Source organism: Struthio camelus, chromosome 3, assembly GCF_040807025.1.
Source record: "Struthio camelus isolate bStrCam1 chromosome 3, bStrCam1.hap1, whole genome shotgun sequence".
NCBI lineage: Eukaryota > Metazoa > Chordata > Aves > Struthioniformes > Struthionidae > Struthio > Struthio camelus.
The window spans coordinates 20,039,016-20,183,194 of NC_090944.1; the positions used below are offsets into that span (position 1 = coordinate 20,039,016).

Below are 144,179 nucleotides of genomic sequence, written 5' to 3' on the forward strand. Positions count from 1 at the left end.
TTCTGCAGTCTGTGTTTTGCAGCTCTCAGTGTTTTTCCAAGCCTATGCAAAGCTTGTAGTTGCCACAGTATAGAGCAGAACTTGATGGATGTGCTGCATAGAGTTGAGGAGGAGGAATATGGTTCTCTTGACTCTACCGTCTCAATAATCATACTTTATGTTATCAATAATGTCGTATGGTGAGAGGAAAGACTCTCACTTAAGGAGGGAAAAACATTAAAAGACCAGGCTTAGGCCAAGCAAATAAATTGTATTTGACTTACAGCTAGCTTAAAAAGTTATGTAAACACAGGTGTAGTAGGTATACTGTTAAACCTTAGCATCAACATCTTAGAGGATAAACAGCTGCTCTCTTGGCAAATACAAGAACTACAACTTTTGTTTTTGTATAATACGACTCTTCCAATGAGCGAGTGCAAAGAAATTTCTTCATGCTTTCGTAATAAAATACATATTTCCCAGGAGTACAACGACAGATAACTGCAAGAGCTTGGAATCTTTTTTTTTTTTCTTTTTTTTTCCCTCTATTACCATGCTGAAGATATGAAATAAGAATTAGGGGAAAAGGTCAAATATTATAAATTTATTTTGGGACATATATATTGCAACCTCTGTGGAAGCTTTTGAAAATTCAGGCAAAGATCAATACACTTTCAATAAAACCTTTAAACTTCCAATAAAACAATATTTTGAACATTATATATATATATATTTATATATACTTTTAATTAAAGGGAGCATTTTAGCAGGATTTGCTTGTTTATACTGCATTCCTCTGACATAGCTCTTTCCAGATTGAAGGGATGCAAATGAGGTAAGAATTAAGGCAAACCTAAAAGGCATGCAAATGAAGTACATTTATATCCACTGACAATACAAGCACATGTGTGGATCAGACTTAAGAACTGAGGACATCTTCCCCTCTGTCTGTCCAGTACTACTTTACAGCAGAATGGTGACATGATTTATAATAAACAGTTAACATTACCTTGGGAATTCAGTGTCACTAACATTACTCAGTCTAGGAGACACAGAGCTAGCATCAGTAAAACATGAACAATAAATAATATAATTCACTGCAGCACAGGACTGCTGCACAGGCTTCAGAGGAATGGGGTTGTTATGAAATGACATTGCACACGTCACGTTGTGGCAGTTTATTTTTATAATATATACTTTTAAAATTCTTTAGCAAATGACATTCTCATGCACACAAGTGTTTCAAACACAAGAAGCAAGTCCATTTATAGGTAGTCCAAGCAAATTTTTGTGTGTGTGTGTGTGGAAATAGCTGCAAACTGAATGGAACATTTAAACTTCTGTGCAGTCTGTGATGCATTGCACACAAGCTCATTTTTGAATGTCACACTGCAGGAGTAATACAATGGAAGGATCGCTCTTTGCAGCTTCTTTGAATTCGTCCAGTGTGATCTGGTCGTCTTTGTTCTTATCCATCTTGCTGAAAATCTTGTCTACCCGTTGCTCAGGCGTCAGACCATCCTCGTTCATCTTCATCATTATCACAGTGCCCACCATTTTGTAGATGGCCTTTGGAAAGAAATCAAATAGAAAATTCAAAAAATTAAGTCTTAGATGTAATAAATGTGTTGATGTGATCAAATTCTGGGATTAAATTTGAACAATAAATTGATTGTCAGTTCCCCTATGGATTTGTTTTCCTTTGAATCTGATACCCGTTGACTTAAAACAAGGAAGAATAAGTGTTTCACTTTTTTTTTTTTTCAAATAGATTTTTTTTTTTTACTGGTGGTTGCACTTTGCAGACTGGAATGAATTTCTTTGTTCCTGTGTTTCATAGTACAAAACTGTTGTAACTTGTTCTCTGGATCAACTGTTTATTTGGTTTTTAGTCACCTTATTGAACTATTTTACATAAATTCTGAATAATCAGTTTTAAAAAGTGTCTCCTTTCAGCAGCGTTCTGTGTGCACATGTGAGCAAAATTTGCCACTAACCACTGTGGCTAGTATCCAACAGATGACAAAGGAGGTAAACTTTACGCTGTCAGTTATATAGTATGGCTCTCTTAAATCTTGGCGCCCAATCTGCAAGAGCTCACTCAAACTGCAGCGGGTTGTTTGTCCTTGTAAGTTTCTGCAGTCATTTGAAGGTAATCTCCAAAAAGGCTGAGCTACAAAACAATAATTTCATGGGTGTCAAGTGATTTTCAGATGGACTTTGTAAATCCTTTGCTGTACTGTTCTTACAGTTAATCTGTTCCTCGGAAAACAAGTTTACCTCTGGATATGTAAAGGCTTATATGCACACGTGATCTCTGTGATTCTCAGATTACATATCTATTAAAATGTTAGTTCGTGTGTATCGCTTAGACATGAGTTACTGAGATGACGCTATGTGTCATACCTTTATAGTGATACAATGCACACAGCTTCTTGTGTGTTTCAAGTCTTTACGTGAACAAGTGATCAATTTTTTTCTAATGAACGACAATGTTAATGCATGTTGGTTGAGTGTCATGGTGACCTCACCTCTATAATTTCCAGCATTTCCACTCTCGTAATTTTACCATCACCATCCAAGTCGTACATGTTGAAGGCCCAGTTTAGTTTTTGCTCAAAACTGCCTCTTGAGGTGATGGACAGTGCACAAATGAACTCTCTGAAGTCGATGGTGCCATCTCCGTTCTTGTCGAAGGTTCGGAAGGCGTGCTGGGCAAACTTTGAAGCATCTCCGTATGGAAAGAACTGTAAAACAAAACAATAAATGGAACCGTGGGCAGTGCAAGGAAGCAAGCTGTGTATCTGCCCTCAAAAATACTGAAGTGAGGCATTTATGAAGAGCTGCTGGTAGTCTTTGTGTAAACTGAAAATAAGCAATTTGATCTTTAGCAACAAAGTGCAGTAACTGTATTAAACATATTATTGCTATAGAAAACTCTCAGTTTACAGCAAGCGATATTACGGATATATTTCATGCTAAAAGTACGTTCTCTCCAAAATTAATTGAACTAGATGAACCTTAAAATGAAGGTGGGTACAAATGAGAGATTGTACCTAATAACTGTGGTATGTAACAACAATGGTATAAAACACAGGGGTTGAATTTCATATTTTCACAGCAACTTTCAGGGGGAAGTTGTGTTTTTTGAGAAAGTTTCTATGTTTCAGTGTTGAAAATTCAATTCGGTGATATAAATTCAACCCTTTCATTAGATTACGACATCTTTAAAGAGGAGCAAAGTTCCCCCCCACCGCCCCAGCTCAAGCATCATCTTTGGCATTCTTTTGCAGTCCGTTTCGTGGACTAAAATCCTTGAAAGAAGCAATTCCTGACACATAACAAACAGGGCTGACTGAATTCTGCTCAGTGCTATAGACAGTGCTCAAAATGCTGCTTGGGACAGTGCAGTGTTAGGGATATAGTGCTCTGGGAGCCAGAGCCAAACTTAGGATCATTTTTGTCTGTTCTACCCTGCGTTTCGAACCACTTCGAAGTAGGTGCCTGACATGAGAAACTCATTTTGAGGAGCAGTTAAATTTCTAACTACTTTTATGTATTGCCTTCTATCCTCTGACTATGAAACACAGCAACCAAGGTAAATTTTAACGGCATTTTTTCTGCCTGGGACTAACCAGCCCTTGGCTTGCTGCAGCCAAGTGGATGTGTGGGCTTTGTGTTATATAACTATTAAAAAAAAAATCCACGCATACCATGAAAAATCAGGAACATATGTTCTCTCCTGCCAATGTACATAACACAAGTATATAAGATGAAAACTGAGATTCAGCTAAACACTACAGGGCTGTTCTTGTTTAATATTCATTATCAGAGAACACCACAATTGATTGTAGCATAATAAAATGTTTTAAAGGACGATAACAAGTAGGTCTTCTTTTTTTTTTTCCTCTCTCCTCCAGAAATTTATGATTTAAGGCATCTTTGAGATAGGAGTGGCTTTTCTGTGACCTAGATTCAAGAAAACATACCTCTTAAAAACGGGAGTTTTAAGTTAATGCTGAAGTTCCATTACAGTCAAAGACATTTAAATGCAATTCATAATTACATTTCTATATTTCCAGCACAATTTAACGGAGATTTTGATGCTCTCAAAATATAAATGTGCATTACTGCCAATCTGAGAGACATGTCTCTTTTTTTTCCTCCCTAAATGGTGTTAAGTATTGCATTTAATAACCTAAGTTTGAAGCAAAGATTTAAGTAGCAGCCTAAGAAGTGGGTCTACGTTTTACAGTTTCCCGTTTCCCAGTCCAGAGGTTTAACTACAAGCCCTTTCTTGCTGTGGTCAGCTATGAAAGCAGCTGAACAACATACTGAAAGATTTCATAAAGGATATGACAGCACATACAGAAATGGGCTGTGCTAATAGTCTGATTAAGTACAGATGTAAAACATGGCGAGCCAGGGAGGGCATTGAGATCTGCCTTCTCTGCTTTTCCTTTGAGGAGGCTAAATGACCACTTGGATACTGTGCTGCCTAAAAAAGCGCACAGTAACTTGCAACAAACTCATGGCCAATAAAGTCATTGCCACAAAGGTCACGTCAGGAGCCACTGTTGCACTGACATAGGGTTCCCAATCTGACAGTTTCCTCTAAACTTTTGCCTTGCTCTAATAGTGACTTTTCAGACACAATTCCGGGTAACCTTTACGTTGCCGTACAGGTATAACTGCTATATCATATTTTCCCTGGCTCAGTGGTATTACAGTTGCTACAAAATCCTCCTCTTCTCCCTCAAAGGAGAGCGACCAAGATAAAATTTTGTCTACCTCCATCAATTCAGAGTAGTGCCTGGTGTGTACTAACCCCCTAGAGGAGTACAAATCCCTGTATTACCACAGGCCTGTAGAATCTAAAACCAGAAGGGGATCAGATAAGCTGCTCTCACTTGCCAAGTATCTTTTCAGGAAGAGATGGATCATGATCGAGAGAGAGAGAGATATACCCCTTTCAGGGGTATTCTGTTCAGGTTAATACCTCTGTTAAAGTTGCTATTTGCCTTCTCATTTGACTTTTTATGGGTGAGCACCCAGCATCTAGTTCTATGCTCTTTCTGCAATAGCTGAAGAGTCCTTTAGTATTGCCTCCTTCAGAAATTGTATTTTATGTGACTGTACTCAAGCCAACTTACATTTCTTTTTTGATAATCTGAACTGATGGAGCTGTAAGTACCTCCAGATATTGATGTGGCTCTTATCTGCACTTTCTACTTTTTGACCTTTTAAAATTTTTAGACTCTGGAACAGTAAGTATGATTGGGCTCCCTGACACATGCAAAGATACATGGATTCTCTGATACATTTCACAACTGAATAAACTGCAGCTACCAGATCTCGCTGAGTTGCTTTTCTAGTGAAAATCTTAAATCTTTTGTAAAACCAAACTGTCCCATAGAAAGAAAGGCTCTTTGGTCTTAGAATTCTACCTTTGGCTGTATTAGAACAAAGGTATTTGAACGTTATCCAAAATTTAAAAGTTATTTGAAGGTTATCAAAAATCCTGCTCACTGCTTTCTCTTATCATTTACCTTACCCCTCCAACTTTTGCATCAACTACAGATGTTAGCACAGATGCTATTTAATTTTGTGTGTGTGCACGCGTGTGTGTGTGTGTGTGTGTGTGTGCGAGCGCGTGCATGTAGATACATACACACTTCTCCAGATCACTAATGGAAAGTTAAGAAGCATCTCTTGTACTTTGTAACTCTTCAGGGATTCTACTAGCTCCCCCCCCTTTTTTTTTCCTCCAGAAGTTAATGATGATTCAAAGCCAAAAAGACAATTAGGATAGTCATTTGCATTTTAAATCTGAACTGATGACTGACCTGTGGTGTATAGGTTATGAAACAACATATTTCAGAATTGCATGGTCTTCCAAATTGGTCAAAATGGTCTTCCAAATGGTTTGGTTAAGAGCCCTCAGTACTGCTGAGGATGCTGCCCGATGTTGCAGATCACTGTCACTTGGCAGCCTCTACCACAGAAAGGCAAGCAGCTAGAGGGAAATGGGATCTTCCTTTTTGCTGTTCAGAGAACCAAAAGTCACTCAGATGTTATTCTCCTGTGGTCCAGACTGTGAAGTGGTATAAACGTAGTAGAGGAACCAAAGAACGAAAATGCAAGGAAGACGCTCACCTACAAAAAATAGCAGGGAAGTGGCAGCCATTCAGAAGTACTCAAGAGCCCAAGAATCAGGAGAGGGTGTAGGAGGGGTCAGAGTCTGGAGGTAGCAAAGACCATTTCCAAATTATTCTTGGGTAAGCATGAATATATAATTACTTCTCTCATAACAAGCTGTCTCTCTGTCCTGTACCAATCTTACAGCATTTACCTCGTATAATAGGGGGAAAAAAAGCATTCCCCTAATTTTTTTTTAAGACAGACAAGCCAATGAGATTTCGCCCTTTTGAGCTGAGAAAGGCAGTATTATAGTTCAGAGCCGAGCCTTGGCACTAGCAGCCTCATTAGGTGAATGCATAGAACTGATGTCTTTTTTACTTTTTCCACTTGCCTCTAGGGAGCAAATACACTAAAAGGTCCTTCAGGAATTGAAGGTGCTCTTCTCTAGATGAGATTCTTCTCTGCTTTGTGCCTCCTGATTCCTATTATTTTTATCTCAGAACAACTAAAAAAAACATTGTCAAAACTTGTTTAAAAATCTACTTGAAGGCTTCCATTGTCTGGTTTTGAAATGATTCATAAATAAGAAATGGAGTAAAAATAAAACCAATTACAGAACAGAACAGTCCAGCTCTGGTAAAACATTATTTTACCATTAAAATATAGCGAAGCCTTAGGAATGCATACAGGCCTGTTTTCCATAAAGGCACAGACTTTTTCCTGCTTCAAAACTAATCTGAGCCAAGTGAAAATGGAAGACAGTGATCACTGGAAGACAAACACCCATTTTCGGCAGATGGAATTTGAGGGTGGTTTAGGCCACCTCATCTGGCACGCTGGCATGGGCTGAGTGAGTGATTCAAAAACAACCAGAGAAATGACTACTGGGATTTTAATAGGCCTGTTGAAGCTGGACAACTCAGCGTGTTCTTCAGCCCCCTCTGGAAACCCCAACACAGGTGATCAGCTTATATATTAAAGCAACCAATTCCCTTCTGCTGCCATGGTACTACTGAAAAACGCACACGTGCTGTGCGTATTAGCACTGCATCCTACCTTTCCCTTTTTGTCAAAACAAACAAGGCAAACTATACCCATCTGGGCTTTTTTATAAAAACCAATTCCATGGGTGACCAAATACTGGTCATTTCTTTAATTCTGCCTGTCTATTCTAATCTCTTTCCTAAGCTGTGCTTTTCCTGACTGGTTAGATTAAAAAGTCACTTATCAGCCAAATTACTGGTGTAGGAAGATGGTGTTATGTCTACAAGTAATTGGCAACTAGGGAAGGAAAAAGGAGGGGGAAAAACCAAAAAAAAAAAAAAAAAAGGCTTCCTTATTTTGTTACCGAATTCTGGAAACAAAAATGGCTTGAAGGTTCTCAGCCCCCAGAATGTGTCTTGCACATCTTTCTGATTATCTTGGGCTTTTTCAAAAGGTAATGGAATAAGAAGATTTAGTGAATAGCTTTAACAAGCTGTACCTAACTTAAGTCTTAGGGAAACTGATCAAACATCTGGGGCACTTGGCTGAAAAGCTGTGAGGCCTCTTTTACCTTTGAAGAGATGCTGGTCACAGACAACTTCGTATTACTATGCAGATCACCTTTGGGAGGGTTTTGTTAAAAAGTCCACATAAACCTGATGACTAAAGCATTAATATAAAGCAATATCAAAAGTAACACTTCCCCAAATTCCCCAGGAACAGCAGTCCAAAAAAGAAAGGGCTCTCCTTTACACTTGGTGGAGTGGAGTGGAGAGCCCCTACGGACAGGCCTGAAAGATGTTTGGTTTTTCAGGTATTGTTTCATCATGTCTGAGATGCATTTTTATTAAAAGAGAACCTCTGTGATCAAATACACAAAATTGCAATTACAATAGTGTACAGAAATCTGAACCCGCTGCCTAAATACCCAGGTGGCCCTTTGGTTACACTGATCTGAGGGAGCAGCTTCCAGCATGCGGGTGCAGAGTTGCAGCATAGACAGGGAAAAGGCAGAACTGGAGGTTAAATATGGGATATTGTCCCAGGCTTGGAGAAGACAGAGGAGGCAGCTTCAGATTTCCCCACAAACTGAAACAACCGTTTAGTTCTCAGCACTGCACACACTCTTCCAAGGGCTGAAATCCCTTAGTATTTGGACAGCAGTGCAAGGTGAGTGCAAACGCTAGTGAGAGCAGGCAGCAGCGTGAGGAGCAGCACCACGCTTGGTGGAGTCAGGACTGGACCCAGGAACTGCTGTCTGAGCGGCACGAGCAAGGAGTGCTCTGAAGTGTGGGGCCAGTGAGCAGAAACAATTCCTGCCATCAGGGGAGATGAGCTTAAATAGGACCTTGCTACCTGTTAAGACTTGAACACCTCAAGCAGCGAGCAAAAGATTAGTGCGAGGGATAGCAACTGAGAACAATCTTACACAGTTACGCTTCAGGAAGTACTCATCTCCTTTATAAGGGTTTTATTTTCTGCCTTTAATAAGGGAGCCATTCACTTGATTGATAGCCACTCAGTTCACCTTTGTGAGCAGAGAAAATTACCACTCTAAGAATCAGACAGTTTGGCTCCTGGCAGAAGCTCAGGCCAAGATTTTTTTGTAACCACTGTCTTAAATTTGAACCCAGCCATTGTAGCGCTGGTCAAGCCCCATCTTACAGATCACCAGAAACGAGAAGCCCTTTCAAGGGTAACTGGGCAACAGCTACAACAGCTGCTATCTGCAACCTCTTTGTAGAGGGACAGAATTTCAGAGTTTACGTTTTATCACTAGCTGTGTATGTCAATGTTACCATTTAAAGCCCAATCAGATAAAACAGTCACCTGTTCTGCAGAGCCACAGCTTTAAATCTGTTTGACACTACAGTACATAAATGCTAGGGATATTTCCATCACGAGATAAAGCTGTGGCGGTATTTTGGCCCCTGATAGGGAAGCTTGTAATGATTCTGGAGCTTGTTGCTGCACTTCAAGAGGACAAAGCTCCAGGTTCCTGACAGCCCTTTCAGGTGCAAACGCAGAGTCCATGAAACAAGAAGAAAGATCACTTTCTAACTCCCTCCTCTGGAGAAAATAATTGCAACAATAGATCTGTACTCCTCTACTTCACGCATTAAGGGAGGACACCTGGAAGAGATTTACAAGATCAAATTGTTCAGATCCTTCGGGAAGGTCATGCCTGCTGTGAGCCCCGGGGTGAACTAGGGTGTTGTAGCCTCTGACTGCCAGCACCTTTTTGTGCAAAACTGAAAACTAATGTAACAAGAGCATAACCAGAGCAGCACAAGAAGATGTGACAGAACAAGGAGTGTTCCCTTTTGTAAACTGTACGGTCCAGTACCTTTGTCTTTCTTTTGGAAGAGCTTTAACTACCTTGAGAATACACAGTTCAAGAGCAGGCATCAGGACAGATACACCTTTAAAACAGATGAAAACTCATTTTAAAGACTTCCAGAGAATGCATGAGTCAAGAACTGATAAGGTATAATGCATCGTTCTTATTCATCTTGAGTCTCACCTTATTCTCCAGAGTAACGTAAGTGAAAGGAATGGTTCTGACCTCCTCTAGGCCCACGGCCGGAGCAGAGGGGCCTGGCAGAGAGCATCCCTCAAAGGACGAGAAGGACGACGAGGGAGAGACCAGCTGGACTGGGCTGTGCAGCAGGAATGAGTGTGGGGTGTGAGAACCACAACATTGCCATGGTATCGGCACTGAGCATCACCTGTCAGTCCATGGAGAGAGATCCTCCAAAGAGCAACCTGAACCAGTCACATAAGGTTTCTGCTCTGAATCACGTTTCAAAGAAACTTCTCCCTTGACTGAGTGTAGGGGTAGCAGAGGGATCATTAAGCTTAAATTATTTTCATTGAAAAAGTCTTTCCAGTCCTTCCAGTAGGAAGGTTTCTAGGCCTTACTGTAATTCTCAAACTAGGCCTTTTCCTAGCTATCTTCCCTAAATATTTGGTTGAACAAGCATTCGCAGTGCCTGCCTACAAAACAGTTTTTCCAAAATGACAGCAGAGGTATGATATTAAATACCTCCCTTGCTTAAAGGTCTCAGTTTGGATGTGGAAATCCTGGACTCATCTCCCTCCGCTGTCTCAGATGAACTGAACTGGCAGCTCAGGAGAATGCTCTGGCTATGCCACATTACGGATCAGGGAATCAAGAGTTTCTAGATGGGGAATAGCTTGCATGAACTAATATTACAGGGATCAGAAAGAAAGCAAACTTTTTTTTTTTTTTAAACAAATTAGTGGTTGAAAAAGTCATTGAAGAGATAGATTTGGATTTTAGCCTTTCTCCCAGTAAATATATTTTAAAATTTGCTTTAAATCAGGTAGTTTTCACAATTCCCCTTTCCTCTCATCTAGCTCTTAAATGCTATGATACTAAGCACAATACATATTATTAACAAGGTGGGCAAATGCAAATACTCTCATTACTTCAGTTGGCATTAAACTGGACCTATGGTTGCGCTAGATTTGAAAATATTTCTTTACTATTTTTTTTAGTTCTGCCAAAGATTTTCCTCACTTATTATTCATTGGATAAGATCTTTAATGAACTGGAATATATCCAAACATTGTTTCTCAACTGCAGCCTCTCAAAGGCATTTAGAAAATCAAGGCAAAATCCACAAAGGGACACGGGTGATGACGGGTACTGAGCAATCTCCTATGTAGCCAAATGCTGTGGTCTTCCAGCACCCTAAGGCACCTACATGTTTGCTAAGGATTTCCAAGGGCTTTCCTCACACAACTCTGCTGTCTAGACTTTGGGGTCCTGTCCCCAGAGGCAATTGCCCAAAACTTACTACGCCTAAGTCCTTCTGTGGATGCTATCGCTAACTGCCTTTTAAATGAAAGGCATTTAGATGCCTAACAACCACTGATGATTCCAGTCTCAGCGCTTTCTGAGGCAGAACTTGATTGCAAAGACTGAACAGACGTTGAACGAGCACTCAGGAATTTGGCTCCTGGAAGTCGAAGTAATCCCAGAAGCTATACAGGCTTCCATTAACATTTTAATCAAATGTTAAGCAGTTTTGATCCCAGAGATGTAGACGTGCCTGCCTCTGCTCTCAGGCACAGAGTAGCACAGCAGCACGCACACGCACACACACATTTGGAGCTCATGCTTTTAATAGGGCTGGGCTGTTTTGTTCATATGCATGGAAAAACAAGCGAGGGTTACACTGATTTAACTTCATTAGTGAAACTCCAAGAGGTGGAATTGGAACACGTCTCCAAACCGTGCTAGGGGATGGGGGTCGCGCTCCCACGTGACCGACAGCACCAGGGACAGATCCAAGTATGAGGTTCAGATCTGTGGTCCAGATGCGACCCCTTTCTTCACCTTCCTCCCAGCCTCAGGCCCTCCCCACCTTGCAGCATCATTGTTTGGCAGAGAAATCCTAGTGAGAGGTCTAGGAGCTCTCGCAGTAACCATCCCGTTATGGCTCTGATCTTAATGAGGGGAAGCTACGCAGCTCCCCCTTCACATGAGCTGAGGCAAGTCCTGCACCTGACGGGGCCGATGGGGGATCTGGGTCCCTGCCATGCTGCCAGGTGAAGACAGAAGAAAATGTGCAGGTTGTGTTGGTTCTGTGAGTTAATGATGCTTGTAAAAAATGCACAGAACAGCAGCAGGGTTTTGTGGAAAACGTTTCAAATCAGAGAGTCCTGCCCACATAAAAGAGTTACATTTCCTTGGGTGTATTAACAAGACAGCTTAAAATTTTCTTTTGCTAAGCTATGGCTACTCTGCAAACAAAGCTGAAAGGAGCAACCATAGCCCTCTAGAAAACTGTCTTAATGATTAGTGAATTGCATTCCTTCTGCCTTCCCAAATACAAAGAAATGGATAAAAATGGGGCTACTATGTTTGTACCTTTTGAAATCTCAGATCAATGTATTACTTTTAGGTGCTAATGTAACCCAAGAAACAGGGAGATTATCAAAGCAGCTGGATGATATTTATTCTGGTTCATAGGCAAGGCTGCAGCTTCTGTAGATGGAATACTCAACAAGGCAATTGCACTTCTGAAGATGCATTTTTTTCTTGTATGTTAACATTAGCTCCACTGCCAGACAACGCTAGTTCAGAAGTCCGATTCATTTTTGGGTTCCTCTTATTTCTGCCTTTACTGGGGGCAAAACAGAGTCTGATTTCCTCTCCCTAGTCTCCTGTTCAACCTCTGAATGGTTATTAACTTCTCCAGCTTATTGTATATGTATCAGAGTATCTCACACTCGAAAGAAGGCCATTTTCTGGCTTGATTCTACCCTTTTTATAGTACTTCACATACACAAAATGTCCAGTGCTGAACCAGCAGATAACTGCAGGGTCTGAGCATGCAATACTATATAGGTCTGCATGGGTGTTACTGGCCAGCTTCCTTCCGAGGCTTACAATCATGTTCTTCTAGGGAGTCAGCCAAAAATAAGAGTCTGATTATATTTTGCTGAGTATCATGGAAGAGATTACCCCACAGGATTACAAGGGATCAGTACGCATGAATCTGGGTTTCAGACTGACAGGATATGGACCTGAACCTTTCAACACTGACACAATCCGTTGCTATTGCTGCACAGCAGAAAGCAGCAAGGTATTTTCTGCAGCAAAGTAAATAAAAAGAGGCATCAGGGATAAAATACTGGTTCCAGTGCAGGAAAGATTTAAAAAATGATAAATGGGCCTCAGAAAAGGACATGAGGAGAACAAAACACTGTTAAAATACTCTTTTTGAGATGAGAATTTAGGAAAGGCTGAAAAAAAAAATTCCTTGTTTCTTGTGGCTGACCTCAGAGGTGTCCTTGTACACAAATGTAACTTTTCCTAACCCAGGGCTAACCCTCAGGGTATAAGCCCACAGGCCTTTCGCCCCAGTGGATGCTCAGTCTAGTACAGCTGTTTTCTAAGCACACCTGCAGTATACAATCTTGTTACTAGAAATGTCCAGGCTAGAAACCTGCCTCCAGGCCTCAGCTGGACGGACGGTCTCCAGGCAGCATCCACTGCTGTGGGTCTCCGAAGCCTATAGGTTTCAGCAGCAGCTGAGGGCTGGGACTGAGCAAGTCACTGAGCCTCCGTAAAGTATGATCCCAAGTACCACCGAAGACCAGAGTCTAAATGACTTCTCAGATTCAGGCCCCAGTTCTCCTTGTGTAAATTGGTGATACAACCCCACCTGAGAGACATACTGTGAGGGTAAACACAATACAAGATTGCCACTGTTTCAGATACTGTAGCAGTGGGAGTCATATAACTAGCAAGAACCAGTGAGAATTGCCAAATCTCATGGATGTTTACTGCTTATGTCTCTACTCAGTAGCTTTAATGTCGTGAACGTGTAGGTATGCATAGACACATGGGGAGGCTTATGAAGTCCTTCACAGAGAGAAGAAATACTTAGAAGAGCCAGGAAATCTAATTTCTCCTCTTCAGTGGGAAAATTCACAACTTCTATAGGCGGAAGCAATATCAGAGATGTGTCTGTGTCTTTCCCAGACCTCCAAAGACAGTGACTAGCTCTTACATTATTACTGCAATTGGCTTAAGTCACCTGGTTTTGAAGACGTTTTGAGCCACTGCAGAAATATTTGGTTGAAGCATGTGCAGAAGACATAGATAAGAATTCAGGACCCGACCTTGAATCATCAATACCAGTTCCTTGCAATGTGTGAGATGAGGTTAGGCTAAGAGATCAGAGAACAGGCACATGCCCTCCTGCACCAAAGGACTTGACAAAGCAAGGCCCACAGTAAAAAAACACAAGCTATAGCCAGCATACGCTAAGGGGTTAGAGGAAGAGGGGTAAGAAAAGACAAACCACGCTTCCTCTTCTCAAACATCCATCCAGCAGGGTCTACCTCTAAAAAGAAACTTTCAGCCTGAAGAGTTAATCTCTATATTCACATTTGTGGAGAATTAGTCATTAACTAGCAGGAAATGAATCGATTTTCAATCTCAGCTTTTCTCTGATTAGATTTGGACAATGAGAAACTTAATTGAGCTGCGGTAGTACTACAGGTCAATACACTAGCAGATCAGTTATTACCCTGTGATAACAAAAAATCTTCAGAGAGAATCGCTGTCAAAACAATTAGCATTACTAGTGCATTACACCAGGACTAGGGCTGATCAAATGTTATTTCTCTTTGATCTTCCCTAAGCCAGCAACAGCACTGGAACACTTTATTTATTTTAAGTTTGGCACAGTCTTCCTCTACCCCAAGGTCAGTGATAGCGCAGGGCTATAACAATGTCAGGATCTTGCTGTGCTGTAACTATGCCCCACTCTAATTACAACGTCCTTTTTCGTGACACCATGTTATCTCTTTAGGAATCTGGGAACATACCAGATGGAAGATACACTGATCTGGGACAGTTCTTTTTTTTTTTTTTTTTTTTTTTTCCTTTAAAGATCATCTGACCCCTTTTTACTTCTGAAAAAGGCTTTATTTTCCCAGGGAGTTTTGGCTCTGAAGGTTCAGAGTGTTAACTTGAATAGGGAGCCTACTGTGTTGTCGGAGTCCTTAGTGCAAATTTTCCAAAGAAACAGGACTATAGAAGCATCAGTAAACGTTATTTCCAGCCAAAAGGGGTTATGAAACACAAGTCACTGAAGTCTGAGATGACCGTATTATGAATATATAGCAGAAACTGCCAAAGATTCTTGTGTCTAAAATATCTGACTGCCTCAAGAACTTTAACTTATATAGCCTCCTAAAATTCTTACACAGGATGGAGTCATTATAGCTCACTACTGCAGAAGGGGAACTGTAATAAAAAAGGAAAATAGCTGGGAAGCTGGTAGCTGAGAGGATCAGAGAGCTGAGCATCGGAACCTCGAGATCCCAAGGCTTGAACAATGCTCACACAGTAAGACTGTTTCCAAGTGTCACTCAGCGAGCGCTAAACTTCAGAATCAGTGACTGATGTCCTTTGCTCGATACTGAATGCAAAACCTGTGAGTTCAGGAGTTACCAACAAATAGCCTTAGCTTCTGGGGAGAACCATCAATTCTCTTATAAGCACAGCTTGCTACAGTGAATTAGGAATTGGTGGACTCAAATATCTTCTCCAGCAAATATCTTCTCCTTTGGTAGGAGAGCAGTCCATAAACCTTTCAATCCAGGGAAGGAAAATGCAACCTGAAGTCAGGAAAGACCTAAGGAGCGGGGAAAGATCAAAGTAGTATGAAAGTGCCAGGCAGGAACCTGGCATCAGGCAGTCAAAGAGAGAAAACGGAAAGAACTGACTGCCCAGCAAACCAGTGCACCCTGCTGCTAGGTGCCGTCACAGGCTACAAAAAGGAAACCCCTGCCTGGACCTCCAGACACACACACCTAGCACAGGTGCCGACACAGACAGGTCCCAAAAGGACCGGAGGCTAAATAGCTGGACTACAGCCACAGTTCCTAGATCAGTTAGTATGCAGCTGTTATGTGCGCACATAACCCCCATCTTTGTCCCCTTGTACTCAACCAGTCCTAGGGGATGGACTGACAACACTTCTTTCTTGCTCGGTACCCCAAACCTTTAACAATGCCTAAGGGCTACTTAGAGTTAACTACACAGAGTCCTTGGGAACCCACATGGGTGAAGTATAATAGATAAGGGGCTGATGTGCAATGACTTGGCAACATCCTTTTTTCCTCCACTATCCCTTAGCCTGAGGTGCATCCTATTGACTTTTACTTTCAGTACTGAGTTTGAAAGCAATCCAACAACCCACAGAGGGACTGTCCTAAAATGAAGTTTCCAATCACTTCAAATTGGAAACAGGCCCACACTTCTAACTACCGCAAGATCTATCCCAAAGCCTTTCTTTTGCAATGACGCTGCAGGCAGCTGTGTTTTCAGGTTTGTTCTGAACACTTTGTACAGCCCTACTTAGGAGATTCATCCATCTGTAACCCTTCCAGTTCTGTTCTTACGAGGACCAGTAACAAAAAAGAAGGACTTTTGAAAACAGTTTCAAAATTCCCACTTTTCAAGATAATGCCGTTTCTTCCACATCTAGGCCATCTCTTAACAAATAAACCTTTTAAAAGGGCATTGTCAAGACTTACAAGCCCAATTTTATACAAAATCTTTGAAATACCAGCATTCTCATGCAAAAGATCATCTATGTCTTGTGAAGGAAAGCATCAACGGAGTGAACTAAATAAGTTCTTACTTAGGAAAAGTATCTTGGAAGACATCAGCATTAAGCTCATTGAGGTTAACCAAAAAAAAAAAAAAAAGGTTTTATTTGTTGTGTGAAGTATTGCGCACCCTTGCAGCTCCATGTGAATACTACTACTATTACTGTTGTTATTTGTAGTCATGATATCTAGGAATTTTGCCTGAGTAGCATTTGGATAATAACTAGGGCATGACAGAGGGAAAAGTCAGTGAAAGGAGCCTGGAAGACTTCCTTTTTCCAGCCTGAATCCAGTGGATTTTCCTAAGGACGGAAAAGGAGAAGGGAATGGCACAGTCCATTGTGTCAGCCTTTGGAACTAAGCAGACATACCGGCAGGTCTACAATGAACAACAGGTCTCCAAAGAGTGACAGCTCTTGGGTACGCTGCTCCCTGGTTTATTAGCTCTATAGATCAACGTTTCTAAGGGCAAAGGACCTTGAACAAAGGCTTTCAAAAGGATGAATGGAAGGTTATAAAGGAACATTCTTCCCTGTTTTAAAGGTGCAAGAAAAGGAAAATTCTCACTGTACACATTTTTTTTAGTCTATTATGTAGTTTGACACCTATAGAAACAAAGAAGAAAGAAAACTCCCTGTGGGCCATACAGATCTCTGCTTTCATACAGAGATGCCATCCCCCTGGGTATGTTGTTGCTGTACTAGCACTGACCATACTCATCAGTGCAGGCAAACTGTGGATATTGATACTTGCGATTCTCAGTATTAGACATTTCCAAAAGGCTTCTGCTTTTTAGGCAACTGGCCAGCTAAAGAAGATAATTTCATCCTGCAAAGTACAGTTTCTCCACAGTTTCATCCCTCTGAGTCCAGTAATTTCTTGGGGAGTGCAGACTTCTGCAAGATTAGCTTAAATGAACCAGATGTATAGCAGGGGAAAACTACCCCACAGATTCTGCCTCCTCAGTACCATAACTTTGTATTATCACATTCCACAGGCTTTCTATGGTTTTATCCACTCTTCCAGGTATCACACAGGACCACAAGGGCCCACTTTAGAGAAATCTGTAAATGTATTAGTACAAACTGGAGCATACTGTTTGTTGATTAAAAGCACTGGAAGCGAAGGCAGGGTTGCCCTTCTCTCCTGCATCTGCCTGCTGGATGCCAGCGTAATGAAGTGATCTTCAGTAACTCAAATCATTCAGCACATGGTACCTTTGAATTTCAGCTCCTTTTTGCCATCAGAAAACGACCATCACACACATTGCACCGAGGCAGAAAGGCGTCATGAATAGCCTCTTCTGTTAAATTAGCCAGCTGAGTTTACTGCCTGCTTGGTCCCTTTAAGATCTTATAATTATTCATATACTCAGTCTACAACTGACTTAACTCTAGAATGCAATAAGACCTGCCATATAAAAGGATAGTGTAAAACAAATTCTAAAAACTGCAGAGAATAAATGAACTTTAAGTAAAAATGATTTTTAAAAAGGTAAACCAAATATACCAATAAAATACATCAATATGAACCCTTTAAAAAGTTCCTATCCATGCCTGTTCTTTAGCCTCCAGGATATATCACTGCATTCACTATCTGACACCACTGTAACGACTAAAGTTTCAATAACATAATTTAGGATTCAGCTGAAAAGGAGACAAAATAAAAGACACTTAAACAACACACTTTTCTAGTGTTGATTCCTTGCTGCTTTATTTATCACACAGACTTAGCATAGCTGCATGTTCTCCTTCTGGTTAAATTACCCTCTGCGCACCAGGACAGCTGAAGACATCCATGACACTTTAGCTGCACATAAAATTCTGAGAACGATAAATGTAAAATTAATGTCTTCAGTGTAGCGGTGAATACAATTTTGTTTCAAAATCAGATCCCTATGAATTTTTCCCCTCAGCTACAAAAATTCTGTAAGAACTGTAAACCCCAACCAAATCCACTTGCAAGGAGCAAAATACAAGACAATTTACAGACAAGGCAAAGCGTATCTGGAAGGATGCATCAAAATCAAAGTTTCTCATTAATAAACATTACTGCCAAAATATGCTCAGAAACATAGACTGATGCAATTTGAACTGCCCAGCAGTATAATTATGGTAACTAGCTCACACTGGGGAAAAACTGTTGCTTTTCCCCACTAAGTAATGGATATGAGTAATATATTTGACTTTTCCCCCCAAGTATTCTGGTAATCATGTTAAAAAAAAATCAGGTTGTAGGCTTTCTTGAATAAGTAACAACAACTGCTCCATCTTTAGCAAACATACAGTAATAGGAGAACAATAACAATAGTAAAAAAGAGTTCAGTATTGGGGTGGGAACTGGAAGGAGGATATGTGGCTTTGGATAAGCTAGCTCTTTTATCTAATGGGAGCAGCAGATCCCGTAGTCAACAGGGATGAATAAAAAAACCTATAGGCATTTATAGTAGAATAATAAAATGACTAAACTGCTATGCAGCCAACTGCTTGCCAGAGGATGCTGGTTTGTGCTTTCCAAGAGGGATCCTCCCAGGATCATTGTTCTTGGTGATGTCACTTCCCCGAACACCCTTTTATAGGTTATAGCTGGAAGATATGGCCCAATTCCTGACATCCTCAAGTCCCTCCAAGTCTCCTCTATGAGTTGACTGCATATAATGCTCTGCAGGGATTAGTTACTTCTGGGGGAACAGTAATGCCATTTATTTCACACATATTTGATAGACTTACATTTCATACCAGATATAATTAGGGATGAAAAATAATGAGCTAATTCTATTAAAGTGTTAAATTATCAAATAAAAATTCAAAATCAAGAAGATGAGAGTAACACAACAAAGCTGCATCTTGATCGGCTACCACTAATACAGAAGTAACAAGTAGACATCCTCTCTAGCATGTGGGCTTTTCTGAATTTGTCCTCCTATTGTGTTCCTTCTTCCACACACTCCTGGCTTAGAGAGTATTCGTGATGGTCAAAGGTTTGTCAAACCTCTAAAGACTTTAGAAACAATCTATCAATCATCAGAGGCATTCAATGAACAACCACTGCGTTAAGCAACCTGTCTCTAGAATGCAATTGGCTTTCACAAGACTACACGTGACATCTTATTTAACACATGTGACAGAGCTGGCATTTTGTCAGTTTTAGAGTTCATGCTCTCGTAAAAATAGGACAAAAAAGGTCCTTCTCATAGCTTGAGATTTTTATGGCAGGGAGGCAGCATCTTTCTAAGCAAGGTTGCAACAGGCTTTCTTGTAAAGGTGTCTCAAATTTCCTTGCAGATTTCCTCAGTCACAGCCAAATACCTAACAGTGATAGTACTATCCAGCAAACCAGTCAGGGAATTCAGTCTCTGAGGATGTTAATAAGTGCATACTGATGAAGAAACACAAGAAAATTGTTTGCAGTCTCAGGAGAGAGGAAATTTGAAATATGTCTGAGATAAGATGTACCTAAAGGAAAAAAATATATATATATAGTCTGCCAGGCTAGTGGACTCCAGTGCTTTTTACTGCTGTCAAAACACGGAGCAGCTGTGAGTCCTAGGCCGGGATCTAGGGGCAGCTAGCAAATACAAGCCTAGCATTTCAACCTGTACCTGGGATGGAGCCCACAGGATCCCGAGTCCACCTGCCAGGACAGATTTGGCAGCATCGTCTGACATGACCCAGGGCAGAGGCCAGCACCATGACACAACTCATGAGAGAGAAGGTAAGCGCGCACCAGCAGCAGCAGCAGTAGTAGTATTTTTGCTTGTCTGCATAGCATGGGGAGAGACTTCTGAAAGCATAAAAACCTGTAAAGGTCAATCAGAAACTGCTTTCTGAGCTAGCTCTGCTCTTCCTTTCTGCATCAGAAAGTCTGTCTGTCTGAAACAGCTCAGCCTGTTTTGCTACGGTTTAAGCAGACCACCAACTCTGAGGAAGCTACCAGAGCTCAGGGGTGTTTTCATAGAAGTCTGCCACTTGAAGACTCCCTATGTCAGGGTTTTGGCTTTTTTTATTTGGGGAATGGTGAGAGTATACTCAAAGTAAGTACAGAAGAAGGTAGATTTTCTGAGCTGTCCAGGTTACGGATGAAGAAAACCGCCAAATTCAGTTCAGCTAAAGCCCTGCTGTTAGAAAAAGCAGATCTGGAACTTAATCATTTCTACCTGCTGTTTAGGGAACTCAATACTTCTTCCTCTACTCCTACCCTCCTCACCCCCCCAAAATGTGTATGTATGTCTTGTTTCTCTTATTCACTATACTTACGACTCCACTCAGCTGTGGACAGTCCTGATATCTAAACTGAACAAAGGTACCAATGTTTGTCATCTGTGAATATATGAACTCTAAGCTCTGATAGCACTGTTTGCTGGGAAAAAAAAATGTTTAAAAACATAGTTTTGTAACGCAATGCATTTAAATGGCTTGTCACATTTTGTTTAACAGTCAGCTTGACAAACACCAAGTCAGAATTCACTATTTCCCTCTCCTTTATCAATGGAAAGAGATGCTGCATTTTGATGGGATGATATACCCCAAGATAGGTACATAATAGCAAGGCAGAGGTGCCTGGCTCTCTCCAGTGAGTATAGGGAAAGCCTTGATGATCAGCTGAACCTAGACAGCCACCTCTCAATTCAGTGGCTCATTCTGGGTGAGCGCTTCATTATTTCTTTGGTTGTGAAGGACTGCATGACTATATACTGAATACATGAATAGCTCAGATGATTTTAATTCTCATGTGAAATATGAAGCGTTATTTCCTCATGGTCACTGTAACTGATGACATACCTATAACCTTTTGATATTTACTAAGGAACTGGACAACCCCATTGAATTTCCAGTAAAATTCATAACTATCTGCAATATACAACACGGTGTTCTAACCACTGGTATAAAATGACAGTGAGAGAAAGTGATGGCGTTGCACTGAAAGCTGGAACGTGGTGCGAGTCTGAGGTCACGATATCATGGATTTGAGATACAGCCATACTGTGACACTACAGTTTAGCATGGCGATGAAATCCAGAACGACTGCAGAGCCAAGGGAAAGAAGCTGCGTTTTTTTTCCTATCCTGACTACACAACTAGGACAAGATTTGATGCTGTTGTCCTATGAGCACACTTTCTCTGAGATGTCAGTCGTAAGCAACAACTGACCTATGTTATATTTATACAGAGTGGCAGAATATGTGCACTTGTGAACTGAGCTGTACCCTTGGATATTTCTATTGCTGCACCGGAGCTGACTGTTTTCACAAGAGGGCAATGTACATTTTCTAGTCGCAGCAAACTACTTTGTGCTTTTCCCTTCACAGATATCAAAGCGTCTATTGCCTCAGGAGAGGCAATAATCTGTAGGTTTAGCTAGCTACAACATTTCATAAACTGTGTGGTTAACAACAGGTTTTCAATTTTAATAAGAGCTGCTTTCACATCTGCAGGGGTCTGAGTGATCCCAAAATGCTTTGATCCCATCAGTCTAATCCCACAACCTGCCCATATTGGTGGACACTACAGCACCAGTAAAGCAAGGCAATAAAACAAATGAACTTGAATGTTCATACATAAATAACCCACATACAACTCTACCAATCTTTTACCTCACCTACCACCTTATTACTTTTGGGGCCTATTTTTTGGGTGGAAGGCAGGCTAGAGTAATTGCTGTAAGCAGCCTTCTGGAAAACTTGAATTCCCAGAAAAAAAGGCTACTGCACAAGTACAACATGCCCAGTGTGGACACCAAAAGGTGCAAAGCTCATTGCTCCAGCGTAAATCAATTATACAGCACGTAGGCAGTAAGAGGTGGCAACCTAACTGTGCGTGAACTGTGAAGTGTGTGCGCACGTAACTCTCCCCCAGAAATCCAGACACAACTGTGAGAACCAGCAGTTTTTGAACTTCAGATACTGGCAAGAGTTAGCTTGGCTGAACTCATCTACAGCCATGGAGCCACGACAGCAATCGGTGCGCTCCTGTGGGAGGGCAGGACAATTTCTGGCTGCTCTGAAAAGCCCAGGAATTACAGTTTCCATGTAAAGCAGGTGCGATCTTGGTTTCAAAATTCTTTGGATCATGAATCAAATCTTCTTCCAAATTCTCCATGGAAAGGTTGGTTTTTGGTTTTAAGTACTAGGAACAAATGCCAAGGCCAACCAATGAGCTAAGTTGAGGCTATTATGTCTGTGTTATGTTTCCAAACAAGTCCCAACCATTTCCTTAAAGTTAGTCATTCACATTTTAATACTGCATCATTCATTGCCTTCCATTGTACTTTTAAAGCCAGGTTTTCAGCTTTATTTAAAACAGATTGTCCAGAGGTGAGGGAGAATATGAAGCATGAAGCACCTATTTAGCAGCGTCCACACTTTGGTGCTGGTTTCACATCTGCCCCTGTGTCTAACTTAGTCTAATGTTTCTGGGCTGCTAAAAGCTAGGCAGGATCCAAGTGAGCTCCAGCAAATTGGCAGAGCTCAGTAGCACTGAATATAGTGACCATTTTCATGGAGATGGATACTGGAAACATTGATGACATCGGAAGGAAGATTCCCCCGCATTTCTCAGCTTGTACAAAGATGCTGTAGGCCTGTGGTCCCCTTGCCTGCGGAGCACATACAGAGAGGTTATGGCACAGACCTTTTTACCTGCAGAATACCCCTTTCACCAATGTCTCTTTTCAGTTTAACTTGAAAAGACAAAAGCAGTTTAATCTTTCCTGCCTTCTAGTTGAAGGTTTTGTTCCAAATGTGTTTTGACAGCAGAAATAAAGACAAAGTTTTAATAGAACTAAGTGAACCACAAAGCGAGTTATGTATTTCCATTTCAGGAGAGAATCTCACTGCTAATAACATCTCTCTCCTTCCCAAAGCACACATGACAGAATTCAAAGCATTTCTCTGTCCCTTCATGGCATTTTATAACTGGCGTACCTACGCAGCAACCAGAGCCCAGGAATTTCTCTTTCTCACAAGAGTGTGTGTCATGTGTCTCGCTTTCTTTGTCCAGGAGTTGGGGTGGGACCATGTGAATTGTTGAACCAGTCTGTCTGGAAAATTTGTATGCTAGCAGATTAAAATGCAGACTGAACTCTGGCAATGTCCCTGCTTTGGATCTTTGCCTAGAACCTTTATTTCTTCATATTCAGCTTTCTCTGAAAACATACAGCAGCTGCAGGCTTTCTGCAGGACCCCCACATCAACAGTCTTCAAAACGGAAGCACATGGCAATGCGGGGTCTAAACTGTATTGACAGCCTGGAACATCTTTATTTTCCAACACCTGGTCTTTATTTGGTTCCCATCTCACAGAAAGGGCTGCAGTCACCAAGCAGTTTACTAAACTGGGGTATCCTGAATAGAAGCCTTGCTCATAGAAGCTTTGTTCTTAATCAGACAAACACTCATTGAAGGCAACGAAAGCGTCAAAAAAGTGTAGGTAAATTTTATTTTGTGACCACAAGGAATGGGACTGAAGAATTTACATCAGCTGCTAAATATATGCTCTAACGACCACCACTAGATTATTAGTTAGTGACCTAGATGTAAAAGGCTTTGAGCTTCTTACTCCTGCATTATTATCCAGTTTCTAGATCTCCTAAGGTTAACTGGAGTGAAAAATAAAGTGGAGATGGGTAAAAACTGTGCAGTGCAAGAGAGGACCATAGAATATTGACCCTCAGACACTTCACTGAATATTTAGAAGCAGGCAGACATCAGCAAACATCATTAATAAGTGCAAGACAGAAAACATTGTTACATTGCAAAGAAATCTAAGGGTGACTAGCTGAAGATAATGAGATACAAAGTCTTTCACATGTAGGTCACCAATTTTAATCCAGCTCTGGTCATAGCAAATTCTGGTCATTAATATCTGACAGCTGTCTGGCAGCATGACAGAGAATGAGATGGCGGTCCTAGTCTTGGTCTAATTGCTAGTGGTATCTGCAAAATAAAACATATTAACAGAACTGGTAATGCTGTCAAAAAGTCTAAGCAGGAAGGTCAAAGACTGATTGGGCACGGAGCAAGGACCTCCACCCCCTTACAGAAAAGCTTCATTTTCTACCAGTGTCAACGTGAGATATCTCTAGGGTAATAAATCTTTGTGAGGGAACAGAGGATAAAAAATAGAAAAAAAAAAAAGCAGTTCAAAGAGAGCTGTGGAAATCCTGCTGCCTTGAACGATGGGCCAGATCCCCAGCTGATGCTTCCACTAAAGCACTAGAGCAACACCAGTTTACATTGGCCCAGGGTTTCTCTCTGATATTTTCAACAAGAGCAGTAAAGCAGCCAGGGCCAGTAGATGAGGAGATATGAAGCCACGCAGCGGCGTAACGGAGGCAGAGTGCGGATCAAAACAGTGAAAAAGAGACTGAGGGGGAGCACTGTACTCTGAATAGTCTTATGCGAGACAGCAGGAAAACAGCACAGGAGAATACCTTAGCAGGGGGCTTTCCCCACATGGAGCGCCCTGGTTTTCACACCTTGGTCCACAGAAGAATCTATTACATACAATAAGAGGCCAACTACAGCCCGGGCGTGGGTCGCAGCAGACCTCATGAACAGGAGGAAGAGCCAGCCTGGCCATGTCTCCCTAACACACGTGCACACCATGCACCTCGGAGCTGAACCGCTCCCAGGAGCACCCTAGTACCCCACCGAGAGGCAAGGTGCAGGGAGAGAAAAGGTGACAATGAAGTTCTAATTCACACAATCTGAATAAACAGTCTACCCAGACACAATGAAGAAGAAACAGAATTCCTTACTGCTCCCTTTTCAGAACTTTTATTTTGAATAAGAGAAAGGCATGAATTTTTGAAGCCCATGTAAAGCATCCAACATCAGGAAGTAGGAGAAAGCATTATCATACAACCTGGAAGACAGATCATCCCAGTTGCAGGTCAGACTGGAGAGCTACTGGCTCTGATGCTTAAAGAAATAACTGTTAATTTAAAAAAAAAAAAGTTCTTAGTAAAGGCTTACTTTACTAAATTCAACTTGGACTCTGAAGAGCAAACAGCGATATTTGTTCTCTGATCGCTGTGCCTTTATTTTGGATAAGACTCATTTCACTTATCTGTCCCCAAACCAGGTATCTCACCTAAGCTACTTATCAAAGTTCCCTGGACAGTGACTGGAGAGAGAAAGTGATCTCCAACAGGAGACTCATCTATCTTAACACAGGATGCTCAGAAGAGGTAGGATGAATTGTTCTTTCAGTCGGTTGTTGTGGTAGGTGCCCACTATATAATTCACATAGTCTCCAACATGGTAAAAGTTCAGTGAGTTGAATCCTGTCTTTTGTAACCAGGGTGACCTCACAGACATTCTGCATGGATTTGTTGTATTAAGCTTTGAACAATGCACTCCTGATACTATTATATAAAGCACAGGATTTTTCGACGCAACAGGTACTTTTTTTGAAGACATTTGTTTGCAAAAACGGCAAACCAAGTATGTACCTGAACAGGATATCTTAAAGATGATGACTTTAAGTCTTTCTTCCTCAAATCTACCGGCAGCAGTGTTATTTTATCTGCTCAGTAACCCTAAAATGAAAAGCACAAGAAACATGCCAAAAAAGAGACATGCTTTTTTGTTTGCTTGTTTGATTTCTAATGTTCTCCTTTTAAAACTTCTTCACTTGCTTTTGGAACTGTGTAAGTGACACAGAAGCGGCTTATTTCTAAGTATTTTGCATTCAGCAGCTTCTATAAAGTTGTGCTCTTTCATAATGCACTTTAGAATTGTACAAGTTCTGTACTGATCACTCAAATTGCCACCCCAGCTAGTAAACAGGGATAGACTTATCAATAGAATCAGACATTCTTTTCTTGGAATACTTTCCCTAAATAAAGAACAACCTTAGATTAGAGTTTTCCCAACTTCCAGGCTAATTCTGCTTAATAGTAGAATAGTAGCTATTCATCAAGCTAAAACGTAACCACTAGATGGTAGTGGTGTATACCACACAGGGCACCTGGCACATTTTGCTTGTCTCTCTCAGGAACAGTGAGACAGGAGGAACGTTTTGGCCCACTGTACAGACCTCCACTGTGGTGCAAGTCAAACCATATTCTTGATTTTTCCCAGCAAGAAACAGCCAAAGGCTTTAACTTGCTACAGACTGTTGTGTCACAGAAGTTACACACCAGAAAGACTTAATACTTTGAAAAAACGGCATGCCCAGTGTGATATAACTCAGCTCTGCAGGACATTTACAAAAACAAAGAGGAGGACTTTGGGGGTTCCTCTTGACTTCATTTAAAACTGTCACATTCTGCTGCACTACACTGCGTTACAGCTGCCTTTGCTGTATTTAGCTCCATAACTGGTGGTGGAAATCTTTGCTTTATCTCTCACGGAGTTTGTATGTTCTGCTGCTTTTCCTTCAAGTAATGTAATTAAAAGAACCTGCTTAGTATAATTAATTTGCAAACAGGTTGGATGAAATGGGATTGTATCCCAAAGGCTTTTTCAGAATTAAGTGAAACTCCTTCTTCAACCATACTGTAATCTAAAGTCTCTGGTATTTTGATCTCTTGAATTTCACATTTTAAAAGCCCATCATTCTGAAGGATGGTACCACCGGTAGTTCAGTTCTGAGCTGTGATGCTGATGCAGACTGAGATTACACAGCTCATCCTGCAAACCACACAGTACACTCCTGCTCAGTGTAATAAAGGTCTGGTCAGGACCTAGGGAGGAAGGAACACGTTCCCACTGGAAGCAGCTGGATCTCCGCTCTTGCATGACCACAGTGGGCCGGCTGAGGTAGTCTCCCAGCAAGAGCAGCTCTCCTGCACTAAACCAAGCAAGACTTCCCATTCCTCCTCCTCAGTGTTTACGTTGTCCGTAAGAACAAAGCACACACAGAGCGGTCCCTCAGCGCATCATTCTCAACGGCAGCACAGAGCACACCCACAGCTACGTCCTGCTCCCATTGCTGTCCCCGGGGCGGCTGGGCTGGAAGGGCATGGGGAGAGCCCCGGCCCTTCTCAGTGCTCCCTACAGTTAACAAATGAACAAGTCTACTAACTGTGACATCCACATGCAGATTCTTTTTCTCGTTGTTTATTTTTTAACTGAGAATCTGTCCCCTCAGGTCTGTAATGAAGAGATTTCTAGAGCTCCCTTCCATGACCAACTCATCTCCATAGAGTGGTAATAAATCATTCATTTACGGCATTAACAGCTTAGTTCTAGAGACTTTTACTTTCAATACAATCATCACTAGCTGACAACAGCAGGCAAACAGAAAGCCCTACCCCCAAACCTCATTTAAAGCTGATCATCCCAGATTAGAAAGAAAAGAAGATTATTTTAATGAACTAACCTGAGAAAAGATCATTTTGGCAGTTTTACAAAGAACGAAGTACATTTAAGACATAACAGTGATGGACAAGCGATGAACAAAACATAGACCAGTCTCCTTCGGTGAATCTTTCAACATCTTGAATTTATGCTAGGACTAACAGACTTGATGTTTGACAGTTAAATTCGGCCATAACGCAAACAGAAGTCATTCAGTAATGCCATGGTTTCTAATGACTGTAAGATATTGCCTGCCAATATTATTTCTAGTTATGTTCTCGCTATATTGCTTTCATAAGCAATTATTTTCTAATACAAGCCATGCAGTTTATGAGTGATGCTGCTCAAGACAACAACAATGGGGATTACTTGGGAGTGAGGTCACTAGATTTCATCTGCTGATTTATGATTGGATGAAATGAACTTATTGTATGATGCTGTTTGAGGCACTGACTTTTCATTCTCCCAAAATAACATGTGAACCACCGATAAAAGTGCATCTAAAAATGCTTCTAAAATGAGGGGACATTTCAGTAAACTTACCAATTAAAAAGAGGTATTACTTTTATTGACGCAGTTTTCTTCACACAATCCCTCTATCACTAGAGTGCTGAAGGACATACATCACAAGAAAAAAGGCGTGGAAGTAGTCTGCAGGGCCTACCTGAAGCCTTGGCTTACAAACTGAGAATAGGCAGAGAGGGTTTATCAGGGTTTGTATGCAAAAATACTAACTACAATCTACTAGATATTAAGCAGTGAATTTAAAATCAGAATAGTATGACAAGAATTAATCTAATGCATTTTTATTCAATTAATTTTAAATTATTTTGAATAGAATGGGAGAGAAATAAGTCAGAAAAACAGATGCAAACATGCAGCTCAATCACATGATCTTTATTTCCTTAAGGAAAGAGACAGCAAAAATATTGTCCAGATAGATATAAAATGATGGACTAACTCTAGGACCAAGCAGTGACTTCAGCCAGAAGCTCTGACATGGAACAGACAAGCATTACTCCTTTCATTCAACATAACGTGGAAGAGCTTGAGGGAGACTCAGGAAGACCTGTTAATACCAAGCGTCAAGGCACCCTAGTAGGAGTTAGGAAAACCAAGTGTAAATCCCCTGAAATCGGAGTAAGATTATAAGCAAGCTCCACGTATGGCACTACACTGAGGACTATAAAGGAGGCAGGAACATTACTTTTGCGGAAAAGCTTGAATTTGCTTTGATGCCTAGCTCCAGGAAGGGCTCTCAGTTCTGTGAAGCAAGAACGGAGAGATACAACTGACTTCAGCCCAGAAGAGGGCACTTAAGGTTTTCCAAGAGGCAGGGCTTAACCTCTCCTCGTCCCCATCAGAGAAGCAGTTCTCCCCCCTACAATACCGACTTGCTCCATCCCTTGACCAGGCACACAACCTGCAGCCATGGTTTCCACCAGGTAGCAGAAATCCTGAGAAAGGTTTTGCTTAAATCCTCATTTTTATATTTACATACATCATTTACACAGATATTTATATAAAAATAATGCTTCAATGCTAAGAGCTTAAGTTGCTCTCGAAAGATGAGCTGTACACAAGCTTCCCTTTGCAGGCACTGAAATCCACAGTGAAGACATCTAGGTAAAAAAGGTTTTCTCTTCAAGATTCACAAATAACAGTTCCTAGAAGAGGTCAGCCCCCTAAATATGATCTTAAAAAAGAAAGAAAAGAAAAAAATATTTCCTTTTGACTCTATCTGGATAAGCCAATTATACATGTTTTTTTCTTTAACATGTATACTGTACTGGTACACCCAGGTCCTAGAAGGGCTTGTGCCAGTCATTTGCACAAACTCTCTCCAAAAGTACTTTCCTTCCCTGCAGTCTGTTCGTGCTACGCTTTCCAAATCAGTCCACTTGCAACCAATTGGCAACCCCTGCTTGGGAAGTGCTTAATGTACTTAATACAAATCATTAGCACCTGGGTTTCACTTGTGACACCAGAGAATAACACAGGGATGTTTAAGACACTGATCTTAGTGTTGAATCATCCATCCTAGGTCCTTCTTTCTGCCAAGAAAAATAAAATACGATTTTCTCACAGTTAACTTTCAAGTTGGCACAGAGAAAGAGAGATCAAAACCAAGCAAATGCACTATAATAAATTGTGCCCTGACTTGTAAAAATTGTGGCTTGCAATGCAGAACAGCCACGCTCACACATAATTTATTGATTACTCACATCACATGTTGAGCCCGCAACTAGTAACAGAAGACAAAATAATAACCACATGTTCTTGGTTGTGCAACAGTGCAGAGGGATAGCTCACTGATATCAGTAAGCTTTCTTACTGGAAAAGTGCTTCTATATACAAAAGGAAGATTTCTTTAGATTAAAGCAAGCCAGTGAGAGAAAGATACGTCCTTAGTGAGTTAAAATACTGCCCCAAAAGGCCAATGATTTATTTCTTCTTAATGTAGTGATGGATGTCTCTCCAGAAAAATTAAAGCCTGTTTTGACAGCTGAGAAACTACCATAGCTTTTGGACCTTGTGACTTTTTCTCTTTCCATCTGTCCATTACCAGAACAGTCCACGTGACTATGTTTCTCTTTCACCCATCAGTGAAAGGGAACAACACTGCCAATTTATCCGTGTTGTTTTTTACTTTTTCAACATTAAATAGAGGTTTTCACAGGTACTTCAGGGATATGGTTTGAAGAGAGTACGAATAAGAACTACCTGCTTTTTTCTGAATTTGCTCTATTTCCCACTAAACTCCACAGGAAAATCTGTCCTGCCCTCACAAGGTGTTGGTCGAGGAAGGATAACACAGCAGCTGTGCCACAGGGAGTCCCCAGCTCGGGTCACCGTAAGCACAGCTACCAGCACAACCACCGCAGAAGGGAAAGGCAACACACAGCAGCTCTGCTCTCATCCAAAATCAGTAAAACTAAGGGACCGCTCTCTTAGTAAGGTAACCTGGCAAAAGGGACACTATTCCTCCATACACCTCTTTAACAGGGCTACTGAAAAGAATGAATACACGATTGCCTTGACAGCTGTGATCCATGTGTGGGTTTTCTTGGCCATTTTGCTTTTGTTTTCCTTCAGAGCCTTTTATTTGTGACCGACAATGTTATTCAGTCTTAATCTTATCTTGCATTTCAAGTTCTCCCCGGAGACATTAGCCCCAATTGTCTCAGTTAAGTCAAAACACGTGAGAGCCCAGGTGAGAGCTTTAATGGAAGTACTAGCGTGAGAGGTAATCAAATTCTTTGGAGATTTATTTTTCTTCCCATGGCTTTTCTCCACTGGTGCCAATGACAGAAGCTCTTTAATCCAAACACTTCAGGTTGGTGCCCTGAGGCATTACTATTCCAGAAGTAGTAAGACTCCTCCGTCATGAACCATAATGCATAGGAGAAAGGAAAAAAGTAGCTAATCTCCTTGAGATATCAATTACTTTTCAGTGAGCAGCACTGAGATTTTTAAATGAGATAACCATTGCTTCTCATTACAGCTTTAAATATATTCTCAGAAGAAAAGACAGTTAAGGCTGAGAATACATTGTCCTTTAAAAAAGGATTAACATATTATATTCAACAAAATAATAAAACACCACGAGACACAGGAATCCAGAAAATTCACAATAAAAGGCCCAGCATCGACATTAAAGGGAGCAGTTACAAAGGGTGATGTCATCCAAGGGAGACTTGCTTCCCTAACGTCCTTTGTAGTAAATAGAGAGTGACAGGCTTCACAAGGGGTCAAATTAGGGAAGTTAAATGAGATCCTTGTTCTAAGCTACTCTGTGGAGAAGCTCAGCTCTTTTCTGCAACTATAAAGAAATCTAGGAGACACTCCTTCCTCCAGGCTGAAGTTAAAAGAGGCTTACATTTAAACCTATGCTTTAGCACTACCTGAATCTTGTCCTTTTTATTAAGTATATTAAACTCAAGCAGTGTAATTTTTAGTTATATAAAGAAATGGGACATGTATGACATACTTTCCAGATGCAGGGATACTTACAGAGGAGAAAGCATTCCTTGCACACACGTATGCATGTGTGTGCGTGTCTACATGACCAGCTGATCCTCAGCAGGACCTGTCCCCCTGTGGACCTTCCTCAGTTCTGAGAGATCCTTTTTGGGATGAGGTTACCAAGCTGCATACAGCACTCACCACTTTTAGCTGAGTGATCCGCTCAGAATAGCTCAGAAACATTTTATATGCTAAGATTGTTTTTCTCCATGTGCATCACTTAATATTTATCTATGTTGAGTTTCATCTCCCATTTTACTGCCCACTCCTTCAGTTTCATAACTGAACTTTCAGCCATTCTTCGTAGTCTGTCCTCATTCTTACTGCTCTGAATAACTTCATATCATTAGCAAACTCTCTTAGCGCCTTGCTTGCTCCTTTTGCCATTTATTGGTATGTTGAACAGGACACATGAACTCCAATAATATTCACTCACCACTTGAAGAACTGACCACCTACTGCTATCTGGTGTTTCCTGTTTCTTTAATCAATTCTTTATCCATTCAAGGATTTTCTCTGTTACTCCACAACTGTTAACGCTGTCTTAAAAAGCCATGGTGAGGGACTTTGTAAAAGCCTTAGGAAAGTCAGGTATCAATCAGATTATCTTTATACACACGCCTGCCTACCCCTTGAAAGAACTCCAAGCGCATGTAAGGAATACACAATGGTGACTCTTCCCAAGCAGACTGCAAATACCCCAATCTCAACAGAAGAATTATGGACTTTACAAGGGAAATACACCTAAACTGGACGTAGCTACTTGGCTGCTGAAGAAAAAATCTGAGTTCAGTTAAACTGAATCACAGAATCACAGAATGGATTAGGTTGGAAGGGACCTCTGGAGATCATCTAGTCCAACCTCCTTGCTCAAGCAGCGTCCTCTAGAGCACTTTGCCCAGCATCACATCCAGACGGGTTTTGAATATCTCCAGCGAAGGAGACTCCACTACCTCTCTGGGCAACCTGTGCCAGTGCTCTGTCACCCTCACAGTCAAGAAGTTTTTCCTCAGGTTCAGGTGGAGCTTCCTGTGTTTCAGTTTCTGCCCATTGCCTCTTGTCCTGTCACTGGGCACCACGGAGAAGAGACTGGCCTCATCCTCAGATACTTGTACACATTGATCAGATCACCTCTCAGTCTTCTCTTCTCCAGGCTCAACAGGCCCAGCTCTCACAGCCTTTCTGCAGAGGAGAGATGCTCCCGTCCCCTCTTCATCTTTGGAGCCCTCCACTAGACTCTCTCCAGGAGTGCCATGTCTCTCTTGTAGTGGGGAGCCCAGCACGCTGGACACAGTACTCCAGGTGAGGCCTCCCCAGGGCTGAGGAGAGGGGCAGGATCACCTCCCTCGACCTGCTGGCAACACTCTGCCTAATGCACCCCAGGATCCCACTGGCCTTCTTGGCCACAAGGGCACACTGCTGCCTCGTGCTTAACTTGTTGTCCACCAGCACTCCCAGGGCCTTCTCGGCAGAGCTACTTTCCAACAAGTCAGCCCCCAACCTGTACTGGTGCATGGGATTATTCCTTCCCCAGGTGCAGGACCTTGCACTTGCCTTGGTTGAACTTCACGAGGTTCCTCTCCGCCCACCTCTCCAGCCTGTCCACGTCCCTCGGAATGGCAGCACAGCCTTCTGGTGTGTCAGCCACTCCTCCCAGTTTAGCATCATCAGCAAACTTGCTGAGGGTGCACTCTGTCCCTTCCTCCAGGTCAGTGATGAATACGTTGAACAAGACTGGACCCAGCACTGACCCCCTGGGAGTGGACACCACTAGCCACAGGCCTCCAACTTGACTGCGCCATTCACCACAACCCTCTGAGCTCGGCCATCCAGCCAGTTCTCAAGACACCTCACCGTCCACTCATCCAACCCACACTTCCTGAGTTTACCTAGGAGGATGTGATGGGAGACAGTGTCCAAAGCCTTGCTCAAGTCCAGGGAGACAACATCCACTGCTCTGCCCTCATCTACCCAGCCACTCACTCCATCAGAGAAGGCTATCAGATTGGCCAAGCATGATTTCCCTCTGGTGAATCCATGCTGACTATTCCTGATCACCTTCTTGTCCTCCACGTGCTTAGTGATGACCTTCAGGAGGAGCTGTTCCATCACCTTTCCGGGGATGGAGGGGAGGCTGACAGGCCTGTAGTTTCCTGGCTCCTCCTTCTTGCCCTTTTGGAAATGACTGATCACTTTTGAATCACTGATTTAATCTGATTTCTTGTATGTCACTTTTTCCGTATCAGTTGTCAAATTTCTTTCTAAGAAATATATTGCAAAAGATTTATTACTGAAAGACCAACTAGTCCTAAATCTTCTAAATTTTATTGTAAATTCATTTGTTCTGTTCTTGTTTCACATAGTCATAAATACGTTTAGTACCAGTGTTTTTCTGCGGTCATAGTATTTTGTTTCAGTGAAAGCTCTGAGAGTAAAGTCATGTGCATATAACTGGAGTATTTTATTATATGAAGTTTTTTGCAACTTAAATGTTTTGCTCCAAATGTCACAATCATCATATCGACAATTGTTAGTAAATCAATGTGTACCTAAGTACAGGCAATATGTATGAATCTGTTTTGTTTCTTGTAACTCCAGTATTAAGGGATTACATGCATTCACATCATTACCAAGCAAACCAATGAAACTAAAGACAGTACTAGGAATTCATTACATAAACTGCCTGTCTCGAATGACCTTTTAGGATGTTCTATTCTCATGGTTCTGTGTCTTGAAGTGTAGGAAATAGTAGCCATTTCCTAGGAAGTTTCTCTTAAAAGCTCTAACAGAGATATGAATTTCTTACTTGGCTTTCAGCCATTTACTAAAGGAGGGAACACCTTAAGGAATTGCAAAATACCTTCAAAAGCAGAGAGAAATATGAGCATATTCCAGAGGAGAAAAAAGAACTGCTGCTTTTCTTGTACAGGACTAAAATCTGACCTTTTCTCTGTCCAAATAGTTTGAACTTGTTCCTTGATGAAGTTCTCTGTCCTACAAAACTTTTCTCTTCCCTCCATTAACACAATGCCAGCACTGCAGCAAAACTCATCTACCTGTTCTGTCACTTCAGCTGGCAGCCTTCCTGCATCCTCCTCCTAGTATCTCTTCACGGTACCAAACAGAAATTAATTCTCTCTCAAATCATTCCATCCTGCCTTGCCCTCCGTTTCTTGTCAGAGACGCAAACATAGACCAGAACTTCTCTTCAGGCCACTGCTTGAATATGCTGCTCTTAACTATCTAGTTTTGGAGCAAGCGGCTATTTATTTCCAGCACACATCCACAGCAGGGTATCTACTCTACCTCAAAATGTCTTAAAATCTGTCTGTGGCTACAAAAGGCTTGACAAAGGTCAGCCAGTTTTTGGGTTGTAACTGCTGGGGCTATTGGTGTTGTCTCACTATTCGATTTTTTTCTGGGGTCCATTTGCCCACAGCCAACAGTCTCTCTTTAAATGCAGACTATTAAGATCTGCTGGGCATAGAAAACATATTTATGCCATGTGTTTGTACAATACCTCACATAATGCACCCTTACCCTGTAAATGTTAATGCTAATAATGGCAACAGCATTTCTAATGCTGAAACCATTTCTTAGAAGCTGTCCCAACCATCTAAACTGTGTTATGAGATATGAGACCAAAAAAAAAAACACTCATGGAAAAGGAAGTCAACCAAGTCCTTGAATAGCAGCTGGTGACTGACTCATTTCTCATTCAGATATAAACACATCTGGCTCTAAAAAAAGAAACAAAAAACACTATACAAAATCCTAGGAATCCTTTGGTCTGTTTATGAATATTGTATGCATTTAATTAATTCTTCTGGATGTTCTCCCCGCTCCTTGTTCCTTTTTATCTAACAATGCATGTAGACCTAACACTTTGTGGTAAGATTTGGCAAAATAAAAACAATTCAACAACAGTTTATTTTCCAGAGCAAATAACCTCAGTATACACTCTTAATTCTCTCTAATATTTTATATTAACTTTAATTACATATTTCTGGATCAGAACTGTATTGTTCTCTTATACTTTCACAATCCTACATAGTTTCAAAAATACATTCTTCATTCATTATTTTAAGTACATTACACATCTCTATTTCTATCCATCCTTTTTACAGACCCGGGATTTAAGTCCCAGCTTTGGCAGGTAACTCAGCCCTGTTGCTTAGCAGCAGCTGAGACACATGTAAATGCAATAATGGAAATTCTCGCGGTTACAAAAGTGGAAAGCTCTTGTCTGCTAAAAGCGGATGTTTATAAATCGGCTGGAAGCAGAGTAAGTGGCAATATTAGATTAGAAAAAATCTTTCCAACCAAAATACAATCTTGAGTACAAAGCCAACCAGCCTGACACTCTACTACCTAAACAACAGAGAGACTGAGGTTAAAAAGATAAGAGTCAATATTTAATTACGATAGTTCTTATGTATTGATCACTCCAGTATTTTAACCATCATATGATTATCAGTAAAAGAGATCTCATTCCACTTCATTTAATGGGTGAAATAATGGATTCATGAAAGTCAATTGCAAAACTTTCACTGCCTTTTTGGGACTGGGATTTCGTATTACCTCATTTTTTTTCCTTAAAACTTATTTTTAAAAGCACTGATATATGTGTCCTTGTGAGTTCAAAGCCAGTTACTTAGCACTTTATCTCTGCTTACAGAGATAGATAGCTGTGTTTGATAGGTCCAGATGCTCGCAGAAACATATGGGTTACAATGAAGCTTCTTAATTCTATGGTATCAGCAACCAGAAGGAACTTAAAGTGGTCTCTCGATTGAAACAAATGGACTTGAGAATGATCCAGATTAAAAAAGAAGGATGTACCTTCATATGTGTGCTGAAGTATCTTCTGTACTGCCTGTGGCATCCTGGAGGCCTAAGGGACATAAGCCCCAATTCTTTGCACATGTCGGACGCAACTTACTTAATTTAGGGATTTAAAAGTTACACATCTAACTGTAAAAGACAGTTAAGAAACTCCAGAATCCCCTCACAGAGAAGAGCATTTTCAAAATATCATTAATTTCTTCCTAAAACAAATGCCTAGGATGAGATGAATTTCTTTGAAAACTCTTTCAGTCCACTGGCTACTAAAGAAACTAAGGTGGTTTTGTATAAAGCAAATGAAACGGACAGTCCTTTGGAAATGTCTCTCTCTTTTCATTGAACGTTAGTGAAACCTAGAAGACAAACTAGCCTTCAGATGGCAGTATTAATCCTAACCCTTCTGTATGTTCTCATGCTCACTGGCAGGGATAAGTGTGACCAAACAAGTAACGGTTTAGCGGAGAATGTCCTGGATTTTAACTCACAGGATCTAAGTACCATCCCTGAAGCTGATAATAATTTATTGAAAATTACCTTGAGTCCGTTTCCACCCCTAACTCAGGTGATTCCTACAGTCTGCAAAGCAGCTATTTCAGCGATACCCAGATTTTGTTTGGCGCTCCATCGACCTAGGGATAACTTTAAAAATCATATTTAAGTGCACAGTGCCATATCCCCTGAGCTCTAACTCCATTTGCTCTTTACCCATTGCAAAATGCACAATTATTTTTTACTTAACTCTTCTGCTCAGGGCAAATAGTTACAGATATTCCTATTCTGAACACCTGACAAAAGCTTTTATATATTCCCACTGAGTATAATTTATTTGTAATTTTTCCCCTTCTAAATACGATGGTTCGCCAGCTTATGTCATTCATTCTCTATTCACTTCCATCAGCTGTGTCACTGGCTCCCAGAAGAGCACTTCAATTTCATTGCAAGGCTCGGCAATGAGATAATCAACAAATACTCTAGGTCAAATCCATTGCCACAGTGTCAGCGTGTTCATGGAAAGTAATAATACAATTAAACCATGATTTGCCGCAACTACCAGCAAGACAGATATAAAATACAGTTTGGTTTACATAGATGTTTTTAAACTGTCTGCCTTTAAGAATCTCTTGAAAGATCTTCAGTTACGCTGCAGAACCAGGCTAGGAAAAATATGCTTAATACTTGTATGGTGTTTTGCATTTTACTGCTGTACAAACATTAACTAATTAAGCCTCACAATACCCAAGTGAGGAATGGAAGGAAGCATTATTATCATTACATATTATAATTACACTGTCTCATTTAGAATTTCCTGGCTTGTGACTTTTAAAGTAATTATTATAATTATCATAAAACCAATAAAAAGTCAGAAACAACCATTTTTTTCGTGGTATGAATCTGCACTAAGCAAAGCAAAGAAAGGAACAAATTCCTAAAGGAACACTTTTTCTTCATGTACCTCAGTTTCTGTTTTCCCATTGTCTATTTGACTCCAACCAGGACTTGATCTTCCTTCCACTGACAGGAAAGAAAAACCTGCTTATAACCTCAGCAGCAGCAAGACCGGGTCCTTTGATTTTAATAGTAACAAAAAAGAGAACATAAAGCGAGTTCATCTCTGTGGTTTTTACTGCTTGCTAAGAGGACACTATGCGATTCTCATAAGAAACATGCTTATGTGTTCAAAATAACATTTTAAAGCATCTGCCGTATCTTGTAATTGGGTTTCTTTTTCTTAGCATTTCTATGTAAAAATGTATTCTTATGCAAAATTCTTCTTCTCTGAAATATCTCTTACCAATGTGTGCGTTCCTCTCTCCTAGCTTTACTCATCTAACAGTATATTGGCACTTTTTAGATATAGGTAGATAGGTTTCTTTAGAGAATGGTTTATGTCACTCATCTTATATATCTATCTTCTTTTGAGATGATTTGTCCATTGGAGATGCTGATCTTTTTCCAGCAATAACATGCTCCCGTACGTTTTTCTTGTAATACTGGGTTGAGTACCATAGCAACAAAGTCCCTTTTAGTAACTATGCAAAACATACAACATACAACATTTGAACTTTCAGTTGGCTGCATCCTAACAGCCAGTCACTGCAAATTCTTAGGAAAAGGGAGTTAACGACAGTGTGATCAGCCTCTCCGAGAAGCTTTCTTATACAACTGTAGTGAACTGAATGATAATTCAGAAAAGGATTTCAGCTAGCTTCCTTTAGCTGGAAGGACAGGAGTTGCAATAGCTTCTTTATTCCTTTTAAAAAAAAAAAAATTAATTATAAAGTGTAGAAGAGGATCAACAGTACTAATGTACATACAGTGGATCCAGCAGAGAAGAAGAGAGAGACATAGTTTTCTGGTCTCATTCTTCTCTCACGTGCACGTTTCTCACGTTGATAAAGGGAGATAAAGCTAGAGTTCAATTATAAGGACAGATTGCCCAAGGTGGGGTTAGAAAAGTTGGTAGTTTTTTTTAAGAATGGATTACAGGAGAGGTTTTAGGCAAAATCCATCTACTTCTGGGATAAGAGGATGGACTGGGTGACACATTTTCTGTGACTTGGAAAGAGAACGATTTGTTGCCATTATGAGGGAGATGAACGTGAGGCGCTATATTTGGAAATACTGAGATGTGTGAACTATTGGTTTATCTTAACAACATTCATGAATAATCCAATGAACCCAAAATACATACAATACCTCTGTTGACAGCCGCTGGAAAAGGAAACAAAAAAGTGAAAACGTCACACAGGTCAGGCCAGACCTAAGAAGATTAAGGTTCCTAACTTGCAATCCAGAGACTTACCAGGGTGCTATGCAGTCTCCTAGGGTGCCACCTACCACCTGTACCCCACAACCATGGCTGGACATGGTGCTTAATCTATTTGCCTATTAGAAAGGGAAGCCATCATCACGCTTGTGCATTTCTAGATGTTACGTTTGTCACTAGAGGATGAGCTTGGTTACAGATTATTTGCTTGTGAAAGTTACCAAGAGAGAATTAATTCCGACACAAAAGACCAAAAGAGGTGAACATACTCTAATCACAACAAATCAGCTGCAACACCATCTGTCATTCCTTTGCGTAACATATCATAGGTTGTAAAACAAGCAAGTGGTGAAACGCAAGCCAAGTCTTGGTCCCGTAGAAGGTGTCAAATCACCCACGGATTTGAATGGGACCAGTGGCTATTCAGTCTGTTCATTTACAGTGTAAGGAATACCTATTTAAAGACTGCAGCACAGTTCTTTTCAGAACTATATGTTTTACCACAGATGTATAAAATCATTAAACATGGAATAGGTTCTCCAGACAATGCTCTCTTCATCTGCCTTAAGGTTTAAAATCCTTAGGTCTATAAAAACATACGTCATTTAAATATTCCAAGGTTTGCAGCAAGTTTACATTTAGGTACATATCCAGCCTGAATTTCTTCTCTTGTTGATTTCCTTTCAGTACTCAAACCTTTACTGTTTGAAAACATCATCATTCATTTGACTGGAATTACTGCCGGAAAAAAAGAGAAAAAAGAAAAAAATAAAAAAGATGAAAAAGAGAAAAAAAACCCAAATCTTTGAAAATAAAGTACATTTTAGTCAAAGACTAAAAAAAGGCATGTCAAAAAATGAGTTCAAATAAAAGGTTCTGGATAGTGCCATTTATTAAAGTGTTTCTGAAAAAGCGGAACGTCCAGCTATGCCCACCCATTTTGCTTTGCTACGCAGAATCTTGCCAGAGCTAACATATTCGTGTTTTATGAGTGTTTTCAGCTACAAAGTAAACATCCCCGTTGCATAAAAGACTGGGCTGGCTTTCTGACGTTGGACTGCCCTTTTCTTAAGCTAAAGAGAGATAAATTAAAATAACATGACAAAGCCCACACCACAACCAACAGTATGTTTCTCATTGGGCTTGAAGTCACAGTGTCCATTGCCCAGCCAGGTAGAGTTGCAGCAATTCAAAAGCTGGGGAAGTAAAGGATAAAGGCACACACATCGCTTCAGGTTTCACTGCTTCTCTAGCCAATGCCCTAGGAAAGGAGAGGAGGAGCTGGCTGAGAAGAAAAGAAAAGCATGTTATGGTTAAGAAAAAGACAGTGATATAGTGCAGGGCTGTACATGCCCGACAGCCAGGACTGCGCAGGACCTTGGAGGTGCCTCCAAGGGTTGCCTCTACCAACCTACTATAGAAAGAGGAAGGACATTTCACTTCTTGGGGGAACACGTACTAAAACTTCTACGTTCTCATCATTTTATCTCCTGTGGGTTTACCCAGGGGTGACAAGAATTTAGGCTGAAATACAAATACACGAGCCATTTTTACTTTGGTCAAACTTTTGCCCTACATAATAATCCTTGCACTCCATTATACGTGTGGCTTGTACGCTACTACCACTCCTTTTTGTTATATGGTGAAATGATCTGTGCTGTAACTAGGGATTGCTCCTCCCACAGCCAGTTGTTTTTTCCCTTGCTTGCTTTCTGTTGGCTCCAAGACATGCATTCTTGTCTGCACAGTAACACAACTTCAGCTGTCCCTTGACCCAGCTATCACACCAACGGGCTGCAATAAAAACTGGGAGATTGAATTCTTCTCGTCTTCTGCATCACGTGCGCCAACCAGTGGATGTTACTCACTCGCTCACACCACACACATACAGGCCTTCCACAGAATTTTTATATCGTCACGTTTTAACTATACATAAGAGGGCAGGAGGAAAGGTAAAAAGTTTTTTTACTCTCTTGTGTACGTGACAGTGACATGAGCCATCACATGGAAATCAGCAGTCCTTTCAGGACTAAGTACTGGATTTTGTACTATTGTAAGTAGAACAATATTTCTATGAATCTGGAAACTTAAATATAGCCCACAGTACTCTGGCAATATGTAAAAAGCATGTGCATGAGCCCAAAAATAGATGAAAGCAAAGAAAATGATTGGGATGAACAACCGTGGAAATAAAGAACACTGGGTTCATGTATAGAAAATGGAAACATATAACTGAAAACTGCCTAAAGGCAAGTACTATTGGCAATAATGCAGACATAATGTTTCCATAGGGATTAACTGTTCTTGAGCTTTTCCCATGTGTAAAGCACAACATACTTTTGTTCAGATAGGTCAACTTGGCAGCCTCTTTATTTCTAGAAAAAAGTGTGTCTATTGTGCCTGTGCAGAAAAAATTCCACTCTTGGATAGAATTAGAACATAGTTCTTTTATCTGACACTGATAATCCCCCACTAGGTAGAGTGGGATTATCCCACTGATAATCCACCTCTATAGGATGTCTATTAGAAGTCTGTGTGCAAAACTAATAATTTTCAAAAGTCTTCAATATATTTGATTATGTGTTAATGTCATTTTTCTATTGAATGTGTTCAATTCTGGCTTTGTAAACTAATTTGAAGAAAAAAATCCACATTTTTTCCCCTTGGAGAAATGTCATTTTTCTTACATACAGGTGACAAAAAGATACATGCCTTTAGGAGAAATTGTTGAATCCAAAGACTTCTTTTTATTTCCATCATTTACCTTTTGGGGTTTTTTATTTAGCTTTATTGATTTGGATCGACTGGTGATCTTCTATACAAGCAGCTTCATCTGCTGAGAGTGAAAACAGGCTTCCCTTACATGTTCTTTTACAGCCAGTGAGCTTTTTCATGATCTTTTTTAATTCGAAAACACCCCACAGTAGAAGACTCAAGAAGCAAAAATTGTCCTTATTCTCCCTATTATTGGGCTGTACAGTAGAATAACTCCAGAATTTATGTCTCTCTGAAAATAAAATCAGGCCCATTAAACACCAATCATAGAGAGCTTTTCCTGCCACACAGAAAAACTCATGGGGAAAAGATTCTTAAAAATAAATAGATAGACTGATACACCATAGGGGCTAATTCGCAGCACAGAGTTTGCAGTTCTAACACAAGGCCACCAATTTGTTGGGCTTCCCTTGTTACGTGCTGTATTTATCTACAGCAAGAACTAATTGATAAATAAATGGTTGCTTCTTTAAGCTATTATTTACATAATGTTCTTATCATTAAAGAATATAACTATTTCCATTATACATCCCATTTTCAGAATCGTATTTCAATTACCAGCATTTCTTCCAGCTCAAAAATGTAAAAGACATTAGATAATCTTTAAAGAGCTGTTCTAGATTTTAATCACAGCTTTCTCGCTGACTGAAGACCCATCATATATTGGAACTCAGAAATTCACCCTTCTCAGATCAAGAGTTATCTGAAGTATTACTTTTCTTAAAAAAAAAAAAAAAACACCTTCTTATATTTAAAGAAGTCAACTATTAGGAACTCTGATTTTTTTAAAGTAAGAAACTGAGTATCAAGGAGTCCTTTTTTCTGAACAAATGAGCAACAGAAGAGATGAGAAGAAAATTGCAGGGGCAGTACCATTACTGTGAAGCGGTTTCTCATCGATACCTTTCTGTGGCATTAGATGTGCAGGAAAGAGTATTACGACTCTCCTCCTCCAGGACAACTTTGTGATTTCATTACCACAAAGCAGCTGTGAACTCAGGGCACTGAATTGCTGTCACGTCTTGCCTCAGTCAAGAAACGGAATAGTTTGAAGTGTGTTTATAACGTTTGTACCAAGGTTATCAACCCACACGTAATACAAGATTCAGCGGGCTGAAGACGATTTACACTGAAATGTAGAAACTGGACCCTGAGGAAAGGAGAAGGGTTTTACTCCTCCACAAGGTAAGACGCATTAATCGAGCACAGGCGGTAGCACCTGACCCGCCGAAGTGACACCAGCATCTGTGAGAGGGAAAGCGGCAAGCGGTGGGTTAGTGGGAGAACAACTGCATCCCTTCCTGCTTGTGTGGGCTTAGGGAGAGTCTGAAAGGATCGAGGACATCCACACTGCACTGGGACCACAGCCAAAGAGTGTCACCTTCCAGCTACCCATGTTTAGCAGCTGGCTGAACAGCAGCTGGCTGGAGTTTGTTCTCATGAAAAGAGAACCACGCTAGGAAGGAAAAAGTCTTCTCAAGTCATCTGCACTCTTTATCTGTGGTGCCTTGCAAGGCTTTTACCACACAATTTCCTGTTTTAACTGTTCTGTTCTTAGATAACTGCATCATTTCATTTACATGGTTTAATTACATAATTATCTGCACTGGCACATATGATAAAATTAGGCACTGTAATTGCTACATTAATAAATATTAACACAATTTAAAGTGCTTCCAGTATACCAAAAAAGTATTAAGAGAGGCACACCGGCCTAGTCAACATGGCCACAAGAAGCAGTAGTACCTGGACCCTCCAAACATCAAAGGAAACTCAAGGATTGCCCCTTATCTTTAATCTTTTTTTTTAGGTATTTGCTACTAGCACAAGACAATAATCATGTAGCTAAACCTGATGTTCCTTGGGATCTTTTTTATATCTCAAATCTTCTCTCCCCAAGTTGAGTCCCAACAAACTAATCGTCTTGGCTTAAGGTAGCAAGACATCCCGTTCTTTTATATTTATAAGGCTTTACTATGAGATGTGCAGTGTGCTGAAGAGACATCTAAGCTGGGTATGTGAAAGTGTAGCCATGTTAGTGTGGCACTTTGGCCAGGCAAATACGCCCTGCATGGCGTAAGGTTGCAATGTTTTACACCAGTTACACATAGCCAACTTCCTTCGCTTCATGAAGCACTTTAACATAGACATTAGCATGAGTATTAATTCCACCTTGATTTTTGTCTTAATTATACAAGATTTGATAATATTTAGACCTTGGGTTTCAGACCTTAAGGGAGTAGAGTATCCCCTGAAACGCCAAAAATAGAAAACTGATATTTCTTTATACTCTCTCTTGACATATTCATCTTATTCAAGAAAAAAAAGTAATAATAAAGTAACTAAAGTTTACTAAAAGTAAAAAACTTAAAATTAGCCCACTATAGATAGGGAAGAGTTCTTCAGCTGCAAAGAACAGCTGAGAAATGCGGCATATGAGAAATGAGAACGCCTGAGAAATGAGGCATAAGTGATAGCCGTGAAGAGAAAGGTTTCAACTCTCCCAGCCTGATAAGTTTGATAGGGAGGAGCAAGTTAGTGAGTAACATTCAAAGAAAGCTCTAAAGGATCATGAATGTGCATAGAGATGTGTGAGTTCCTAATAAGGAATTATAGTAATTTTGGGATATATTCTTATGAAAGAAAGGGGATATAGGCATCCTCGAAAAAACTTTTTAGTTGAATACATTTCTGTTGAAAGCTGCTGACAAGGTCCATATAAAATCTTATTGCAATTAATGAGTTAAGAATGTTTTTTTGATTTTTTAATAGCTTTGTTAGCATTGAACTAATCCCAAGTGGACTTTGATGCTCTCTTTGAGGTGAACTGTGGTGTTGATTTACACTTTTGCTTACACTGCTGCTTTTCTGGACCTACAGGGAGGTTTTATTTAAAGCTGTGTGTTCATTTCAGGGCTATTAGTACAGCCAGACAGCCAGACTTTACAACTTCATACAGAAGAGGATTTCACACCAACCTCTTTCTGACAATGTTTCATACGTATTCCAGAGATATGCCAAAAATTTCCTGTAGTCTGAATTTCTTTGCACTGATTGCTCTATCTTCCAAACCATACTATTCTTATTTTGTTTTGGTTTTGATTGAATATACAATTAAGACAGCTAATTCTCATGCCAAGTAGCTGCAAGTCATCTCAACTTAGCAATCAATAGGTTTGTTGGTGAAAAAAGGCAACTCCTATGAGCTTTAATTAAAAATGAAAGACGGAAATTTACTCTCATTGAAGAAAAATAAGGTTGCTATCCCAAGGTACTAGAAACATTCAGACTGTGATTAGTAGAAACCTGACTGGAGTCTCAACCTCTGCAGGATAATAAAAAGCATTTAAACGGATAACTAAGCGAGCTCCCAGATGTCTCTTCATACCACAAACCTCTGTAAACATAGCTAACATTTCATTACCTACGCAGATAAAGCTACACACAGCAGCCTGCGTTACAGCGGTAACTGTAATTTGCCATGTCAAAGTGCCACACGCAAGGCATAAAGCTCTGCACATTCGCTCCCTAATTCCACCCACCCACAGATACACTTTCGGGCTTTCAGTCATTTCCTCTCCCGCCCATGCTGGCTACTAATTTATTGCTGATCGTCTTTTACATGAAGATAAGCAAAACAGAAGAATTGACTTTTATACCTCGCACTGCAAGCTCTACATACGGCCCCTGAAGTGCGTGAGGCAGGATGAGATGCAAAACAGGTATAAAAGCTATTCCAGACTAATTGGACTCCTTTAAGTTTAGAATATTCATACCCAGCTATAGCGAATCACAACTGACCATCCAGGAAGCTCTGGAAGTACATAGCACTAAGGTAATTTAATTTGCTAAAGGATTGCTGAGTTCATGAATCTGCTAAAGGATTGCCGAGTTCACTGGGGAGGAAGGGGGAGAACAGACAGTAAGTTAAGCCACAGGGTTAGAGATGCTGCATTGGGGTAAATAGGGCCCAGTTTAGAACTCCAAGTTCCCATTTATATCTTATGAAACAAGAAAGCTGTTTTCAGCCCCAGGTCTTGAGTACAAATGCGATATTGCAAACAGACTTTGATACTAGAGAAAAACACTTCTATGTTTAGACATGAAATACTTTGCATTTCACAGTATTTGTTTACTGCAGTACTGAAACGAAATGCCCGGCTTTCAAAGGCTCCTTCAGGGACTGTGTAATACCAAACAGCTTTTGCTATATTTTAAACAAACAGAAATGTTGACACTTTAAGAAATGTGACAAGCTAAAGTCACATGTAGACATTTGATTAAAGTCTGGCCACGACTACTATACTGTTAACGTGTGTGTATGGCCCCCAGCAATTTAAATAAACCCCTTCCCAAACCGTTCTGTAGGAAAAAAAAAAAAATCTCCCTCTAAAGAGACAAAATGAGATGCATTTATATTTTGATCGGTGAAACACAGTTTCAACTCTCACCTTGCCAAAGCCATTAAGGGTAATCTCAAGCAAGAGATCTATTCTTTCCATATCTCAACTATCCATATATACCATGGAGACTTAACATGTCCCACTCATGGTCAGTTTTATCTAGACGGCAAGAGGAAGGAACATCTCTTTGAAAAGCATCCACACGTCTGGATGCTCCACAAGCCACTATTTAGATTTCATCTCTAGAATTGTCCAGCTTCTTCATTTTCTGATCCAGATTGTCCAGAGATCCTCTGGAGGAAACGGGCAATTGTGTTCTCCACAACAGAAGCAAAGAAAAATATGCTTTAACCTTTAAAATTAGCCACTAGCTATAACTACTGCAAGAAGGGAAAGGGACTTGTTCTTGGCCTCTGAAACTTCTTGCCTTATAACTCTGGGACCATTATTCTCACCACCCTCTAGCCAAAGAGATTTAGTTCCAAATAACTACTACCATTAAGTGATAGCTATGTGTATATTCCTTATAATTCATGAGAGGAGCTCTCCAAATTCTAGGTCCAGCTTGCAGGACTGGATTTTAATGGAGTTTACACCAGATTTCCTATGACTTGGGTCTCATAATGATAAGCAATTTCAAAAGCTCAGTGCAGTTCTAAGTTCTTAAAGGATCAGGAACGAAACTCCCATGGGTTTCAATGAGATTAGGATTTCCATCTAAACTGACTTCATTCTACGTTGCTAAAGGCTTTTATGATTCAGTGTTGTGATTTATGGCATGTTTTGAGAGAAGTTCACTACTCAGTACACTAGTCCTCCCCCGAAAATTGTTTCCAAATTACTTTGAAGCTTAAATGAGAATTTATGTTTATTTGCTGATTTTTTTTCAGCGTGGCTGCTGATCTTTAAAGCTCTGGATACTACAGACAAATTTGAAAAGATGTTCCATAAAATGATACTAAGTCCAGCTACAGTTTTTCCTGGCTTCAGTGTACAGAAAGAAAGGCAGCAGTTACAAGTATTTATTATTCTCTTTCCTGAATCATTTAAAATCAGCTTCAAAGTTAACTCTGCCTTCAGGCTTTGTTTTATGTTTTTATACGTAAGGAGCGCTCTGGCCCTTTGTTTTAAAATTCATACTGCACAATTCTGTTTGAAACATATAATAAGCTTCTTACGTGGTTTTCTCGTAGGCCTGGATTTTGGCACAGCACCTGCCTATTCGTGCGTCTGAGGAGGAGGAGGAGGAATAATGGCAGCTTGCATAGAAGACATAGAGGGAACAGGACCACATTCTGCATGAAAAGCTATTGTGATGTCTTTTGCTCTGGAGTTTATCAGAACCCAATTTTAATTCAGCTTTGGAGCACTAAACGTGTACTTCAGCCTGAAAAGCACTCCTCCGTAATAATGGTGGAGTGCACACATATTTACTTTTCAGTAGCGCTTTACACTCTCCCCTTCAGATTCTGTTATATTAATTTTCCTTTCATGGGGATTTTCATTTCTGGTGAAAGGTTTTCTCTTTCTCTTTACGAGAATTTATTTCTGATGATTTTACTGTAATTCTCTCAAATGTGTAGATTTTGATTTAGAGCTTGGGAAGCACATTAGGACTCTTCACCCAGTAGATGGTTCTACAAATCCCCTCAAAGCAAAACTGTCACTGATGCCAATAACGTTACTCTTATTTCATTCTAGACCCCACTATCTGTTTATTTCCATGCTACTTCTTCCAGAGCTTCTTGGCAATATCTCTGGATCACAGCTGTTCTATGCTTTACTTGTTTGCATCCAATGCCATTTCTAATTGACTCTAATGTAATAATAATATTTTTATTATTCCACATCAGTTCGAAAGGTTCCGTAACACAGCAGTACTACCAACCTGTTCAAGCATTTTAGAGTCATGTTTACAAATAAATAAATAAATTTGATGTTTTCTGTGTGGCAGTTTATATCAGGTGGTGTATCCATCAAACATACTGCCGTGTCGTCCTGCAGGCCTGCAAGCAGCCCAGATGTGATCTTCTGGAAGGCAGCAACAGCATGGATTAAAATCCATCTTATGAGAATATATACACAAGTCTTTTTGATAATCCGTCTGATTTCTAAACAGGCTGTAGTTCTTTAGCAATGCAGGAGTATCAGTATAACATACCTACGAAGTACTCCTAATACAGGGAGAACTTAAGCGTTCAAAGCGCGCCTGTTAGAGCAGCTTAGCTCTTCCAGCTTGTCCAGTGAAAAGAAACAAATACAGAAAAAGCATAGTTTTACCAGTGTAACTGCATCGACATTAGGGCTGTCTGTAAACACAGCTGTGCTGTTCGGGAATCTCAGCTCTTCACAAACATGGAAGGCTTGAAATGCAAGTCTACTCTAACGTTTTGAGGAGCTCCATGCCATCTTCAAAAGGATGTTAGTCTCTTGAAATTCTGGATGGAGAAAAACATGCTGCAAATATAACCACTTACATTACAATAGGTTTTTGAGATTCTACACTTATTAAAATGAGGGACTAGAAATCAATTCTCTTCAAGGCAGGAAATGTGAGACAGAAGACAAAAATATGACAAATCATTTGACTGAAATTAATCAAATGGCATTACTATAGTTTTTCAGTTCATTTTTTTCCTAAAAAAACCCAACATAGCTAAATAATAGATGTACAACAAATTCACAAAGCAACTCACTTTATTTAATACTAGCATTATACAATGATGAATCCTATCCCTACCCTTCCAGTTAAAGGACCATTGGGGCTTGCTTCTATTATTAATCCAGAGGATATGCTTCTTGTGTTCAGTGACCCAGTTCCAAGAAGTATCACATTATAGAAGCCTATTTTCCACTTAATAAACACATATAATTCCTGTGAACATTAGTACTGATTATGCATGCTTACATGCTCTCGAGCGTATTCATCTAAACCCAGCGAATTTAAAAAATGCTAAAGCAAAATGTATTTGGCCCTCTAGACTGAAACAAACCCTAAAAAATGATAGGAAGAATCCATAATGTTTTACTGGCATATTTTATTTTAATGTAACTTCTTAAAATTATTTTTCTTCAACTCTCTAGCCACAATGCTAATGTTGTTTTACTTCACATAAAAGGATTAAAGACTTCTTAGGACAGAAAGGCGGCAAATGAAAAGAAAAAGAAAAGCATGGTTGTAACTTGATGGGTAGGACACTCTTTGGAGACAGAAACTGCACGTTCCAGACTAATCACTATTTCCCGCAGAGAGAGAGAGGTGAATTGGGATCTTGCCAGCAGCCTAGAAGGGCCTGTCTTATCACAGGTAAGGCGCTCTGGCAGGAGGTGAGCGGTGCAGAGTCCGACTCTTTACACAGACATGATAATTGGTTCCCATTTTCCTGCAGCTTGGGGAGTGCTTAAACCACCGTGGTAAAGGTTAGGCATTCACCTTATCCTTATTCCCTTTTTACTTATGAGAGAAAGAAAAAGAACTCTGGTCACTTAATTTTGCTTTTACTTCTAATGTCCTAGATAGTTCTCCGCAGGACAGGTTTCCAGGATGCAGCTCCCATGTGAACACAGACGTTCATGCCCTGGAGAAGGATAGAATTTAATAAAAAATTCCTGTCTTGAGCATTACGCTGTGCGTTTGCACGGGCAGATTTGTGTACAATGCGCTGGCTTGATTTTTAGCTTTCTCAGAATGGTATCCATAAATTCCCGCCTCTCACATGATCTGTACAAACTGTTGGTGCAGCTAACTCGGCGTTGCAGCATTTAGGTCCATTTGTGGACCTGGACTTACAATATATAAACAATTTTCCAGTACAGTACTTCAAAAACTTTTCAAGCATTCACCTCATTCAGCACTGTGGAATCAAACACAACCCTTAACAACTAGCTACTGATTCTGCACCTCTCCCCCGCAAAAATCTATACACCCCCCAAAATAACAGCGTCTTTTACCGAACTCATTAGATTGCAAACAATACTAGATATGCTACAGTATAAAGTAGATCTCCTCCTATTAGCTTTCTATTTAAAATAAGTATTCTTGATTAAGTATTTTTATAGACACTTTCACTAGAAGTGCCGCAAACAATTTTTCTGTAGAGTCCATTTGCATAAGTGCTATTTATTTTAATTACTGCATAGCTGGGTTCAGAATGGGAACTTCAAGAGCAAAGGCTTCCAAGCCAAGCCAGAGTAATACCCCCTTCCACTCAATAGCGTCTACACGTACATCAATAAATAAAGACATACACTTGAGCCTTGCTACCTCTCTCAATGAAATACCAACTAAAAAATAAAAATAACTGACAATGATGAAACCGTAATCCACTCATTAAGTATTTTCTGCCATCAGGTTTTCAGGGTTCTGCAAAATTTGGGAGAAGTAAATTCTGCAAACCTGAAAGATCAGTAAAATTGGCAGGCCTTTTTTGTTAAAACCAAAAAAATACATGATTTTGCTCTTAAAGCTGAGGATATTTTCTACTGGGTATGAGTAAAAGAAGATCTTTTTTTTATAGCTTAGTCAGACCACCTACACCCTTTCATCATTCCATGTGAAAGTGCACCACGCAACTCTCATGAGCAAAGAAACAAAATCATCTAAAGAAAATATAACTCATAAATGAAAATAAGTCCTATAATTTCTTTTCCAAATCTATTTATTTCTGGGAATCTTCTCAAATAAAATCCACTTCAGACACCAGAAAAAATGCCATCTCTCTCAACCATAAGATCACACAGAGCAATTATTGATCAATACATGCTTTAGACGTTTTTACCCTGAATAGGCATTAAAAGAACCAAAATGCTTTAAATCTAATAATAATGCTTTGTGACTCCTGCTGGTGGCTTCTCCTACAAAGATCACACATTTCGCACCTAGGATTCTGCTTGTAGCTAGCAGCCAGCGCAGGCAGAACGTCCTACACACGGGAGCTCGCCGCCACCACCACTGACATTCAGATTGTTTGTTTCTCAGTGAACTAAAGGCTATTATTTTACAATTATTTCTTCTCCAGTAAAGCTCTGGAATCACTAATGGTATTTCACTCTGTAAAATTAGCACTCCACTCTGCATAGAGATGCTATATATATATATATATATGTATACATATGTGTGTGTGTGTGTGTGTATGTATATTTTATATATATATATATGTATGTATGTATGTATATTTATATATATATATATATATATACACACACACACAATACACTACACTAAATATATGACAGTAAAATTATAAAGAGCAGATCTTTAAAAACGTAACTGTCGAAGCAAAGGAGAAAATCTTATTTGATGTGCACTTCTAAAAAAAAAAATATGAGACCATAAAACTAAAAGCCAGATATTCCACCTCAGTAAAACTACGGAGCTGTCTCAGTATTTCAAGAGTAAAATACTGCTATGCTCTTTTTTTTATATTTTGCGCCACTATTTTGTAAATACGATGCTGAATCTCTGTTATTTCTGTGAAGAATTTTATGAATTATCTGTGAATAATTCAAAAACCCTTTGGAAGGAGAAAGTCCTTACAGCTCTGAGCTATTTTCAGAAGATACCTTTCCTCACAACACACAAAATCATTTAAAACACTTTAATCCCTTTAATGTAATGTGCCAAAAAGAAAGTAATGATTTCTAGAGAGTTAAACATTTGGTATACTTTGCTAGAAATCCATATTTTGTAAAGCCAATTTACTTTCCTCAGAAACGCATAAGAGAAACAATTAGGTGTCTAATCTTGGTGGATATGCACCAAGTATTGTTTAAAATGGAAGCTATAAATTATCAGTCAATAAAAAGCACAATACTTGAAGGCAGTAAAAATTCTTTTCTCTTAAAACAACAGTTATTACAAAGTCAGTCTTTAAGAACGGGATTGTGAGGCGACATCTTGAGCCATAAATATTAAAATATGAAGACAGAAGTTTATTTATGTAAACTGCAGTTAGTAGTTTTTGTTAGACCATTCATTAGAAGAAAAATGGGACTGGGTAATAATTTACAGAGAGATGCAGTTCAAGGCTGAAGAAATTCAGGAAAGAACTGTACTATTCATTTAAGGGATGAGACAGATACTTTCACTTGTCTGCAGAAATTGTCCGTGTGCTCAAAATTAAACGCTCGCATTTTAAAGGCTTTTTATTTTTATTCAGCTTCATATTGTATTTATGAACTGTTCTGATCCTACTATTCATCACTGCCATCCAATATTTTTCCTAATTAAAATTACTTTGAAGTCTCTGACCTTTGGGCAGACACTCCATTCTGCATTAAAATGTAATTATCTTTGTAACACGAATATACTTCTCATGCTGGCCCCCCGCTCTTCTTTTTACAGAATAAATACATACTAAATGTAAGGAAAAGACTTCATTGCACTTGATAATGAAAAATAAAATAAACGAAGCAGCCTGGTTTTCCTTTCACATGTAACAAGTGCAGAGAGAAAGTAAAGGCAATACTTAGAAGTTATAGAGGAATTCCTTCATACGCAATATATAATTTTTCTGCAGGACGTATTGCCATGAAAACTCACCAGCGCAAGAGCTTCACTGAAATCAAAAGAAGAACAGACTTTTATATAAGAGTAGATCCGACAATCTCACAGTTTATAATCCAGTGGTATTACGTAGGATACAGCACAGTTTATTAATAAACAGGACTGGGGCCTCTTTTTTTGAACGTGAAAGATACCCATACATTACAAAGTGAAGAAAGGAAATTTCCGGTGGGTAATTTACAGCTTTTTTCCTAAACATTTGGTTCTGGTCCCTGCAGCTATACAAATCACTGGTCTGACTAGCGTAGCACTTCTCACTTATATCCTTGTATTCACCACTGCTTCTCCTAGCGAAGGTAGTGTTTCATCTGAATGAATGACAGCTCTTTAACTATTTGTTTGCTTTATGTTACTCTGTTACTTTTTCTGTGGCCAAAGAATAAGAACTTAATAAATAACTTACCTTTACGTAGAGCTGCTGAAATTCCTCAAGGTTCAGTCTACCACTTGGACAATCCTTTAGAAATCCTTTGTACCACTGTTTTAGCTCATGTTCATTGAACTCCGTGCTCTTCACCAGATCCTCCATCACTTCAGGGGCCAGCTTGCTATTCTGTTTCCCCATTCTGCCTAAAGAAGAAATAAATTAATACAATTAGCCAAGTTGCTGTGATCATTTTAAACTTGATTAGCAAAAAAGCTGGAACGCATCACTTGTGCACTCTGCTGCTTTCAGTCAAACGCAACTGCATGGACTCCCTAGTGACCAGGAAACTAAGCTAGATTTGAACATTTGAGGCTGAAAGGGGGAGCAATAAAACATTCTTCTTTCATTTAGAAGTCAAGCCCTGGAGACAGACTGCTCATCTGCCTTCAAAACAATGATAAAAATTAATCTTTTTTATCTTTAATAATATTCTCATCCAAGTGAAAGGTTTATTTTCTTTCGGGTGTGTGTGTGTGGGGGGGGGGTTATCGCCTTCCTTTGCAAAGTACTACACATTTCTCTTATTTCAGAGTTATCGTCATATCGAGAGGTGACCTCTCTTTTTTTTCTAGCGATTTCTGTAAGGTAATTTCTACCTTTTCACTACTCTAAGGCTGAAAAATATGGCTTCCTTTTTTCTTTTAATTTAGCAAAACCTTTTCATAGATTCAGGGACATCTGCAGAATTCCTCTTTATCTTTCATGTCTCTTCAGACACGGCACTCACGTTAACAGCTACTCTTCACAGGCACAAGGCTGTGGACAAGACAGGGCTATAATGTGAAGCACTACATATTCCACTGTGAGGAAGCAAAGCCAGAGTCATACATGTGGTCTTAAAAAATGATGAAATCAAACTCGAAAGACAGATGGAATTTTTATTTATATATAGAGATATATAAGTATACTTACTGTAGAGTTAATATACAGTAGATGGTTTATACTCCATCACTGTTAACCCTGGAGATATCCACTGCAGTTGTTATATAAATCTTATACATCTATTTATAAATGTTTAATATTTATAAATATAAAATATACAGAAGCATAAAATACAGATATGCCTATATACAAGTACATTAATTTCAATACTGTTCATGTTGGTCTTTTGTCTGAGACACCTCTCCAGTCTGCCTTACCCCTCTCCACAGCATCCCCACCCAAACCCCAGCCCAAACATGATGCTTGGGGCTATCAGCAATCCCTTTGCTAAGGGGCACACACAGTTCAGCCCACAAGCATCCTGGACTCTAAGAAAAAGGAGGTCTATCCTGTCACAGGATTCAGTCATTTGAAAGTACAAAATGCTACAACACATCGGGCTAGGACATTATCAGCCAGAAACGTCCCAAAGCCATAGGGACCAATACTGTCAGAGGACTGCACTGCGCTGCTGCACAGATGCAGCTGAAGGTGGAAGCAGGCCATCGTTTCCTAGGGTGCTTCCAGCATCTAGCAAGCAAATCCTCCTTACACACACTCCACACTTCCTTCCCCTGTGAGCCTCATGAGATTCCACCGTGCCTTCTTGCAGATAATGATTTGCTCTGTATCCTCCCTGAATTATAAGCACACCCTACATGAACTCATACAGCAAATCATTATTTGCCTGTAGTAAACTATTACTTGGGAGCAGCACACTGCTCGCTCACAACTCAGTCTATAGCTCTGCTGAACTCCCATCCACATGCTTTGGTAAATTTAGCTCAAATACTGGAGAGTTTTACCTTTTAGTTAATTACTGTAGGCCTAATTCTGTATGCAGACCTCTAGAAATCAGCTATTTTGATTGAATGACGGATTTGCAATTTATAACTATTTAGAACAATTGCCCTTGCCTTAGCTTTGAATTTCCTTTCTCCTGAACATGAGCTTTCAAAATGAATATCAATTATGTATTATATTGACTTAATTTGGCATAGTCTGAATTTAGATGCCATAGAGACTAATGTACACTAATACAGATCTCGCTCTAGTTCCAACTCAGATGACCTTTAAATGAAATGACAGAATGTTTTGTTTTAATCATTAAGAGGCCTGTTTATTTCTTCCTTTTTTTCTTCTTTTTTTCCTTCAAATTGTGCTACCCTTTACAGTCATAAAGTGCTTTGCTTAGGAACCAAAGGACCCCAAAAGCTTCTCAGCAATTACAGTAACCACCTTAGGGAAGTTCTTAGGGCATCTTCTGGCCCTCTTAATTCATCCAAGTCTGCTTTTATTTGACTCTTTCCATCCGGATTCTTATTCCCATTAATGTTTATCTCAATGACAGTTATACATGAAAAAAGTGATCTTGAACGGGCAAATATCAGGCATTTTTGACTGACAGATTTTCTATTATTGGTAACGTAATTACAACTTTTCTGTATTTTTCGTGTTAGTTTTACAGCCCTGTGGGCCTGGCACTGCACAGAAATGGAAACACACAGAACCTGTGAACCTCAGCACAATTTTCCAGTTTGCTATAGTATTTTCAGCAACATGGACATAAAACACCATAGAAAATGGAGTGGGTCTGCATTTACACAAGTTTACATGACTAAAGGGCTGGACAAAGATATCCACCCATAACCTTATCTGTCATCACATCCAGAGAAATAGGACACCAGCTTTCTGTCTCTGTGATGAAGGTCCCTAGTTTCGGTGAGCAGCTTTTCCACTGTAGGTCGTCCAGTCGGTCCCATCCTGACACATCCCAACAGATAATATCCTCTATTGTATCAGTGCAAAACGGCAGCTAACGTCTTGAAAAACAAGAGGTTGGTTCCAGAGAACCAAACCAGCATTTCGGGAAGGTATAATTTGAGGCTGATAGGTTCTGCACTCTCATTTGCTGCTCCAGTTCAATATGGCATGTAACCTGCCTCGCTCTATTTGAGACGAGGGACTGAACAAGCTGACCCACTCAGCCACAACGCCTTCCTGTAATTGCAAGCATCCATTCTTTCTTCTCCTTTTAAAGGTCTTTTCTTACAGAATTGAATTACAACCTGCAAGAAGGCTTAAGAGTCTCATATCATTATCAAATATAAACTCATACTTCTGGCTCTGGGAGATACAGCTTATTTGGGAATAAAAACTCAAATACATAGATTATCTAGTTAATCATATTCTAACATCTTCTAGGGTTTCATTGAATCTCTTATTGTTATTGAAAAAGTTCAATCACCCATTAGCAATGAGTACATCACTGCCAACACATTTAATTTTCTAAAATTGAAACTATTTTTAATTAAGTTATAATCATGGTTTCCCAAACATGTTTTGTTTTTTTTTTTTTCCTTGTGAAAATCCATGAATATGCATTAGGCAAAAACGGGAGACAACAGCTGCACAATCACTAAGTTTTCAAGTAGAGGAAAGGTCACTCCGCAAGCATCTCTTTGTTTAGTAAATTTAATTTTTTCAAACTACAGATTTGCTTCCAACTTCCATCCTTCCAACCATGCAATGTGACAATCCAAGCACTGTTATTCATCTTCTGCTGTGTTTTCTGATTGGCAAAAATCATGAAAGGGAAGGAAAAAAAAAAAAAGGGGGGAGAGCAACACGCTTTTATTCCAAACCAGTGTGGGGTAGAGATTCATGATAAACAAGAAACTAGCTAAGTGGGTGGCACTTTGCACGAGTAAAGGTGTCAAGTCTGTTCCCAACGTGATTACTCTAGCAGAAGAATGCTTACTAATATTAGCAAGAGCAACACAGTCCAGATTACAGCAGTAATGTCACGAGAGTAACAGCAATAAAGGCTGAGCTTAAGAAACACATCTTTTTGGCCAAAATGCTGCAAAGAGGCCATTTAGCTACCCAGAGAAACAAGCTTTTCAGGAGTGCTTAGTGCAGTAGCACCTCAGCAGTCACACAGCAGACCACGAATTGCTGGCCCATAGGCTATGTTGGCCCCAACAGGCCCATAGCAAGGTCAGTTTTAAAAGCTGGAGTTTTATTAAACAACAGATCCAAAAACTAAAGCACTCTGGGCTGTGCTGGCGGACAGCAGGCAGAGGAGAATGAGGAATATTTGGGGATATATTTGCCTGCTTTTTGTCCCCTCCAGACTGGTGGGGCTGGCCTGGGAAGAGAGAGGGATCTGCAGCAGCAGGAGCTTGACGTTACTCTAGAATGACTCAGCAGCCTGGCGTACCAAATCAGTTTTATATTGATTTTCTGGGGGCTTTGGAGGTAAAAGGAGTTAAATAATGTGCAGAAAGAAGAAGACAGTTACTCCAGTTTTAAAACCATACCCGGTCTTCCAGTTTTTCCTTTAACTCTTTGGTTTGATATCTTTCCTGCAATTCCATCTGGAGTTCCACACGTGCTTTAGCCCTGTTAAAAGGTCTCCTATCTCTACACTAATCTCCTGGGGTTTTTCCAGGGTTTTTTCCCTGGAATATTTTATAGCAATTCCTATATAGGTTTAACAATTGTGTCTCTCCCGCTTGGCTTGCCAATACTACACCATCAGCACGTGCAGAGTATTAAAAATCAGGGTTTTACTAAAGACGAAAAAAAAAGTTAAACTTCAAGAGCAAAATATGACTTACGGAAGCTCCTTTGCTGATTAATGATTTCAGGACACCCCCAAACTGTTGTTAACACAGCTCTGTTCCCACCCGTTTCCTCCTTCCCCCCTCTCCATTCCCCTTCAGCCTTCTCATCAGGCTTTCAATTTTTAAAGGGACCAGGGCAAAACAAATATAACTCTGGCCATTCCTAGTGAAGAATAAACTTGAGTGTTTTTCAACATACTTGTGCTAGTGCTGAAGAAGGATCCAAATTCCTGCACAAACCATGTCCCTGCAAACCCAGTCCTGTGCCTTTTTGCTTGCTTTGCTTAAACCCAGTTATACAATATCATTTTCTTTTCACGTTGCGTTAGGCCAAGCATTGCCAGCAGGCTGAGGGAGAGGATCCTTACCCTCTACAGAGCACTGCTGAGGCAGACCTGGAGTGCTGTGTCCAGTGCTGGGCTCCCCAGTACAAGAAAGACAGGGACATACTGGAGCAAGTCCAGCAAAGGGACACCAGGATGATGAAGGGACTGGAGCATTTCACATGTGAGGAGAGACTAAGGGAGCTGGGACTGCTCAGCCTCGAGAAGAGAAAGCTCAGGGGAATATTAGGAACGTGTGTAAATAGCTGATTGGGACAGTAAGGAAGATGGAGCTAGACTCTTCTCAGTGGTATCCACTGAAAGGACAAGAGGACAAGAGACATTAAAAAAAAAAAAAAAACCAAAAAACTTACCGTGAGGGTGGTCAAGCACTGGAACAGATTGCCCAAGGAGGCTGTGGCGTCTCCATCTTTGGAGACAGTCAAAACATGCCTGGAGACAGTCTTAGGCAACCTGCTCTAGCTGACCCTGCTTGAGCAGGGAGGTTGGACTAGATCTCCAGAGGTCTCTTCCAACCCCAACTATTTCATGATTCTTTGAAACAATTTGGGGGAAATGGGAACTTCTACCACCTCACTTTTGCTACCTGCTCTAGCTGGCTAGTTTCATTAAAGTCCCTTCAGAGGTAACTGAGAGAAAAGGGTTCGCCCTAAGGATCATTTGGAAAAGATGCTCTGATGATTCCAATCACCTCTCTGCCTTTGCTGACTCCAGAAGGAAGGTAGGGAGATTAGCCTTAGGTCCCTAGGTACAGGCACCCAGGCAATGTGAAGGAACAGGACTACCCCAACTTATCTCGCTATATTTTGGCTGCTTTGACACCTGCCCACGTTCTAGTTCTTGTTTTCCCACCAAACCTGCATGAGCTGAATGGGGTAGTCAACCAACGTCTCCATGGCAGCAGCCTCAAGAGTCATTAAAGACCCCTCGTAAGGCACATGTTTTTCTTGCTTTTCCCTGGCTCTGGGAAATGGGAAGGAGCCATGTGGACTATGCCAGAAGCAAATTACAACACTCGGTTTGCCAGCTCAGCTGTGCTGGCAGGCAATCATTAGGTTGGAAGGAAAGCTGTGCTTCATCCCCACCCCTCTGCCAGCTCCCAGCCCACAAACTCCCACAGGAACGTGCTGACTCCTGTGGACTTCATGTGAAATCCAGGCATTGAGCAGGTAAGTGTGGTGGGTGTCTTTGCAATCTTTGACCCAATCTAAATCTATAAGCACTAAGTTGATTAAGTGCTGTATAGACTCCAACATAGGTGCAGATATAGGAGGAATAAAACAAATTTCCAGTTGTGTAATGATAATAACTATAGCTCCTGACAACTCCTAACATTGTTCCTTTCTCCTCAGGCTACTTATGACACTGCCTTTCCTCTACTAATGTCAGCATGAAGGATAGACAGGAGCAGACTGTCAAACCACACAGATGCTTCGTTTCTTCAAAATTATTTATTGTTCCACAGAAAAAGAAATCTAGAACCTTTCAAACAAAAAAAGCCAAAAATCTCATACCCAAAGCCCCACCGGAGTAAGTATCCGAGAAACAATATGTGTGGAGGAGAAGAGGAATTTTCCCATCCAAAGCACGAAGAGCAATGGCTGCAACTGGAACGACTTTGTCCAACTGCAGTATTTCCCATGCAAATTGGGAAGCATCTCCTCACAACAGCTGCCAACGTGATTTCTAAGCTAGCTTGCACAACATAGGGATGACCCTAAGCCTGCCTCTTGCATAGCAGAATCACACTGGAGGGGAAAGTCCTTTTTTTCCCCCATATGTGCAGGAGAGGAAGATCTGTTAGAGAAGAGTGACGTGGTATTTATATATGATACCATTTGAATCTTTTAGTATACTGATGCCAAAGAACTATTACAGGACTATTAGACCTTTTGAAAAGGAGTCAGTCAGCTTACAAGGAACTACTGGTAGCAGCAGTTGTCTTTCTGCCCTCACTGCACCCCTGTAAGCCAGCCAGTTTGATCCTCCTCAGTGACCTTTACTTCATTGCGGAGGCTGTATCACATTGTGGCCCTCCAAAACTCCCAGGGGCAGAAGACTCCCTCACTCAGCTCAGTTCCCTTTTCCTGCTCCTCTCCCAAAACCCCTGGATCCAAACACATAGCAGCTCCACACCTGAACATCAGCAGCAAGGAGAAAGAGCAGCAGCAACCTGTAGGAGCGGAAGCTGAATGCCGTCCAGTTCTCAGCATTTCCCATTTCTCCCCTCTTGGAGGGGAAAAGCCAGGCAAGTAGCACCACCCCAGGTACAGGCAGATGAACAAAAGGACAGATGGTACCAGACACAGTGAAAGCCTAACTGGGCCATGCGATGCAGAATACTGTGGACCTGCTCTAGGTGACCTTGCTCTGAGCAGCTGGTTGGACTAGATGATCCCCACATGTCCCTGCCGATCTCAGCGATTCTGTGACTCGAGAACTGCAGAAACCACTTCAGTAGTAATTCTGGGATAATCTGATTATCAGGTACAGGTAGAGTTATTATACTCCCACAGTATTAGTATTTTGGCCGTCAGTGATCTGTAGTGTTCAGGAACACATTGTGCTCTTTCCCACCGAGAAGCAAAAAGCACTCTGAACTACCAGCTTTTCCCTTCACACAATGCTTTCGTCTCTTCTGAGATTTTAACCAAACTCATGCTGTGCTTTGCACCATGCAAACTGATGGAAAGTTCATCAGTGAAAACCAAATACATCTTTTTGTAGATGTGCAACACCACATTGAAGTTAGGGAGTCTTAATTTACTGCTGACAACATAAACTTCAAATTAAGGGTGAGGCAAACAGGTCAGGTTCTGATCTACGTTACACTACGGTAAAACTGGAATAAATCTAACGATTTCACGTTACTTTACTGGTTTTACCAAAGATCAGATTCAGGCCTGTAATCTTTCTGCCTAAAAGAAACACGGAAAAATAGAGAGTAATGACATTATGGAATACAATTATCCAACTGAATTGAATAGTAAATGGAGGGAAGAGGCTCAAGCAAAAGAAGAGATATATTTTTAAATGTTATTTGAAATGAGATGGATATTCAATTAGATTCAAGCAATTAAAAAAAAGGTAAAATCTGTGTAGGCAGAGGCTCTAACATAACAATGACTGGTACGTAGGGTTCCCCCCCACTCCCAGGTGACTAGAAAACAAATTTGTTTCATTAAATGTGTGGAAACATTTGAATTTGTTTTCTTCTGAGTATGGAATAAAACCAAAAGGGAGTTACCTACGTTTTCAATGTGAAAATCAAGGGTAATACTAGCCAGGAGCTCAACTGCTGATGCACCCCTGTGGGATACAGTGGAGCTTTATTCAAAGCCAGACTGCAAAGCAGGCAGCTATATAAAGTGACCTGCAGATATATGGTCTGAAATATGTCTAAGGGTCCTGTTCCTGCTCCCAGTCCTTATTCAGATTGGGAAGCTGCTTAGAGCAAGCCATAGCCTTCTCTCTTCCCTTATAAGTGGCATAGGAGGAAGCACACAGCATAAAAGCAGAGACTTGTCTACGTTGTTTAACACAACCTGGGTGCTCAGAAGAGCTTCCAGGTTCTACCACTTAGATTTAGCCTTGAAGAAACAGGAACAAAATTGCTCTTTTGCTTGCTCTTTCTTTCAGTCTTTCCTTTTGCATTGCAATGAGGAGGATAGCCATATTTCTACAGAAAGTTTTAGCTCTGAACAATCAATGTTCCTTAAGAAAATTTTTACTGAAGACTTCTTATTCAACTCTGTTGTTTGGCCTTGTTACATGCCATAACTTAAATAGTATTTTTTTTCTTTTTGACATGTCCACTTCTTGTCTTCCGATGTTCAGACAGTTTGGTGACCTATTCTAGATCTTCTAGACAATTTAGTGATTAATTTCTGAGGAGAACAATATGCTTGTTAATATTGAGTCAGAAAAACATGTAAGTGTATCTGTTGCCATAGTTTAATTTTGCTACTAGGCCAGTCTCTATCAAGTGTGGTGATCAGTAAGTAGCATGAAGGTGACAACTGAGAAAGAAGCTTAATTTATCAGCTGTAAGATGAATTTAGCTGGCCTATTCTCTCTGATTTTTGCCTCGTAAATAATGTGTTAAATGCATGCAGAACATTTACAGTATCTTTTTGTAATAATTTATATGCCAAATAACATTCCAATGAATTTGAGTAATGGTTAGTCTGATTATCCAGAATGTTCTACTGCCTTCAGAGCCTTGATTGCAATGAAAGCTTTGCTGTATGCCTTACACCAAATGTAACAGCTTTTGGCTGATTTCTCCGAGGGTTTAATTCTAGAATCTATGGCTTCCAATAGGCTAACTTTCCCAAGTGAGATGCCTTGATTCACAGACGGAGAAATCATAATCTTCTGGACATCACTAGTGCAGAGTAGCCACTGGAACAAGTTAAGTGTCAGCACTGAGGACCATTTTCCAAGCCTTGCATTTCAGAAGAGTGGCCTATGTGTTTTTTAGATATTTCAGAGATCTAGCCTCTGCTCAGTATGCCACTTCTGAGATGTGTGCTGCAAACTTCTCTTTTTGGGGACTACTGACAAGGCACGCTTGAATATTGTCTCCCTGAGTGGGTTCCAGCCTTCTTTTGAATCATGTGTCCACATTTGTGTGGTACTGTAAGCATTCATCTAATTTCGTCACGCCAGAATAGACCAAAATTTCCTCCACCTGAGAAACAGATTTTTTTTTTTTTTTTCAACTTACAGAGACCATAGTTATTAAAACACTGTTTTTCTTCAGGATCAACATTATTGATGGTTCATGCTCAAGGATAAGCACTTTTAGACTCTAGACATTGCCTTTGATCACATTTACATACAGGCACCAATTTTTTGTCTTAGTTTCTTAGTTTTGGTTTGCTTGCTTTTAAATTAATGGTCATTTATTCTGCAGTAATTAGCCAGAAAAACTTTCCCTACACACTTTCCCTACATTGAGATTGCAGTAGATCTTCTGAACCGCTATCAGTTTGTTTTACTGTTAGTTTGAATGGTCATTGAACCCTTGGTAAGTGCAAAGTAGCCAAATTCTCTAAGCTGGCATGCTTATTCACAAGTTTTTCACTGGTCATTTTCCAGTCTTATTTTCCTTGGTGTTTGAATCCATTATATGCCTTTTTAGGACCACATCTCTCTCTCTCTTCAGTCATTAGGCTCTACTTTTGACACAGGCTTCACACTTCCTTTATATCCATGTTCCTCATCACAGCTTTTAAACAATATTGTCCTACTTTTCTGCAAAGGTGGATTAATCTCATCTAACGTTAGCTGTTTTAAAAAGTTAGTTTTCTCTGGTCCCTCTGTAGTCATTAGCGACAGTCAGATATCTTCAGAGTGATTCATCCCATGTAGAGATAGACGTCTGAAAGAGGCACGATGAATATATGTATGCCTATTTTAAGACAGGATGAATCACCCTCTACAGCGGTCTCTTTCTTTTCTGCTGATTGTAGAGGCAGCCTTGTAAACTTGCTTAGATTTGAAAATGAATTTCTAAATGCTTAAAGTGAAACAAGAAAGATCCTCCTTGACAACAGTGGATAACCTCGAATCAGAATGCTGGTCCTGATCTCACTAGGAAGCACATACGCTTGCTGAGGTTGATTATTATTCCTCTATATTACAAATTTTATTCGGGTGTGACTAATGCCATTAAAAGCCCAACATACTGGTATACTAAATACAGGCAACTATTGCTAGTTATTTCCATCAAAGCAACGGAAAGTTAACTCTTTTCCACCCTTCTCCAGGCCCCCCAACAACATTATGGTTTTAAGGAGCTGAACTGCAGTGATCAGGCTGCTCAGGAGTGTCTCATTATGTCCTTGTGATTTCCTGGGTTTTGCCATCTAGTGCCTTATACTTGGTATAGTTTTTAGCCCAGTAAAGTCCTGGCCTCAAAGAGCGGTATTGATTATGATTTAAATATATCATTATTCCATAAAAATTTTCACTCCAGGCATCTTCCTGCTATATAACTACTGTCTAGCTCTCTCTTCGTCCACTGCAATAATCTCTTTAGCAGCTGTGCCCGATGGTGCAAGACACTGTCTCATGGCAATATCCAGATATATGCAGGGAGAAGCAGGTACTGTGAGCCATGAATGGCTCTTCTCTGCTCTTCATTGGGCACAACCGCAACAAGATTAGTGCATAGCTTCTTTCCTTCCTATCTGCTCCCAACTCACAAAACAGTGATAGTGTCTCTTTTTCTTCTTGCTCTTGTGTCCTGTGATGAGAACTGCAACCAGTGAAGGACTGAGTACAAATCTGAATAAGGATATCAGCACATGGTCTATAAACCGTGTGGCAATAAATAGAATAAATACAGGCAGATACACATAGACATATTTTAAATCTTTTGTTTTCATTCAACTTCTGAACGTAAAAAATAATACTGAAGATTTTGGAGTTAGCTCCCTTTTGCACACATCTAGTGTGATCAGCATAAGTGAGCTGATTTCAACTAATGATTTTGACCTGTGTGCGAAACAACTGCATTACTAAAAACCACATGACTGTGTATTATGACAGATATTAATAGAAGTGGTTACCATAAAAGTATATTACAGCTTTTTATTTTACTAAAAACCTGTCAAAGTCAAAACAAAGTGTTTACATCACTGTGGCTAGTGATCCTTTGGTGGAACGCTCACCCTGAATTCATTATAAACCAATTGTCAGAACCTTCCCTTGTGACTGTTTCAGATGGAGCATGATTAAATGCAGAGGAAATACATTACTGAGAAGATGAATCATAATTCTGCAGATTGAAATCAATGGCTTTACACGTTTATGTTGGACACTGAGGGGCGGTCAAAAATGTTACTCATATAAACAAGTGAACAAATGAATCACAAACAGCTTGAAACACACTTAAAATTTGACTGACTGTAACATCGATATAGAAGAAATAGAAAAAAACTGAAAATGCTTTTTTCAGGAAGAACTTTCAATTAAAAACGCTTCAGAGCTCCACTATGAAATACAGAGGTTTTCCATCATTTTTGATTCTTACAGTTTGGAAGAAAGGTAATAAATTAATTAACAGCTGTTTGATGGCTCATTTGAAATAAGATTTTAGTTTGTCCAATATCATTCTAAATAGGCAGGTTTGTAATCGTCTTGCAACAAAGAGAGGATGAACTCATGACTTGGAGAGTATCAGTATGACCTAAGGCACTTTGAGTTCAATTCCACTACCCAAATACAGGGTATTCTAGATGGTCCAGGAGGGCTTCCCTTTTCCCCTAAGCCCTGTGTTAATATCTGCCTGCTCTGTGCGGATGTCTCAGATACCTTAGGGCCTTTCAGATGGCACTAGACAACCATGCTTTAGCAACTGAACCAAGCCTTTCTTTGAATCAAATCCTGCCTACCTAATTTAGACAGCGAACTTGTACCTACTGAAACAGTAAATGACAAAGCACTCTGTTTTGTCAATAGAGAAAAGCCATCACAGAAAATCCCTGCTCATCTATAGGCCCTCTCTTTGGAGTCCTTCAAAAATGCCTGCCTTCCCTCACTCTGCACATACATTAGGAGGGCGGTTTTGGTATGCAGCTGAAGTTTAGGCGGGAAATAAGGTCTAGTCTAACAAGCTACAGTTGCTATGCTTGGTTAACCAAAAAGCTGTCAACCTTCCTGTTGGTTCGGGCTAACACGTGCGACAGACAGAGTGCACACAGAGTCAGATGTCATTTCAGCTGTGCCAAAAGGTGGGTTGCAAAGATCACATAACCGTTGTTTGTGCCTGTTCATATTCACTGTCCCATTTGCTATTTAATAGTCTAATATGTCTGCAATGCTCTGCACAAGAAGCCTAAATCTTAGCTGAGATTTCCAAGCAATTTTTTAGCTTTAACTAGCATCCTTTGTGTACGCTGGAGCAAAAAGAACAAAGATGGGAAGGCATGGAACTGAACTGGTCCCTCCAGCACTGAATTTAGAAGTATTCATTGCTTGTGCTTCTTCCTTTACGAGTTTCATTTTCCAGAGTTCTCAGTCCAACTTCTGTCACACAGGACACAATTGATTCAAAATGTAAGAACAGCTTCTATGCAGATTTAAAAAAAAAAAAAAAAAAAAAAAGTCCTGCAGAACAGAGAACCTCTGCTACATGGATAAATCCAGCATCAAAGCAATAATGCGAAGCACCAAAAAGTAATAACGCATGTAATCACCATTCCCTAGTATTTTCTCATAAATCAGTACACACTAATAATACTGCTATTTAAAATCAGATCGATAGACAATATAGGTGATTCTCATGAATGCATCTTCCTGGAAAAATACGAGTATTTTTGTAGACGCTGGAGTAAAATTATTTTAAAAAGCTCTTAGCAAGGCTATATACTGATGGAAATATAGAATGCATTCTGAGATTAATATTGATAGAAACTGCAAAACGAGCAAGTAAGAGCAAAGCAAAAAGAAAGCTGTCTCTCTGCGAGGAGACTTTGTGTCCCCAAAACAGGAACTTCGTTATTATTTCACGATCTTAATGGCAAGTCTTTAAGCCTTACGTATGTCCTTCATCACACAAAATTCATCATAAACACAAAATAGTAATTCTAAGATACGTAATAACTGAAAGCTCTTAGCTATTTCTTTTTCTTTTGACTGCACCATTTTTATAGTACAATAGTTGTTCTGAAAGACAGTAAGGTTAAAAAAATATATATATAAAACTCTTCATAAATCCAAAGCATGAATCACTGCATAAGGTTTTCTGGTTAAAAGATAAGCCAGTCGGGGGGAGAGAGAGACAGTGAGGCTCTCGTGCTAAAGGACTGCACAATTTTATAATTTCATACATTAAAAATAACTGGAACAATTTCTTCCAACTGTTCAGTGAGAGCTCTACTGGAATACATTTTTGTAACAGCTGGCTATTGTGGCTGTGCTAATAAAACACTGATATACTTGCCCAGCTGAACTGATGTGTGCGCAAACTGTGTGCACTCATGCTTTTTTTGGTGAAATAACCATAAATAGAGACAAGAGATACAGAAATTAAATTTTACTAGTATTTACCACGGCCAAGAATAATAAAATCTATATGGAGGAAAGAGGAGGAAACAGAAGAGAACTTTACAAAGCATCGCAAGTCTGTAGTACTACCGCATCAAAGAGAACTTCTGTACCTCAACTTGCAAAGAACAACAAGCAAGGAGCAGTCTATTTTCTTACTTCAAAGAGATGCTTGCTTTTCAGATGGCTTTCTAAATGCTGTTTTTCTAGGGCACATGCTTTAGTAGTTGTCTTTCTGGGGATGACTAAAAAAGGTGGGTAGAAAATGTTAGCAACATTTTTGATTTAGACATCAATGCATTTACAATTCCACCAGTGAAACATACGAAAGCTGCTATAAAGGAACAGCTCTGAGCACAGGTGGTAGCAATGTATCCAAGAAGATAGAAAAAAAAAAGCAACCATGATGCAGATAAAAATATGATGGAAAACAAGTGAAAGCTATATAAATATTTAAATTATGGGATTATGGAATTAACCCAAAATACTGTCTGACTTCCTTGTGTTTATTATCCATCAGGATAAAGCATTTGATAGATGTTGCTACATACATACAAGCTGATTCAGAAATCTTTTGGATGTTCTTAAAATTCAAAATCCACAATGCTAGTGTGCCATTCCATTATACGGTCTAGCAAAATAAAATTTTGTTCTGATTCATTGCCCACCGAAACCTGTGGCAGATAAAGACCTCTGGGGAAATTACCTTAAGGAGATCAAGCAACAGAAAGACCATAGTCCAGGCCATGTATCCTGGAAAGCATGATAAACAACTCTAATTCTCAAGCAGGATGATGTTTCTTCTAATTTAGGGATGATTCTTGCTAAATTGTCCATGAGAATTAGTTGAGGCCCATGGACCTAGACTGCAAAGATGCCAGGCAAAAAAGAAAAGAAAAAAAAATATAAAAAGACGGTTTCATTTTGACAAAAAATTGGTGATTACTGAGAAAACCTTAAAGTCTCGCTAAAGCAGACCAGGGAGTATCTTTCCAAGTCAAGCAGGAACTTCTGGTGGTTACAGGCAAGGAAGAGGGCTGGACAGCACTTACATGGCTGCGCCTTCCGCAATAACTGCTGCTCCCAGGTGACAGTAGACAGCAATGGGTGAAGTATTTGTATACCCAACTGTGACATGAGGCAGCTGCAGCTGCATTGACACCTATCCTGGGCTATTTAAAAGCCTGCAGAATTTGGAAAGCTAGGGAATATCAGCCACTACCCTCCTCTTTGAATGAAGGCTCAGCATTACCTCATGATTACCTCATGCATTATTGGAGAATGCAGAGGTGAAATGGTTTATGATAAAAAAAAAAAAAAAAGATTGTCGCTCTCTCTAATGAGATTCCAGATGTTGGGAGTGATTTTAGTGACGATCCAGTAGTCTATTTCACATTGTTTATGCTTCTGCAACTAAAGTACATAAATTATATTGCTGCTGCGAAACAATAAAAGTACCTTGGATGGCCAACAGAAAGGAAAATTTCCTTTCCTTATAGTCAATTCCATCTTTACCAACTAATTTCACTCACAGCTTTTTTTAATAGCAAAAATGCCCCACAACTTTTGTATATGACTACAACATCTAGAGTCATCCATATCGTATAGCTTTAACCTTCTCAAATTTTCATGTTCACACTAAGTTAGTCAATGAGGCCAACACGAAGACAGTCATCTCCAGACTGCGATTTAGCCAATTGATCTAAGACACTTCCTAGGATGGGATGAGTCATACTTTGGAGGTGCTGTTCTCTCTCCATTGACTCTCCAGACTATCCTGTCTAATAATCACTGATTAAATTAGCTTTCCTGAATCTGTCTGATCCCTTTTTGACACCATTTAAATCTTGGTCTCCACAACATCCTGTGGAAATCAGTTTCAAAATTTGATTAAATGTTTAATAAATATGTTAAATAATTTAATTGGTGATCCTATTTCTTGTACTGCAAGAAATAGTGACTGCTGCTTATTTACCTGCTCCCTCAGCAGTCATAAAACAGCCAGTCTATCTAGTCTGTGCTCCATATTCCGAATCAACTTAACCTTCGCCTTTTCTATACCTTTTATAATTTTACCATCTCCTTATCATATAAGTGACTATAATTACACATAGGATGTTCCACATGTTTATGCAGTGGCATATTTTTCCACTTCTATCCTAATATTTTCTAGCCATTTTAACTGCTATTTGAACTGAGCTGATATTTTCACAGTTATCCTCAGTAATTTCCGGTTTCCCTTCTGACTTCTAATAGTTATCATCAATGTATTTTGCACTATCTTCCTGTTACTGCCAATGAAATCACCTGCAATTTTATCTTCCCAATGTTAAGTATTAATGTCATGCTGCAGCACTTTATAGTTGGATTTAAATTTGACTATCATGGATAATTTCAAATCATATGCAAACTTTCCCACTTCCCTTGTCAACTCCACAAGTCACTTATGAATATATTTCAGGTTTTTTTCAAACCCTCCATAAATTGTAAAGATGTGCGATAATCATTTTTATGCCTACAATGTTTTACCATACTATGAGTATTAAAGTACTACTAATGACATAGAAAATTCTCAACTTGATAGAAGATGGCTTTAATACATGTTGCTATCATTAAAAGCCAAAAACTTGATAAAATGGTTGACAGATTCATGTATTTTAATAAAGTGGGAAGGAGTGTTGTGATCATTTAAGAGAGAAATGGCAGAATTTCACTCTCAAATTCCTGGTTCATCTTCAATCTTCACCACTGAACAAGAGCACAGTTTTTAGACAGGCTCCCGGTCTCGATCTAGAGCTTTAAAACAACAGATAATCTATGAGGTCCTACAGTTGAATCAGGCCCTGATTGTGCTTAATGTTATACTAGTAGAGCTGTTAACTCTGGCATGACAGTAAAGCAGAAGAATTAAAGGCAATGAAGGATGCAGCTTAGAAACTGGGTAAACAGCGGAATGCAAAAAACAGCAATAAAAAAACAGAGTAATCTTAAAAGCTATTTTGGCACTTGCCAGGAGCTTGGAACAGCTAGTAAATCAAATCAGAGGATGCAATATAAAAAACTGTTGATGCCAGAAGGCAAAGAATTGTCGCAGCTCGTTATATTTGTAGTACTCTTTCTTCTTCTTCTTTTTTAAATTACTCCAAAAAGACTCAGTATAACGAGAACCTGTTACAGTATCCCCTTTGGAACTGAACAAGGAAAGACTCCAAATGATGGGCTTCTGGTAGTGATATTTTTCAGTCTCCAAGACAAAAGGGAATACAAAACAAATGATATTCAGGAAACCTGCCTGATTTTTTCATGGTGGAAAAAATCTCCTCATCTTTGCTGACCACAACAGCCCTGTTACTTGAGCCAGGCAAACAGGGAGGGGAAAAAGCTACATGAAGACATCGATTTAGGGAAAAGGATCCAAAATCTCTTTTCTCACTTATAATAAACTCTATACTATGTTCTGTAAAAAAACGTGTGTTTATTGGAAAATATAGACTTCTGGGTAAATAGTATAAAGAGCCAGATTCACAAAGACATGTAAGCCTCTGAAAATATACTTAGTATTTAGAAAAATGCCTAAATGAACCTAAATGGCTTAGTTCCCCAAATCAAAGGGAACAAAGGTGAATTTACTGTGCAGTCTGTGCTGTGACCACAACTCAGGGAGACCTCCCTGAACTAGCTTTCAGCTAGGTGGTTTGGGCAGCATGGAGCTCACCCCTGCATTAGTGCTCTGGTTCGGATCAAACCTCCCAAACAGCCCCATTGCTGCGCTGCGGTTTGCCCCATGCATGGTCCTGAAACACATTACGTGGACTCCTTTCAGGTGAACCTGATCTGGTAGATGCGCTCCAAGAGACCATCTAATGTAAACCAGCCACAAACAGGTATTCAGTCCACGGGACCAGACTAGAGCTATTCAGGAATGAACATGAATATAGCGTGGACACAGGACTTCAGAACCGACTGTTTTGATTTACAGATCAACTTCTATTGGCCTGTACTACTTGCTCATGTAGACTAATGTGATCTAATTACCATGGCTAGTTTATATTCAAATAAGTCAAGGTGATCTTCAGTGTATCTACCGGCTCTTCAGTAGCTTGAGTGCTCTTGAAATCTGACAAAGTACCTGAAGAGCTATGCAAATCTCATTTGAAGTGTTTAGCTGCTATATTCCCTGTTCAAAATGTGACTTAAACGCCGTTACCTCTTTCTAAGAATAGGACACCAGCATACAAAGCAGGCCTAACATTGCACTTCATAATAACAGCTTGTGTATTTATTCGTTTTATATGGTATCACTTCTTATCCTTTTGAAGGTCCCAACTTCTCTCACATTGTAACTGCAAAACAATCCGACTGGCGTTTGATTCTCCACGAAAACAGCCAGGCATATGAATAATTATATGTCATATTAACAATGTCCTGGGGAGCTGCATAACGCCAAGCTGTGAGCACACATCAATAGACTGTGTCAAGTAACATGCCTGACTAGCCTCATGAAAGTATGGGCTGTAACGCTGCTGAAGAACACGTACGTGTATGTACATGTACATACAGAACAGTCACAGGCTGAGCCCCAGAGGTGCTGTGGGCTGTGTCCACTCAGTATTTCCATGGCTCTGCCCTCAGGCAGAAAGTCAGATCACAGTAAACTGATTGTGAAACTCAGCCCCTTGTTCCCCCTCTTTGTGCCTCCTTGCCCAACCTTCTTCCTGCACTTTTGGCTTCCTCCTCGTCTCTGTCGGCATGCTCGCCAAGCCAGTCCCAGTAAACCTATACCAGCTCATCCTGATTCTTTTTTCCAGTTCCCTTCCCTCCCTCCTTCCTATCTGGCTCTTATTCCCTACCCAATGCCAATTCTCATCAGCCTTGCCTTTTTATCAGCACTTTTTCTTTTCCTTTTTTGGCTTGCCATCAGCAAAAGCAGTGAGAGGAGCTACATTCAATGCTTGCAAGGTGTACGCATAAGGAAAAAAAAAAAAGAAGAAGAAGTAGGCTTGCTTAAGCTGCAGAGAAATTCACCTGAGCAACGTCTTATTGACATTTAAACAAGCTTGGCATCCTCAGGCACAAAGAGGAACGGCAACCCCTCCCAAAGAGCTGAGAGGGCTGGAAGCGCCCGCCAGCAGAAAGGCTCCGCCAGCGTCTCAGGGACTGGGGGGCAGGCCTCAGCCTGTATAAATGCTATTGTATGTTATACCATATTTGGGAGCATTTCTATTAAAAAAAAAAAAAAAAAAAAAAGGTTGTAAAACTGAGTGAATTGTTCAGGTTATAATTATGTTGTGCAAAGCTTAAAGAATCCAAGGCAGTCATGTGAAAAATGTTGTGATTTACAGCCGCGAGATGCAGAAGGTCTAGATCAAGGGAGAAAGGCAAGACTGTTCAAAGTCTCTCCCTCCCATGCTTGGAGAGCGTGGGGAGCATGCGTGTGTAAGTGCACACGTACCACCCTGACTACCTGAAACCTCGGAGGACTGGTCTGAGGAGAAACAGCTTGGGGAAGAGCAGCCGATGGGCAGGAGGAGCAGCAGAACCAGCCACGTCTATTACCAGAAACCGCTAGCGAGGTGCGAGCTCCTCCAGACCCTACACAGTCTGGGCAAACCCGATCACCTAAACTGGGAGAGGAGGAAGAGCTGTAGGAGGAGTCAACATCCCTAAAGCAAGAGACAACTGTGAGGTCCTCAAACAGAAAGGGAGATTTAAACTTTTGGGGAGAGGCTGTTATTTATCTTTTCAAGATGCTACTCTACACCCTTCCTTTTCTCCTCACCGCTAACAAAGCAGTGTTTAGTAAACCCACTTGTCTGTCACTTGCAAGAAGCAGAGAGCACTGTCGTCCTATCTCATTCCCCCTACGTTTCTAGCTGGAGGTTTGAACGGGTTTCATGTGTTTGTTTTTCCCAGAACAAATGCAGAAGTGAACCTGGCCCTTGCTGCTGCCAGTTTACCCCAGCAAAAGGATAAAATGCAACGGAAAATGTATTTGAGTCAGAAATTTCACTTGCATTTGTACCTTCTCTGTTAAAAACTAGCTTCCCACCTCTGAGGGGGGAAAAAAAACTTTTCAGAACACCTAGAAAAACCTTTTTAAGGGCATGAATTCAATTTGTTCCTCTACTCTGCTTGTCACATAGGTGTGTTGCCATATCAATAAAAATACTTTAATCTAACAGGTATGGAGAAGCCCTGAGGAACTTAAATCCCCGAAACAACTAAACGATTACTCGTTTGAAGTTTCCATCAAATTAGTTCCTGCCAGCAAAGAAAGCCATTTGACGCTCTGTTCGCTGTTTGCTGATGCCATACTTTCAGGCTATTCTAAGAGGTACTTCAAACTTTTTTAGAAACATCATTTTTTCCCTAACTTAAAATGAACTAAGTTGATTTATGCCTCTGAGAATTGGGCCAGAATCCACAAAGATATCAAACTGTCAGTCTGTAACTTAATTTGCTCCCCCCAGAAACTGAATGAAAATGGTTTTTATTATTAATGATGACAGTTAATAACAAAAATCTGTTACAATTTTTAAAACTTTCAAATGTTGAGGGACAACAGAAAACTGAGCAATTATACTACTACTGCTGAACTTTTTGCAATGATTTTAAAAGAAACCAAGAAAAGACATTTTCTCTAACACGGCATCCACAAATCATGCACAGAATAATATCTGTGGCAGGGAACTTAATTAATCCAGGTTGTTTCTACCTGGGCGGTAGCCATTAGAAGTTAGATATCTAATCTAGACTAGCCATCAAGACTCCTTCAGTGCTCAATGGAGAAAGATCGGCACCCGCTCACCAAGAAGAAATTCATCCCATCCTAAAAATATATATACAAGATAAGTGGGATTAATTATTTTCTGGAGGTGCCTATTAGCCTTTCTTGCCCACTAGCAAGAAAACCGGGATGATTAGCTTAGACTACACACCCAATTTCTAGACAGCTAAAATGGCATGAAATGAATTCCATCCCGTGACCTCAGATTTGGACTGAGCTGACTTCCCAGCTAGGGGACAACTGCAGAGCCCATAATCACCTTTTGCTTCAATCACTGTGACTTAAATCTACGTAATTCCTGGCTAGTGAAGCCCAGTGAAGAGATAGCGGATCTCTACTAAATTCATGGGGACAAAATAGCAGCTTGACATTAGAGCAGCCCCTGTGTAGCCTCTGTCCAAGAAATTGTCTTTCTGACAATACAGCCAAATACCAACCCGTTTCAAATACTTCCTTTTTGGGGGGCCCAGATTTACTAACAAAAGCCACATTAAAGCAACTCAGCTTTCTGTACTCTGATTTCCCTAAGCCTATCCAGTTTGTGCGTAGAAGCAATTATGGTTCACAAAATACACTCTATTAAGCTTCTCTTGAACGAAAAATATGAATAATGTTAATTCATTTATTTTTAAAAGGTATTTCTAATAATTTTAACAGCTTAGGAGTACCTTAGAGAGTCGACTGACTTATGGTCACAAGGGGAACGCCTGAGTTACCACTAGCTGGCTCCAGTCTTGATATTTTACATAGGGTAAATAATACATGCATTTCTATAATGAACTTATTTTATATGAATGTATCAATAAAGGGTAACATCAGAAAATAATATCTATATAGTATTACACAATGAATTAGTTGTGGCATTTCCACTGCATTTACAGTGCCCAGTTTCAAGCATCTGGAGATGGGCAGGCATACCCCTGTGAACTCCTACCTCTCCAAACACTACAGGTCCTTTAGACACCTATTTTAAGAGGGCTGTGTTACTAGGCTTCTGAACATAGTGCAATTTAATTATCTAAGTTAGGTGGGCTGAAGCCCATCCAATCACACTCAAGGGTCCCAACGCAGACATCACGGAACTCCCTTCACTTCAAGCCTCATGGCATATTTCTTTAGATTTTTGCTTTTCTTAAAAAAAAGGAGTCTTCTGAAAATGGAAGTGACAGGCAACTGCTGTTAACCTCAGCCTTAGTTAAGTAAGTTTCTTTGATTTGCTTTCAGCCATGACACATGTTCACTTTGTCCTTGCTTTTGCTCTCTAAAGCAGTTTATAAAGCCTGAAAAAAGGACCGCTTCGTATTGTATGGAAAATAACTGTGTTGAAAGGGACAATACCAAGGCTGAAATGCCTAAAATTAGACCTGCAAGCTTTGCTTTCATTGGCAGCGATGTGTGTGCACTCGTATTGTCCCAGTCCTAAATTCTCTCTCTTCTATTCTTATGAAATAAACTAGTTCTTTCTGAAAAAGTCTAAAGTTTAGAATTAGTTTAAAATTATATGGCTGCATTGGCCTTGCTGAATGGTTATCTTGATCATCTTCACCTTTAGGCTTTAACAGTGCATACCAAAATCAGTTTACTTTCATAAGCAGTAACAAAGGAAAAGCGTTTACAGAACAAAAAACTGAACTTCTCTGAAACGGTGCCTGGAATAATCCTGTAATTTCCAGGTTGCTTTTCTTTCTCCTAAGAAAGCTCAAACATAGATCTAACGTTTGTATTTTTCTGTCTTAAAAGTAAGCTGGTGAGGAGACATCCACCATATAAGGTAAGTGGCTGGCACTGGGTAACACGCAGCTAACAGGGATAATCCAGTCGTAACAGGTTAGCATTTACGTTATACCCATTCTTTTCTCAGCCACATCCATCCAATTCCCACCGTATTCAACAGACAGAATAAATAAGAGCAAAATATATCCAAAAGGTCAGACTTCATGGGTTTTGAAATGAAGAAAGCCACACAGAGGTCTAAAGTGAAACCGATGCTAGCTACTGCCTTAAAGATAACTTTAAGCTGCTGCTTCTGCAGTGTTTATTTTGAGTGTCTCCTCATGGAATTTCAGGAGAAAATATGAGACTGGCTGTGAGCCTCAAGAGGGTACAGTCAGAGCAGTCCAATTTCAACAGACTATCAAGCTGAACTGCTGGGAGTCGTTTCACAAGTTTATGGGTATATTTCTCTCAGAAGCACGATGTTATTAATATCTGTAGAACACTAGGATATAAATAGCAAAACTACATCTACCAGCGAGATACCACACCGACAGAGCACTCTTTAGACAACTAGGCACCTAAGATTAGATCAGCCATGAATGTTATACCTGAGTTAGCTTATTAGAAGTAATGCAGCAGTAATTTATCCATCTAAAAATGCTGATGTGGATCTCTAATATATTACTAGCACTGTATTAATGGCTTTAGGCACTGAATCAGGTAGTGATTTTCTGCCAGAAAACAGTTATTTAATTCTAGCATTATTACAGTGAACAAGGAGCCAAATAGTTTTTAGGAGTTAGGAACGGTGGAAGTCTAGACAAAGCTTGTCCTGAACCGCATTCAGTGTTTCCCACTGGAAAACCTGTAACCATAAAAAGTGCTACTTTCAAAGTAAGAAAAGAGCACTTTGAGAACACTCGCTATTTCATCACTGCTCGATTTTGTCAGTATTTCCTCGTGTTTGCTGCACCCTGGAAACTGCACAGGCTCTCCGCGAAGCTTGGCTTACGCCTGCAGCAAGTTCCACGGGTCACACGGTGGCATTTCACACTACGTTCAGCTTTTGGAAAAATCGTTCAGGCTTGTTGCGTCACTGAGCCAAGGCACTAACCACCAACTACTTCATGGAAAGGTTGTTACAACATGGCAAACCCTGAGGAAGGTAAATACGCCTTTCTCAGGCCCAGGAATTGCTGTCCTTGTTCCAGCCTCAGGATGAGGTAATTTTTTCCTGGGATAGCCTTTCCTTTGTGCCTGATTAAGCCAGGTAATCACCTCCAGGATTTTGTGGGTAGGATCGTTGCGTGCAAGCAAGTCTATTTATGAAGCCACAGTTTCAGTCTCAAGCTTAGCTTTCTGTTCTTCCATGTAGAGTCAGCCTGAACTTCACTGCTTTGATAATTGCAATCTTTCAGGTTCCAGTAATTTTTTCAAATACTTCTAATGATTCAATCGCTACGGACATGCCTATACTAGAATATCAGTTCAGACTGAAATAGGTAGTGGATATGAACTATGTAAGCTATTCCTGAGAAATTCAAACTACGAGCATTCTCAAACTTTTCTTATTCTTCAGAAGAGCATCTTACTAACACAGCCATTTTTCCAGAGCATAACGATTTTCTAGACAAAGAGTATATATAAAATTATTTCTGAATACCTTTTCCCAAAGAACATCATGAACAGGAGCACTCTTCTTTGTTATCCACTTTGCTACTTAAAAGGGATCTCTCATTCATATACAAGGTGTAAGATTTATGGACCTAGATACTTAATGAAAGAAATTATATTTCATTTTTGAGTGTAGTAAATGCCACAGATTCTACTAAGGGATTTTGTCAGAAAGGATAATAACTCAGCCTAAAAATAATCAAAAATTTCAAAGATTCTACAGCGTGTAAAAGCATCATGTAGAGAAGTCCATTCAAAGCGAAAAAGACAGGCTCTCGGCGGCCAACAGACAGAGCAGAGGTAACGGGCATTATGTCCTGGGTCTATATATGAAACTGCTGAATGAGAAACTTCTCCTCAAAGCTGCACACAGACCTGGGGGAAACAGGAGGTTAAACTCATGACCTGGATATAAATGATGCAGGACGTTTATATCTTAGGAAAAATGGATTATCATTTAAGCTGTCTTTGGTGTCTTTAGTTCTTTATTCACTTTGAGTATCTCTGCAGCAGGACCCAGCTACCACTAAGCCTGTGGGTGCTGAGGAAAGCTCTACACTTTATTGCCAAGGAGCGCCCCACAGCTTCCCGGCTGTGCCTGGGATGGCTTGCATCCGTACTGCCAAAGGCAGAGCACCGCGTGAACAGGCTGCGTCAGGACCCTAGCAGCATTCGCTGTGCTTGAGTCCATGCCCTTGATTCCCCAGCCAAGGAAGTACTTATTTCACCCCAAAGCAGAGCCTGGACAAGAACTAATACATACACAATGCCAATGACCCAACACAAAAAACCAGAAGAAACCATCTTAAAGAACTCAGAATAACTGTCACAAGTTGAGTAAGCTACTCAAGTAGCTCACTTACTTACTCAAATAAGCGAATACGTTCCTACAATAATCTTCTTTTTGAACAGCTATTTCACCTGCTTGCTGCAGATGAAAGGGCTGCTTGCTACTTTCCACCTGGCATATTGTGCCTTTCCACTAACCGAGTTGCTTTTCTTTTGACTGAGGGGAAGGCAGATTTAGGGAAAACCTTGCAGGAAGGACACTGTGCAGGGAGCTGTCTTGCTTATTATTGATGCAGGCTGCCCAGGAAGAGATACAGAATGAGCAGTTTCCTCCCTGCTCATTCATCTGCCCTGCTGGGAAGAAGCAAGGCTGCTGGGACACGTTAGGGCACATGTTGCTGAGGTGCCTCTGGGGGAAAAAGAAGCCAAGACTCAAGTGACTCAGCCCCTCCAGCTGGCCAAGGGATGTAGCATTGTTCCAGCCAAAGTCAAGCCCCACTACAGCTAAAATAGCTAAAACATAACTTTAACATTTTTATCTAGAGTGATTAAAACTCCAGTTGGATGGTCTAAAGCTATAGGAAGAGAATAAAACTTATAAGATCTTTTGCTGAAGAAAGATCAGAGCATAGAGTTCTTGTTTCAGAACACCCAACTAAGCTGAAAAGCTTACTGTATGAGCTCTAGATTCTTGCTATGCTGAAGAAATTAGATTACGAGCTCTCGAGCACATTTTCGTCTTCTGTCTTCCATAAGCTGGAGTAGTGTGACCGGGGCTCAAATAACTTATTTTTGCCATAATAATAGACAGGTAGTAATGACCACCTACACAGCTGGCCAGAGAAATAGGGATTTTTAAAAGGAAAAATAAGGAACACGCAGCTTCTGGATCACTCTATGTAAAACATGTCCCGTGCCTTTTTTGGGCTCTAATACTTTAAAAAAAAAACCTGTTTGTACCTTGTTTCAGTCTTTACAGTGTCACACCCATTTTCCTCTGAAATAGCTGCTTCTGCCAACCTTTACTGTTATGATAAATCTCAGGTACCACCCATGGATTAGCAGAATGTAACTGGTTATGCCTGTTTATTTGCTGTACTGAGAAATGTTCTTGTCCCAGTTTATTCACAGGCAAACTGATCTCTAGGTAACTCTTCACAGTTCTAAGGGGAAAATTCTTTAAAACGAGTACACAGCCATTAAGCCAGTCTAAAACAGAATTCAGATATAAATTATAGGATATATATATATATGCTATTATTAACCGTTATGTTACAGTCGGTCATAGAGCATACACCTGAGAAGAGGTCAGCTGCTGCCTTCTTTATAGAGGATAACTGTTCAAACCCAAGTGAGAAGCTGATCTGGGGCCCAATTTTTTTCACAGGACTTGGACAACCGTGTGTGCTTGGGCAATTTTCACACACCTACTGGTGAGCTGAGCCCTGCATTTTATTACGCAAAAATCTAACAAGAAAAAATACGTCAAGGACTATATAGCTGAACTGATAATTAAAACTGATGTAATAATTACATGCAAATGTAATAAAAGTGATGTAATTAATCCAATGTAATTAACATTCAGAGATAACAGAGACATGTATCTCCTCACTATCTACTGTAAGAGCCCAACTGGCATTCATTTCCTCATCAGTCCAAGCGGATTGTTGTTATCAACCGACTGCGACATCTGAGCGGCAACAGCACAGAAACGTGGGAGAGATGTAAATACCAGCTGATTTCCACTTTGTAGATATTCCACAATTAGGCTGGTGGTGGCCTATAATTTAATGTTAAGATATAAAACAACTGTTACTTTCAATACTTTTTTATTCATGAACTACACACAAGAACTCAAGAAACTGCTTGTCTCTGTAAGAATTTATAATGAGAACGGACAGTATTTCTAAACTCAGCTGAATACCAGAACTTCATACCAAGCACCTCAGAGAACTGAGAGGAAAGGGAAGTCTCAGGCGTGGGTAACAGACAGACACTGGTAACAGTGATCTTAATCTGACATAAACTGGTCCTGCTGCCAAAAGGGGTTATATACTCCCACCCCCCACAAAAAAAAAAAAAAAAAAAAGAAAGAAAGAAAGAAAGAAAACCCAAACCTCTATCACTTTTGGAAACAAGTTCTTGTCCACTGTCGTTTGCATACACAAGAATTTGTATGGCCGTATGCTGGGCAGGATCAGAGACACATGATCACGCCCCTTCACCCCAGAAAAGAAAAAAGCATACAGAAAAGAATAGGTAGCAGGGAAGGGAAGCCCCAGGGATGGCTTCCCTTTCTGGCAGATGCATGTGCTCCACTGACAGTATCGATCCCAGCTGGAGGGATGGTGGGCTGGAGAGGTCAGCCAGGCCCATGCCGGTGTTCCTCCTCTGGCTGCAGGGATGTGGACTACCTGGTGCTAGGCAATCAGATCTCGCCTCCTACCTGGACACTCCAGCGTCTTGACAAAAGCCCTTTGGGACCCCGCTTTGACCCAGCGATCTGGGTGATACACAGGATTTTCTCTCCCTCCCTTCCTCCCTCTCTCAAGCCGCAGCCTTGGACTAAGTCCCAGCCCATTGCTGTGGGTGGAGGGGCGATATGCCTCCTGCACCCTCATTCTCTTCATACTCCAAATCTGGCCACTCCCCCCCCCACCCCAGTAGCTCCTGCACTACGCTCAGCTCCCTGCCAGACACCAAAGACAGTCATTAATATGAGAACTGCATCTGAATGGTACAGGTAACTCATTTTGAGAAAGGGATTAGCCTTTATTGATGAACAAAATTGAAACACTTGTAGCTTAGCAGTGAAACTTACAGAAATAGCAAACATTTTTGACCTAGACTTGTAACAATTAAAAATAGGGTTTTTGAGCCTTGGTCCAACCTTTTTCAAGCAGCATAAAGCATAATCAGCAGCATAAACTGAGGTCTTCCCTTGAAGGGAGCTGTACTACTGCACTGTGACCGAGCAGGTAGGTAAGACACTGTCTATAATTCACTATGAGGATTAGGGTCCTGGACTGCATTCTCTGCCTTGCCACTGATTTGCAGAATCACAGAATGGCTGAGGTTCGAAGGGACCTCTGGAGATCATCTCGTCCAATCCCCCTGCTCAAGCAGGGTCACGTGCTGCAGGCTGCCTAGGACCACGTCCAGATAGCTTTTGAGTATCTCCAAGGAAGCAGACTCCACCACCTCTCTGGGCAACTGACAGGTGCCACACAGGCAAGCATGTGACTCAGGATGGTGCGGCCCATAGAAGAGGGGCTTGCTCTGGGGTACTCCCCAAGAGTTTAGGAACCCCAGGTGCACCATGGCCACAGCCACCACACTGCAGGGTTGCTGTAGCCCTCCAGTGACCCCATGAGCATGGAGCAAACCTAGTCAGCAAAGGAGAAGTGACACTGCAGACTCACACTGTAAGCATCTAGGTACGGCGGAATTGCGTACTGATAGCTGTCAAATATGCACACTGATAGCTGTTAAATATGCACACTGACATCTGTTGAGCATACAACTAAGCATCCTATTGACCATCCTGTTGGTATCCATAGTGTTACTGACTGAGGCCATCTGTTCTATTGTCCAGCTGTGGTCTGGCATTGATCGACTGAATAATGAACTGAGCCTGGGAAGGATAAAAGAGAGTAAGCCACATACCTCTGTGTGGACTCGGACTCACCGTCAGCTGGCCTGCGGACCCGACAACCCACCCATCAGCGCGGACGCCCCTGATGCCAACTGCCAGGGAGAACCTGAATCCTCTTGGCGAGCTCGAGTGTAGCGAGAACAAGCCGGGGAAAACTATACCAGAGGGGTGGCCCGTAAGGACAAGGAAAGGGTGAGGAGTGGTCATTGTACCACGCACCTCAGAATGGTCATTGTGCCATGCATCTACGGCTTAATCACAGAGCTCTAATACGCGTATCCTATTTTTAGCTCTTTACTACACTTTTTAGCTTTGTTTTACCTGTAGATTGCCTGCTGTTAATTGTTTAGTGTTGTCCCGTGTCCATCATATGTGTAGAACGGCTTAGCTCTAATAAATTCTTACACCTGACAAATGATGATCTCTTGAGTTCAGTGCAACTAACCCCGGAATCCGAAAGAATCCCGGACGCCCCTCTAGTGGCGCGTCACAGCAACCCGCTCCAGGGCTCAGTTACCCTCACAGCAAAACATTTTTTCTTTAGATTCAGAGGGAACTTCCTGTGTTTCAGTTTGTGCCTGTTGCCTCTTGTCCTGTCACTGAGCGGCATCACCGAAAAGAGTCTAGCTCCATCTTCTTTACGCTCTCCCTTCAGATGTTTATACCTAATTTGTTACAAGTTCTTGGGGAGCTCACATTTCGGCCTATTGCTTCATGAAACAGTATGATGTGAACAAAAGCATGCCAAATTTGAATTTGCCAATACTGTAGGTGTCTTATCTCGTTCAAAACTGACATCAGCAATGAAAAACTACATAGCACATACATACAAATGCAAAACAGTGAGCAACCTGTCATTTAAACACTTCAAAATCAGGGCCCCAAACTAACAGTTTTTGGGTTTTTTTTACTGCAAAAAAGCAGGATTTTAAAAAGCAGCAATTCAGTCATAAGATCAATGAATCATATGATGAGAGGACTTGCAAAGTCTTATGCAAAAGCTTCATATTTTTCCAATCCTTTTCTCTACTTAGCTTTATGCCCCAAATGCCTGCGAGTAGGCTGGAGCCTCCACATGAACAAATTTCCCTACACCTCGTAGAGCTTGCTGCCAGCAGGAGCCTGCACCGGAGGGCGTTTCTCTGCTCTGCTCAGTTTCAGGACTTACTTGTATGTAACTTAAAAACAACTCAATTTTCCCCAGCAGCTACATCTGTCACACATCCCACTAGCACATGCACATAAACAAAGCTCATAATTGAGCTAGCCAGCTATTTGCATCTCAGTAAGGGGTTCTCTAAGCACCTACACCAGTGAATGTTCTTGCTCTAATACAGTTCTGACACAGCTTAGCTACCATTATGTATGAAGAAGCAGTTCAGAGAAAAGTGACAAGAATCAGCTGGATTTTCACTAAGGTCATTCTTTCCTGGCACCCATTTTCAGGGACTTTACATCTCAGATTTCTCTCCGACCTAAAAAAGTTTCCTCACACCACCTAAAAAATTGTGAGAAGTGGTGAATCTTAGTTACATTTCAAATTAATCAGCTCTTTTGTGAAAGGTTCTCCCATCTTCAGTCTTTCAGACCTTTTCAGATGCTGACAACTTTATCTTCTGCTATCTTTAAATGCTCTCCTATTCCTTTTCCTACATATCTGTGCTGATTTCCCTTCTCTTTATGGATTCACTTAAAACTTCTAACATTAAAATCCTCACAAATCTGATCCTGCCTACATCTCTGACATGATTCATGATCACATCTTCTCCTTTTCCCTAAGTTCCATCTCCTTTAGTCTATGAGCTTGACGAACACTTACACCCACATTTCTAGTCAACTCAATGAGTTCAAACCAACAGATTTTTCCATGTATTTACTGGAATCACTCGTGCAAGTGCTTTCGTGGTTCAGGATACACTTTGGCAAGCAGAGTTCTCCGGCTCATTCTTGTCTAAACAAAGCAAATCGATTTGTGACAGAAGAACTTGCATTAAAAGGTTTCGTTAAGTCAGATAAGGTTAAGATGTTATGCATTAAGTTATACGTACATTGATGGAAAGGCTGTTGATAACAGTGCACAGGAGCAAAAAACACAGAATATCATATGCTAAATTCTTACATTTTCCATCTTCTACATCCTGCCTTCCTACCTTGTCATTCCACGACCCAAGAAAAAGCAAAAGTATAGGCTCTGATCTTGCAGTTGGAACTACACACTGGCCTTGCACTAAGATTCAGGGAGATAGGGCACTGAGGGGAGTCATTAAATAGACAAAACAGGCAGGCACACAGACAGAACACAGTTGTACTCAACATCTGTTCACATTGTGCTATGATTTCTTACAGGTATCTCTTGGAAATAGCAGTCTAGACATATTTAGATAAAAACTCGTGGTTTTAGATGTTTAGAACATGTTCTCGGGTACATATTGCAGCCGCTGTAACTGCAGCACTGTGTGTGCCTCAAATAGCTTTAAACTCGCTAGCTTTGCGCCCGGAAACAGCCCAGTCAGGGCAAAGCAGACTGCAGTGGTCTGCAAAACCTATTCAAGAGCACGACGCATACCCAAATCCATAGCCCATGCTGAGCTCTGTACCACGTCCAGAATGCTGCGGGTACACGGGATACTTGGTTTAGGGCTAGTCTGAGTGTGTCAGCACACTGCATTCACAGCCTAGCGACTGCAGAACAAATGTATCCTAATCAGCTTTACAGAAGCTGGACTCAGCCACTGCTACCAGACATGGGTTGGTCCAGAGTTACTCAATGAAATCCTTAAATATGCATCTTATCTTTCTGCACAGGTTGTAGTTAAAATTTTCCTATGAATATTTACCTGTATAGTAATGTAAATATACACACAGCTGCACTTCCTAGAACATATATAAAGACAACATCCTTGTTTTAAAGCTTACGGTTAAAAAACAAACAAACAAAAAAACAAACAAACAAGCAAAAAGTTAAACTGCGGGAAGCTGAAGAGGGCATCCACCATGGTGAAATGAAATGAGCATAGCCAAGTATCCTTAAGGAGCAGAGAGATTCTTAGGAAACAGGAGACTGTTGGAGCAGTATCAAAGAAGAGAGGAAGCAGTGCCAGAGAAGGAGAGAAAAAAGGATCAGGAGGAGCTGAAGGTCGAGATAAGACATGAGGCAGAGTTAGTACCTGCTGACACTTCAGGATTACACTCTCAGGTAACAACGTGGGAAGCCTCGATGAGTAACGTGCACTTCTTAACCATGTAGAAACTAGTATTACTCACTGATCTGTGCTCCAGTAGCACCTCTTTGTGGTAGGTACTTGACGAAAATACAGAGTTATAGTCCCTCTCCACCCTCTGATTTCCCCAAATCACAAATACAATAAAGACGGACATTGAACTAAATAGCTGAACACTTCCCTATGGTGTACCATAGAGAGACAAAGCTCTCGCAAATGAAACTTTTTAAATGAAGAATGATACAGATTACTTTACGATGTACTTACCATACCCGAGGAGGGAAATGAGCCTTTAGTACCTACTTCTCTTAGACACTTGAGTCTTTCAGTTATACAGTTATATCATTAGAAATTCATAGATAGGAGAAGGTACATTTTATGTACTTACAGTTTGTGACCATTTGACATTTAAGAATGTATAATATAAAAGTTTAAAGAAGATGAAACATCTAACTTTCTGCTTTCAAAGCCAAAAAGCATGCTAATATTCTGTATTTTCCTGTTACACATACATGCTAGGGACTAGATTCCAAGCCCATCAGCGCACGCCTGACTATCCTTTGACCTTGATGATTAAGGTATCAGATCCAAGATTACTAACATATCCACATCAGACAGGTACAAAAAACATAGGCGAAAAAAACCCGGTTAAGCCTAGTTAGAATGTATTTGGCGATACAGGCCTTTTATATAAATCATTTTGTTTTGTAGAAATCATCAATATGATCCAATATTTCACTTATCAGACTAAAGTTCCTTTTCAGGTTATCATTGAAAGCACTTTATTCAACTGAGGACAGCTATATGCAAGGCTATTCCTGAATGCCTGTACTCATTGCTATCATTTCATGTATCTACACTTAAAATAAAAAATGAACGCTTTACAAAATCCGTTCTCTTGCAATAAAACAGCATCCACTATAGCGATGTCAATCAGATATGTCCTGGTTATTAGTAATTCTTAAACAAACAAATTGTTGGAGCATTATCCATTATATAAGCAGGTTTCCTTTCCAGTGGCAAGGCCTTATAATAACGTTAATTTTTATTAACTTTATAAAATTACATTTTTCCCCTGTATTTATCAACTTCTATTAAAAACCACAGGCATTTCCGTTCAAACTACTAATTATTATCCCCAATTTCATCCTCTAAGAGTCTTTCAATTACTTTATAAATCTAAATACAGCAGATAAGAACATACAGAAATATGCTTTATTCCAAGAGGTTTTACAAACAAGATGTTCTAATTTTAGATGACTCTGTTCTGAATAAAGCCTTCATTAAATACACAGATATTCTCAAATGCAGTCGACAAAAACTATATTATTCAGCTCTCTTCCATGCCATGGAATTCTATTTTTATACAAAATGATTTAATGGTTCCTCTGCAGTAAAAATGTTTTTTACCAAGTAGAACACTAATCTTTCATTAAAGAAGTCATTCCTTGTGACATACTGTCTTTGTGAAATTATTTTTAAATACTAAAATCAAGTTACAGATGTTTTACAGACACTTAGCTCAACAGCTGACCTATTTAAGATTAATATTTTTTCAATTACTTCAGGGACTGATTGCCTCAAGAACTGGTAATGAAGTCTACAACGAATAAGTAAGGTGTAAGTTTTTAACATTGAGGGTAATTAGCTATTAGAAAAGATGAGGGAGAGATGTCATAAATTTTCCATTACTTGTGGTGTTTAAAATCAAGTTGATATTTTTTTCCCTCCACCCCCCCCTCCCCAAATACATATGTTGTTCATTAACAGGAAACTAGATAGAGCTATTGCTCAGTCAAATGTTATGGACTATGCTAAGAACTTGGTTAAAATTCTCATGACAGTCCCTTATAAACATTTTATAAATCTTAAACCTTTCATCTCTAGGACACAACTTAGCTACTTTTATTCAGTTTTAGCTTATAATCTTCATCAAACAGTTTAGCGCCTCATATATATTATTCTAAAAGCTATGAGAATTACCATCACAGCTCACTTTCTTCCTGTATATACATTTTGACTCGTACAGTGCTAAAAGGGCAGATTTTCCTCATCCAAGCTTGAACAGTCAAAGTATTTCCATTGATCGATATTATACCAGTTGATGTAACTCATCCTGAGTTAAATAAAATTCCACTATTTTCTTATGCCTAACTACAGTATGAAAATATCTTGGTGGGACCAAAACTTGGGGGGGGAGGAGTGGGGGGGGGGAAGGAGTTAAAAGGAGTTAATATGCCATTTATAAGCCATGGACCTCAGTTTCTAGATCTTTTCATCAATCACCTTTGAGAAGCTCTAAGCTAGTGGACAAGAAATACGTACAGCAATTCTCTCCCTAATGGAATTTAATCTGAATACTTGAATGGAATGCAATTTAAATATAATTCTTAATTTGAATTGAATTGATACGGACGTGAAGCACAGCTCTGTTGCTATTAAAATAAATGAGGAAATTTCAGTTCATTCAAATGGGAATGGAAGGGAAAGAGGAGAATGAAGAGATTACCAGTGAACCTTTTATTGGATTTTCTAGTATTCAGTAAACTATACGGTGGAGCTGCAAAAAAAACCCAGTGATGCTGTTCTGGAATTGTCAACTGCTTAAAATGAAATCAGCTGTAAGTCAAAAGTGATTAAAAGTCATTTTCATCAAAAGGTTTAGTGTCTCATACGTATTAGCCTAAAAGCTATGAAAATCACCATTACAGATTATTTCCTTCCTGCATATCAGTTTAGACTTGTGCAGTGCTGACCGGGCAGGTATTCTTCATCAAATGGCTCTATGATGAAAAAGCAAGATGTTTTAAAATGCTTTATTTTCCTGGCAGGAAAGTATTAGATTATCATTACCGTAAAAGATCCATTTGATTACCTCGAATTATTCATTACTTCAAAAACTATAAACAAGCTCAGGAGCGTATCAAATTCTTGTTCTTTCAAAATACTGAAATTGGTGAAGCTATAATATTGTTTTCTGTTAAATCTGTACAGTCTAGCATCCAAAATCAGACTTCAACGGGGTTTGTTCGACGCAGAACACCTTCAATAAGATCCAGAACACTTCTTTTGTCCTTGATATTAGAACTTCAGAATACATCATTCTTAGGTCAATAAAACCAGGCATTTCTCATCTCACTTTCAATGAACAGTATGTATTTTTAATTCATTGTGGTTTTACAATTTATTTTGGAAAATACACTTTGTTCTTCATCCTCCTCAGAGGAACAATCATGAAGAAAAACAGCTAGATGTTTTTATAAATACATCACTGAAGGTGAGTGTCAAGTCGTTCCTATCTTCTCCTTCTCCTTCTCCTGTCTTCTTAAAATTAATTGCTTCTGCAATATCCAGCTATGAGATCTTCTCCAATAATCTGCCTCAATTTCCTACAGGTGTATTATTGTTCTTTGGGTCATATTCATATATAAATGTAGAGAAGTTCCTGAGAGCAGAAATCCTGTTGATAATGTCCCCATAAAGCTTACAAGATAAATTTTTACACACACACACACACACACACACACACACACACTCCTAGTAACGTACATCATAACTTAAAGAGTAATAAGGGTAACGTGCTATCCTTTTCATCATCTGTTTCATGATGTCTTTGAAAAGGTTTGTACTCTCAAAGCAATAGTATAAAATTTCAAAATATAAGACATCTTCTTTCTACGACTAAAGACAAGAGTTGGAACTAAGCTGAGAAAGCGCCTCCCTGCAACGGAAGCCCATCTGGATCCTCACAGCTCACACGCTCATAGCATTTTCCTATTTATGCTGTATGTTTGTATCAGGCAACACTCTTAGTGATGCCACACAGAGAATCCGTAGAAGAAGTCATGATCTTTCCCAAGGATTAAGAGAAATAAACAGTGAAGAAGATAAAAAGAGAAAAGGTAAGAGAAAAGGTAAGCAGAGAAGACAACCACAGCTAGAGCTAAGGCACACAAAAATCAAGAGAAGGAACCAAATCCCACTCCAAAGGAAACAAGAAAATGGCAGAGGATGGACAGGATGGCAAGAGGCACACAAAATGCAGGTAATACGCACCTGCAAGAGAATGGGGGACAGGTGAAATGATCTAGGCTTCTTACTATAAAGTCTGAGCCAAAAGTACGCTTGGGGAGTAATGCAGGAAGTCCACGCAGTTCTCTGTTAGTGTAAGACAAAATTAAAGGAAAGGGCAGAATGCACTGGCAATAAAAAAGCTCTGAAACAAGTATCTCTTTAGACAGTTCTACAGACAAAGTAAAGACAAAGAGTACTTAAGCCCAATCCACACTGGCGAAACAACATGCATTTAAAAAAAAAAAAAAACAAAAACAACCAAGACCAGTGCTGAAAATATTTTACATCACGGCAAGAAGCACAGTCTCTCCTGCTGAGCATTATGTGTTTCCATTCTAACTACTTTAAAAACCAATGTATCAATCATATTTCATAACTCTGATTTTGGTTAGTGTATGTCGCTGTTTAATTCACGGTTAGAGTTATCCCGCATAGACTGGCCTGCCTTATTTGCCTCACTGACACAAACTTCTGAAAATCCACAGGAATCTAAGAAATGTACAGGACTGAATCCCTAAAATACAAATATGAAACACAGATATAGTACAGAAAAAGCATATATACACATTGCAAGCAGACATAAAAATTAGAATTCCAAGACTGAAAAATAAAATCAGAACAGCTTCAAAAGCAAACAATCTTGGGAGCTCCCACAGTATAAAGTTCACTATATTCACGTGTTTGTTAAAAGTCATCTGTACTGTTAGATTTAGATCCTGCCCGCAGGTACCTTGAGAGAAGAGAGAGAAAGAAGAGCCTAGAGGGCCTCCCCATCCCAGCCCACTGAAAAGAGCAAAACGAACGGAGCGGCGGCAGCGTGGCGCGGGGGCCGTTTCCCACGCCCTCGAGAGCGCGCGCAACACGAGCGGGCAGGAAGGCGAGGCGCGCCAGGGCGCCGGAGCACCACCGACGCGCGGCAGTCGGCAGGAGGGTCGCGCCCCGAGGAACGCGCGGCTCCTTCTGCAAACAGCACCAGAGCCAGCTTCACTGCACCGCTTCCAGCCCTGCCGGCGGCGTTCCTGGAGCTGCAGCTGCAGCCTTCTGTTCTGTGCCGTTCTTCTCCGCCCTGCTCCAGTCCATGCCACCCCATCCCATGCTACCCTTACCCACCGCTATACTCTGCCTCACCATTCTGCCCAGGGCTGATTTCTTTTCTTTTCTTTTCTTTTTTTTTTTTTAACCTTGTTGGTACTATACAAATATCACAATATCAACCGTGATTCTTTTGGTAGATCACGCTAGGGGACTGTACGTACGGTACAGTAAGAGGGGACTGAAAGCAACGAAAGCAACGGGGATGTTACTGACATTTGTTATGCAGTTGTGAGGTTACGTAATGCCCTAAGAGCCTGAAGTGTATGTTGTCCGATGACACAGCTGATGTGAGCTCAACGGCGAGACCTTCCAGAACATGAGTGATTTCTCAAAAGGTGAAAAGTCCACGGTGTAACTCTTTGGACAGGTATGCCAAGAAGACAGGGCAACCTCGAAAAACAATCAAATACTGCAGTTCTACATAACACAAGTTTATGGCAAAACTCCTTTTGAGTCCAACAGGAGGAGGATTCAGCCTTTAATTAAAAGGCAGGACTAAAACATAACGAAGATTAAGAACATATTTTCTTATTTTTCCTTGAGAGCAACATCAGCCCAGACTATTTTATGCTTTGTTTGAATGGAGAGGCGAAATGTAATTAAAGTTTTAATTAAAATTGATCACAGTCCACCAATCTGAAATAGATAGTGCTGTTCTAACACTGCACTGGAGGACTTTTCAAGTAAACTAATGTTGTTACATGAGCAGAGATTTTTAAAAAAAAGCTTTCTATCAAAAGAAAGGGTAATAGTGAAAACTAATGAATCTAAAAATGTGCCACAGAAGTGAACTACCAGTAAGCATGTAATCCAAAAGGGCCACTGAATTTTACACAAGGGCCAGATTTTACAAAAACGGAGACTTCTCAAATAGCCATTTTTCTCTGAACGCGAGGATTTTGTTCCCTACCATATTCTGGTTAATTCATGTCTATCTTTTTCTCTCTAGAGAGGCAGTGGGATCTCTGAGAGTTCAGCTTTTTAATAAATGAAGGAACGGGACTCCTATCCCCAGAAATACTCACTATAAAATACTGCTAAAAAATTTGCCAATGAAATTGCTGGGAAAACTACCTCTATCTTTTAAAGACAGCAGTTACATTAGCATCTTTACCAGAACGCGGAACTCGTTCATACATTCAGCCTTGCACTAATTGGCGAAGGCTCTGGCGTGCAAGTAATCACATTTCAATTTTAATGAAAAGGGCAGGTTTTTTAATTACCCTGTTATCTGCACGGCTTCTTGTTCATTCGGCAAGCCTGGTGTTTCCAGCAATTGCTCCCCCCCCCCCCCGCGCCCGCGTTAGACGACGCACGCTTTCGGGGTTGCGGGCTGATGCCCCCCCAAAACGGCCCCTCTGCAGCGGGGCGGGCAGCCGGGCCCGGCGCGGGCTCTGCCTCAATGGTCAACACCCCCCCCCAAACGCGGGTGCCAGCCCCGCGGGTTCAAGGCAGTTAGAGGGGTGCACCGCTCCGCGCACCCCCATCCTTGGCCCCATATCGCCACGTCGGGGGCCAAGGGGGGTGGGGAACAGCCGGGGGGGGAACAGCAGAGGGACACGAGCGGCGGGGTGGACGGACGGTGCTGGGGGTGTCGCAGGGAGGAGGACGAGTGGGAGAGGAATTAGGGATGCGCGGGGGGGGAGCGGAGGGAGGGGGGAGCCGTGCACTGTACGGGGCGCCCGTGCCCCCCTCGGCCCCCCGCGCCGGCGCCCAGCCGGTGCGCGGAGGAGGCGCGGGCGGGTGGCAGCGGCCGGCGCTCAGCACCCTCCCCCGGCGGTTCATTCACCTAAAGGTGGTGCCAGAAAGCCGCCGCTCAGGGGCAGCCGGGGAAGGGGGGGGGGGGGTCCGCCCGCTGGGAAGCGGCGGGTACGTCCTCCTCGCGGCTCCGCACACCCCCGGCACCGCTCCCCGGCGAGGGGCAGCGGCGGAATTGGGGGGGGGGGGGAGGGAACGCGTTTTCCTGCGCGCAAAGTTGCGCTGGGCAGCTCCGCCCGCCGGCGCGCGGCTCGGCGGGACGCGGCCCCCCGCCCGCGCGCAGCCTGCGCGCCCCTCGGGGGGGGGGGGGGCAGCGGAGCCCGCACCCGGCTCCCGGCTCGGGCCGGCGCGCAAAACGCCGCGGTTCCCCGCACGGCCGCTCGGGATCTGCCTCAACCCGCCCCGCCTTTGTTGTGATGCCCTGAAACGAAATTCTCTCGCCTTCCCCCGCTGCTCACGCCGTCGTGCGGGAAACGGCTTGGGCTGCACATCGCCTTCGCTTATCTCCACCCACCTCCATTTTCACTTCGTCTTATTCCCAAGCAACTAGCAGGAGCGCGGCGAAGCCACCGTGCCTTCAGGGGAGCGAGACGAGCGCACCCCCTTACAGACGCGACCCAAAGCTTGGCCCGAAAACGTCTTGCGAGGCTTAAAAAATAAGAACCGCTTACAGCCAGCAAGAATACCAGCTAAGCAGTCGCAAGGATCTGTAGCACTTCTGCTTTCACCGCGGGTGTGATGACCTTGCGAGGACTGCTCCTGCTCTTCCTTTCCGCACGGTCTTTCCTCCTCTGGGAGAAACAACGACCTTTTCGCTATCTCTTTGCAAATGAATAAGAAACGTCAAAGACTTCCACATTCAGCAAAACACTTCCAAATACAAATTATTAAGCGACAGATCAATGCTTCCTTTTGATGTTGTTGGTATTTATATCCAGATCGATACGGGACTCGGTCTCTTACAACAGTTCAAGGCAGACCGCTGTGGACACGATTTCCCTCCATCTCGCCAAGGGAAAAAAAAAAAAAAAACAACCCGTGTACACAAAGTATTAAAGAAAAAATACCGTAAAACAACTTTCCCGGTTAAGATGATTTGCAAGCGCCAAAAAGGGACAGAAATAACCTTGCTTTAAGCGCCTAAGTACCGACATATGGTGCGCAAGCCCGCACCGCGGCCAGCCCTCCCCGGTGCATGCACTTCACTTTCACTCACGCACACCTCGGCCACTTTCCCCGCGAGGAAAATCCCCGCGCTGACCGGATGTCAGGCTGCCACTTCGGACCACTGCCGCCGCTAACCACCGACCCGCGCCGCGCACACAACTCCGCCACCTGCGCCCCGAGATTTATGTCCGCAAGGCAAGCTTGCTACTCACACCGTGAGAAACGCGCGCCTCGGGGCGCCCCGCGCTCCCCTCGCACGCGCAAAGCCCGCGGGCGCGCCGCCGCCCCCGCGATGCGCGCTGCTCGCCTCCGCCGCGCACTGCCCGCCCCGGTGCCGGCGGCACTTACAGTGGGCGCCGCTGGCGGTCGGCGGGTGCGAGGGAGCGCGCTGGGGCCGCGGGTGCCGGGGCCGGAGGGACGCGGCTCGGTGCGCGCCTGCCGCTCGCGCCGCAGCTCAGCCGCCGCCGCGCGCGCCCCCGCTCCGCCCCGCGCCGCGCCGCGCCGCCCCGCGCACTGCAGACCGCCGCCCCGCGCCGCCCGCCCCGCGCACGCGCGCGCTGCCTGCGCCGAGCATGCGCCCGCCGGCGGCGGCGGCGGGAGCCGCGGGCGGGGGAGGCGGCGGGACCGCCCGTTCGCGCCGCGGCCGCCGCCGAGGCCTCCGGTCTGCCTCGCCCGGGTCCCGACCGCGAGCGCGGAGGTGAAGCGGCCTGCGGCGAGACCCGCGTCTCCCGTGGGTCCCCTCCTGCCCCGAAGTGGGGCCCCGGAGGGCTGGGCGCGCGCGTGGGGCGCCACCCGGCTGCCCTCGCCTTGGTGCCTTTTTGCCCCTCCGCGCTCGGAGCCGTCGGTCGTGGCCGTGCACGTGCAGGGACATTGCCCTGACGTAGCAAGTGGCACTTGAAGACTACAGAATACGTGATAGGTGTTTTTTCTTTTTTTTTAAGAATAATTGTGTTTTTGAAATGCCCCAAGAATTCGGTCGTAACCCAAACGAATGTGCTGGGTGTTACACAAATGCATAGGGAGGTACAGTGTTTTCATTCTGCTAATACAGACACCACTGAAACGAGCGTTATCTCTGTGTGATGAGCAAAAACCACTGCTACTAGAGTTACTTTTTGTGCAGTAAGTAAGACAATAATTTTAAGATGTTAAGCTTTTTGGAATTTCCTAGAGCATGCCTCTTCTCCAGTTCATATTTTGATTTTCTGTATGTGCAGAAATGCAGCCTGAAAATGCTAAAAATTTAGGTCGATCACAGAGTTAAACAAACAGTTAGGAGGAGATTCACTCCACCGAGTATCTCTGAACGTCCCGTTTTATTTGCTCTTGATCACTTTGAATTATTTTATGTCATCTTCATAGTTTGCCACTTGACTGCTTGCCCTGCCTGCCAGACCGTTAACGATCTTTAACGTAGCCAGAGACAGGGTGTTGTGGCGTCCGCTATCACAACTTTGTGCCCTCGTATTTTCTGCCTCTTACTCAGTTCTGCCTAAGTTTGTCTCCTGTCGTCGCTCTGCAACGTTGATCCTCTGTGACCCGTTTTGCTCGTGTCCCTGTTGCGGCTCGTGCGTGACTTCACCTCATCTAGGTAACTGCCGCGGTGACAGCAGCGTAGCTCTGGCAGGCAGAGCTCTGTGCGGTGAGTTTCTTGGGCGGGTTTGCTGCTGTTTTGTCATTTCACGGCTACAGAGGCAGCAACAGCTCAGCTAGGTGAGAGCTAGTTCAGGGCTGTCTGCTGAGTGGCTGTCACTTAGTGATGACATTCCCTCCTATATCACTGAGGGTGCGCTGTTCAACAAGGTGCTGAGCATTTGTTTGCCCACGGAAACTGAAAAGCGTAGGTTGAGTTTTAGCACCTTTTGGCTAATGCGCGTCTAAATGGTACTTTTCACATGTGGTAAAATTGTGTTTTCATTGAATGCAGTGGCAGAATTTTCATCTATAAAGAAGTGTAGATTAAGCAGAGGGGACTGTAGTGTGTTTTCATGTCTCTTTCCTTGGCTACGTTTGGAGAATTCTGTGTAAAATTCGGTTACTTGCATCATATTTGGAAATGCGTTTGAAAAAAACATGATGCTTATTCAAAAACAGAAGCACTCGAAGCTATTAATCATCCTAGAAAACTTTGGCCTATTCTTTCATGTACTATGTTACAAGAGCAATACAATACAAAATCCTACTTTAAAAGTACATATGCGTAAAAACTCCCTGTTGATAGTATTACTGCTCAGCCTAAAATGCCTGTGAAGAAGCTTCATTTTGCCCGGAGTCAACAATTTAATAAATATTGTGTAATAAAGCATGTGCACGGTTATTAGTAGAAAGGTAACGATGACATCATCGACAGCCTTGCTATCTTCACATCTCTTAGACTATGGTATTCCACACCTTAGGCAATTACTGCAGGCTTTTGCAAGCTGGATATAAAATTCTGCCAGTTCTGAATGTTGGCATTTTCAGCCACTTTGCATTCATTTGGAATCTCTGTAAATGGTAATATTGTATTTTAGCCTGTAGAGAATTAGACACAGTGTGCTTGTTTATCATGTGGATAATTGTAGGATTTTTCATTTTCTTGCTATTCAGTTCTTTGGATTTTGGAAATGAAACTAATTGTTGTCATTTAGCAACTTCAAATGGTTTTTGAAGCTAAAGAATAGGTTGCTGATAATGGAGCTTCAGCAATTTAAACAAAGTCAGGATCTGACCCAGAGTTTTCTATTTAGTGCATATTGGATTTTATTTTAGCATAAGGATGAGTAGTGTAAACTTAAGAGCTCTTGGCTTAGAATGGCTAGCCTATGAGTCTAGGTACGTACTCCTTCTACAGTCACACGGCTCTCCTTTAGGCTTCGAACGTAGAATCCTAAACGCCTTTGAACGAAGCCAAGTGATGCACCTAATATGGGAGCTTAGCTGCCCTAAGCTTCTGATCTTGTCCACAGAGATAAATAGGCATCTCCAGAGGGAAAGTCAAAATCTCATGAAATGAAGGACCTTCTCTTTTTTTTCTCTCCCTCCTTTGCGCCAGAGTAGAGAATTCAATATTAAAATACAAAATAGTGTCTGAGAGGAGGCACTGTCTCAGCAGGTGACTTAGTGGTAAGGGGGAGGTCTTTTTTTTTTTTTTTTAGTATGACTTCCTGTTTGACACACACCAATTTAATTGCAGAACCCCATTTCAGTGGTTGCATTTCTCCCCTCCCTTTCACGGGGAGGTGTTGAGGATTTGCTAAGAACATCTATGCTTATGCATTGTATGCGCTTCAACGGCAGAGTAAAGATAATGAGAAGGAATTTGAGTATATATCTACATCTATAACTACATACTTTATGTTCTCATAGGCCTTTTCAAGGGTATACTTTCCTTTGTGCCTTCTTCTCCGTTCCCTTCGTGCAGTTTCTGCGCGTTGAAATTTACTTTCCTCTTACACAGGGAACTGAAAGCAGCAATGCGGCTGCGAGGATTGGCAGAAGGGAGCTGCTTCAAGGCTTTATGATTAAATGAAGCTGCTGCAACACACTGCAGTTGTAAAAGGGTGAGATCCTTGATACTCAACAGAAAACAATAAGTGTGACCAAGATTATCAGTTTCAAAATGACTGTAGATTGTCTTACTTCTTTAGTGTTATATATAATTATGTGAAAATCACATTTTTACATATTCGTATTATCTTCACATTCATATCTCTCTTACGGATTCAGTTTTTAAATAGTGCCCCTAAGAACACAGATAAAACAAAGTGTAGTTCCAGTTTTTCTTACGAAGTGTAATGACTTTATGTATATGGATCACTTTTGTATGTATCGAATCAAATAATTTATCATTCTTTTTATTAATGAGATTATTTATTAGCCTCCAATTTGTCAGACTCATGGAATGGAATGTAAGGAAAATATCGTTTATGTAACATCGTCTCTGATGTTATGTAATACAGCCACAACTGGAGAGCGCTTGAAATGCCTAACTTTAGATACCTAAATGCAATAGCTAAGTGTCTTGTCTGCTTCCTCGCATTGCCTCTGGTGCCAGTGAAAAGAAAAAGGAGCCCTGATAGGGTCATTCGGAACAGGAAGCTGGCCAGAGAGTCACCGAAAGATAGATCTTAAGTTAGGCACCTAAATGAGGTGTCTAAAGCTAAGTGGCATGGGCCCAGGTTTTACACCAGTGAGCTGTTTCCCACAAAAGCAGCTCCACATGTTCTTACTTATGTGAGGCATTTGCTCAAGTGGAAGTAAAAGGTTCACATTCCGGACCTGAGAAATACAAGCTTCCAGTAAATAAAGATTGCTCAGGAAGATAGGAACGACAAAACTTAGAAGCATTTTATTTTTCACAAATGTCCTAAACATAGCATCATGTTTTCCTCTGCCATTTAGCTCTGGGCAGAACTCTTACACATACAAAATAATTCCTGTGAATACAAAATGATCCTGCAGTCCTGAGATGTTCCGAGAGGGCTTTGTTTGCATTTTTGATTCACTCATACTTTTTCTTAACTAAAGTATTATAATTATGACATGTAAAAAAATGGGGCGCAGTTATGGAATTATTGCAAGTAGTAAAACAAAAGGCCAAAAAGTGCAAATAGGTTACCAGTTTTCACTTATAATGAAATACTCAGTTTTATCACCACCTGTGAAAATGAACAAAGTGCCACCTAGCTTTTTCCTTGGCATCAGGTTATATCAAACAGTTTGCTTGCATTTTTATTTTAATTTTTTTTTTTTTATTACTGTTTGCCATACAATCCTTCTAACTGAGATGAATATAATATACTTTCCGTTAAAGATGGCAGGGAGGGTAGGCGGAGAACAAAAGTTGCAGCAGGACTGTTTATTCGCTTATGGACAAAATGTACTTGAATCTTGATAGTCATTTTGGTAGTTATCTTTTTATAATTAAACTGCACTGTGAGACCCGAAGACTTCTCATAATAATCTTTATTTCAGAACTCATACTTTTTAATATAATTTGGTTCTAGACAACAGCAGTGAATCAGCGCTCTTGGACCATAATCACAAAAGCGGGATGTACTCCTAAGAGTGGAGATACATTTCGGAAAGTAGGATACTGGACATAAAATGCATTCAAAACCAATGGACAGAAGAGGTGCTGCTCAGAGAAAAGAGAAGCTGAACAAAATGTTGAAAAATTATTTCATATTTTACTCGCAATGAATTTTTTCTATTTGTAATACTAAATCATTTTTCTATAGCCATATAACCATTACATAAATCCCGGACCTCCATACATACCTTTCCAGTTGTCAAAATTTGTTTTTGTCCAAATCATGCTGTTTCTCCTCTCCCCAAAATATGTCATGCAGCAAATTCAGCAGTGAAAAATCTAGTGCCTCCCTGAAAACAAGCTATGCAATAGTAGTTTGTAAATTCTAAGTAACTTTTACAATATAATTTTATAAGTATTTATTAAAATATATAATATAAAATATACGATAAAGTTTAAAGTAACTAAAGCTAACTAGTAATTTTCATTCCCCTGTATCTGATAAGAATGAAAAATCCTATTAAAAGCTTGTAGCCAAATACTCTGTAGAAGATCCCATCACCATGTGTGTTTCCTGCATAACTCAAGGTCCTTCCTCCAAAGTTACATCTCAAGGAGAAAGCAGGATATGCATGTGCCAATAGATTATTGTATTTGATGAGGGAGGATGAGGAGGGATAGTGTTCTCAGAACAGCTGTCGCCTATGACGCTTCTGAAGAGTGTTAAGAGTTCTCACACTCATTACCTAGATGTTTTAACCCTAAATCAAATACCGTTATCAAGCGCTGCTGCTTCCCTGAGCCTGCCTGATGAACTTCCGCTAGCTCTTCATGCCCCGTGTAAGCCCTTTTTGTTAAATTTCCATTCGTTCCATCTTGCTTCTTAGATGCCTGTTTGACTGTCCCCCATCCCTGATTACTACTCCCTCTCTGCCATTGAATCTGCCTTGTTCTTTGCTACACTGAATAAACAGCCGATTTTCTGGTTCCCCATCCCTCCTCAAGAACGGCTGGTCGCTCTCAAGAAGGTTGAACCAAAGAATAACTGTGTATGTGCCGAATTTTAAAGTTCGAAAGTAGCTTACATAAGCAAACGAGTTTTTTACCATTTTTACTTGCTCTTGTGTTTTGTTTAGCAATGATAGAAAAGTAAACTAAGCAAAAGGGGGAACAGTCTGGTGTGGCTCTCATTAATAAGTGATGCTGCAGCAATATAGACTGTCTTGAAGCCAGAGCAGTTCAAACAAATATAGCAGATATGTCGCAAAATTGCCATCTCAAGTAGGCATTTTCAGCTTTTCTAGTTCATGTTTATTACTCAGTGGTTGCCCGAGTTATCTGTGGATTTGGAGTTCAGCTAAAAATAGTTAAGTTGTTATTGCATACATGTGCTAAACATATTTAAATTACATATAACATAGCAATAATGAGTATTTATTATGTATATAGACTCTTTTTCATCTTTAACAGTTTAAAAATTATTTCTAACAATTTAATAAATTTATTTCATATTATACAGTATAGTACAAAGGAGAGTCCACCGAACAATTAATTTTCCTCCAATTTTTAGATTCTTTGCTGATCACCATTTTTGCACCCATAAATATTTCCTGTGTAATTTCTAAACTTCTGGTCAGTATATTTCAAGTCATTCAAGTCATGTTTATAATCTGGGACATGAACCAAAAATCGTGGACTTAGTTGAAATGAATTTAAAATCAACTCATTGCAAAGAAAAACATGCCCCCAGCACATTATTACCTAATTGCCTTATTACATGACTTATATAGCACTGTACCTCAGTATGGACAGCAAAGAAGTCAAAGCAGTATTGAGTTGGATGACTTTTAATAAACCCTAGAAATTAATACAGGCCTTAGACTACATACTTTAACCTGCTATTATTTGTAATATCTTTTCATCACATTTAACAGGGTGTAGGGAAACGTTGAGTATGTTGTACTTCATGTAATGTAATCAGACACAACAATCTGAGTTTTTGAGCAGTAATTTATGTCTCTCCAAATCAGAAGTGTTAGATGAGTAGCTAAAATATGTCTCTGTAATATGCCTGTCATCCATTGCCTTAGATATATCATTAATGGTTTTAAGAACTTTATAAGGAAAATGGTTCGTTCTGAAAACAGTTCTGAAGTCTAAAGAACTAGTATCTTCTTAGTTTAAATTTGTGAGCGTAAACAATTTTCAAGTTATTAAACCAAAACTGAGCATGTCTGCAAACACACCTGTTCAGGTCTGGTTGCTTTATTGTACTGTACTTTCTCATATATTGCCAAAGATGCTGCGTACCCTCTACACGTATAAAGGTAGCTAAGCTAGTTAGCTAAGATAGTTCCTTTCTTCAAGTTTCTTCAGTCCCTTAACCGGGTACTTTCCGTAAGCTGAGTACAAAATGTTTCCCCTGTTCTTAATTAGTTGCCTTCTAAAGGGAGAAGACTGAGGAGGAAGGTGTTTCCACGTTTCTTTGGGATACCCTGAAGAGCTGTCCACTAATCAAAGTAAAGTATGTTGACATGCTCTCTTTTCTGAGTAGAGCAACTACTCTGGCACACGCAATCTAGAAACTCAAGAGGAAGTCCAGACAGCTCATCCTCCCTAAATGTCTCTTCCAAATATCAATCTCAGGGTAACATTTCCCTCCTCTGATCCCACAGAGCTCGCCTAGTGGAAAAGTGGTAGCTTAACTGTTAGTAGTTGATTAATGGTGAATAGAAGAACAATGCTGGTCAGAAGATGTGTCTGCGCTTCCAGCTGCTATGCCAGATAGAGACACCTAATTCTGAATGAGCTCACTTAGGTTCCAGCAATGGAAGAGTTATGCTAATGCATCACTGAGTCCAGATTTATTTACTGCATGGTTCAGCTGTTTGTGACATTGCATTCTGCCGTGTAGACACATCCTAAATCTTTTGTCGCATTATTTTCTCTCCAGTCTTGTCAGGCCATGCTTTACTAACTTCTCAAGTGATTGGCATCTAGTTGCAAACATGTGGGCTAAGATTCACTTGACCAAATTTAGACTTCTTCAGAGTAGCCCTCTATATCTGAGTCAATCACACTATGCTGCCACTAGAATCAGTGGAAAGAAGTAGGCGTTTTTTCAGTTTGATTTTTCTCTTTCTAAACATCTAAAATACTTGAGAGTCAGCCTAAAAATGCCTGTTTTTTCTTCTGACTACAAAGGGACTCTTGAGTGGTTAGCTGATATCCTAAATTAGGTTACATGGAATGCACCCTGCAGTTTTCAGACTGATGAGAAATATTGCTAATTGCAGAAATGGCAGTCCTAGTATTCAAATCTGTAGGATCTACACCACTAACTCAGCTGCCTCACTGTTGAATTTGCATTGATTTAGATTATATTTCTGCTTCTGCAGGCATGTTTTCTGAAACATAAGGCAATCAAGTCCGTGCACCATCGTTTGAGTCTAATATAATCTGTTATCAGTACTGTATTTTTAATCTTCAGCAAGAAATAGGTAATAGACTTGGACCTAAGGCATGCTGATCTTTCAGACAGTTTGGAAGGAAATCATTGTACCCAATTGCATCTTTATTATAAAGAAGACATCATTCCTGTAAATCATTTTACGCTCCCTATGTAGATGGGTGCCATCACCACATGCCAACACATCCTTTATGTCTTAGAGACTTCAGTGAATCAACATCTGGATGAAAGTCTCCCCCAGTGGGCATCTAACTTTTAGATAAAAAGTTAGGTGATAATCAGCTACAGAGTGAAAGGACCCAGAGTTTAGAGCCAGTTTGTTTATCACCAAGAAGATCCCTTTCAGGCATAATTTCTTAAGGCAGCACTGTTTTAGGTTTTAGAGTTATATTTTGTTCTAGATTCTTTGTCTTTGTAAAAAAGCTAGTAATTCATGACCCTTCACTCTCATGCTGTTCCATATTCTGTGACAAAACACTAAGAAGTGTTTTGTCCCATTTAATTTAATTTGGAGTCGTAGCATAACTGAGATTCTATTGCTTCTCTTAAGAAATGTATCTTGCACTCTATCAGAGTTGTTTAAGTGTGGGTGCGTGTGTACATAATTTGTGTGTGTGCGTGTGTGTATGTATAGTGGCATACACACACAATGTACAAATACCCACAATGTTAAATCCACATTATTTACTGCCCAATCTCATTACTGCTCCTGCTTATAAACTTGTTTGAACGATTTGTTGTCGTCTTTACAAAATTTGGGTTACAGTATTTTCAGGCTGTTACTGACCTGTCTCTTTGCTGGTTTTCAGGGAGGCTGTGCAGATTGATTTTTTTTTTTAGCCTTTCTACAGGGTGGTCCCTTTTACCAATTTGTTGATGTTTAACAGGACATCTGATGTTTAACAGAACATCTGAACTATTTCGTAGATGTTTAATCAGTTTTCTCTCCTCATCCTAAGTCTATTCCACTTTCCTATCCATAGCTGAAAATATACACAAAAATGCAGGGCTTTTGTAAAAAACCTGCGTAGCTGTAATTTTTCTTATGGGTGATGCATATATAAAAATATGTAGATATACTTATAAACTTGTATAAATGTACATAACTATAATTTATAATAATGTATTTGATATTTTTATATGAGTATAAAAATTATAAGCATACAGTTGATATATTCTTTATGTGAGAAGGATGTTGATCAGTTTATCAAATGCTTTATAAGGAAGAAATGCCTGCCATCTTTCCCATGTTATATACTGATAATTGACCATATGTAAGCTGGGGCCAAGCAGGATCGGGAAACTGTCCAATTTTGCAGTTGTTGAGCATGAACCTTAAGAAAAGCTCCGTGGACTTGGAAATTTTTTTCCCTAGGGCTTTTATTGGACGTGAATGTCTGATGCATATTCTTGAAAAGAGAACATTAAATTCTTCCTGGATTTATGGACCCAATAGACCTTGCTCAATTTCTTTTTCCTCCCCCATAATTTCCATTATTTCTAAGACTGTGTGAACAATATTTAAAAGGGAGGTTTTGATCAAAATGATTAACTGATTTCTATTCATACCATGAGTATTACTGAAATTCCATATCTCTTTCGAACTAGCAACACCTGAATATATGAAAATAGATTGTAAAGAGTAATTGCTTAATTTATAAGCAAACCGCTTATTAAATCAACATAGTCTAGTAGTTATTTTAGGAAGCAGTCAGTCTGGAAAGCATTTACCAGTTGCTAGGATGTCTCATTTATAGTGTTGACCTTCAGCTATATCAAATCTCTACATGCTGTGCAACAGTGGAGAGAAATAGCCTACCTACCTGTATGCTGTGCCTGATTCCTGGGGCTTGCTGAAGACACGTACAACGCTCTTGCAACTTGCAGCAGTGTCAGAAAAGCCTGGGATCACAGGAAAATATACTCCTCTCCAGCCCATTCAGCAGCATGGGCAGAGAGCTGAGTGCTAGAATGAGTGGACGTTCTAGCTCTGTGATTGCCTACGTTAGGTTTTTTTCCTGCTTCAGATGTTTTTCTGTGTCTGTAGAGAAGATTTTTGTAAATAAATGCATGTGTATAAATTAACACTGTAGCTACACTATAGGTTCGTGGTGTGTGTCGGAAAGGAGCTTCTACCTGAAACGGCATGAACAGAAGGCTACTACTTTTGCAACACTATGAGAAGTGATTTTTATTATAGTAACCTGTTGTCTGACTGTTAAAGTAAATTAAAGAAATAAAAAGGCAGAACACTGTATTGTTTTTTATGTTGTAGAATCACTGCCTAACAGAGGCCTCTTACACTATTCCTTTCCTAAAAATAACATATTTTTATTTCTATTTATTTTGTATTTATTTCTAACAAGTGGAAGACTGCTGTATTAACGGCAACATAACATTTTTCTCCAGTGTTTTATCATGCCATCTTACTTATCTTTCATAATCTTTGCAGTCTGACATGCTGGAAATTTAAAATATGCATCTTGATCAACAATTTTTATATATGTTCTTATAAATAGAAAATCTCTTTCAAAATAAGGTAACTTTAAAGGCTAAAGAGGAAAGTGTCGCCCATTATGTTCAAAATTAACATGGATAAATCATTTTAGATTCACATGGTTTCACCTTACAAATACTGCACAAGATATCTAAGTGTTATTATTGATTCCTCCAAATTCAGCAGAGAATTGAGAGTTGTGCTTCCACGGGGAAAACCGTTTGTAGTTTGATGATAAGCCACTGAGAGCATTTCAATTGACAGTCTACGTTTTCCTCAAATACTAGCAACGTATTCCTGGTTTTGTGATTCTCTGTTAAATGAGTTTCAGCTTTTCCAACATTGTTTACACCATTCATCTTACTCCTCATTTTATATATAGCAGACAATTTTTTCACAGTAAGCTGAAGTCAACTGCTAATGGTTCCGTAGTAAATGCATGAAAAGAGAGTTTTTAAATATCCCATTATACAAGCTATATTGCAAAAACTGAGGCTTCAATACACTGAATCATTACATTACTACATGCGCTAGTGTGCTAGGTGTGCCTCATCTAGATGTACTAGATCTGCCTCTTTATTGGATGTTTTCTACCCTAGAACCAAAGAAGCCTAAACATTTCAGGTTTCAAAATAGCCGATTCATAGACATGTGATCCATATATTGTAAACATGTTTTCACTTTGGTATGATGACTGTAAATTACTTTTTGGGATGAGACCCAGGAGAACAGTTTTCTTCTGTAGTTCGGTAGTTTCATAGTTCGGAAGCTGAATGTTTTCCAATTTGTTGTAAACCAGGAATCAGCCTCCCACCCACAATATTTTTAATAACAGCCACAACATCTGGACATTTACAGAATTAACAGGAAACACCTAAGTTGCCCCCCACATTTAAGAAGCTCAAAATTAATACTATTTTTTAGATTCAGAAAAGGGAAATAAAAAAAGAAAGTTTAAGAATTTATCAGTTACAATGTGATGACTCTCCTACAATGTTAGCAATGCATTTGATTTCTTGTTATTTAAATCTTGCTTCATGATTGACAGATATGTCTTGATCACACTAAAGGAAAGATTTCAGAAAATAATTCTTTATTATGACTGAATATAGAAACGGGAGCGTATGCCTGGAGGAGACCTTTAGCATCGTGAACTTCATGTATGAATAACTGGGAAGTACATATTTTGCCAAGAGATATGATAGGTCTTCCGTTGTGATACTACTGAAGCAAAGTTTCTCCTGTCCAAATTGGACATTTTAGTTCGGAAGAACATACACAATGTTAATGCTTAGAGCACTCTCTGAAACATTTGCTACTTCCAAGTAATGTGGTCTTTAAATTCCAGCCAATTGCTCTCAAAGTCAAAACCTCCTGTCATTTAGAACAAAAGAAACGGTTACACTGTGGTGCCTGCTGAAAAATCAGCATATCTTCTTTTTATCACTGGACAGTTGTATTTTTGGGATGTAGTTCAAACTGGAGTAATCAGAAAAAAAAGAATAAGAACTCATGCAAAAAGCTTTAATAGCTTTAAAGAAGGGTAGATATTCAACCTGCACAATGGGCATTAAATGCATAAGGCCAGTCACTTCTCATTTCATGAATAATCATTTGATCATTTGTTTGATCATTTTTCATTAATGGCACATTTCAAAATGCAGTATCTTCTTGTAAGTTTGTTAAAAATGCAGCACATTTTTGAAGCATTAATAATCTGAAATATAAATGTAATAATGTAAAACCAGGCATACTGGATAAGACGTATACAGCTGAACTGTATATAGATAGCACAATATATTGTCCTCAACAACGACCAGTAGCCAGTGCTTAGTGAATGTGTATGAGAAACAGTGTAAGTAGAAAATGATCCTTCACCTAGCATCCTGTCGCTTCTAGCAACCAACGTTTTGCAACTTCCTGAAACTCAGCTTGCAACCAAGTCATTGTGCTTTGTAGTTTATGGATGTACCTTCCATGAATTTATCTGATTAATTTTGAAATCTCTTATACTTCTGAACTTAGTAACAACATGTTATCACGGCTTCCACAATTTAATTATATATGAAAAGTACTATATATTGTTGTATTAAACTTTCTGAGCAAAAATTTTAGTGATACTTCCCAGTTCCTGGCCGGTGAAGAATTTCTCGTAAACTATTTGACTTATCCAAAAGCTATCTGGAAAAGGGTATGCATAGCAAGATGACAGTGTTTGTTGATGGTACCTACTTATTTAGAATAGTATGAATGAGAATCAAATGTGAACAAGTGTAGAAGTACCTTATGAGATAAGGCGGTAAACTGGCAGCTGAAATTCAATTTAGAGATATGTAAACTGATGCACATGGGTAAAAAACATTCCTAGCTCCACCTCTAAAATGATGGTATCTGAAGGGACCAGTGTGGCACAGGAACAAGCTCTTTGAGTTATGATAGATAGTTCAATGAAAATGTCAATGTTCAATAACAGTCAAAAAACCAAGCGGAACATTAAGAATTATCACCAAAGGAATAGAAAACAAAACAGAGAATATTAGTACGCCACTGCATAAATAAGTGAAGCACCTGCAACTTGAACACTATCTTATGAAGGATATTGTAGAACTAAAAAAGGCTCAGGGAAGGGCAGCAAGGATGATCAAAGCTTTGGAGTTACTTCTGTGCTAGGTTCAGCCAAGTGCACGTGGACTCTTCTCCAACCTGAGGCATAGATCCCTGAGCAGGATGTGACAGAGGTCTGAAACCATGAGTAGCATGGTCAGGGTAGATAGAGATCAAGTGTTCGCGGTGTCTTCTAACCAAGAAAGGGAGGCATGAAATGAAGCTAGTGCAACGCTGATTTAAAATAAACAGAAAGGGATTGTTCTTAACATCATGTGTTGTTAAGCTGTGAAATTCTTTGTCCTAGAATTTTTTGGGTGCTAAAAAATTTCATGAATTTAAAGGAGAACTGGAGAGAAGTCTATTCAATACGGAAAATAAATCCTTGGAAATCCTGAATATGTAGAAAGCGGTCAAACTAGAAATGGTTGGAGACTTGGATAGTTCTCAGGATATGCATAATATACGTTTTATCCCATTCTTACTCTCTTTACAAAGTGTTTGGACTCTTGGTCGCTATGAGATAGGATGCTAGGCTAGACTGGTGTGGATCTGACCCAGTATGGCTACTCTTAAGTTTCTATGAATCTTCATTTCCTTTTGCCCGTTTTATACTACTCATGACTTTATAGACCTTTATCTTGTTCCCCATTAATCATCCACTTCCATCAGCTAAAAGTCCCGGTGTATTTTTTCTCATATGAAAGCTGTTTCATGTCATTGATCATCTTGTTTGCTTTTTGTCTGTACTCTTCCATTCTGTTATATCATTTTTTTCGGATGGTATGACCAGAAGAGCTCTCATTATTCAAGATTTGGACGTAGTATGGATTTATAGGATGGCATGGTAATATTTTCCCAATAATTTCTTAGTTTATTTTCTTGCTTAACTGCTGGTTAATGTTGAATTACTGTTTTCTGAGGTTGTTTGCAATGTGGAAATAGGTAGGGTAGTAGCACCTCTTATCCTAAATGTACATGTACAGTTAGAGTTATTTTTCTCCTATATATTAATTCTCATTTATCAGTAATGAAACTCATCTACGGTTTCATTATGCAGTCACTTAATATTGTAGGATGATTCTGGGATTCTTCACAGTCAACGTAATCACCGTAGTCAATGTAATTTTGACTACCCTGAGTAGCTGTTAACTGTCTTATGTACTTTTCCAGACCAATTATGAATATGTTGCACAGTGCAGTTCCCAGCATGGACTGTTCAGAAATAAAGCGAAAACAAATAAAAGGCTTGTCAAGGCCATAAGTTTGTTTTCGTATGAGGTTTGATGACCCTTAGGTAGAGGCTAAATCCACGACGGTGCGCATCACTTTTTGATTTTCCGCTTCAAAGGCACTTTAATCTTGCACACTTAACTGTCGTCTGCTCTTGCCAATGAAAAGAGGATTTTAATCCAGGTAAGTTTAAGAAGCTAGAGGAGAAGTGGTTGAGCAGGGCTTCAAAATCTTCAAATTTCATTGGTGGTAGAACTGGAAGAGTTTATTATTTTTATGCCTCTGAAACATGCTCGAATTATTAAGAAATTATCAGTAATCTGCACTAATTGTACTGTCTTAAGACAGTAGAGTACCTGTTCTAATTGTCTTCTTTTTTTTTTTTTTTTTGAAATACAGGAACTGTGGTGCAATCAATATAGAAAAAACTAACTTGTGAAACTTCCCATTTGTCCCACGGATATTTTGTACTTTGATTATATGCTTTTGCAGAATGTTATGTATGTACAGCTCAAACTTTGCTTTTACACTGTGGACTTCCTAACATAAACTGTTCTTTCCGTGAAGTTTTGAAATACTTTGCCACCTCTCAGGTGGCTCCACCTGTCTGAGGAGCTGCCTGGGCAACTCAGCCCAGCAACTTGTACAACACACCCATGTAGTAAGGGCAGAAGTGATGCTGTGTTTGTGGTTAACCAGGCCTATTACTGAGGACATAGTAAACTGCTGATAAGCAGTTATGGTTAAAACTTAACTTGACCACATGGCTGTGAAACAGAACTTCTTCTTAACTGTAAACAGAATTCAGGGGCAAGCAGGAAGCATGGTTTCTTTCTATCTTCACTAGGTATTTTGAGAAGAAATGTGAAAGAGTTGTTTGTTTAAATGTAATCTGTTAGCTAGCTTTTTATGAGAAACAGATACTACTGTTAGAATAAGTGGATCACTATCTGTTACACACATATTAAACATGGCTTGGTTTGTACGTGATAAGCCTAGAGATTAAAAAGAAGACAGTAACACTGAAAGAAAGAAGATGAATTTCTTAAAGTTTAGGGCTATAACTAGTTTTTCATAGCAAGCACCAAGAGGATGGGAGTGATGGCCACAATTCTCTTGAATGTATCCATCAGCTGCAGAAATGACTCAAAAGCATGCATTTTGTTTCTATTGAACACATACAGTGTTTTGTGCTGTTGTAATACCTGTGAAAGTGTCCCACTAGAAAAGAATAGAATAAGGGAACATGAGTTACAACAAAGGAAATTCCAATTGAGTATTGGAGGGAAAGAAATCACAATGAGAGCAGTCAAACACCGGAGCAGGTTATCCATAGGCACTGTGGAATCTCCACCCATAGAGATATTGAGAGCTTGACTGACCCAAGCCCTGAGCAGCCGGATCTAAGACTGAAATTAGATGCAGCTTGAAAGTTGTTAGTCCAGGTGATCTTCAGAGGTTTCTCCCAACCTAAATTTTCCTGTGGTTCTATGAACAGGATCATATGCTCCATATCATGTCTTGAGCAAAAGTCAGGTTTACAGATCCTATGGACTGAGTTAATTGCCTTGTTATCATGAAAAGAATAAAACTGCATTCTGAGTGCCTTTGGATGTGTGTGACCTGAATTCAGCAGCCCTGCAGACTTACAACAAAGAGGTTTTGAACTGTCTAGCAGGCAGAACTATTTTCATCACTCTTTATGAAAAAGATGGATAGTGGCAGATAAAATTGGATGAAGAGCGTTTATATCTTTATGTTCAGTGATCTGTATACAAAATACCTTTCTTGCTACTTCTGTTTTGGAATGAAGCCTCAAACAAGGTACTTCAACAGGCAAATGAGAAGATCTTTGGGAATGTACAATGAGTTAATATAATAGAGAATGATATGATTGCAGCAGCAGAGCAGTATGATCAAACAGTGTATCTGATGATAAGAAGAGAATGTGTCAAAAATATCAAGTCCAGTAAACAACAGTTTTTATTCAAAGTGACAGCTGTCAAATGCATAGGATATGAGGCAGTGGAGCAGTGACTTCATCACAGTGGAGAAAAGAACGGTCATAGAGGAGCATGATTCACTCTGAAGTTAAATAGGGCTTTTAGGGATTAAATTCTTAAATGTGTCTTAAGCATGTTCAGTGTGTGTACTTTTTATATCCCCAAAGATATAAAAGAACTCCCCTGGAAAGCAACAGAAGACTGTCTATTATCAGTGGATATGAGAGCACCAAAACATCTTCAAAGAATTCAAGTCACCATTGGGGCAGTCAGGTAACAGTGATGGACTAGTGTAGGGAGAAGATGATCTGTGCCAGATCTATACAATACCTTTTCAGAGGGTGAAAGAGGGGAGCCTTTGTCCCGCACTTCCCTATCGCTCTCAGCTTTATAGAAGACAAAGATGCGATGCCGGCTGGATCTCTCCCTGTGGATCTTCCTATGCTTTGTTCCCCTTGCTGTACATCAACATTTTTCTTTGAATTTAACTGTGTTGGAGGCTACAAGAGGAAACAGTTTGTTTTTGAAACAGCTTCATTTTTTTTATGAGGGCTGCTTAGTGTTGGTCATCAAAGCGTTGCCACCATTGTAAGGGCAGAAACAAAAAGGAAAATTAAAATGGAGTACCAAAAAAAAGGGGAAGGAATATAAAAATCATGTTATTTCAAGAAATGCTACTGAACATTTAGTAGCGATTTACTAAATAACTTCTGTGATTTTGGGGACGCTTTTATTCTACATTCAGCTCTGAGGGAATAACAGATTTCTGAATCACTGTTTACTCGTATACTTACAAAAGTAACATAGTGTACCTCTTACATGATGCTTTTTATTTATTCGTGAAGTATGGGCACTCTGCGGAGAGTATGAACTTAAGATATGTAATGCATACATGTTACTTTCCTTATGTTTTAAAGTACATTAGGTAAAATCAAAATTCTATCTATATTCTGCCAGGAAAACCTTTAGTGTAAAGACTTAAAAGCAAAGGACTGTTTATTATTTAAACTCATTCACAATGACATGTATAGATAGGAACCATATGAGTTAGAGGTGTAGCTATAGCAGTTGTGATGGAAAGTACTATGTAGTATTTTCAAACACCAACTTTTTTTTATTGACACTTACTTCGAATGATGAAGTGATTGTGTTGTATTTGTGACACTGAAACACTGTTAAAAAAAAAAAGAGGTAGTTTGTAAAATCCATTTCTAAGAATGTTAAATACCAAGACCCTGTTCATAAGACCAGTATCAATAGGCACCTTTATAATGATGAAAAAGTAGGATACTTTTCTACGCAAAGGTGTTATTCGGGGGATTGTCTCCTGAATAAAAGAATTTCCTAATAAAGCAGTATAATTTGAAAATTACTTTTAGAATCTGTTATTAACCTTGATGATTCAGTGTGAGGAAGTGCACTACGTTCAGAGTGTAAATTTATAGCATTATCGTTCATGAAAGAAACATGATAGACTTAAACAGTCCTTTAGTCTTGAAATTTCAAATCCTAAAAAAGCAGTTTTTACTTAAGATAAATTGACTATTTTAAGAAAAATCCAAGTTGCATTGAGGACAGGATTTTGCCTGAAATTTCTTAGGCTGGCACAGCTAAACTGAAATAAAGGACTTGAGCAAAATTACACTGTTTCACCTGGCAAATCCAGATTGTCAAATTTGAGGGTCTTACTGACCAGAGAGAGTAGTATCATATTATTTTTGGTACTGTCTCTGTTGATATTTAACTTAATTTGCTGGTATTTTTTCCTGACCTTTCTTTATCTGTTGCAATGTTTTGCTTTTCTGGTTTTATATGTTGTAAACAACAACAACAACAAAGAAACACACAACCTCTTATAGGAGTTTAAAACAATAGCTTGAAGTGAAGGGATATTTTTATGGATTTTGCTTGTTGCGACAGAAACCAAAAATGTCTCTGTTGACTCGGTCACAAAGCCCCTCTGCACCCACTTTGTCAACCTGCAAATATAGAGTAATAATAGTTCTACATCTGATATGTGTGATGGAGATGTAGCCAATTGACAGAAAGTAAAAGTTTTAAATCGTGGAAGCTCTAGAACAAAAATGTAAAATGATGATTATATCCAATTAAAATAGGATTGAATTAAGTAGTGGGAAAAATAAATATCTTCCACTCCATCCTTAGAAATAGGTTATATTAAATTTGTAATATCAGTAAACAAGTAGTATGAATAACGATTTTTCATGAGTTGCAAATCGAAAAGTGCAGAGCATACTGAATATGCTTCAGTGGAAGTCTGGCAGTTTAAGCTAGGTATCTAAGTTATATACAACAAAATAAGTCATAGATGTAAAACAGCTAGATGAGATTTAATAAACAATCTGGATTTATACCTACGTAGGTGCAAGAAAAAGTGATCTTCTTTATTTTTCATATAATTCCTTTTTTTTCACTGCTCCTGACTCCTATTTAGTTGCAACCAACAATGCATGTTAAGGGACTGTAAGTTGATCGGCAAATGAGAAAATACTCTATTCAGCAGGTATGAGAAGCTGTTATAAACATTATAAACATTTGTCCTTCAGAAGCTATAAAAATAAAATACTTTATCTTACAGGAATACCATCTAGATGCTTTTGCAGTACAAAGGAGTAGCAAATACAAGTTGGTGGATCTGCTGCTCTCTGACGTGACTTAAAAATCTATTTATGGTTTATATTGTGGCCCTCATTCCATACGGTGTTTAAATATTTTAAATATTTTTAAATATGAATGTATTCTAATTGATTCAGTGAAACTATTCTTTGCTTAAAAATTCAAAGGAACAAAGTAATCTTGCTAACTAAAGGTTGATTAGGTTAGTATTATTTATTAAGTACTAGAAAGCTGGTTTTCTTTATAAATGCAGAAATATGCAAGAGAAAGCTATTTTAAGGCTTAGTTCTATAAATTCCTTAGTGTAATGTTAACTGCCAGGAACAATGTATCTGTTGGGCATCGGTGGGTTTGTTCACTGCACTATGCACTATAAACCTTAAAAAAGCATTTGCAACAACAGGCCCTACAGATATATCTATTTTTATTGCCAGTCCTTAATGGACTTGAAGCAAGCACTGATTTAGAGTAAACTTTAAAAGTAATTTTTTTGAAATGAAATTTCAGCAATGGAATAGGAAACACCTATTTGTAAAGAGCGAAGCTGTATGAATACTTGTTATTTTTGGAATAATGTCCTTGGCTAAATCAATGCTTGCTACTGTGAAAAAAATGATAAGGAAAGAATGTCTTTTCTGCTGTGGATTAGTCCAGAAAAGAATTGTGGAAAAAGGCCATGAACATGGTCCATTTCTGTATGTAACTTCTCATACTTTTCTTTTGGAATTATACAATTTAGGAAAAAATGTCCACTTTATAAAAATAATTGCCTGCAGGTTGCTTAGCTTCAGTCAGCAACATTTCATTACTTAGGCACCAAGAGTTTTTACTTATGATCGTTCTTTTTCACAGTAACTGTTACTTTGGGACTTTCTGGTGTTAGACATAGCGAACAGATTTTCTCACGGGTGGCACATATATAATTCCTGATGAAACCAGAAAGAGCTGTGAGTAATGTTGCATTGTCTCGATTTGAAAATTTATATACCGATAACCACAAAAATTGGTGGAGATTTTTAAGCCCATGTGGGTCTTAAGCAAAATAATCGTCCTGTGGCCTCCTGGCTGATATTTTGGCCCTTCGATTTCTACAGCTTAAAAAGGATTTTCAAGCAATTTTTCTTACGTACTTGTTCTTCTTAATTAGGCGTAAAACTGTGTCACAACTTGATCTTTATTAACCAAGATCAGGTTTCTGAATCTACTACAAATAAAAGCCTAATGGCCATAACGAGTCAGACCGAAGGCCCATGTAGCGCCGTGTCCTGTCTCCTGGAACGGGCAGCAGCGCGCCTCGCGAGGAAGGACTGAGGGGCAGCAGTCCTTCCTCCAAAATCTCTTAAAGCCTTCAGCAAACCATTTCGTAGGAGAATTGCAAATTGTGACTCTGGCCTGTTGTGAGAGAGAGCTGATGCTTTTGTAATTGCCAAGTAGCAAATGACAGTTTTTAACCTCCTGGTTAGGGGTAGCAGGCGCTTCAGCAGCGCAGCAGCACTTTGTGCCAAGAACCTAGTAGTAATTGTAATGTTTCAGAAACAGGAATATTAGCTGTTGACAAAGAACGGGAGACTGGTTAGGAACGCTCTGGTAATTTTTAACTTTTGTCAGTGTATGACCCCTCCGGATTTCCCAGAGGACGGGCAGTTTTTATGTCGCTGAAGTCCCTTTGCACATGCTGCCCACAGAGAGGATTAGCCGATGGGCTCCACCAAACCGCAGTGTTTTGAAACCCAGCCTTTGCGACTTGGCAGCCTTCTGCACATAGATCGCGACTTTCCTTTTCTCGTTAGAAGCCTGAGTGCCAAGAGGGGGGGCGCCTCGAGGGTCCCTCGCCCCGGCGAGGCACGAGGGCCCACGGACTATTTCCCTTTCAGGCGGAGGGACACACGGCGCACCGCCACCGCCGCAGCGGCAGGGGGTGCAGCGGCTCTGAGGGGCGAGGCGGCTCGGCGGGGGCGGAGGGGTTCTTCCCGCCTCCAGCGGCTCTGTCCCGCCGTCGGGCGTGTGCGGCCTCGGAGCGGGCGGGAGGCGCTGTCCCTTAGAGAGCGGTGACGCGAGGTCAGTGCGAGGAGCCTGTGCCACTTCCCCTGCTTCCCGCCTCCCATCGGCGCTTTCCCCGGCGTGGTCGGAGCGCCAGCGGGGAGGGCCCAAGGCCGAGGAGGAAGGGGGCGGCCGCCTCGGTGAGATGGCGCCCCCGCGGGCCGGGCGGGCGGCGTTGCTGACAGGGGTCCGCCGTGCCCGGCCCGGTGCGCCCGCGTAGACCCCCCCCCCCCCCCCCCGCAGAGCGGGCTCGGCGAACGGGGAGGCAGCCTGCTTCGCGGAGGGGAGAAGCAATGGCTGTGAAAGACTTAGAAAAGCTTTTGGACGGTGATACAAAGCAGGGACCGCTTCCCTCACAGGAAGACCTGGGGGGGGGGGGCTGGCTGCCCCCTCAGGGACGGGGCGAGAGCAGCCTTGGGGAGGGGGCGAAGAGGGCAGAGGTGGCTGAAGGAGTTACACGTGGATCCTGCCATCTCAGAGACACTCCTGGCCAAGGTGGATTTTCCCGTGGCCGTTAGAGAAGTCAGCCTGTCAGATTGGGAATGCTGCTCGATTTTTGAACGGTGCCATCCTGGTTAAAAAGCTCATTCCGTGAATTATACTTCACAAAGCATATTTTGAGCTTATTTCCATTGGTTCTCTGAGACCAAGTCTTTACCTGGTGACTGGATTGTCCTGAGAGGCTGGAGATCCAGGCTGCTGCAAGTGTGTACTGCTTAAGTACCTGCTGGCACTGAAAAGCTACTGATATTTGAAGAACAGCTCCTTTATATTTAGCAATAGATGATTTGCATTTAACGAAATAATCAGTTCCCTCAATGAGTGTATGAAACTTCATTTTGCTCAGATAATGTTCCACACATTAGGTAGCTCGGTTGTCAAATGAAAACGCTGAGTTTTCTGGAGGAGTCATGCAGCTGAACGTTATGTGCGCTAATCTGTTTATTATTCTAGATTCATGCCTTCTACAACAGTTTATTTCTTCGGAGATAAAGATACGATCAGATACAGTGTTACTTGTAATGCCTTAGTTTTTTCTGTGATGAACTTACAGTTCCATGTTACAAATAATCACATAAGGAAGACACAACTAGCTGTTTTTTCAGCTTCTGCAGCTTTAAAGGGCCCCCTCCCGGGATACTGATGAGTTGATCAATGGAGATTATTTTCCTGATGCTTGTTCTCAGTACTCATTCTTGGCAAAAATACTATGTGACAAATGCATTAATAATATAGTTACTCTCTTTAGCTTGCCACCTGTTGAGGCAGTGAAATTATCATCACCCATTTTAATTTTACATACATCTGCAACTTCAGTATGTAGCTTCTATCTTACATTCTAGATCTTGATTTTAAATGCTGCTCAATGATCCTCCCTTCATCTCAGGTCTGTTGTATATGCAGAGCAAATATCGATACGGTAGCATGTCTTTATGATAGAATTACTAATTTTGTCTTCTGAAGCGTTTTAGAAATCATTAAAAGGCCGTTTATGTCTAATACTTCAATGTTTCTTTAAGTTTCAGGACTGTCACAGCAAGTATAGAATTTATTTTTGTGAGCATGGAAAGTATGTGTTCTGAAACATTTTTATCTGCATCTGCTGCTGAAACTGAATGCTACCCAAATCCAAAACGAGTTAAAATAGAAAGTAATCATAGAAACATAGAGAAAGAGGAGCAACAAAAGTTAGGGCAAAGCACACACTGTGTGAACAGATACAAGACATCACCAAATGAGCCTATATATTTATCAGAAAGGCAAAACGATTGGGTATTAGAAAAGGAAATTTGTGATAGAAAAAGAAAAAATGATATGAGAGAATTTTTCCACTTTCAGACTTGGAATAATGAAAAATTGCAGTGTAGAGTATTAGAAAACAAATTTTCCTCCAAAAAATGGAGTTCTGAAACTGAAGATAAAAATACTATAAAAGATGGCACTTCATTGAACGTACATGGACAGTCTTCGGAAACAGAACTATATAATATGTGGAATGTTACTCAAACAGGTAAACATTTAAATGCATTAAACCCCTCCCAAATGCCACAGAGCAACAGTACAGAACAAAATAATGAAAGAGATGGTGGTAATGAACTTAAACATGTTTCTTCAGTTACAGCCTTAAACAGAGATTTGTTTCAGATGGAAATGTTAAATCATAAGTCTATCTCTGATAAAAAGTGGAGACAATACCAGCTTTTGCAAGTTCCTTTTTTGTGTGGCACTAGTTCTATATTTTCACACCTAGAAAATGAGAAAAATAATTTTCTGAAGAAAGTATGCACTGCAGAAGATAAAGATTGTTCCAGTAGTGATAGTGAAACTAGTACAGAAAGAGATACTAAAGAAAAAAATAATTCATCATATATAATTCCTACGTTAAAACCTTCTAAAAGTATACAACCACTGGAAATTCCTAATTTTTTAATGAAAGAGAACACTTTTCAATTTCCTCATATTTCAAATAAATTAAATAATAAAATACCATCAACTGACTTGAAGGAGCTAGAATGGAAGCATTTTAAAAGTCAACCATCTTTGATACAATCTAAACAGAAAGACTGTGTACAAAAAATATCTGGGATAGAGGAACAGTTGCAAAGTGATGAAAATAATGTAAAAGCCTCATCTATGGGTTCTGAATTTAAAGAAAAAGGTTACCAATGCATTAGCAAACAGGAGTGCACTGCTTTGGCAGAAAGAGCACAAGTATCTGTAAATTATTTCAGAGGCAACAGCACTCATACTGAATGTAGTCAAATATTTGTTGAAACCGATTTCAAAGATAAAATGCTGGAAAATTCAGATGGTGATGATGACCACAAGTCAAGGGTTCCCATTTACATTAGCACTAAAAAATTTCAGAATGAGAAGCATATAAACAGTACTGATATTTTGAGAAGAACAGTGAGGAACAAGAGTTATGAGAATGTGACAGTGTTTCATATCCAGAGAAGTATTCCAATGCTCTCAGAAGCATTAGAGAAAAATAATTTAAACATATACTGTGGTGTGCATAATTCTGACAGTGGTATTTGTTTGCATGAAGCAGAATCAAAACTCGCAACCATAGAAAAATTTAATTTCAAAAGATCTTTAACTAAAAACATTACATTTGAAAGTAATTGTCCTCACATTGTAGTGCAGAGTTTTCCAGATAGAAAAGTGAGTTTCACTATATTGAGGAGAAAGGAAATGTTTAAATTAAAGTTCTCACTTCAAAACATGTTATTTGGAAGGTTCAGGACATGGACTGAATCTTTACATAAAGATATGCCCATGTATCGGGATGGTGGTATTTTACGTTGTTTTCATTTTTGGGAAGTACTGCAAGAGCAATATGGTACTCAAGAGTTAGTAAAAAGCAGTATTAATAAGAGTCACAGTAATAATGTATGCCTTTGTTTGCTAGCTATTATTTCAAAGCATCAGAATGTGAAAGTACTGAAGACGGTTTTTGCTTCCTTTTTCAACAGCAAGAATACTTTACCAGCAACTGAAGGAAAGTGTATGCAAGTAGAGAAACATCCTTTACGTGACAGAGAGCCAATTCGGTTAAACTTATACATAGATAGTAGTTTGAGGCAAAACATAGAATTTCATGAAAAATATGAAACTTACTCAGGCATCATAAGTCCTAAACTACTAGAAAATACTTGTTCTGAATTACATAATGAATGCCAGAAAACAGATTTTTCTAGATTTTTAGGTAGAGAAAAGAAATCCTCTTTCTTAAACAAAGCAACCCTCTTTTGTAACCAAAAAAGTGGATTACCTTCAGGAAGATGTGTCAGAAAGCACCGCCTCTTACGCAGGGGGAGTAAAGAATTTCTTAGCACCTATTCTAGGTCTGTCAGTGACAAAAAGGATATGAAAAAGCAACTTATAATTGTTAAATGCCTAGTTTTGACAGAGGGCAGTTTTGATTGTTTTTCGTTAGAGAAGACATATGACAGCAATATGAGAAAAATGCAACATCTAACAGGAGCAAATCTTAGATTTTTTCATTACTTGCATTGCAGTTCGCAACTGAAATTTGAAAAGTTAAGTAGTAAATATTCAAATCAGCAAATATTGCTAACCACACTAAAACAGGAGAAGAAGCCAAATAAAATGTTCAGTAGTTTTTTGCGTGGAGAACAACTTAAAACTTTCTCTTTTGGTTTAAATGAAAATAAAAAGCACAAAACACCTGGACGTAGAAACTGTATAAAGTCTACACATGAAGTTACATATATCGTGAAAGAGTGTTTGGGTTCTTCTGATTGTATAAATCCTGATAGAAAAGAGTATCTTAAGTCTGGAGACTTGCAAATAAATTCTCATAATTTTCTTTCTAAACATTCTTTTTCTGTTTTTGACATACACAAAAAAATTCCCATTACTACTGATTTTGAAGACTTGGACCAGATCCCACTTGTAAAACAAGATAATTCTGTCAGTGAAAAATACAGTGAAGAAAACACAGTCACTACTTCAGAAAATGTTCATAATTTGCCTGCTAAATCAAGTGGTGTTTTAATTCTACCTGAGCAGTCAAAAAAAACTATGGAAAAATGTAATTCTCTCCTGTTACATGATAGCCAAACAAACCAACCTGAATATTGCAAAAAAATGGTTGGATATAGCCCACATTTAGCAAATGAAAAAAAAAATACGGACTGTCTAAATAGTTATTTAAGTTCTGGAAATATGTTTTCAAGCTTGTTAAGTGGTTATCAGTATGCCACGTCGCCTTTAGACAGTAGCTCTTCTCTTAATAAAGATGCAGTAATAAGCGAAGATGGACGTTGCAGGAGTTCCTTAAGGGCAGAGAACAAAAAACAATACGAAAAAATGCACGCCACTTTACAATATCCAGCTGCAGGAAGTCCTACCCTGACGGATACATATTTGCAAAGACAAGCTGAAGAAACAATGGTTTTTTCATTACACGGTCATACTCAGACACCTAACGCATTCAGTTTAGAGCCAGCGACTTTGAAACAAAATCTTGAATATGTGAAAGAACAGGGAGAGATAAATGACGAACAAATGCATGTAACTAACGAAAATCAATGTGAGGCTGTAACGAATGACTTGGTTATGTCGTATTCAGAAGATGAATCTAAAACACTCATTGCTGTAGAAAATAAATTAAAAATGCATTTATCCGTAATGAACAATGGATGCCTTGAAGATGTAAAAGATGAGTATTTACCGTCAGAAAGTAAAACCCAATATGAATTTGAGCTGAAGAGAAAATTTGATTTAGTATTAGAAGAGCTACGTATGTTTCATGAAATTAGCAAGAGAAATGAAAACGATTTGTCTAGAGTGGAAACAAACTCACACAACAGTTATTGTGAATTAAATAATTCTGAGGGGATAGATGAAAATGTGAAAAATATTTCTCAAAATAAAATATGTATTTCCTTTCCAATCTGTGATACTATAGAAATGCAAAACATATCTGCCAATAATCAAAGTTCATTAAAAGAAAAAATATCAAGAGGAAATGAAGAGCAGAAAGTCTATAATGAATATTGTATTTCAAGACGGCCAAGTGAAGAAGTTCTCCATTTACCTACTGCAGAAGGTAAGCACGTGGAGTTATTGTCTAATATGTTAATAAACGAATATAAAATTGTAGACAAATCTTTGGGTTTACTTTAAAGATGCACTTCTGAAGTCAAATAATTCCAGAACAGTACCTGATAAAAAGACTTTTTGTCTGTTTGGGACAGTCCAAGTGTTGTGGATTGTTTTTATCCATTGAATTGTGCAAGGTCCGTGAGGCAAAAGCTACTTCCCTCTGAGCAGCCAAATGCAAAACAACTTCGCTGCTACTGCTACTACTATCAATACACTGTGAAGTAGCAGTTGTAGTTTGGAATTCAGTCAATCGCAGGATTGCTCAAAATGGTCTCAATGCAAATTCCATTATAGATTACTTGTTATGTCTTGGACCTTATTGTAATAAACCCTAAAATCCCTAAAATAGTCACAAACTCAGTAAGGTACATTTACAGAGAGAACAGAATTAATATAGGATAGAAATAAACAGTGTTCAGAAAGGATATCAGCATTCCCTCACAGCCACTATGTTCTAGAGAAAACTATTGCAATGTTACAAAAGTCAACATCACCATTCTAAAAGCAATTTTGCATAGTAAGCGGAAAGTTTTTTTTTCTGGGTTTCTAGTGAGAGACCGTAGTAGTGAGGGATATACTCAGAAAAACTTCTTTTGGAGTTAGGTGATCCATGGTGGCAGTCGTCTGTTAAATTTCTTTGTTTGATTTAAAATCTGGAAATGAACACAAGAGCTAATCTTGCAATCTTTATCTACATGTGCTTGCATCTGACGCTGACGCTAATATTTTCTATTTAAAGAGCATTGCATTGAGAAAATAGGCCATTTAGCACAAGTTCAGGTAATGGCATAGCAAGGATACGTGTGTGTATGTGCATAAACAGTAGGCACTACTAACTTGTCATGTGTGATTCTTGCTTATTTCTGTAAAACACGTTATTATAGTTATCTGTCCTCAGAAGTTAATTCTGGGACATAGATCTCAAAGGGATGAAGGCAGTTTGCTGCACTAAGGATCTCAAGCTCGGACAGAGGCAGTAGGTTTTTAGACGTATTCTGCTCTTAATCTTTTCCATGGCTTAGCTCTGAATAGTTCCTTGTCTAGTTCATTGTTTGTGTAGCATCCTGTTTTGAAGAACCTAACTTTTTCCGTCCACTGAAAGCAGAGCATACACAGCTCATATGATTCTCGCTTCCAGGCCAGGAGCCAGCCACCCACAAAAGCTGGGCGGTACTCTGTCTATTTAAATTTTAGATACTGTTGAAACAAATGGAAAGAAAAGAAAAAAAAAATTCCCTCTTCAAACAATATGTGAGAAAACTACTTTGTAATCTGTAGGTCCTCTACTTCATTTGTCCTAGAAGCAAGAGGTATATAGTGAGTAAGGAAAGGGCACCAAGAAGAAGACCAGTTGAATGCTGTACCATCTCTTACAATGTAAGAGGTAGATTATTCAGACATTTTTCAAACAGCGTGTTTTCAGATTTTGTATCTGAAATCTGGTTTGCGAAAGGCAGGAGTTCTCACAGCTACAAGTGAGATCAGTAAGAGATATGCTCTACATATATGGTAAATTCTCTAAGAAATGCAGTTATCTCAAATTTGGCACCTGCAATTAATTTCTAAGGGACTTGACTCTATCTCTGTAAAATGAATATTGCAGGGATTTTGTGAAAGTAATTAATACTTGTGAAACAATTGAAGTGTCACAAAAAAGCCCATGAGGGAATTCAGGTGTACTGCAAGTTACACCTGAATGCTGTGCACTGAAGAATGCAAACCCAGTGAGATACAGAATAAATTATTCTCTAAGTGATCACTTTTCTACCTTAGTCCAGAATAAGAAGGTCCAAATGGAGGGAAGAATATATCATCAGATGTTAAAAGACTGCATCATCATATCTGCATAAAATGGAACGTCATGACATGTATAGATAGCTTTTGACGAGCCTCGCCGAGGATGAGACTTTGTGTCTTCATTGCTGTTCACTGTTACATGCTGATATATATTTTACCCACATGAACAAGAGCCACAAATTAATAACCAGATTAATCAAACCTAATCATTTGTTTATGCAAATTAGTTAAAGACGTGAATGTTGTGTTTACGCTTCTCTTTTAAGGCTGTTTTGACTCCCTGTATAAGAAGTCATACACGTGGGATCCTGCTTTTTTATCCTGCACGCTTATGAAGGAACAAAGTTACAATTTACAGAAAGAGGGAGGTAAGAATAATATTTCTCTGTTCTTTGTACCACAAATACCAGTATTAATAAACTTATTTTTGAAACATTGGTATTTGTTTCTTCCCTATTTAGTTTTCTCTAGTATAGCAATTGCATTACTGGAAAGCTATCCTGTCTTTATCACAGAACAAGTCGTGCAGATGAGCCATTTTTATTCTACGGATAGAGGATAAGAACTTTAACAATATACGTTTTCCTTTTCTGCTTATTTTGAAGCCTTTTGGAGCAAACTCCTTTGGTCCTCCAAACATTTTGATGTAGCCAAAATACACTGCAAGAAAACCATGACTTGGCATACTTCTCTTGGAAGAGCTATCTTGGAAACTTTATAAAAGAAAATTCAGAAGGATAGCCAATAGATTTGTTAGAGTTTCAAAAGCATGCTTCTGTGACTTTTCCAACCCTTGGAAACATGTAGAAAAAGAGATCTATTATTTTATTCTGAAGGGAAGTGCTAAAATACTGCAAAGAAAAGGCTATAGATAACTGATGTCTCAGTAAGTCCAGTCATGTACAGATATTTTCACTTTTTTTTCACATAGCACCCCTTAAACTGATGCACACTTTGCTGATTTCAGAATTCAGAAGGTTGTTTCCTTCCTTCAGGCCATTCGGTGAAATAAGACTGAGAATCTTGAACGCATATAGATGACCTCTGGAGCTGTGTTGTTTTTTTTTTTTGATGGAAAATATGTTGCCTTCTGATAATATTTCATATACTAAATGTAAAAATATTACAGAGAATGCCACTATACCAAAAAACCTTATTATAAAATAAGAACGGTATGATGCTTAATGCTGTTCCCGCTCTACTCCCATAGCCATCAGCAAATCCTCCTTCCTGCATCGTTTTCTACTATAGTTTTAAAAAATACTGTATTTCATCACAGACTTGATTTATTCTTTTCCAGTGCCCAGGAAACAACTGCAGAAATTTTTCTGTACCATCCTAACTCATTAGGAATACCATAGGTTCTATTACCTGAAGTATTACACAGATAAAATTCGTACTAAACTAACATGCAATTTTCATTTCAAAAAAAGCACAGAAAATATATTGCTGAATAAGTTTCTGGATTCTGATCAAGCAGTTATGGTATCTCCAAAGGTGATGTTGCAAACCTGCCTTTTTTTGTGACAGATTGATTCTAGTCTCTGGCAGGAGGCATTGTTACTGATTAGTGAAAATTTAAATTCCGGAATGCTGTATTGCGCATAACAGCACACAGTGGCTGATATTACCATCTTCCGTCCAGTTTTATTCAGCTAGTGTTGAAGCTTTCTAGATATGTTATTTTTAGGTCCTGCAGAGGATCAGAAGATGACTGAACCTGGATCGTCTTCCTTTTCTTCTTCCCCTATTTTGGGCCACAAGGCCAAAGGCAAAGAAAGACATTCAGCTTCTCCATTCCCATTAGCAGCAACTATTTACTTCATGCTGCTTGCTAGTCTCTTTCAAATTCCCATCTGAGCTTCTGCAGAAATGTTTGGCAACAAACCTTACCAGTGATCAACTTCCTTTTTCCCCATGATCCTTTGACTGCTGAGGAGCATCTCTTTTTTTCTTGTCACAGAGATTTCTAGAGCAAGGGTCTGTACCTTATTTCCCGAGCTTTGTCAGAATCAACAGGTGACTGATATGCTACCAGTGAAAAAAAAAGGAAAAAAATTAATGTTCCCCACATCATTATTCTAAATGGGATCATTTCTTTGTAGTAAGTATGGAACTGATAGATATCTTCTTTCCCTGAGCAGATACTTCACTTCTGTGCTGTCCGTGCTTACCCATAGTTGGCAGAGAGAATTCTTTTCCATTATGCTGTGCGTTGCCTTAGAGATCATTCTGAAGCAAGGATTTATCTGTTTTTTGTCAGAGGGAGGACTATATTTACTCTTCTGATAGAAGCTAATATCACTAATATCAAAAGCTCTACTGAGTGCAATTATCTGTTTTCTCTGTTTTTCAATAGGATTCTCAGCCATCACACCTACTCTTACATAATTTGGGTTGGTTAGTTTTGATAGGATCAGTCTGTTTCTGCTATAGCCTTACGCTGTTAATTTAGCCAATGTAACTGTTACCAGGACTCTCGTATACTCTGGCTTATTACTCGCATATCTGGAAAAAAGATTAGGCAGTACATGGTTGATACCTGTTTATATCCCACTGTTTCATTACTTGAGGTGACTGCTGCCTCAAAAATCTGTGACTGTGTTGGAAAGGAGATACTATAAGCTCCTAGGTGGTGCAAAATTTGTTCTTCAGCAGTTTTACAGCTAGCTACCATGCTAGATACAAGCCCATACTACTTGATGGAGTTCTAGGACATGTGGTTCCTCTTCCAACTGATCTTTGGGAGTCTTATGAAAGACACAGTAGCAGTATTATCATTTACTTACGAATAGAGCTTAGAGTTTTTCCTCACCCCATCATTTAAAATTTTGGTGAAAAGTTTAGAGAAATTATTTCTCCCTTTAGAAGAGTCCTCGCTGAGTGCCTAAGGTTCTGATGGACCCACTATTTAATATCCTAGCTAATTGATGACTGCTTCATCATTTTATAGAAGCACGAAAAACAGAGCTGGAAAGGGCCCTGAGAAATTTAAAGCCTTCCTTCTTGTGTGCTTATTACTTCTTCCACATGACTCATTGTCCTAATCTCTAGTTTACGAGGTCATGGTCTTTCATTCTTCCCCAGTGAGTTGCTATTTTATGCGAAACAGAACTGCTTCTAAAGGATGGCTGAATCATGCTCCAGATTCCTACGTGGTGTATACTTTAGTGAATAGACTGTGGAACAGAAAATGACTGCCACTACATCCTCTTGTCATACTTTCTGAAAAATAAGTGGCTCTAGGAGGGTTATCATGGTTATTATCACTGGTGAAGAGATGCCCAACTCTGTCATGTGGAGTTGCACATTTAAACATCTCAGAATAGTGGTAAGTATTAAAACATGCTCTTTTCCTCAGTATGTCCCTTCTTCCCCAGAATGCTAATTTCACAGACTCACAGAATAGTTGGGCGGGACCTCTAGAGATGAGAGAGGGGTCAAAGCCCCCTGCTCAAGCAGGGACAGCTAGAGCAGGTTGCCAGGGACCACATCCAGTCAAGTTTTGAATAGCTTTCAAGGACAGAGCCCACAACCTCTCTGGGTAACCTGTTCCCCCACTGTGAGGGGGGCCACCCTCGCAGTGAAGGAGCGTATCCTTACGTTCAAGCGGAATTTTGTGTTTCAGTTTGTACCTATTGCCTCTCACCCTGTCACTGGGCACCACCGAGAAGAGCTTTGCCCTATGCTCTTGATACCCTTCCGTCAGATATTTATACACGTTGCTAAGATCTGCCCTGAGCTTTCTCTCATGAGAGAGATTTTGTATGGATTTAGCTGCCTTTCCTAGTCTGTTAGGAAGTCTGCATAATGATGGGTTGAGGATCCTTTCTAACTAGAAGGTATCTATCTGAATTGCGAGACAATTGTTAGTATTACAACTTCAACTAAAAATAATGTGATAGACACTTTGCAGTTGGACAAAATGAAGATAGGACAGGATGTAGTCAAGGGCTGAGAAGCTGCAGTTACACCTAATTGGCATATCTTGTCAGTGTATAATTCTGGTGTATATCATACAGATTCTAGTTTTACTTTCATTTTTTATGTCTTTTACATACAGGATACTTTTTGTCACGTGAAGTTGTAAGAGTACAGCCTCTTAAGACATGCAGGGGCCCAATCAGGATTGGGCTGTCAAGAAGAGCTAGGCCCAAACAGCTTCATCCATATCTGAAATGACTTACTGGATTTTTTTGCCGTTCTTCCAAAAGAATCACTCTGCCTGAAAACTGTTGAAATATTTTTATGTTAAGTTTTGTATGTTGATAGTTTGATGTTTGTGGTTTATGTTTTTTAGATATTAATACTGCAGCACTTGCTAGTGATTTATTTAGGAATACTCTTGTGAATACTTGATAGAAAAGAAATTTATAGTGTATGTTCATTAGTAGAAATTTAATGGAAAAATTAGGCCCTTTTAAAGTTTATATAATATTAATAAAATCTGGTCTGTCTATTTCTCATATATTAAAATATGCAGTTGAAATTTTCTGTCTTACACGTTATTAAAAAATTCCACATGTTTATATAGTATTTAAAACTCAGGGTTTTTTAAAGTGAGTTATTGCAAATGTTTTGGGAAGTATAGGAGAAAATTTCAGGAAGCTAATTTAGGTTACTAAATAGGAATATTATATTTTAGTCCGCAGAGGTAGTTTCCTCTGACATACTTTGAGTTCCATGCGCTTATCCAGTTAGACAAAGAAAACTTTTGAATTTCAGTGCAGAGAAAAAAATATAAATATGCTAGACATTTAGGATGTTGTAGAATATCTTTTTCTGAGGGAACTGATTCCATTGCATACAAAATGGAGGCCCAACACTGACACCTAAATTCTCGAGACTGCATATCTCAAATATTGGGGGAAACTTGGGCTGATCTGAAGCATACAAATATGGAATAGGGATGCCTGTTAATACTTGATAATAATACATTGACATTTGTGTTTCTAATAAAGCATAGTGACAATTTCAACTGAATTAGAGCATGACAAGAGAAAGAAATAGGTGAAGCCAGAAAAATTGCTAAAATGTCAGAACAAGACTAATCCAATAGCAGTTACCAGGAAGAAAGCTTTTAACCTTCTATATGCAATTGCACAGATTTTTATGAAGGATTATGTTTTACATTGCAGTGGGCGAGAATTTCAGTAGAACAAGCATTACAGAATAGTGATGGAATGATGATAAACCCCAGGATATAACAATACTTAGTTGTGACTGGCATGAGGAAAGCTGAGCAAGCTGAGTTGATAGGAAAACGCTTCTGTAGATAAGTTATTCTATAAAATCTAGCAACAGTTCAGAGAATACGTCACTACACAGTTGAATCTGTTTAGAAGAAACCCTCAGAATATAATATATATAGTGTACATATAGTGTGTGTATATATATATTTAAACATATTAAAGTATGTATCCTATAGCAACATACGGATAAATAAGAAAAGGAAATTGAGTATAAAATGTGGAGAAAATCAATGATAAAATCTAAGAAAATTTAAGAAAATTATAATTGGAATTTCTGTTACTGACATATGAAGTAGTAAAAATGTCTGATGGACAACATTTTCTTTCTGAAGAGCTAGTTCCAAAACAAGGGTCCCTAAACTGTTATTTGCAGTTCATAAGTGGTATGCATCCGGTCTACAAAGCAATTTTGTACAGTAAAATTTACTAACCTGCTCATTAAGAGTTTGGTGATGCAGATGTGAGACTGTCTGTGTTACTGGAAAACATGTTTCTGGAGGCCACGAGATGAGAAATTACTCTGGCTTTAGCTATAGTTTTAATCCACATAAATATCTAAAAGAGCTAAATGTCTAAGAGAGTAAATGGGCAACTAGGCAATAAATTAAATATAAGACTGAAAAATCCAAATTAATGTGCTATGAAGGCGATATAGCAAGAGTACAATCCTAATGCCTTCCAGAATTTCCCAAAAAGGGCTGAATGCCCATAAACCTGGTTCTAGGTCCCTCAGTCTTTGAAAGAGGAAAGGCTGACACGGGGGTGATCGCTACAGTGAACTAAGGACTATTCCAAGGCTCTGGCTAAACTGGAAGAGACATGAATGGGAAAATTCTTAGGACTGGCCTAGGGTATGAAAATAAAGTTTTCATACCCTAATGAATCACACAGGCTTAGAAATAAGCATGCTCGTAGGCTGCGACCAGCCACGCTGCATTTGTTGACCGCTTATAGCCATTGAACTGCGTAGGCAAAACATATATTTTCAGCCCAGCATATGCCTACAGCCAGTGATGGCCTACCACCTACCTTCGTAAACATACGAATTTGTCTTCTACTTAGACAAGAAATTCAGAAGCAGCTCCTAAGGCAGGGCCATTAATAAACTCCTTTAGAGAATAGGCAAGTGAGCATGACTAGCCCAGGCAGCTGAACGTGTGAATAGACTGGATTTTGCAATACCTTCAACATCAGCAGCAGGCATATCTGTATCAGTAAGGTTAATCTGGCATTATAGATGAGGGTGATAGTGTAGAGGAGCTCCAAAGTTTGCTACTTTGTTTGTCTTTCTCTTAGTTAATTTTAGCCCTTACGGGTGTGAGGTCTATGCAGACCTTCTTTTGTAGACTCTGAATAGACTGTAAAAGGGGTGCTGATTTCTCAGTGGTCAATAGGAATTCTCAGCCCTGTTTCACTGTATCCACTAAGTAGCAACTGATTAAAATTATTTAGCTAAACACTCCGTGTTATGTACCTGACTCAGAGTAAGGGGCGCTGGCCTATCATAGAATGGTTGAAGTTGGAAAGGACCTCTGGAGATCATCTGGTCCAACCCCCTTGCTCTAAAAGAGTCACCTAGAGCACATGGCCCAGTATCTGAATGTTCTGCTTGGGTTTTTTGTCCTCACAGTTGGGCAAACAGTGCCTGCCCGATGTGAATTAGCTTTCAGGAATGACTTTTTCCCAGTAGCTTCTCTATCTGAGATTCTTAACTATTGGTGCTAACAACAAGAGGGTTTCTTACAATTAACAAGTGATCCTTTTGTGTTTTGCAACACATTCTCTGGTCTCAGTAGTCTTCAGGAAGGCCTCTGTCTCTGTCATTGCCTTCCTACACCCTCAGAGAGAGGTGTTTTTACTTCATAGGGTGATTTTCCCATATCCTTGTCTCGAGTGAACCTGTGATTATTAATGAAATTTGGAATACAACGGAAATGTTGCAGTTTTGAAAATTGCGGCACCTGTGATGGGCGTGGCTTAGAAATATGCATACCATCTCCGGTGCTAGTACAGCTGGCCACTGCCAGTGTTCAGAGCATGGTCATACTGGATATCAACCATCTGAAAAAAACCCACTAATCATGCAACTTCCCAGATCTCTGCAAGGATGACAACCATAGCGGATTTGTCTATACCAGCTTCCATACCACAGATTTATCAGTGTGTGTGATGTCCCGAGGTTGTGCCCAAAAATTTCTAGAATCAAATGGAGGCCTCCATTTGAGAAATGCTGTCTCTTTGGTACTAGTTTCTAGAGTGGAGTCATGAAAATGGCCTTCCTCATCCTCAAATTAATGCCAATGCATCAATAAATGTTCATAAATCATATCTGGAAATAATATGATCCCAGCAAAGTGTACTTGTGATGTATATTCACATAGCTAATTCTGAAACAAAAGAATACAGTGTTTCTTGAAATATCTAGTCGTTTATGTCCTGCTGTCAGGGAATGACTGAGTGCCAAACCAGTTCAAAGGCATCATTAAAACAGTTTATTGAACCGTAACAGGTAACGTTCGAGATGCCAGTATAGGTGTTCCTACTATTAACGAATGGATTTGATAACAAATAAAGTAATTGACTAGTAAATATATTTATCAAACTATTTACATATATCAAATATTTCCATATATTCATATGTTATGGCACAAGGAAAGGAACAGAAACAAAATAACAGACGAAGGGTAGGTAGCTACTCTCAAAAGGGAAAAGCAATAAAAAGCGAGGAAGCTATAACTTCTGTGATTTGGACAATCACAGTCCCCTTTAACAAAGAAGCTTTGCTTCTATAGATTGGACAATAACAGTGCAATAGGTGCACCGAAACACTCACACAATCTTGTGGAGGGAGATTTAAATCCCAGCGGGAATTCCTCGGGCAGCGTCCCTATCCGAGGGAAGTTCCAGCACTTCAGCAGACCGACTGCGTCCGATGAGGCGATCTCGAGGTTCGGAAGCCCACAGCAGTTGCTACAGCCGTGGTCGAATTGGGGGTGTGCTCATACTATTATGTGGTGGCTCTGGCAGGTTCAGGATGATTCCGGCATGATCTCAAATGTTCTGTGATGGACAGGTGCCACTTGCTCCGCTCAGGTGGGATTTGATGGCTAGCTGTTTCCTGCAATCACCGTCCAGTCACTAGGCCGACAACTGTGGGCCAACAGGTATACGCGGGCAGGGTCAGCCGTAGGTCAGGCCAGGAGACACCGTTGGATTGTGTGGGTAACACCACATCTGCCTTATACTAACGTGGATGCCTAGAAACTCAGATGACGTTTAAATCTGCAGGAATCAATGTCAAAGTGGGGATATGGAAGGATTCGATTAAATTCCCTCATCACTATCTATAAAACAGATCAAACTTCCAGTAAAGAGCTTTGTTTTCTGGTAAAAAGTTAAGATACAAGAAGTCTGACAGAAGTTAAGAACTATCTTTAAAATACTATTAAAATATCCAAGAGTTAAATGGTAACTGTCTGCATTATATACAGTTTTTAAAAGTCAGAAAATACATTTATTTTTAAATCAATACCCCTTTTTTTTAACTGTATGTCTCTTTACCTGTTCTTACATGAAAATGCTAGAATGCTCTTGTATGTAGAATACAGAGGTAAACAGGCCACTTGCTTCAGAGCGAGAGACAAAGTCCTAATCCACTGGGTTTATACTCGATGTCAAACTCCCTTCTGTTTAACAGTGCTAAGCTGTAGAGAATGTCCCAGGAAAATATACTGGAAATCCAAAAGTGTATTCTCAAACAAAATCAGGCAATCAACCAATGAAGAAGATGAAAATCAGACTATGGAGACAACAGCTAGAAAGGCTAGCCCAGCTGAGATGTTATGTAAACTTCATGCTTCACTGATCATTCAGCGGGAGATAGCTGCTAACAACGTGCCCTTAGCTTAAACATCAGAAGAAGGGTCGGCACAGGGAATGCTAGACTGGTCTTATGCCAACTTTAGCTCCCCCATCCACTGTCAACTGGAAAACCTCAGGTAGCCTGTTACACTGGAGAGAAGCATGTGAGTGTTCAGCTGAGTAAATCAGCTATATAAATTGGCATTATTCCATTCATTTCACTGGAGCTATGCTGATATATGCCAGCCAAAGCTCCTGCCATATGTCTTTGCATATTTTATTAAAGCAATGTGTATAGTTTTTGCTTTTTTTCGTTATAGGGGGGATATCCAGTAATATTTTTAAAATTAAAAATTAGCTAAGCTTAGTTAATAGCACTGACTTTAATGGAAAGGCAGATGTTGAAGTGTGATTCTATTTTAATTACTATACTGAAAAGTTTAAATATCATTTCTGAATCATTTTTATCAGCTGCTATAACAATGCATATGGCTATCGCTTATTTAATACAAAAGGTTGCAATTATAGCCTAATGAAAGCCTTGAATTCTATTACATATACACCAATACATGTGATTTTTTAATAAACAGTAATTGAATGTACCTTTTTGTCTGCCTTTTGAATGACTGGATACAAAGCTAACCCTACTTTTCTCAGTGTATTTTGGATAAGTGTGGGCAATTAATAAGTGAATGAATGCAAGATTGTTAAAATCCAACTTAATAGCAGCATCTCTGTAGTGGAACTATTGTCTCTTTCAGGGAATTGAACTGGAACAGGCGATAAAGTCTTATTACTGCTTCTGCTGCTGGCAAGACAGATTTCCAACAAGAACGTGTGACAGACTTTTGAGGGAAGGAATCAGAGGAAGGACTGGAATGACTGTATATAATAAAAGATTCTTCATCAAGCAAGGTGATGGCAGGACATTTTGTGAATATGCATTACCAAGTAGCTTCATGTGTTTAAGGATAAACGCACTTCTGATCTTAAAATTCAGACCGAGTTTTGATCCTACACTCCGTCCCCTACATGGACATCCCAACATGTCATTCTGCCTCCCACTGTTAGAGACCTCACGTGGCATTGTCTCCTAGCACAGCAAGTGAGGTCTTTCTGTTGGCTATGTTTCTGCTTAGCCATCAGTAGAGTATTTTTAGACCGTATTAGGTAAACCCAGAATACAATTGAAAAATACCTGGGAAAAGTAAAAATTATTTTGTTCAAAATGATTTCTCTTAAGTATGGTTCAGGTGAAAACAGCCATAAGGACATCGGTTTAAACGTTTGTCCGTTGATGGTCCAGGTGGTAGTTAGAAGGCTGACAGTTCTATATCTGAAATTCAGCAATTTAAGTAACATTTACAAGCTACGGTTAATTTTATAAGCACAGTAGGTTCATCATGATGTGGGAAGGTAAGCGAATAGTCATTTATATCATTTTATAAATCATTATCAGAATACTGTGTGATACTTGGTCTGGGTCAATGCTTCAAGAAGCACTTAGAAGATCGTAAGTGTTGATAGTTAAAAAGAAGTGTTCTGTTTTGTTATTTAATATCTTCCCCTCGAAAGGTGCCCAGAGTTGTCAAAATATTCTTAGCCGGGAGTCTTAATGAAAATTCAGTACAAATGATTATTCAGTACGTGCGCTAAGAAAGATGCCTAGACTAATTCTCTGCTAAAATTCTTTCTGTCAAAGCTTAAATATGATCTGCTTACCAAAGAAACTTGAAAAATAATTGCTTCAGCATGGATATCTATATAACCTAGCACGTTTTAAAGTGTAGCAAAGAGTACATTCTTCTAACAGTGAAATTTTGGAGCATCTAGTGCAATATACTGGTAATAATATAATAATTTTGAATACAGTTTATGGCTATGGTGTTTAGTATATATACTATAGTACTTGCATTTTTTCTCACTGTAGATAGTTTTCATTGAAAAATATTATTATTAATCTCCAAAATGATTTTTATCCTTATTTATTTTTAGCATGAAATTTGGTATAGCTATCAGGAGATTTGTTATTATTATTAAATCAGGCGTTTTGCTATCTTTATAACAATATCGTAAATCAAAAAATTCCCATCAGGATGATATGGAGGTGAGCTCTCCTTCCCAGGAGGTCAGCCTGAGTGAATATATTTCCAGATGTTCATGTGTTCAAGATTTGGGTATATCTTGATGGTGTTCTTTTTATATATATTTATTACATTTTTTCCATATTTTTCAAATATATGTCTTCTTACCCTATAACTCATATATATATATATATATATGTATTGAAAGAGAGCTAGAGAGAAAATCAGATGTTGAATGCAATGGAAACAGTATAAATTCATGAGAAAACAAAGAAGTTCTCACTCAGCTGTTAGTATTTGATTAAGGTGGGTATGAACTAAAGTCACTGAGGCAGCCAGAAGTCAGTTTAACAACATTAAAGTCTGGTGTACAAGTAAACAATTCAAAAACATCTTAGTGACATCAAAACCCAAGTGTCATTTAGAATTCTTTCCAGTATCATTTGGAGATGTGTTACAAGTGACTTTCCTGAGAGCCTATGATTTTTTTTTTTTTTAACTTTGTGGGCCTGAGAACTTCAAGATTACTTAGGTAATCCCACATAGTGGGACATTTCGCATGACTGGAGAGCTGCCATGGACAGGCTTCTTAGGAAAGTCAGGCCAGGAGGGCAAGGAGGGGGAGTTGTCCTTTATGTGAGAAAGCAGGGAGAATGCATGGAGCTCTGCCTGAGGACAGGTGAGGGGTTAGTTTAGAGCTTGTGGGTCAGGATTAGTGGGCAGACCAGCATGGGTGACATCGTAGGGGGTATCTGCTGTAGATTGCATGACCAGGATGAAAAAGTAAATGAGACCTTTCACAGACGATTGGAAGAAGCCTCATGTTCTCAAGCCCTGGTCCTCATGGGGGGCTTTAACCACCCTGCTATCTCCTGGAAGGATAACACAGCAGGGCACAAGCAATCCAGGAGGTTTCTGGATTGCATTGATGACAACTTCCTAAAACAGCTGATCGAAGAGCTGATGAGGAGCGGTGCTCTACTGGATCTCATACTTAGGAACAAGGAAGAACTGGTCAGAGATGTGAAAGTTGAGGGCAGCCTTGGCCACAGTGACCACGAGAGGGTTGAGTTCAGGATCCTGCAAAAAGCAGGATCGCAACCCTGGACTACAGGAGAGCAGACTTTGGCTTCTTCGGGGACCTGCTTGAAAGAAACCCATGGCATAGGGCCCTAGAGTCCAAGATAGCTGGTTGGTATTCAGGGATCCCATCCTCCAAGCTCAGCAATGGTCCATCCCAATAAATGGGAAATCAAGCAATGGCAGCAGAAGGCCTGCGTGGATGAACAGGGATCTCCTGACAAAGCTCAAATGGTAAAAGGAAGTGTACAAGAAGTGGCAGCAGGTGCAGGTGACCTAGGAGGAATATAGAAGCTCTGTCAAAGCATGGAAGAATGGATCAGGAGAGCTAAAGCCCACCGGGTAAGGAATGTGAAAGGCAACAAGAAATGCTTCCACCGGTACATAAGCAGCAAAAAGAAGGCTAGGGAAAATGTAGGCTTGCTGCTAGATGGGGCAGGGGCCCTGGACAAAAGACACCAAAAAGGCAGAGGTACTGAATGCCTTCTTTGCCTCAGTCTTTTCTGGTAGGGCCAGCCTTCTGTAATCCCAAGCTCCTGAGACCAGAGGGGAAGTCTGGAGAAATGAAGACTTACCCTTAGTGGAGGAGGATCAGGTTAGGGAACACTTAAACTGGACATATACAAGTCCATGGGCCGCAATGGGATGCACTCGTGAGTACTGAGGGAGCCAGCTGAGGTCATTTCAAGACCAATTATCTTTGATTATCTTTGAAAGGCTGTGGTGACTGGGAGAGGTTCCTGAGGACTGGAAGAGAGCAAATGTCACCTCTATCTTCATGAAGGGTAAGAAAGAGGATTCTGGAACTACAGGCCGGTCAGCCTCAGCTCTGCCACTGGGAAGGTGACGGAACAACTAATCCTGGAAATGATTTCCAGACACATGAAGGACAGGAAGGTGATCAGGTGTAGTCAACGTGGGTTTGCAAAGAGGAATCATGCTTAGCCAACCTGATATCCTTCTACAATGAAATGACTGTCTCAGTGGATTAGGGGAGAGCAGCGGATGCTTTTTGCCTTGCCTTTAGTAAGGCTTTTAACAGCCTCCCATAACATCCTCATAGACAAGCTGATGAAGTGCAGGCTAGCTAAGTGATCAGTGAAGTGGATTGAAAACTGGCTAAGCTGCAGGGCTCATAGTGGTGTGATCAGCGGCACAAAGTCCAGCCGGAGGCCACTCACTAGTTGTGCCCCCCCGGGAGCTGATAGTGGGGCCAATACTGTTTGATATCTTCATTAAGGATCTGGATGATGGGACTGATGATGCACCCTCAGCAAGTTTTCAGATGATGCAAAACTGGGAGGAGTGGCTGATACACCAGATGGTTGTGCTGCCATTCAGAGGGATCTGGAGAGGGTGAAGAAATGGGCAGGCAGCAACATCACGAAGTTCAATAAAGGGAAATGCAGGGTCCTGCACCTGGGTATGGTAACCCCATGCACCAGGACAGGCTGGGGGCTGACCAGCTGGAGAGCAGCTTTGCAGAGAAGGAGCTGGAGGTCCTTCTGCAGAGCAATAAGCCTTTGCAGCAAAGAAAGCCAGTGGTATCCTGGGCTGCATTAGGAAGAGTATTGCCAGCAGGTCAAGGGAGGTGATCTTTTCCATCCCATTTCTGTCCTCGACTCAGTGCTCATGAGGCCAGATCTGGAGAGGTGTGTCCAATTTTGGGCTCCTCAGTACAAGATAGACATGGACATACTGGAGCTAGTCCAGCAAAGGGCCACAAAGATGATGAAGAGAAGAAGGAGAAGCTGAGGGAGTTGGGCCTGTTTAGCCTGGGGAAAAGAAGGCTTGGGAGGATCTTAGCAATGTGCATAAATACCTGAAGAAAGGGTGGAAAGAAGCAGAGCTAGCCTCTTCTCACTGGTGCCCAGTGACAGGACAAGAGGCAACGGGCGCAAACTGAAATAGAAAATTCCACGTGAACATAAGAAAACACTTCTTCACTGTGAGGGTGGTTGAACACTGGAACAGGTTGCCTAGTCTTTATTCTGAAAGCTATTCAAAACCCAACTAGACATGGTCCTGGGCAGCCAGCTTTAGCTGACCCTCCTTGAGTGGGGAAGGTTGGACCAGATGATCGTGAGAGGTCTCTTCTGACCCAAATTATTCTGCAATTCTGTTCCTACTGCTCATTGAATAAGATAATTTATTATTACTATTATTAATTTTATTTTTCAAAAATATTTTTATATAATTTTTCAAAAATTTCCTCTATCTACTTTTTTCTCAAGGAATGTAGTTTAACCTTACAAATCTCTGAACACCTACATAAACATGCCATTAAAAAAGGGGGGAAAAGACAAAATGCAATGGAAATATTAAATTTCTTCTGAGATGCACAAATTTCAATACATGCACTGTGGAATTTCAGATCCAATAATCTGAAAACTGAGAAACAGGAAATTCAGTGCCTCACATCAGTTGCACAGTATTTACATCACCTGTATACAGCGTTAAGGGAAGATGTGTTTCAAACCACTGTGTGGAAAATCATGCTCTAAGTCATTTTTGGAATTATTAATAGACAGCTTTGTCATTCATGTATCAGCATTTCATATTTTGACTAATGATTTTAAAGGCAACTACCGTGACTCTGCATGTGAAGAGATGAAAATCAGATTGAAGTGACTTGGGACACCCCAGTCGATACAATGAGATAGGCTCGAAGGTGACCTGAATTGCCTTGAGGACACAACTGTCTCTCCATTGACTAGTGAGGAAACTTAGGCAAAACATGTTCCGGAGGTGCTTCAACTGACTGTGGAAGTTGAAAGGTCTATACTATTTATTATTTGTAGCTAAGGTCAAAATACATAGCCTTTTAAAATCTTCTCGAGCATTGAAATTCTATCATTTGATGATTTGTATTCCAGCAGCATCCAGGAGCTCCAGCCACAAACTCACAGACTGTTTACTGTCAAATCATGAAATGAAGATATGGTTCCTGTCCCAAAGATCTCACAATTCAGATTTTCAGTCTCTTAGTATACCTTAATTTATTTATTGCTTTTCACTGTGATATTTGATTAAGGCAAAATGATGAAAAAGCAAGCTGTTCAAGGAAAGAAATCTTCAGTTTACTTCTACACTATCGATAGAGGAATCTTTTCAGTGTTAAAATTATTTAGTATATTTGGAAGTATATGTTCATGAATACAAGGGTGGAGGGATGGGTGATAAGTATGCGCAGGTAGGGAGCTCACTGTAAGAAAGGTAGTGTCATATAGATTAGTCTGAAGACAGATCTTGAGTTCTGTTCTTCTCATCTATTCCAAACATTCCCAGTCTTTCCTTACTTGAGAAAACCAACAATGTTTTGCGGGTCATGGGAGCCAGTTCCTTCTGCCCCTTATCATAGGTACCAACTAATTCTTCTTCTTGCCTTACTCGCTTCCTTCTCTGTAGCTGCTTTTATCCTTGAATTTGCCAATGGTTCTGGCAGCATAATGCAAAACAACTAGAACTGGCCTTTCCTATGATCAGCCTAGCTCCAGCAGGACTTAACCTGCTTGGTCTGTTGCCAAAATTCACCTTTCACATGCTTGTGCCTCACATGGCATAACTTGCCAACTGGGGCGAACTACTGGTCTTGTCCACTGTCTTCCTAGGAGAAGTTCCTAGGAAATGGACAGGCGCTGAATTTCCACTTTTCTGTAAGCCTTTGTTAATTCTGGCAGTTCTGAGTGGCCCAGCTTTCTAGTAGGAATGGTTATGGGAAAAGTAGTGTTAGAAATCTTCAGTTTTGAGCCACTTAGGGAGCGTAAGGGTTAAGGGGAGCTTGGACGTGGTATTGATTTTGGAGCCAGTGCCATAAAGAAAGGGCCATGAGAGTACACACACAATTCTTTTTTTGCTCCCCATGAAATAAGTATACATGGAGAGTCCTATACTCATATTTTACGTATCTTTCTATTTTATGTGTGTATTTTTTTTTGAAACTATCATTAGCTGTATAACTGTGATTTTTTGTTGATGGGGAAAAGCAATAGAAAAAATGTTTTGACATTATTTTCAGATGAGGATCTTTTTTAAAAGATGAAGGCTTGAATTATGATTCACTGTACTACACTATACTATTGTTCTTTTACCCAATGAATTTACGAAGTTATTGCTTAAAAATAATTACATGGTACAAAGAATAGAAGTATGAGAAATAAGTGTAGTTAAAACTGAAAAAATTCACGACTGTTCACAAAGTTGAAGACACAGCGTAGGATGTGTTCATCCTTGTGAAAATTCTTCCTTTGTAAGTACTGCCAAGGTCAATGTCAGCTTGAATTCTTTAATGCATACTGTAAGTGCTAGCTGTGCAGATTAGATCTGCCCAGAGCTATTCTTATTTGTTCATCTAGCTTTTAAAAATATATGTTTGTGCTCGTCTATTAAAAAAATTTCCATTAAAAAAATCAGCTGTCCAAGCTTGTATCAAGTCTTTTATTATACTCCTTTTCCACCTACCTCTCGTTTTGCCCTAGGAATATGTACAAACAAGTTTCCAGCTGCACAATACTGAATGTATTTTCACATGCAATAACAAAGGAATAATTGCATTTTCTAGATAAATTAATGAAATTACAACTTAGACGGAATACAAATGGTTCAATGTTAGGACTCATTATGGAAATCTTAATGTTTTCTAAAATACTGAGCTATTAATTTTGAACATAGAATTGCAATTGAAATTTTTTTTAAATAAATCTTTACCTGAATGAGCGATATCATTAATGTTACAATATAATCCAAACTACAGCCATATTTCATGCAATCTCACTTATCTTATTAAGGCCAATGTTCTTCTGAAGCTTCCAGGGAATGAGAGGGAAAAAAAGAGAGAAAAGTCCTTCTTTTACTCTCCTTTCCTTATTATTAGAGCAAATGTGACCTTTTTGGCTATTGCTAAAATTTCTTAGGGCCAGATCTCGTAGTATTTTTTTTTGCATCAAACTATTTTCTTTTGCAAATAAAAATTTGGAAACAATTCTATTTTAGACTGATTCCTAGGTATGGGCATTAAAGATTCTCTGAGGTCGTGGTCTGCATGGCAACTCAGAAGACAGGTAGGCGTATAGCATTTCCTGGACAACCAAATGCAGGAATAGTAGGAATCTGTCAATTTTTGCATCTATACAAGCATTTTCACCTTTGCTGTTGACCATCTTTTGATGGTCATCTTGATGACTATCGACCAGATGAGCCCAGGAAGATCTGCAGAACAGCACATACATAAACCCTTTTTGACAACTCTGTAAGAAACCTGTCAGAACAACTAATAGCTCCTTTGCGGTAGTCTGAAGATGTGATATCAGAGATTTCTTATCATCATCAGTTATTCTAGACTACCAAATTAACCTCCTGTTTGATACTGCTGTGTTTCAAGGAGGTGATACTGAGCTGGCCACTCTGATACCAATTGACACTGTTTTGTTTCCTACTGCTGGCTCTGAGCCAGCTGCAGTTTCTAGGAGATGAGGAACTTCCAAATATCCCTTTTGATGCCCGTATTGACATACAACTGCTCTGCCTCCTGGCATTACTGTTGAGAGAACTGCTATTTTAAAAGTTTGAACTGCCATTTTTTTTCTGCCTATTGCTTACTCATCTGTCATTGCTGTGCTTCCTGCTGTTGATGCTGGGTTGCCAATGGCTTTTCAAGTTGACCCTTTGCCAGCCTGTTGACATTGCTAGGCTATCTAGTGTGGACACTAGCTTCGTACCCACAGCAAAACAACAGGGGCTGTTTTTACGGTCCTAATCTCACACTATTCTATGGCAGTCCTCACTGTGCTCCTGTAAACTACTGATGGTTTGTGTTGTGCTGTTTCTTTATGAGAAGGATGATCTCTCTTAAGGCTGAGCAATAGCTGATTTTTTGTTTGATGGCTGACCCAAACATTAAGAAATAATGACTGAATTGGAGTAGATTTTTTAAAAGTTTTTCTCATAGGAAGCAAAGACTGAAAAATGTTCATTCTGGATTAAAGGGAATATTTAGTTTGATCTCAGACATAATATTTTGTTTCCAGTGCAGATACTTCTAACAGAAGTAAATAGTAGAAATGCAGTACTAAGCTTCAGACACCAGTTACAACACTAGCCAGGAGCATTGCCTTCAGCCAGTAGTTAGGACACTGATACGGTATATGGGAGATATAGTTCAAATCCCCCAAGAAATATTGTTCCTTCACCTTCTGCCTGTTCTAGGTATCATACTGTAGGGCTGTAGCTTTACTCAGTCATTCAACTGCAGATGTTCTAGTTTGTATAAAATTCTTTAACAAAAATTGATAGGTGTTTATCTCACCTTTTCAATAAGAATATGAACGTTTAGCCTACTGTATCATTGTGATATTCTCTTTCATGAATATTTAAGTATTTATACAAAATGGAAGAGCTTCAGAAGAAAAATTGAAACAGCTTCTCCTCGGATGCCTTACAGTAATTGCGGTAGTCATATTTTCTGCTCTGAGATATAGTGCTCTGAGATCCCAGTTCCTAAATGCATGGAGTAATACTGTTGTTACCTCCATGTGGCATTGTTGAACATAATTCCAAATGGTTTTATTTGTAAATAAACACATTTTCATGTTCATATGTGACTCTGGACTCTGCAGAGGAGGCAGAGATTCTTGGAGAAGTAGCTATGCATGTAGCCAGACAGTTTGTTCTCCATCTCAGTCTTCAGTTAGTATCAGTTCTTGAGAGAGGATTAATCTCTGAGATGATGACATTAGTAATGAGCTGTGATTCTTGAAGAAGTTGAATTCTTATTGACTGATTCGTCACTTCAGTCCCTAGGCTAGTTTAACTATTTGAAACTATGCTTAGCAAATACTCTACCTCAATTTCACTGAAATTCACTCTACTGGGAAATCAAATCCAAGTACATCTGCTTAGTAAAGAGCTAATTGTGATGTCAGAATGGTATAAATTACTTTTGGAAAAAAATAGCAAGGTTTTCTTACCTAGCAGAGAATTTTCAAAACTATCTCCTCGTTTCAGTCTGAGAGTACAAAAATAAATAAAAGCCTAGGTATAATTAAGCTGAAAATGGTCTTCTGAACCATCTATTTTCTGTTATCTGCCATGATGCTAGGATCTTTGTTACTTTGCAATCATATGGCCAGACTGCTTCTCTCATCAGCCCCAGCTATAGGATACGTCTGGGACTGACCCACTGACAGGAGCAACACCTCTTCACTGCTCAAATCACAGCTTTCTTCCAGGAACATCTGGACCAGCTAGTTGATTCAGAGCAAGTAAGATGATTAACAATCAGTTGAACAGATCTGAGATCCAGTGGGACACAGAGTGGCAGAAAAAGAATTGAATGGTGAATCCTCTAGTCAATAAGTCTTTTGAAACTCTCCTTTTTGCTATCCTTCTCGTGAGCTGAAATGTCTGGAGTAGTAAAGGTCTTCCGTATGGACGTATTTAATCCAGCAACATCAGGTAATAAACTGCAGTATTTGAGATTACATCTCTCTGTGGAACCGTACAGACTGAGTCTGTTAGAAGCCCTCTGCCTCACACTTAATTCATAATTAATTTAGAAAAATGGCTTCAACTTCTTTTCTCCTGTTGTATTTTCTGCTTCACTTTATCATCTCTGTCCATAGGGATTTTTTTTTTTTTTTTCATTTCGCTCCTATAACAAGATTTTGACTTTTTTATTGCCCTCTCTATATCAATTGCTTTTGCATCCACAGTTACTTCACTGAATCCCATGCTACATTTATATTGCTCCTGTGGAAACCACTGATGGTGTTACAGCTTGCTTGTTTTCAGCTAGAGCATCATGCCTCAGACTGCTCTCTGTATTATGAAGATTGTGATGAAACCAATTTGGTTATGAAGCTCCCTATTGTCGGTCTTATCAACCACTAGTAACCATCCCTATCACTTTGTCTGTTTAGCAATCCAGTTCTAGGATAGCTGCCAGTTTACAGTCCAGGTGGAAGGGGCAGCAACTGCAATTTCTCTTCAGCACGGTCTTATATGTTTTATATATATATAAATAAATATATATAAATATATATATATATATAAATATATATATATGCATGTATTTCAGACTCTCTTATATAAGCACTTTAAGAATTTGGATCTTATTGAAACTTTCATGGAAAGTGAGCAAGGTAGACTGCCTTAATTTATTTATTTTCTCAGCCATTTCTCATGTAGAGCATATACTGGTGCTAGTTTTCCTGATCATTTATCTTGGTAGAATCTAAGAGATTTCAGCAGTCATGTATATATGAAATGTGAAAGACAAGAACCTCATGAAAGTCCATTTAACGATCCTCGAATCATTGACAACACCTGTCTGTACTGAGGTCTTCATAAATTTATTTTTTCATTAAAATAGGCATGAAACTAGGCAGACTAAAACAAGATGAACATGTCTTCCCCTCCAGTACCCCAAAGGTCGAATCCAATACATGATTCAGAAAGCAAATAGAGAACAGAGTAATTTAAAAGATGCAGGCACTGTCTCTTCTCAGAATTTCCCCTGGTGCATTAAATTTTGCAGGTCCAGTAACATATGTAAACTTCAAGAAGGATATAATATCTTAGCTATTTCAGTTATCTCTGGTAATTAATCTTTGTTTTCTTAGTGTTCAGGTTACTGACCCATACAAACCTAGACTTGCTTCAGAGGATCTAGATACCTATAGTCTATGTCTATACTAACTGCAAAGTCCTTTCTAAGTTGTCCGCTATTTTTTCACCCAAACAATTCAAAATTCAAAACAAGGACATCTTAGTGTTATGACACCTTGAAACTTGTTAACTAAAATGCACTTTTGAAAACAGGGTTTAACATCTGGTATTCTGCACTTAGCCATCCTTGACAAAATACAGTATAGGGACTCTTCCCAAAGTGTCAAGACGATAGTTCACAAACTATAAGTTTACTCAAGACTCTCTCTTTGAAGAAGGCTGAATCAGAATGCTCCTGCACCTGCGCTGGCAGTATTGGCAACTTCTAAGGTCCCATTCTGAATGAATACCATCTTTCTTTGGGGAGAAGTACAAGCAAATAGGATCTGAAACCTTACTTTTCATTGATAACCTTTACTTAGCTTTATCTCAGGAACCCACATCAAAATGCACTTGCAGAAAGAGCACTAAAATATATTTTCTCAATCTGCTAAATTCCTGATTTATTTTATTTTTCCTTATGTCAGCTGCAGAATTAGTGTGATGAGTAATGTCATCATGTTAAAATTATGAGTGATAAAATCGTAAGATTATAAAAAGGACATGTACAGACAATCTGAAAAAAAAGAAAGGGGTAAAAATAAGTGTGCAGCAAATAAGATGTTAAAGGACGGGTACACATTAGTCTTTTATGAAGAGTAAACCTCAACACAATTGCATAAACTTCCGAAAAATGCTACTCGTGAATGTACTACTTGAACAAAGAGCAATGCAACATTTTGTTTATGCTTTCTAACCGGAAGGTTATACCTTCTGAACGTGGCCAGATGTGAACAGTACTGTGTTTGGAACCTTTTTTCACATAATACTGAAATGCAAGAAAACAGATAAATGGTCTGTAATTGTTCATCAGTCCATAGATCTCCAAGAATTTTTATCAGAAACGTGAACTCACAGCTTTACAGTAGAAAATAAACGGTTCTTAGCAAATGAAGGTAACTGGTACCATGAGCAATTTATCTTACTGAAATTAAGTTTCATC

The 144,179-nt window shown here is 39.9% G+C and overlaps 2 protein-coding genes across 3 annotated transcripts; one reads left to right on the plus strand and one right to left on the minus strand.

The window, feature by feature from the left end:
- Positions 1–563: 563 nt before the first annotated feature.
- On the minus strand, positions 564–93,743 carry VSNL1 (visinin like 1). Of its 2 annotated transcripts, none has more exons than XM_068937131.1 (4): positions 93,614–93,743; positions 53,355–53,521; positions 2,511–2,726; positions 564–1,548 (listed from the first exon to the last, which is right to left on the minus strand). In XM_068937131.1, exons 2-4 carry the CDS (start codon positions 53,514–53,516, stop codon positions 1,351–1,353), a joined length of 576 nt encoding a protein of 191 aa, XP_068793232.1. In that variant the 5' UTR covers positions 53,517–53,521; positions 93,614–93,743; the 3' UTR covers positions 564–1,350. The 2 variants fall into 2 exon arrangements, with proteins under 2 accessions (XP_068793232.1, XP_009678839.1); XM_009680544.2 differs by lacking the exon at positions 93,614–93,743 and adding an exon at positions 93,321–93,403.
- Positions 93,744–114,718: 20,975 nt separating this feature from the next.
- RAD51AP2 (RAD51 associated protein 2) lies at positions 114,719–126,608 on the plus strand. Its single transcript, XM_068937132.1, has 5 exons — positions 114,719–114,780; positions 116,283–116,332; positions 119,165–120,343; positions 122,463–122,564; positions 126,260–126,608. The coding sequence occupies exons 2-5, from the start codon at positions 116,326–116,328 to the stop codon at positions 126,376–126,378; spliced, it is 1,407 nt and encodes a 468-aa protein (XP_068793233.1). The 5' UTR covers positions 114,719–114,780; positions 116,283–116,325; the 3' UTR covers positions 126,379–126,608.
- The last annotated feature ends 17,571 nt before the right edge of the window (positions 126,609–144,179 follow it).

Bases quoted from the DNA above. Each gene is read 5' to 3' on its own strand.
- VSNL1 (XM_068937131.1), bottom strand. From the start codon at position 53,516: ATGGGGAAACAGAATAGCAAGCTGGCCCCTGAAGTGATGGAGGATCTG. The intron at 2,727-53,354 runs GTAAGTTATTTA...TTTGTTTTACAG, and splicing joins TTCAGCAGCTCTACGTAAAG to TTCTTTCCATACGGAGATGC. The intron at 1,549-2,510 runs GTGAGGTCACCA...TTCTTTCCAAAG, and splicing joins AAATGCTGGAAATTATAGAG to GCCATCTACAAAATGGTGGG.
- RAD51AP2 (XM_068937132.1), top strand. The intron at 120,344-122,462 runs GTAAGCACGTGG...TTCTCTTTTAAG, and splicing joins CCATTTACCTACTGCAGAAG to GCTGTTTTGACTCCCTGTAT. The intron at 122,565-126,259 runs GTAAGAATAATA...TTTTACATACAG, and splicing joins CAATTTACAGAAAGAGGGAG to GATACTTTTTGTCACGTGAA.